This window comes from Hippoglossus stenolepis, chromosome 15 (genome assembly GCF_022539355.2).
Source record: "Hippoglossus stenolepis isolate QCI-W04-F060 chromosome 15, HSTE1.2, whole genome shotgun sequence".
In the NCBI taxonomy this organism is placed as follows: Eukaryota; Metazoa; Chordata; class Actinopteri; order Pleuronectiformes; family Pleuronectidae; genus Hippoglossus; species Hippoglossus stenolepis.
The window spans coordinates 15,391,029-15,529,988 of record NC_061497.1 but is presented as its reverse complement, the minus strand read 5'-3'; the positions used below and the strand labels follow the sequence as shown (position 1 = coordinate 15,529,988).

Sequence of the window (138,960 nt, the reverse complement as noted above, 5' to 3'; positions counted from 1 at the left end):
ATGGCTGCTATATGAGTCAACGTAAAGGTGCATTGTGACAAATATGTATCATGCACCTTAGTATTGTGCTAATGGCTACTGTTGAAATGAAGGTGACTGGGGGAGAGAGTGTTCTTCAGAGCGACAGAGTCTGGAAGTCAGTGTATTGTGATTGTACAGACAGCTGTTGGAGTTAGAAGTCAATTTGTGCTGAAATACATTGTTTCTGCAGGTGAATATTAAGCCTCCCAGCCATTATAGCTGGGGACAAGGTGAAAGCCACACTGCTTGAAATCAGTGCGCTTTCCCTCTCAGGTCGATCAGTTGGTGTAGCGGGAGAAGTGCGAGATGAAGTTTAAAACTCGCCCTCGTGGTTAAAACCCCCTCGAGCTATAAGATCTGTGCAAACAAACTTGTGAGAAACTACAGTGTGGGCAGTTTTTGGAAGAGAGGAGAGAGAGATGCCTGGAAAATGTGTCAAGCAGGTGATGAAAGAGTGATGCTTGGTGATCTGCTCAGTGTCGTCCAGGCCTTGGTACCTTCATGTTTTGTACATATAGACATCTTGACTATAGACATTTCATCTCGCATCTAAGAGGCTTGAGGTAGTCACTTGTCCAAAGTCATAATAAGAACACAGTAATATTTGTGCCACTGTGCTCCAAGGGTGCACAGATTTGGATTTTGCAGTGTATTCCAACAAATATGTGCTGCAACTCTAAGTTGAGGATGGTACAGTGGTACAGTGCTGAGTTTGCATGTTTCTTCCTGTGTCTGAGTGGGTTTTCTCCGGGTTGTCCGGCCTCCCTCCACAGTCCAAAGACATGCGGGTTATCTCGACTGAAGACTCTGCATTGTCCGTAGATATTTGTTTGTCGCTGTTTATAAGCCCTGTGATGGAATGGAAGTGGACCCTGCCTCTTTCCCAATGTCTCGTGGAGTATAGGAGCCCCTCCGCAACTTAAAGGATAAACAGAATAAATATTGGAATTGATCTCTAGCACGGCCAGAAACTTAGGTGCTGCAATAATAAATAAAAACAGAGCTACAAACACACATTTTGAATAATTCACTCATTGACTGACACTGACGAAGTAATGTCAGCTTTGTGTTCACTGAGGAAGAAGAGTAGATTCTGTGGTACAAGCAAGCAAACACGAGGCAGGACAGTTGGTAATGAAGAGAGTCACAGAAGAGCTGAGTCAGTTAGTGGGGGGGCGACTGCCTGACCTGCTCAAGTGCTGCAGAGACCCAAACACTTCCCAGATTGACACAGAGAGATGCTGATGCTATGTTGAGCTTTGCTAGACACCACGACTAACAGTCAGTCAGCTGTCGACATCACATCCGACGGACTCCTCTTATTTCCTCACTCTCTTCACTTAGAGTACAGAGATGTGTTGGGGGATGGATCCACAATGTAAGGTTGACTTCATTAATGCCATTTTACATGTATATATATATATGAATTGTGCAAGCGTTAGCAAAGCCCCGAAATAAGTAGAATCACACATTTAGTCATCAAAATGTTTGACTGGAGCTTACTGATTTTTTTTATTTGGACATGTATATATCAGTATGATAAAATAAGTATAAATAAAACATTTGTGTAGTTTAAGCTTTTAGCTTTTTGTCCGGTGTCCCATCTTTTACCATGGAGGTTGCAGGGTTTACGACCTGTACTCCAGCCGGCCACCAGGGGGTGATGAAGATATGTTGGCTTCACTTTGGTGCTCTCATGTCGTCCATCTTTATATACAGTCTGCATTTGTTTTGGTCTGAGATGCTGGTGCAAGTGCGACATCTAGTGGCTATGAATGCCATTCATTCAATCTTAACCGAACTCAAGAAGCAGTTCATAAAAATGTTCTAGTACATGTCTGTAAAAACATGTCTAGAGGGGAGCTTTAAATACTACTCCTCCTCTGCTCCTTTGTCTTTACAGCTTCTAATAATATTACAACATCACACTTTCCATTTCAGACCTCATTTCCAGGCAACCTGCATTTGGTCTTGGTGCTCCACCCCAGCAGCTTGTTAGGCTCTGCCCCCAGTCCGTCCTCAAGCACTGACCTGGGCTTTCGCTTCAGCCAGGATGACTTCCTGTTAAAGATGCCGGTAAGACTTCTCTTCTCTTCTCTTCTCTTCTCTTCTCTTCTCTTCTCTTCTCTTCTCTTCTCTTCTCTTCTCTTTATTCTGTGTGTGTGTTTTTTTATTACTGTATTCTATTCTACTATATATTTTCCTGTAGTGTAATCTTGAACCAAGCTGGCACAAGACTGTCCTTCAGGATTAATAAAGTCTTATCTGATCTTGTCTTATCTTATCAAACCCAGCTATAAGTCTGACGTCTCATTTTATCGATTTACATGTAACAAAATATACAAGAAAAACGACATCCCTACAAAAATTACAAATTTTTGCAAGAAATAATTACTCACCATATTACTACAGTTCAAGAATGTAACATTTAAAAAAAATATATTTATACACACGAGTGCAACAAATAAATGCAAGCAATAAAACTATGATACAGTTTATTTACATATATCATTTTATTGCATGTCTTTTTTCTATAATTTTGTATTGGAAGTCCATTTTAATTAATTTGTTTTAAACTAAGTACTTTTCTTTGATCGCAACAGGCATGAATGACAGACACAACCTTTAGATCAACACTTCTCTCTACATCACATAGAAATATAGTTATGTTAGTAATGTGTGAAGAGGCCAACTACAGAGGTTATAATGTCGAACACATTACCGTATGTTTGGCTGCGTGATGCCTTGTTTCTCTCTGTCTCCAGGTGGTGATGCTGCGTTCAGTTGGCGAACTTCTGCGCTACATCGATGAAAACCACCTGACCTCAGACTTTACTGCAAAAGTGGAATATTGCCAAAGTGACTGGATCGTCCTTCGCACGGTACAAACTTCTAATGCTGCTCTATACTGTAGGTTAAAGCTGTGTTAGCACGAGGTGCCCACTCTGGACTAAAGAGGTGAAATGCAAGAAATCAAACAAACAACTTAACGAGAGTCCGTGCTTCTGAATTACTAGATTCATCGAACTACTGTGGAAGCACAACATCTTCTAAAGAACTGTGATCAATGTTATGTCAGTGAGAGAATTCCGTCTTGATGTAAAGGGAGAGGATGTCTTCATGTATGTTGTGTGTGTGTGTGTGTGTGTGTGTGTGTGTGTGTGTGTGTGTGTGTGTGTGTGTGTGTGTGTGTGTGTGTGTGTGTGTGTGTGTGTGTGTGTGTGTGTGTGTGTGTGTGTGTGTGTGTGTGTGTGTGTGTGTGTGTGTGTGCGCGCAGTCCATTGAGACCTTTGCGGTGACAGTGAAGGAGATTGCTCAGCTGCTGCAGGGCTTTGGATCGGAGCTGTCTGAGACCGAACTTCCGGATGAAGCGAACACCATCGAGTTCCTGCTGCACTCACACACACACCGATACCGACAGATGAAGGTTACTCTCTCTCTCTCTCTCTTTACCTCTCTCTACCTCTCTCTCTCTCTCTCTACCTCTGGCAATTTTTCAGTTTTCTGCATTTGCTCTGGCTTTGTGCGGCGGCCTGTTTTGATTTTCCGTCTGTCGTTGATTCAGGATGATATCCGCAATGTGCTGAAAGAAGGACGCCTGCTGCTGTCCAACCTGGAAACTCTCAAGGCCTCCAACAGAGACGCAGAGGAGGAGAGGGAAATACAGGGAGATATGAAGACTGTTCAGAGGTACAGTGGATTAACGTGAACACTGCACAACATCACAACATCACAACAAGAGCTCAGGTCATTGTTAAATATATTTTCAGTGTCAGTGAATACACGTGGTATTGAAAGAAAGGTATATACAGTAGATGAGAGCATGTAGACAGCTTGCTCGTCACTTTGTGTGTGTTTGTTTTAGGCTCCTGGCTCAGCTCAGCGACATGGAGGAGGCGTTTGATGGCTTCTTTGAGAAACATCACCTGAAGCTGCAGCAGTACCTCCAGCTGCTGCAATATGAAATCAGTTTCCAGCAGGTACGATGACTGGGGCCTGTCTCCGTCTTTGATGAATCACGTCGGCGTTTTCTCAGTGTTACGCTGCTGTGATGATAAACTGTGTGTCTGTGTGTGTGTGTGTGTCTGTGTGTCTGTGTGTCTGTGTGCGTAGATGGAGGATGTGCTAGAGCGACTCTCTGCCCAGGAGAAGGAGATCTCCTCTGTGGCAACCACGTTGGTTCAAACAGAACAACTACTGAAAGACCTGGAGACGCTGGACAAGCACGCTCAGGCAGGTCTCACACACACACACACACACACACACACACACACACACACACACACACACACACACACACACACACACACACACACACACACACACACACACACAAAGTGGCCAAAATGGGTTTGGTGCACTATTTTTATTGCTTGGAAATCTACCTTTTGTTTTAATAAGAGAAAAAAATGTTTTTATAGATTTAAAAGTTGCAAAATTTCACTTAATCATTCAAAAATGTTTAGTTTAGTGGATTTTTAGTTGATTTTGAAACGGAAACCTTGATGTTTGTGTGTCTGTGTGTGTTTGTGTGTGTGTGTGTGTTATCAGGAGGAGATGGCTCGTGCCCACGTGGTGATCCTGCACGGTCACCAGTTGGCTGCCAGTCACCACTACGCCCTGGCGCTCATCGTCCAGCACTGCAACGAGCTGCGACATCACTGTGATATCATCACCACCGCCATGCGCACCAAGCGGGCCTCGCTCACCCGAGCGAGAGACCTGCTGCACCGGCTTGAGGACGTGAGAAATGCTCTGTGACGCACTTGCTCACTGATTTACATGTGAAATAAAAATCAAAGCATCATGAATTGTTTTGCAATCCCGTTTTCACTGGTGTTTTCTTCTGTGCGTCGTTGTTAATGCAGGTTCAGCATGAACCACAGGTACTGTAAGCTGTATGTTAGTATCAAAATGTTAGAGACAAAGTCAAAGTTTCACAAATGCAAAAGGCCACTACACTCTGTTCTGCATCTTGGATTTGTGCTCCTTAAAGAAAACTACCGATCCAAAACCTTCCAAAGACAATTTGCAAAGTTCATCCGGTGAATCTTTTCTTTTTTCTTTGTTTTGATTCCTTTAAAAAACATCTCAGCGATTCCTTCACGTGTCTTTTCTAGTGTTGTGTTGTTTGTTTCTGTGCAGGCGCTGCGTTGGTGTGATGAGGGAGCCTATCTGCTGGCGAGTCAGATGGTGGACAAGTTCCAAACTAAAGAGGGAGCCCAGGACGCGCTGCAGTACCTGAGCTTTCACCAGGAGAGGGCGCCGTCCGTTCTGACTAACAGCCAGGACACCCTGAGCCTGGAGTTTGAAGCCATACTGACTCCACAGCTGCAGGTGAACCACAGCTACTGACACCAACACACAGAAGAGCCACAATCTCACCTCGACTTACACTTCTTACACCTCTCTAGTCCCAGATATCCATGGTAACGGAGAAGCTGACCTCGGTGCAGTCCATGATCAGAAACAGAGAGCAGTGTCTGAGGAGGCTGGCGGAAGTGCAGGTCAGACCCATCCAGCTGGTGGCCCCGAGGCCCGAACCTGACCAGACCTCACAACGCTGCAAGTCCCCGCTCTTCTCCCCGAAACATGGTACAAGCCTCTTTTCCTCTTGAGTTCGCTCATGAAAATAAGTCAGGAACAAGTTTCAGTCCCGTTTTGCTTGTTTTCAGAATCTTTCAACTGGTTACTGACCTTTTTTTGTTGAAAACTTGCAAAACTGTCTCATCCCATTTCCCCCATCAGCTGGAGTGTAAGTCATACAAATTAGATGTGATCACATGGGATTTAACCCATGAGCCATTTTTTTTCTGCTTTTTCTCTTTGCTCCGTCAAACTCTCTGCAGGTGTCGACTTAAACGTCCTGAACTCCAAGTTTTCCTTTGACCTTCTTCCTGGAAAGAGAGCTGCGAGGAGGAACAACAGCCAGCGCAAGGTGCGTGTGGGATTTCTATTCATGAGGGGAGGACATTTTTATTTATTGTGTTGCTTTTAAAGTACTAAAATGTAAAAAAGTGCTATAAATACTGTAGCTGTTCTGCCAACCCGTCGGCCAAATGTCAGTAGGATTCATCGTCTGGGGCACACGAGTGTTAACTTTTATCACAATCAGGATATTTCAGATATTTTTAGAATTGCCATCCCTAGAATCATGCCAGCTAGAGAATGTAAATTGTTTTAAAATATCTACAGTGTAATGTGATGGGCTTTTGAAATGTGCCAGAAAGCGACTTTTAAACACGTCCATGCTGAGAGGGTTGTGTGTGTCTTTTGTGTTTTGTCAGATCGAGGTGATGCACGATTACCAAGGCAACCGGAGCTGTTTGTATGGCTCGAATCCCGAGACGGATTCCGAGGTGGAGGACAATCCAGAGCAGTTGACACGGTACGTCTCACCTGACTGTTAACGTGCAGCTGTATGTGTATGTGTGTCATGCCACAGTGCACGTCGTGGCTTTTTTTAAAGCTTTGAATTGAATTCTTCTATCATTCTCATGGTTTGTAGCCACGTTATGAAGGAACTGATCGCTACAGAGAGGATCTATGTGGACGAGCTGCTCTCTGTACTTCTGGTGAGTGTGTTTTCGATTGTGTTACTATTGGTTTTGTAAGTTTGCAGTGCAGAGCATCAGAGTTTGTTGGGAAAAAGTCACCCTGCTGGTGAGTTTGTAGTAGTTCTATCCAGTTCTCAGTTTTCATGACCTCTCCTCTCCTCTCCTCTCCTCTCCTCTCCTCTCCTCTAATCAGGGCTACAGGGCAGAGATGGAGGACCCGTCTGTGTCTTATCTTCTTCCCTTTGCTCTGTGCAGCCAGAAGGACGTTCTGTTTGGCAACATGCCAGAGATTTACCAGTTCCACAGCAGGCGAGCCACACTGCTCACAAACACACACACACACACACACACACACACACACACACACACACACACACACACACACACACACACACACACACACACACACACACACACACACACACACACACACACAGCTCACAAGGTGTGGCAGAGTTGTCCTTTTCTCCCTCTTTTTTCACAACAATCCCATTTCCTTTCACTTCCCTCTTCTTCAGGATTTTCCTTCAAGATCTTCAGTGTTGCCTGGAGACACCGGAGCGAGTGGGGGCTTGCTTCCTGCAGCGGGTGAGGAAATATGACAGGAAACATTAGGACTTAATGGGAAGTGATATGACACACAACACATTTAAGTACATATTGTGTGTGTGTGTGTGTGTTTTGTGTTTGTGAGCAGAAAGAGAAGTTCCAGGTGTATGAGCGTTACTGCCAAAACAAGTCTCGCTCTGAGTCGCTATGGAGACAGTGCTCCGATTCCCCCTTTTTTCAGGTGGTTATATTTCATATCATCTACAAATGGTTTCCTCAGATTTTACAATGAAGCCCTTTGCGTTTCTAGGCAGCAAATATCATTCAATAATGAATCTCTCTGGCTCTCTCTGGCTCTCGCTGTCTCTTGGCAGGAGTGCCAGAAGAAGCTGGACCACAAGCTGGGTTTGGACTCTTATCTCCTGAAACCAGTCCAGCGTCTCACCAAGTACCAGCTGCTCCTCAAGGTTTTGTACATCTGAGCCAGTCGGTGATGCAGGGTCCCACAGAAATACATCTCACTCAATGACGTGAATGTTCTGAAGTGTTTTGAGTTCACACGTCCATCATTTCAGAAAATATTGACACATTTTTCACCATCAACACCGGGAGGAAAACATTAAAAATCCAGGAAGTAAGGAACAATTTAAAGGTTTTGGTGGAAAAGGCAATTTGTCTATAACTTTCTCACATTTGTTGAACTTCTCTTGATCGTACAAATTGAGGGATAAAATAAGTTTGATCGAAGAAAATGTTTGCGAGTAGAGACCAAAAAGTGACTTGAATTTTTTACTTAAGATGCAAGGGGGAATAATCATGAAGCTGCCTGCATTTCTTGGTCTGGCCTCTGTCAGTGCTGTGATGATTAGTTTAACACAGCTTTGAAAGCAAAAGAAGCCATAAGGTCAGTGAGTCTGTTCAGAAATTGGTTTTCTTTAAAAAAAGAAATACAGAGACAATTGACATGGAGCCAAACAGCAACAACGAGGACAAGAGGCACTGAGACACAGAAAAATAAGCCCCCGTATGAGGAGTAGATGTTTTAAACAGCAACAAACACAAATCGACGCCATCTTCTTAGACAAAACTGATTTGTTGAGGTGTAGACAGGAAGACAATAAATAAAACTTATGTGTGGACGTTCATGCAGGAAGACATGAAGACAGACGACAGTAGATTAGATCAGATCGGACCTGTCAACCTGTGTCTCTGTCGTCGTTCAGGAGCTGCTGAAGCACTGTACGGAGGAGAGATACCGCTGTGAGCTGCAGGAGGCCCTGGACTCCATGCTGGAGCTGCTCAAGTCTGTCAACGACTCCATGCATCAGATCGCCATCACTGGATATCAGGTGACAGCTGCTCCAATCGATATACATGATGGATGCCACGTCTTTATGCCATTATGCTTTCATTAAAAATGGTCCGATCGAAGCTCTCGTCACTTTGCTCTGAGAACAACGTAGCGACTGCCGTGTAATAAATGCAGCGTGGAAGTCAGGATTTGATTTTCTCATGTAATCTGCAATATTATATTTCCTATTTACTTTTGTTGTCTGTTACCCCAGGCAGATTTTGACAAGTAATAAAATGAACCTCTACATTTAGTTAAACAATTCGTTTTTGGTTTTGTCTATTCTGAAATTGTCACAAAATATTTACCATCAGAGAATGTTTAAATATTACTATTTCCAATTAGGAGATTGTTACAAAATTATTCTCTCTTTAAATTGGATTAGATTTGACATTTCGCAAAGTGAAAGAACTGAGACATGAAACAATGAATTACAATTTATCATCGAACCTGAAGCAACAAATAGAGCAAAAAAGTGCAGTTATAGTTTTTTAACAGTGGGTTTGTTAGCACGAACTACAATGCAATTTAAAAATAGATTTCAGATTTGAATTGAGTCACAAATAAAAAATATCTCTGTGTATCAGTTCCCATTTTTTGCATAAACACATTATAATTCACAAACCACATCATGACATTTAAATAAAAGCTTCTCGAGCTGCTAATAACCACAACCTGGTGTGATTCCTCATAGACTGAGCTGCAGTCTTGAATCACATTGTTACATTTCATTGGAAATCAATACTGTTGCGTTTTGAATCACAAATAGCTTCCCACTCATGTTGTTGGTTGAAGTGTCGTCTATATGTCACTGTCTTCTCTGCCTCTCCCAGGGTGACCTCAGCCAGCTGGGCCGGGTGGTGATGCAGGGAGGCTTTAGCGTGTGGATCAGCCATAAGAGGGCAGCAGTGAGGATGAAGGAGCTGGCCCGGTTCAAACCCATGCAGCGACACCTCTTCCTCTACGACCACGCCCTGCTCTTCTGCAAGCGCAGAGACGAGGACAACCACGACCGGACGCCCTTCTACAGCTTCAAATCCTGCCTCAGAGTAACAAATACATAATACACCCACGTTATTAGGAGCTACACCCAGTGCAACTCAACACAACAGCCCTACAATAAACGCTCCCTTTGTGATGCTTTTCACAGACTTGAAGGTTCAGTGTGTAAGATTTAGGTGAAAGGGCCTAACCCTTTAAATATAAAATAATCCTAGTGATGTTTTCACTAGTGTGTTTCATCTAAAATATATGAATTGTTGTTTTATTTACCGTAGAATGAGCCCTTTATATTTAAGTACTTTATATTTACATCAGGAGCAGGTCCTCTCTACGGAGGCCGCCATTTGTTTTTTTTAAAGTAAACCAGGCTGGACAAACTAAACCACTTTTGAGTTTTTATGACAACTGAAGGCTACCACAGGTTCTCTTTCATGTTTGGAAGGGGAGGGTGGGGTGAGGGGTACTCAGCTGCAACATACAACTTCACCACTAAATTCTACACACTGAACCTTTAAGTGGTCATTTTGGAGGCTTGGATGCAGCTTCTAATTAAAATAACGGTGTAGAATCAGTCAATATTTCAGGTTATGGTGAAATTAATGAATTTGTACCTCTCTCTGTAGATGAGTGCTGTGGGAATCACAGAAAATGTGAAAGGAGATGTGAAGAAATTTGAGATCTGGTACAGTGGAAGAGAAGTAGTTTATATCGTTCAGGTATTTGATCTTCAGATTTTCTCTTCTTTCTGTTCCGTCCAGTTTTTTATTGTATGTGGGTGAAAACTTCAGTCTTGAGCTGTCTCTCTCTCTCTCTGTGTGTGTGTGTGTGTGTGTGTGTGTGTGTGTGTGTGTGTGTGTGTGTGTGTGTGTGTGTGTGTGTGTGTGTGTGTGTGTGTGTGTGTGTGTGTGTGTGTGTGTGTGTGTGTGTCTAGGCTCCCACAGTGGAGGTCAAAGTTGCCTGGCTGACAGAGATTCGAAAGATTCTCACCAACCAGCTGAGACTGTGTCAAGGTTTCTATTGCTGTTATGAACCGTTTGCTCTCTCTATGTTTCCGTCTTTCTTTAAATTACCTGATTTCATTTTGCCTCCGTGCCGGTGACACCCAGTGGCCGGAGGTATTACATTTTCAGCTTGTCCGTCCCTCAGTCCCATTCTGTTAAACATATCTCAAGAACGCCCTGAGGGAATTTCTTCAAATTTGTTACAAACGTTCAGTTGGACTTAAAGATGAACTGATTCGATTTTGGTGGCCGATCGTCAAAGTCACGGTGACCTCATAAATAATCCCTTTTTTGTCTCCTGAACGTATTATCTTAAAAACAGCCATGAGGGAATCTTCTCAAATATGATTTTGGTGGCCAAAGGTCAAAGTTCAAGGTCACGATGGGCTCATAAAACACGTTTTTGGCCCCTGGAACATAATATCTCAAGTCTGCCTTTAGAGAATTTCCCTTAATTTTGAAAAGTCACTTGAAGATGAACTGATTTGATTTCAGTGGTCAAAGGTCATGGGGACCTCATTTGAGTCTAGAAAGAATAACATGTAGACTGAAACTGTATTGGTCGGCAGAGGTATACAACGGCAGTGGGTTAATTCTAGTTTTCTTTAAACTTGGGTTCAGCTCCCATGTGAAGAGGAAATACAGAACTGTAGAAACTTTCCTTGTGAGCTTATCTTCTTTACTGTTGATGCTCTCCAGCAGAGAAGCCTTTTTTATTTTGGAAACAGCACATGGGTTTGAATAAACATTTTTTTTTATGTCTTTAATTTAAATCTGCCTCTGCGTCATCTGTCCCTTCTGTTTTCCTCAGATGAGCCTCGTTCTCTACCACTTTCAGGCAACACAGTTTCTGACAGGTGACTCTCTCTGCATGATCTCCTCTTTCTATCCTGGCGTGTGATGGTGACAATGGGCAGACTCACTTATAATCCAGTCTCAATACAAAAATGTATGTAAGTTAGATGAATGAAGGGGAAAGGTTCCTCTAAGCTATGATGTTCATGATCCAAATTTCTATTTCTGAAATGATTTAATGATCCAATAACTCCTCAATCTCACCCACATGCCACCCTGTCTTATTATTGTTATGACGAAGCATCATGATTATCTGTGCACAGGATGTAAAAGCTATTAATTGAATTTCTATGAGTGCAGCTTGTGTGTGTGGCCATGTGTTATCTTTTATCTTTGTCATTACCCTTGAGAACTGGAATTCATGACGACGTTGTGTCGTGCAGATGGTTTTAACACTGTTCATGCTGAATTTCAGCACCATGGAGAGTGACTCACACTGAAGCTACTGCAAAAGCCTTTTGCACTTGTTCTCAGTTATTATGACGACTGCTGCTTTTTAATTCAACTCGCTGTCGTCTACATCCCCCTGGTTTCCACCCCTGTTTAATAATCTGTGATTAGATGTTTTAAAGAGCTGTTGACCATTGAGAGCCACTGCATTGACGTATCAAGCTGCTTTAACAGTTCTTAAGTGTGTCAGCAGTAATGTTATTGATCCTTGTGTTAAAGATTCAGTATGTAAGATTCAGCTGAAAGGGATCTATTGGTGGACTTTGACTGAAGGTTTACACAAGTTCTCTTTCATGTTCCAAAGGGGAGGATGAGGTGAGGTGTATTCAACAGCAACATGCAACTTCACCACTAGATGTCACTAAATTCTAGACACTGAACCTTGAAGCAATTTTCTTAACATTATTCTCAGTTAAAACAGTTGAAACCGCGGACTGTAAATAAAGTTGGATGACGTGTTCTCACTTTTTCAGTTTTACAAAAATGAAGCTAAAATATCTCAGATACAGGTGCCGCCATGTTGCCCTTTCTGCGTCATTTGGAATCTACACATGCTCGACCAATCACATGTCAGTCAATCATGATGTCACACCTTGGTTCAATAGCATCAAGTAACTAATCAAAATCGAACTTATCTTAAGATTTAACACTTGAACAAACAGCAGTGTGATAAGAACTTCATAAAATGACAGAGATCAAAAGTTGAATTGACGTGTACTTTTTAGTTTGGTCTGTGTCCCATCCACTAACATGGAGGAGGCAGGGTTTATGACCTATATTGCAGCCAGCCACCAGGGGGCGATCGAGTCGGTTTGGCTCAACATCCTTCAGTTGTTGCTCAGATGTTTGTCAGTCATTGGAAGTGCTGGTTCTCAGGGATAGTGACTACAATGGAAAATTAATTTGTGTTTGGTCTGTGTAGTTTTGGTGGTCATACAGCATTTATAATTAATGAAAGAGTTTCTACTTTATTTAGCAGATGGGTACAAGCTTTAATGTATTCAAATTGACTCTCATATCAATTCTCTGTCTGCATCTTGACTAAAGTCGAACCCATCTGCTACTTAAAGCAGGTTAAACTAAACTGTATGAATTGCTAATGCTCTTTATATAAACCCTGGTATGTGTGAAAATTACTCTAACCTCAAAGTAACATTTCCATATATTGCAGTGATCTGATAAAACTGATATTTGTGTTTTAAATTCAAACATCCTTTGAAATCAGACGCTGAAATATATGTGACTGTGTATTCAATGGAACGTCGTATCAACCGACAGAATGTGGATGAGCTCGTTTGTGACACCGTGGATGTTGTTGTTGTCGTTCGTTTTGTTCGTTGTGGTCATTGTGATGCTGTTTAGTGCATCAGAGATGTGTGTGTCGTGGGGCGGAGCGACGGTGGGAGGCTGCTCAGCGTGTCTCCCTGTTCCTCACAGCTCCTCGGCAACAAGCCACTCCTACAGGCCCCAGGGGGAGGAGTCAGTACACAGTAGTCCTGCCCACTCAGAACCTGTGGTTAACTCGCCCCGACGCAGTGAGTCATCGAGACTTCGTGGAAAATACACACATTTAGCTTTCGCATTACTTTTGTCTTTGCGTCATTTGCTACGTTCTTTGTAAGAATAAGGGATTGGAGGGTATGATAAAGGTATGATAGCGACATCTTAGGAATCATTGACAATTGTTTTAGCATACAGACATATTTGTATAGGGAATTTTTTACTCAGAAATATTAGTATTCTCTTCAGCTCCCAAATATCCATATCCGTCAGGCTCTTGTCTGTAGTTTTCAGTTGTCTCAGTTGTCTGTCACCTACAGGTTGGCCTGTTCCGGCCCACTCTGTGGCGATCTGCGAAGGCCTGGAGGACTGGGGCGCCACTGACCTCTCCAACCTCTCAGACTCAGACTCAGAGGATCAGCCTTCTCCGCTGGTGAGATGGTTTTACTGTCAGTTAGTTCCAGGTATTGCTGGAGAACAGATCTGTTGTTCTGTTGAGGCAAATTCCTGAAGTGTTGCCATGATACCAGCTTCTACAAACCTTACACATACTTGATGCTCTCGACATCTGAAGGTCACCAGCACTATGACGGCACGGGGAGTAAAACAGAAACTAAACAAAAGTACTCCAGGGATGAGGGCTATTAGTCGATGTCGACCTTTTCAACAAAGGATTTTCACAATATCCTCCTCCAGCTTTCTTCCATTTTGTGATTCCTTCCTCCTCTCTCTTGCCCTCCTCCCTTAGTGGGCTCATATTAAACTATGGCACTTAGATCACATACCCCCGCCCAAGGCCTAATACTCCCCCTTAAACTCAATCAAGCTGCACCAAATTACACACACTCATAGATATCTGTCCCCTTATTATGCCTGATTTTTTCCATAAGTGATAAAAAATCCTGGATCCGGCCCCTGATAGGGATTCACACCTAAATGTAATGTCTTGTTCCCTGACTCATACCACATCCTTTAACCAAGTTTTGTGGTAATCCAATCAGTAGTTTAAAACAAACAAACAGGGGTAAAATCATAACGTAATGACACCTGCCTGATATTAGATTTAGAGGAAAATAAACTTACTTTGCTTGGGTTCCGACTTTCATCTCAAGGGGCTGGTACTCCATATAAATCTATTTAAAGATATGCATTGTTGTGCATGTAGAAAACTGAAAGGACAAGTGTCCATGTTCTCTTGTGTTTCAGGTGGCGGGCAGGTACAGGGTCATGGTGGAGAGCAGCATGGCCAGCACTGATGACATCATCTTTAACTGCGGTGACGTCATCCAGCTGCTCCGTGAGGACTCGTCAGGAATGTGGTAATGTGTCCGAAATTATGATTACAGCCACTTTAAAAACAATTTGCAAATAATCACAGGGATGAAGAAATGAAGAGAATGAAGAGATATGTTGAAACGGTGACGTTTTTTGAGACTGTGGTTTGTTGTGTTGATGACAGGATGGTGAGGAATATAAGTCGTTGTGAGGAGGGCCGTGTTCTCCCTGAAGACCTGCACAGGATTCTGGGAGAGACCTGCTGAGAGCCAATCAGAACAGAGGATAGATGACGCCTGTGTCCATTCTCCTTCCAATTTTGTCACTTATTTGGCTCCCTCTCTCCTCAAAGCACAACATCAGCCATAAACTTTACACTTCAAACTACTGTGATAGTCAGAAGGATGTAAATGACAGAAATGGCCTCGTAAGACTGTATCACAACAAACAACATAAATGGGACCTCACACTATTTTCCAGCATTAACGCAGAAGATGATCTGGGCTGAAGATGCTAAACAGGGAGCTTTTATTCATACATACTGAGTGGACTTTTATTTATCGATTTATCATTTCTATTTTCTTATGAAATATCAGAAACCATGCATATGCCTAACGACATATCATTACTGATCATGTGCCAAACAGCTCAGCTGATCATTGTGGCTTAATTTTGTACAAAGCAACAATCTCCTTTGTGGAAAATAGCTTTAACTCGTGATATCACTGTTTTGAATGAATTTATTTTTGCGTATCTGTTCTACAACAGCTGGCTACATCACTGGAGTGAGGTATTATGGTTTCGGATTGTCCATCCATTTGGCACAAACATTCAGTTGGACTCGAGGACGACCTGATTCGAATTTGGAGGTCAAAAGTAACAGTGATCCCACCAAACCTATTTATTGCCTCCTGAAGGCGTTATCTTAAGAACGCCTCGATAGAAACTTTTTAAAATAAATGTTCACTTGGACCCACGGATTAACTGATTAGACTTAGGTGGGCAAAGGTCAAGGTCATGCTGGCATCACAAAACAAGTTTTTGACCTCATGAACTTAAAATCCCAAATCAACCTCTGGGGAATTTCTCAATAATAAGTTGTCACTTGGATTCAAAGATGAACTGATTACATTTAAGTGGTCAAAGGTCACTGCGGTAGGTGTTTTTAGCTGCACAAATAAAACAGAGATGCACTGTGCTGTAGTAGATCTTTGAGCTATCAGGGTCTCAAAGAAAAGAAATGGAGACATCTACAGTGACTGCCATCACAGCTGCCTGGTGATGTTCAGTAGTTAATGAACTTTGCAGGAATTTTAAAGATTCATTTGCCATGTTTCTCTTTACTTTTGCTGCTGTTGATGAAGTATTATTTGCAGAATTTTGATTTGTGCCTAAATCTGGTCCTCCTCTGCTGCAGTTGTAGTTTCCACTGTCGCCATGAGATGAGGCCAGCTCTTTGTTTGCTGCTCTGCACGTACAAATCACTGCTAATGCCCACTGCTATTTATACTGCTGTTTAACACCAACAGGGAATCTGGACTCAGTGTTTGGGTAGTTACTGTAACTATAGTGTAGAATTGTAAATGCCCACTGAACTATTATCCTTACATTGTGGATTATAGTGTAGTTACTTACGTTACTGACAGCTTGTGACTGCAATTACAAAGAAAGCAAAATTTTAGACACTTTGTTCATTACTCGTCTTGTTTGGACGGACAGATGATTTCTGCAGAATTTGCTGCATCTCTGCACAATTTAAATCTAATCCTCCTGGAGTAACATACATTAATCCTAACACTGATTCATTTCCACAGTTGGAGAATTAAAGTAACGCCACACATAATGCCACACTATCTAAATAAGGTGTGCTAAAGGATACTGAGTAATTAGTAACACTCCTTCATGTAAAACGTTGAAATCCACCAAACACACCTTACACTGTAACATCATGTTATTGGGTTTGATCAGTCAGACTGTAAAATGTCCACAGTACCTGAAACTGGCGTTGGCTGCTTCTGCTCATTTTGCACTTTTTTGATATTTTGAATCATTGTGAAAGCCTGTATGATAATGCACAATGTATATGATTATTTTCCAAAATTAAAGCACAGGATTATTGGATTTGAATCAACCTGACTGATGTGATTAATTCTCGGAGACGGAGAGCAGGAGGACCCAAGTGCAGGAGCCACAGATTCAGGTGAAAAAACTAACAAGTCCTTTATTGTAAAACAGTGTTCCAAAAAAACAAAGATCAAAACTCAACATACAAGGAAACACTAGGGAAACAGGACAAAGCAGCAAAGCACAACGCATACGAGCAAGATGACAAGCGAAAGAGGACGGACTGACAAAGAGAAGCACAGTGACTTATATACACAAGGGAGGCCGGGTTGATTGAACACAGGTGAAACACATGAGGAACATGTGCAGACGATCACAAGGGCAGGAAACAGGACAAAGGCAGGAAACAAAGCTACAGACACACAAGGAACATCATTTAAAAACAAAACAGGAAGCAGAGAACTCAGGGGAAAACAACTGACCACAAACCTAAACAAGGAAACCCAGGTAACAGTCAATGAACCAAAGAGTCCATAAAACAGAACCAAAGTAGTCTTTTAGTCTCCGTGGGGTCAGGGCAGAATCAGGACAATAATAGTTTGGTCACTCACTCCTAAAATCCTTTAACGGGAGCTTGCAGGTCTGCAGATTTTCCCCTTTTTGATTCTTTTGTTATTCAGAATCAAACAAACAAACTAACTTTACCTCTGTCCTCAGGGAGTTTGGGTTAAAACTTTGCTCGGGAGGGTCAGAACAAGTGGGAAGTACGCGGAGGGGTGTGTGGTTTGTCCAGTTAACTGATTATATTTGTGTGAACTGTTTATTATGGATGTGTTTAGAGTGTGTATATATTTTTATTTACATGTGAGGTGTTGGTTACTGGTTTATGTAAACATTTTATCGTGTTTGTCAATATAAATCTCAATTTTAAATGGAGCGACGCCTGCGAGCTAGTTCAGGCTGGCAACTCGAGCTGCGCTGCTCCAATCATGTGACATACATCACATGACAGACCTCACTCTCCACGATCATCTATAATACACACCCACCTTGTAAGGCGGTCTATTTAAGCAGAGAACATTTCCCATCACTCCCTTTGCTTGCCCCGCTGCTGCATCAGTATTGCTGCCAGTTGCTTCAGCCCCTCCACCGACCCAGCATCCACCTGTAGGCTCCAACGGGGGTTACAAGTATTTGCTGATCACTCCCATCGTATCTATGTAATCATATCGGGGGGAGTGACTTGATAAGAGCATAGACGCCAAACACTAACCTGTTCTACTGTTGCAATAAATATTGGAATGTGAGTTGTCAGAATAATATGTTGTAAATGGAATGTGCCAGCTCATGGTTGTGCAGATGCCTGAGTATATAAGTGAGTCAGCTGGTGTCAGTGCCGAATGTTTGATGGATGGATCGTTGGTTTAAATTGCGACAAAGAACAAAGGACGCACAACAAGAGTTATTCCTTCTTTCCTGAAAGGAAAGCAAGGTCACAGTGTGTAACTGTTTGCCTCGCTAATGTTGATTTGACCTCACTGGAGTTTTCTAACATCATGGAAGTGTCGCCACAGCTCTGCCCAGCTTGAACCGGACAAGATCAAACAAAGTATGACAAGCTTCAAGGTTTCTATTATTATATTTATATAATATATAAACATGAAAAATACTCAGATCTTCTAATTGAATTTTATTGAAAAGTAAAAATTTACATTATTACTTGACAGAGTAGAAAACAACTATAGGTATATAGTTAGCTTTCTTGACTGGCAGCATGTTTCTATTCCTCAGTTGGTAGTTCGAATCCCTGTTGTCTGACTGATCCAGCCATAGTACCGTGACACTCGGGTGTAGATGCCGTACTTCCCGGACTTGGCGCACTCCTCCCCCCAGCTGACTATGCCTGTCAGGAACCAGGTGCCGTTGTAATTGGTGGTATGCGGGCCCCCGCTGTCCCCCTGGCACGAATCCATATTCTCATCTTTGTAGCCAGCACAGAACATAAAGCGTGTGATTTGGAACCGGCTGCTCAGTTTACACTCAGTGCGTTCCACGTAGGGGACCTCCAGCCTCTGGAGCTTACGCGCCAAAACACCATTGAACGCCTTCTTCCCCCAGCCGCTCACCATGGAGCTGGGGGAGTCCCTCAACAAGCCCTCTGTAAAGTCTTTGGGGCCCAGGCAGATGGGACGTCGCTGGTTGGACAGTTCCACTGGAGTGGCGAGCTTCAGCAGCGCAATGTCATGGTTATATGGCGACTTCTCAAGGTTGTAATTAGGCTGGATGTGCTTCTCTGCCACCTTGTGGTCTCGCTCCGGACCCTCATTAATATCCACATCATGTTCACCTAGAAGAACACATTCATTTATATACAATAACACAATCATGTAATGTTGTAATGTAATGTGTGTGATTGGTCTAACAGCCTCTGAAGTAACAAGCAAAATAACATTGAGAAAGAAACAGATACAACAAAGCCATTTTATTAGCTATGACGCTGTAAATAGGGAAAATATGCTTCGATAATCTCACTAACAATTTGCCAAAAAAAATATCTGTAGTACCTGTTGGATAAATGAAATCAATCAACATCCAGTGAACCTTTTTGTTTATGTGATATTACTTTGCATTATTGCATCTGTTTCTCGAATTCTCTAAAGCTGCTTTCAGACATGCACTAAACTCGGGACATTTTACTCAGATTTTCCGGAGAGGCTGAATGTGAGAACGCAAATGTCTGAGTCAGTTGCTCTTGGCATTTTCTGGAACTTCTCCTGTCAGCCCCTATACGTGAAATGTCTGGAAAATGTCTGAGTGAGCCCATGTTAGAATTCAGCGGGAAAATGTCTGGAAAATCTGCAATGACTACAAATACCTCAGGATGAAAAAGAGGCGCCATACACAGACGATGCTGAGGAAGCACAACAAGATTCGAGAGCTTTTGGTGCTGATGCTTGGGTGGATGTGCCGCAAACAAAAACATGGGATTTCTGCAGCAGAATTTATACGTCATGTCTCCTGCGTGCTCTATTCAGGCGCCACCCCTCACCTGTATGTTCACTTTCCTGTTGTGAACATGTCTGACATGAACAATACCCTGCTGCATTCTCAGCTAATTTTATTTCAATTTCCCGCAGGTTTATTTATCAGTTGTCGTCTGCTGTTACTGATGAATGTAATGACTTTAGGATTACGACCCTCTGTGTCAGAACTCCCCACTATGCTCCAACAAAAAGGCGGTTTACAAACAGCCCCTGCTGGCACCTGCATTACAACAGGAAGATAAAAAGCTTTGATAACCGCAGAGTAAATGTTCAGTGTTGGATTACCTATCTCAACACATGAACTATAAGTAATGACCTCACATCCCAGTATTTGTAGTTACTGGGACAAAACATGCAAATAACTGACAGGGTCCTTTCAGATTATGGTTTAGTGTTTTCCAGAGATACAAATCCTGGGTGTGTGCAGATATCATTTAGTTTTTCCTACCCACTCTGATGAAGAAACCTTTTTTAGGGATATCATTCAGCACCAGACAGTGGGCGGCAGTGATCACCCATGATTCACTGAGCAGAGATCCTCCACAGAAGGGCATCACTTTCCCTGAGGCATCTGGGTTAGTCATCAGGGTCACCTGCAGAGACACAAATGCTTCGGTGTTTAGTTATTACACGTGCTGCCTCATTCTTCCCAATTCTGAACTTGAATGGGATTTCCCTCTTTTCTGACCTTTTCTATCCCTCTGTCCTCTCTCATTACTACAGCAGTCAATCTTTCCATCTTTTTATTGGCCCCCTAAGGGTAAGTTCAATGAAAAAACTAAATTCACTCAGTATCTACTCACCAATATACCGATGGAGAGGTGGGTGAAGTGTTTCAGTTCACCAAAACGTGAAGTGTTTCAGTTCACCAAAAACCTTTGTTGCAGCAGACTCCAATACAACTAAAGTCAATGGTGAGTCCTTCTTCAGATGTAATAAAACAACAGAAAAAACATAAAATGCCTCCATACTGCTTGTTTGGTGTCATCCAAGTGTCCGCAAGCCCCGACATTCATATACGTCTCGAAACGAGATCATTTACACCATGTTTTTAGCCTAAAATTCACTGGAAGTGGCTCAGTTGATTTATGACGTCTGAAAAGGAACTCACTATTGACTTCAGCTGTATTCTGCTTCAACGAAGTTTACCCGTGAAAACTCCAGAAGGGTTTTGTGGACTCAAACACTTCACCCACCCCTCCATCAGCATAGTGGTGAGTAGATAAAAAGTGCAAGTTTATTTTTCAGTGAACTATCCCTTTAAGGTAAAATCCTTAAATTTTCTTATTTAAATTCCATGAATCTGTTGCAGATATTAAATAAATAAAGGTTTCGCATTCGAAGCTACCTGCCATGGTATCTCTCCAGGTTTGGCCTCTTCACCTCCCACAATCCTCTGGTCAGTGTTCTCTTTCGCTGTGATGGTGGGGAGTGTGGGAAGGCCCCAGGACAGCCCCAGGGCCCCAGTGACATTTGGTACACCGGAGTCAGGGTCAGGGATGGAGATGGACCTCGCCGAACGCACGTGCACTAATGAGGCCACGGGAATGTCTGATGGCTCAGACTCGTCCACAGGGAGCTCGTCGCTCTCGTACAACTCCGTCATGTTTCCGTCATTGTAGTCGTCGTCCTGCAGCAGGTCACTGATATTAAAGCTTCGTTCAGTGGATATTGTACCATTTGATGACCGTGGGTTCACATAGGACCTGGGGTTTGGTTTGGGGGACAAGTTCACTTGACCACAGCTGAAGGGTCCTGTGCAGAAAATGACAAAAGAAAGGATTAGTCGTCATGTTTTTGTCTCATGCTGAATGACTAGTTTTACACTAAATGCAGATTTACCCACACTTGAATCCTGTAGTTCTAGTGTTTTTCGCACAAATGAAAGGATTTTTTGATATCAGATGGGTAAAAGACCCCCTGACTTAGATATTCAGAGGATGGGTAGGTTTTACCGTGATGTATTTTGTCAGTATTTGAGCTGTGCATGTGAAGTGCAGGTAGATATGTATTAACTGCAATCAGCAGTAGGTTACCACTGTTTTGAGTCAAGCTTCCGCTCAACTATCTCTTGAGTTATCTGCTGGTTTTCTGTGTGGCTCTCGATAAGTGTTCTAGCTGTCAGCAATAACCGTAAATTTCTATACTTTATGTGACAGCTGTAAACAGCAGCACAATGTTTATGGTTCGGCCTTAATGGCCAACCAGAGGGATGAAAGATGATTCCAGCTTTCTGTCTTATTGCTGTGTTGTGTATCACTATTGAGGTCTGGTTCACGGTGGGTGAGGAAGTTTATGTCACCAGAGTTTTCCTTTACGGTCAAACCCACGTGGGAATGCAGTGGATGAAGCACGTGTAAATATGTAGTTACAGTTTGTTCAATCGTCTGGGATTGGTTTCATTTGTGCAAATGTGCTATAGGGGCGGCACAGTGGTGCAGTGTGGAGTTTGTCTGTTTGTCTGTAATGTCTGTGTCAGGCTCCGTCCCACAGTCCAGAGACATGTAGCTTCAGTTAATTGAGACAAAATTGCCCGAAGGTGTAAATGTAAAATATGAATGGTTGTATCGTTTTATATATCAGCTCTGCGATGGACTGGTGACCCCCTGCCGAGTGGTGTAGATGATGGATGGACAGATGTGCTACATATGTGTTTTTTTTGTTTAGTCACTGCGCTACATAAAATAAGTGAAGTGTGCAATATATGTTATAGATATCATGTTATACCTTTTAAATATACAGTATCACCTGTACCAGTACTGTGCTGTGTGTGTGTGTGTGTGTGTGTGTGTGTGTGTGTGTGTGTGTGTGTGTGTGTGTGTGTGTGTGTGTGTGTGTGTGTGTGTGTGTGTGTGTGTGTGTGTGTGTTTTATCATGTTAATTTTACCGGTTGGTCTACAGGTCCTCCTGTCTGGACCAAGGCCGTAACCAGCTGTACACCGACACACAGGTATCTCCCCCTGCATCCCACAGAAATGGGAGCATCCACCATTGTTGACCGAACACTGCTTGGTCAACTCTGGAAACAGGCAGAAAAATAGAATGAATCTCCTTTTTGAGGTTGTTTTTAAAAAAAAAATTTTGAATAAAAGTTTACATTGCAGGTATAAGAATACGGTTAAGAAGCGTGTTTGAGTATTTCCCACTCACCAATCTCACAGTTCTTGCCACCGAAGGTTGATTGGCACCAGCAGACATAAGAACCGATTCCATCTTGACACGTGGCTTCATTATGGCAGGGATTTGGATTACACTGGTCACCATCTGCACACAAATATGAAACACACACACACACAGACACAGATGTTTAGAGTTAATTGTACGCTCTGAATTCTGCGTAACAATGAGAAACTTGTCTTTCTCTTGACGTACCAATGTATACGGCCCAGAATTCATCCTGAAAGAGAAACACAAACATCAGAGTTTATTATAGTATTAGAATAGATTATGTGTGTATGTGTGTGTGTGTGTGTGTGTGTGTGTGTGTGCGCGTGCGTGCAACCTACAGTTTTCTCATTGTTCTCAAACACCTCCCTTGCCTCCTCATATGAGCAGGTCTCCTCCTTACACTCCCGCTCCAGATTGGCTTGCTTTACTTCTTCAAAAAGGCCGCTGTTGTACCTGCGCTGACGATGCAGCACCGCGTGTGCCGCCTGCTGAGACACGAAAACAGCTTCTACAAACATAAAAGAGGACCAAAAGAAAAGTTATTTGAACAACTTTGTAAACAGCAAAGACAAATCTGTGTAGGCTAGATAATTGTTTACGGTTTTTAGTGGCGTATTACGTTAAGTCTTTGGGTCAGAGTGCAGGCCTGATGAAAACTGCCTAAACACCCACTTCTTCCAATATGTTTTTGCGCCTCTGACCTTTGCCTGCCGCCCACCCCCTTCATCCATACAGCAGTTTACCTGTGTTCTCCTCCGTGATTTCAGCTGCCAGTCCCTCCAGCAATAAAGCAGCGGTAAGGGCCAGTAAAAAAAAACTAGCCATCTCGTTGCCGTCACTTATCCGTCTGCGTTCGACAGAAGCGCCAAAGCCTGAACTCGGCGATGGAACCAAAGTACAACTCACTGTTTACCCACCGGAGAGGCCACAGAGTGTGTGCGTTTGTATGTGTCGGTGTGTGTTCACATCTGTATGTGTGTGCATTCGTGAGAGAGAGAGAGAGAAGGAGAGAGAGAGAGAGAGACAGAGAAAGAATAAGGACAGGGAAAAAGTGTGTGACAGATACTGAGTGTGTGAATACAGAAAAGACGGAGAGAGCTTTAGTTTGAAAGCAGATGATTTTATTCAGTCCTGTTCGATGGAAATTGAGCAACTGCAAATATTGTCTGTTGACGTGTGAGAGGAGCAGTTCTGGTAAGTGTGTGTGTGTGTGCGTGTGTGTGTGTGTGTGTTGGTGTGTGTGTGTGTGTGTTGGTGTGTGTGTGTTGACATTACCAGCTGTTAATCATGTTGTTTACCATGATGAGTCTTGTCTGATAAGCAGCTTTTTTCAGCATGGCTTACGTGACAGTTTCAAATGGGGTGAACTTGCACGCACGCACACACCCACGTTTGTACTTCTATATTTGTGAGGACCCTCCTTCACGTCATACATGATAAATGGCAAACTTATTCATGTAGCGCTCTTCCAATCTTATCGACCACTCTAAGCACTTTACAGGACAAGTTGGATTTTCCCATTCACACGCCAATCATGACCCCCACCATTCATACACTGTCAGGGGCTAATTTGGAGATTCTGGATAGTAAGACATAAGTCTTAAACCTAATCCTAACCGTCACAACTGGCCAAAAATGGACCCTTCTTAAGCTTCACCTCAATCAAACTCTGATCTGAGTGTCAGAGAATCGATAGATGAATATTCTTCATCATACAAACATAAATGTATCTATAAGATACTTTAATTCTTCAGTCAATGCACGCAGTATTTTGGGTCTGATATAATCATAAATGCTACCTCATTTTAGCAAACTTTACACAGATATTGCTGAGTTGGTTTGCTGACTTTCTGACTGTTTTATTTATTTGTACAACAGTTATGATTTAGAATTTCCCATCATGCCATAATATCACTTATGGGAACATTGGCTGCTTGTCAGCACAATTTATAATGGAAGGATTTAGTCCTTAGATCAATTCAGACAAATATGTCAAGATTTTAAACTCTATTATCGTTTCAAAGGAGAAATATTATTTAATATAATCTTAGAATTTTACATAATCAGCCTCAAGCCACTTAGATACAGCAGAGGAGAATCAAACATAACGACAATATAATCAAGACCTGTCATTGGTCCTGCAAGTTAAAGATCAGCCAAACTCTGAGCTGGATCCTGAGTATTGAAGGCTGCGTGATTAGAGTGTGAGTTACACAGGGAGTGGCTGTGGACAAATCTCTGTGATTGACAGCCGAGTCAGCTGGCCTTGAGTCTTGGCAACCACAGCCCTGTGGAGACTTATTGGCGAGGATGATTTAAAACGGGTGAGGGAAGGTTGCATTTCTCTTTTTAGTGCAAATTATGCAAGCCATTAAGCTCATCCCACCTCGAAAACTATAGATTCTCCAGCAGGAAAAAAAATAACCAGGGAAGGTAACAATTAAGATGTTCTCTGCCGCTGTTATGATTAAATCACTTTCTGCTGATTAGTGTTCTGGGACCACATCTCTCTCAGCCCTGTGAACTATGGCTCAGCGGTAGAGGAGGGGGGGCACTGACGTCACATGAGTAGAGGCAGCAGGTTAAAGCATGTAGGTGAGAAAACTGTCCTGACTGCACTGTCATGCGACTGGTTATTAAATTAAAGCATCTTGTGTATTTTTGCCTTCAAATTGATTATCAGAGCATTTGTATAATTGACTGATCCAAAATAATTGATGAAGACTCTGGTTGCAGCCCTGAGATCAATTCGATAACCTAGTTTTTCACGTCACCTTCTCATCAATCAGTACACAAATGTCCTTCCTTCACAGTATAATCACACAGATGTTTTGCCAACAGTGAGTGACTCATGAGGTCAATGTCTCTGCTGTTAATGTTCCCTCAACAACGCTGAGAACCACAGCTGACCTCAGACCAGCGCACAGTGCAGAGGAATTATTATTATCGTCAGGTTTTTCTAAATTAGTTCCAGTTACAATGTCTCCAATAATGTTTGGTTACAATCGTGGCTTATATGAAAATGTAATAAAAGATGATGGCATTTTCCAGGGGGCAGTTTAGTTAAACCCCTACATGCTTGACACCGTATCTGTTCAGTCATTATCTGACTCTCGTGCAGCACTCGTTGTCAACATGAATGTTTGGAATGGGCTGTTTTCTTTGGCCCGTGGTGATGCTGGTTTGAATCCTTCTTTCTGAAGCTGTAAAAGCGACCTGCAGTATTTGATCACTGGCAGTGGAACCCTGAATCTGAGCCAGCGCTGCCACACAAAGAGCTGTTCACCTGTTTATTCAAAGTTCACTGAAGCTTGACTCAGAACCCCGAACTGGAGAATCACCCTCAGTAGAGCGCATACCTCCAAAAGTATACAAAATCCTTGATGCCTCCCTTAATCTACATCTGCAATAACATTTTTGGATCCTTCCTATAAGCCAAAGCCCCATCTCTCCATGGCTGCAATTTGGTTTAGTAGTTTTTTGCGTAATCATGCAAACAAACACAAATTGACAACAATTTGACAACATAATCTCCTTGGCGGAGGTAAATATATAATATGCTACTGTGTACCTTTTACAGTGGAGTTGCCAGTGCGGGCCGTATCTGTTTGCATTAATCCTGCACTTCTGTAAGCTTTTCCTCAGAGCTGGTTCTGTGGCTGGGAACAGGAGCAGTTAAGTTCCATGTGGCACTTTTTGTTCTAAGAGAGCAGCTGGTCCCAGATCAGTAATCCTCCAGAGGAGAGGATGGCTGAAGGCCAGTGTTTAGCTCATTTAGCTGGAGTCAAAAAGCCTCTTCGACTTGACGTCACAAACCTGTTACACAACAAACTCAATCATATGAGGCAACATAAAAGATGCTGAGAGTGGGATTTACAAACAGCATGAATATGTATGCCACACTGACTAAGCATCACTTAGGACAAATTAATCTTCAACAGAATGCAGTCACAAATGTTAGCGTTAGAGAAGAGAATCTGTGGGAAAACTCTATCTTCTGACCTTTTACTTGAAGAAATAACACAGTGATTTACAGTAAATATCTTGAACCTCCATTGCTGCTTTAAAAAGTCAGTTAAAAGTAGGTCTCCTGAAAGGAATTACTGAAAGTCTGAGACAGAAATAAACAAAATCAGAACTACTTCCAGATGGCCGGCCAATGTAGGTTAACAGACGAAGCTAAATTTATCTCTGACACAAGCACTGACAAACCGAAGCCTTTAGGGATGGTGTGGTCAATCTGATGAGAGGAGAGGAGAGGAGAGGCACCACTGTCCAAATTATATGTTAAATGAACTGATGATTGAGCCTTTAAAGAAAGAGAAGTGTAATAGAGAGTCCGTCTTTTTGAAAGATGCAAGATCCCAACCAGAAAAACAACAAGCATTATGTTATCTCATCTAAAAGTTGAAAAGGACGTCAGATAATCTGAACCGACACACACGAGGGAAGCAACACAGTAAAGCCGAGACCGTCAGAGGACACAGTGTGAGTGTATCCTACTTCTGCCTCGGCGGAAAAGCCGTTTTACAGCACAAATTGATTGAAGGATCAATCAAGTGACTCATTTGCATATTGTTAAACCGCTGAGTTTGCAAGTGCATCTGCATTTATTGAGCAGAAGACTACCTTGTGAATATAGTGACCTTCTTAAAGTCTAAAATGTGATCATCTCCATTTATAAAAGCTGTGATAGTGGCTTTACTAATGGTTGATTTAATGATGCTGTATAAATCTGTGATAGAGGTTAATAATATAAACTTTTCTGTTGCTTTAGGTTGAGGAAAATTCTTTTAATTCACATGTCTTTCTTTAGGCTCTTAAAGAAGGCGTGGCATCTGCAATATGAGCCGGTTACTAACAACTTCTTAATATTTACAACTATTAATTAACAGTTGTAATTGCATATGATTGTATTAATTAAAACATGCAGTAACAAATCAGAGCTATTTCTCTTTATTAATGACCTATAGCATTTATGTCTTAACTGCAAACATGGAGGTCAAATTTGTTATCACTTTCTACTGTTTATTTTCTGATAATCCATCATGTTTTAGTTTGCCATTGATAAAAACGGGCAAGTCAATGCTCACTCACTCTCCAATAGGCCATTAAATGTGAACGTGTTACCGTAAAGGCTTATATCAAAGGCATTTCGTTTCTTAATAAATTAGTTAAGCAATTTAATTTCATTCAAAAGTTGCTCAATGGCTCATAAGTAATAAATCAACCATCTGTATATTATTTATTTACCATAAATTGCTTGTGAAGCTTCATGAGGGATCCCTCTTCATGGTTTGCTTGTTACCTAACCGTGCAGAGTAAAAGAGGGTTATTGCTTAGTTTGCACATTTTTTATGATGGGTTCATCTTTCTTTGTGTCTCAATTTGCAGTATTTCCTTTTTTTTTTTTTGCTCGTGCACGCTCAGGAGCGCTCGTGCATGTCGCCTTCGTGGTGACATGTAACAACGGGCTCTCAGATAGAGAGAGGCAGAGAGACCCAGAGAGAGAGAGAGAGAGAGAGAGGAAGGAGGGCTGCACAGAGTTGGACTGTTTCTACTATACTACCGAGTGTGTGCGTGTGTGTGTGAGTGCGTGTGGAGACTGGAGAGAAGGAAACACACCCGAGGAGGATGAAAAAGTGAAAAATAACCTGAAGCAGCATCTTTGAGCTGAACTTTGATTCCAACCAGCAGCAGCAGAGTCGTCGGGGCTCCATGAGCGGAAAAACGAAGAGCAAAGAGGATAAAGACCATGGCGCCAAAGGTGAGTGATGAGAACAGAGTGTGAGAGGATGGAAGGTGCCATCCCATATGTTGTTTTTATTATCACAAGCAAAGAGGTGAGAATATCTGCTGAAGCTTATTGCGCTGCTGACGTCAGCATGAACACTTACTCCCATTGGCATGCTGGTTCAGAATATGGCACAGAAACCTTATTTTAGCCTACTATATATATTTCATTTTCTAAATTCATTTGTCTAAACACATGCGATAAAGACTCCATACACGAGATTGCATTTATAGATAGCATGTTTCTGTGAGGTCTTGAAGCTTCAATACAAATGTTGGAGATCCACAAACCCTGCAGGCTGTTCAAAAGGAAACACCCGATATGTGTAAAACCATTTAAAGATGTTATTATTACTATTACTATTACTATTACTATTATTATTATTATTATTATTATTATTATGAACACAGGAAGGGGTTTCCGGTTCCCTGATCTAATTTCAGCTGCACACACGCACATATTTATTGTGTCCCCCCTGGACAGCATTAAAATCGACGCGCGGCACCGTATAATGAAACTGAAACTAGCATTGCCATGGAGACCAAAACAAAAAGGGTGTTGCCCGCGAGCTGAGCGCGATCACGCATAAATAGTGTGTGTGTGTGTAGCCTGCACGAGGCCATGTGTTCATTCACAAAAAAAGCAGTGGATTTGTGTGTAATTGCATTGAGATGAAGCCGCACAGTGGATTATAACAAAAGCATATGATGATAAGCTTTTGTTTAAGGTTAAAGCCACTGAATGAAAAATCATCAAGATCTATTCTATAGAATGAAGTGTGATCCATAAAAGACAAATGATCTGCTCCTCTACATAATCAACACTGATTTCCCACCTAAAATAAAGATAAATATATATAATAGTCTTCTGTCTTTCTTCTTTGGCAGTTCACTTATAATGAGGCCAAGTGGAGGTTTCAGATTATTCAGTCAATCTTTTTTTTATTGTAGACAATAGTGCTGAAGTTCATCCGTCCCACAAACAGTCTTTCAATAAAGTTTAGTTTGGGTTTTAAACTTTGCTCTGGAAAAAAATGATGATTCCATCAAAATGAATTGGACAAAAGCAACGTTATTGTATAAAAAATGAATGTCTGATGCCGGGAAAAACCAGTATCACCAGTGTTGAGTTCAGCTACTTCCTATTGTGGCCTAACTTAATGTAGTTTAGTGTAGTTATGTTCATATTGGAAGTAGCCCAGCCTAACTGAGAGAATGAATCTGGTCTACAACAGTAAACGTAATAGTAGTGAATTATTCATAACTGCAGTCAAAATGCTGTGTTAGCAAGACACTAACCTCTGAATGCTGAGCCAGTAAAATGGGAGTTTAGCAGTATAGCCCCAGGGCCCCAATGTTTCCTCCCTCCATATTCACTAACAGCCCCTTTTCTCTTATGTCACGCTCAGGGTGGGAGGCTAACGATAACTAACGATATAACGTTAGCTGTTCTCTAGCCTATAATGAGATATCCCTCCAGATTTGAACTATTCATGGATTTTTTCAGTGGCTGAGCAGCTGTTAGAGTGAAAATATAAAAATACGACATCAGATTCCTTGTTTTTATGATTTGCGATGCATATCACAGCAGTACGATGTTCTGTAGGTGACAAAATTTGAGCTTTGCACCCTGAGCATGACGTCAGAGGAATACGGCTGCTTTGTGAATTTGGTAAATGAGACCAATTCTTGAAAAGAAGATATCGATACATGATTTAGCTTTTTCGGAAGTGCTTTCCAACAGCATTTTCCAGTTTTATAAGATTTGGATTCGGAGAAATAGCACCTCCAGCTATTTATCTTGTTCAACCACCTCCGATTCATTTTGCACTCCTTGTCAGATATTATCCCTCACGGCTTGGTTAACAAAGCTGTGCCAGTAGTGGTGCAACGGAGAGCAAAATGCTGATATAGCAGAACAGTCAGAAACCTTATTTATGGGAGCCTTTACTCATAGAACTCCCTTAAAGGATACAAAGCAAACACATCAATAAACAGTAAAAGCAATAAAACCGGGCCAATAAACGAGAGGGGGTGATTTATGGGAGGATAAATCCACAGAGAGACCACAACAATATTAACCCCTGTACAGTGTAATGGAGTCCAGTACCGCTTCCCTGTAATAAACACAAACGTAGAATTTGTTACTGAGGCTAAAACTGTGGCACGGGTGTTGATTGGACAATATTTCTGAGGAGATAGTTCGTGGTGTCCACAGTATCCACCACTGAAATGAGGTTAACCATATATTAGAACCATAGGCAAATACAGCCCAGCACAACCTCACCACATAGAGCCGCTCCAAACACGTCTCAATAAAACTAAACACTTAGAATAAGGTAGTATTCACTGTAGGACTGGTTTGCATTTCTTTGTAATATAATAATAAGTGTTAATATGTAGGGACATTACTCCCAAAAGGCCGGACTAGAATATAACTCTGAATTTAGATTCTAAGGATGAAAGTAACAGCAAACCACAGGTCAGCACTTTCCAAAATAAAGATACTTAAAGGAAATAAAACCTGTTATTGAGCAATTACTGAGGCCTCATCCATCAACTGAATTGACTGAGCGAGTCATTAACTTGTTTATTGACACACAAAGAAGTAACACAACCCCATTCGGCCTCAGCTATTTTTTCTCGTGTTCTCTTGGACTAAAATATCTTTAGCAATGAGTCTCTCTCTCTCTCTCTCTCTCTCTCTCTCTCTCTCTCTCTCTCTCTCTCAGGTGGACGGATCAGCAGGGTTATATATCATCATCATCTTGTTCTGTCCCATTTAACACAATAATGGTTGTAAGGATTAAGTTTGACGAGAACAAGAACTCATTAACATCTTGTTCTTATAGAGGTGAGGCTTATGAATGCGGATTATGAGAAGTGTTAATTCCTGTGTGTGTGTGTGTGTGTGTGTGTGTGTACGTGCACACTCATAATAAGTAGCAGGAGACGAGCAGAGAGACTATTGCTAATTAACCCTGATTATGTCACAGCAGAGTTCCGCGCTGCACAGAAATTAAAGCCCGTTCCATCTGAACCACATCTGATGTAATGTTGTTAAAGCTACGACGCACAACAAACATGATACTTACAGATCTGATTAGTTTTACATTTATTCAATACCTATAAAGTATATGAAAGCCTACTTCTTACACTTAGTTTCTATGTTAGTAGCATGTTTAGCGTTATAGCTATTCATAGAGGGTTTTTTTATGATTTATTTTTAGATCCTAAAAAGGCAAGATGATGTTTTTCAAGACAGCATAACTTTCCAGAATATTGGCACCAACATATTTGTTGTATTTTTGTTTCCACTGGAAATTTATACCATTACATTCGAAGCAGTTTCACTTGTCAGCTGGTCCTTGTTAATGGAAACAAAATCACAAAATGTTTTTTTGAGGTCAAGTTTTATATAGTTTTTATGTTTTATTTTAATTTTTAGTTACTTGTAATAAAGCTTATGCTAAACTGTAAAGTGACAGAATGAAAAAGAGCTGTAAGCAGTGATAGGGCTCTTTAATGAGATGGTACTATGTACTGTATGTATGTTGATAAATAAAGACTGCAGGGTTAATGGTGAATGTGAGAGACATATAAACGTTTTGCATCCTTCTTTTTCATTTCGGGGGAGTCTGAAGAAACCGGTTACAAGACTAAAAGTGAATAGGCTGAAGGTGTGAGTCTGTGAGGTGATTGGTTTGCAAGGCAGATGCATTACGTGTTTGGATATTGTTGTCAGTGATGTGAAAGGTGTCAGGCTGAAAAACTGGTGATTTCAAGAGAGAGGAAACTTTCATCTCACAGATACAGGGGCAGATTTTATTTTGGGGAGTTTGAGTTACCCATCAATTATACACGCACACACACTGACAGGTTTGCACAGCTATCATTCTAATGACTTTGCATTGACTTCCATTATTTTAGACACCATCACTTAACTTTAATTATGACCATTTAATGCCTAACATTAACTTTAACTTAACTATACTCACATAACCCTAACCAGGACCTCAGAAATAAGGTTTTGCCTCTTTAGGACCGGACAGGAAAAGGTCCTATAAAGATAAAAGAAACGACAACACGCACACCCAAACACCACCACCTCCCCTCTTCTACACTATGCTATCTGATAGTATGACGCCATCTAGTGGCTGATTATTCGAATCACAGCTATTGAATGAGAGCTCATGCTCTCTAAAACCTGAAGGGGAAACGGCTTCAGATGTTTTTTCTGTAAGGATTGGACCCTGGCGACCTGCCCAGGCTGCTGTCCTGGGACCCTCTGCCAGAACGTACCTGCCGCCTGCTTTCTGGTTTGCTATTTCAAGCCAAGGATACAAAAGTATTTTGGTAGATGTACAAGGTGTTTGTTCAAAGCTAAAATTGTGCTTCAGATCCGTTGAGACAAATGGAGGGAGGGAGGGATGGAGGAAGGAAGGAAGGAAGGTCTGAAGAAGGGAAAGAAGGAAAGAAGAAGGAAAGGAAGAAGACACAGTGACCACTCCATCAGCTTGATCTAATAGAGTTGTTTCCCGATCCTAGGAAGCCGCAACACAATAATACAATTAGGTGCATGAGTAACAACAACAATGACATTGTCTCTCAGAAATCTGGGAAATGAGAAGGTGAAGCCGATTCATATAAAAGAATCCTTTCTCCGCTAACTTTGCCATTTGTTCCTTTATTAACTTTACATTCAAGTTGCTGAGTGTGTACACTCGCAAGCTACATCCTTCCTCTGCTTTTATAGGCTCCTCTGCTGCATTTGTACTTGTGATTTAACGGGCTGCTTCACAGGAAGTAGGCAATAATGGGCTGATAATATAAGGTTAATTGTGTCTGTGCAGAGTCTTGTGTTGGGTCGAGGACAAGCAGCATTGCCCTGAGTCAGACCAACTGAGAGAAAAAAGCCATCTGATATGTATATTTTTTTGTTTGTCTCTAAAGATATTTTGCATCAAGGACATTTGGTTTTAACGTTTTCCAATGTGTGATTCTTGTTTCTTGTCTTGCTTCTCGACCACTTGATACTTGTTTTTCAGAGTTTTGTGGGGTTGAACAGTGCTTGGCTGCACAGAATGAATTTTATAATGAATGTTTAATTAGAACAGTGGGACAAGGAAACAGCAAATGAGGATTTTTCCCAAAACTTTTGGGGGGTTTGTGATGACCTTGTAAATTTGGATAAACATTAAAATAGCTTATTCTTGAGGTTGTTTTATAACCTGATCTCTGTCAGTCATTGTTTCTGGGGACTTACATGAGCTTCATATTTATATATATTTCCTGTGTTTCTTGTATTTTTTCTGTTTCTGTGCCTGAGGCAGTGAGTGCAGTGAATCACAATCACAAAATGCAGCTTTACATAAGAAGGTCACATTAAGTTAGTTTATGTTTGTATTTTTTTGTGTGTAGAATTGAAGTTGGCTGAAGTAAAGGTTTTTTCAGGTGCCTGAAAACATGTAATTTAATAACATCTTGGACGTTAGTAGATTGAGATCCTTTTTTCACTATTTCGGTTTATCTGATAATGAAGAAGAATCGTTGTTACATAGTTTTCTAGACAACATCAGTCAAAAGATCATAAAGATATAGTTACAAAGGTGATTATTAATATAAATTCTGGCAAGCGGAAATATATGTCTGTAATGTCTAGGTTTTTGGATAAAATGAATGGCTCCAGTCAGGGGTTGCTGAGGAGAGGAGATAGCTCATATAAGTATAGATTTGAATAGAGTGAGTGTGTGTTCCTGTAGTATCATAATTACAGATCTGTTTCACTCTAAACTCTCTCTTACACACACACACAGACACAAACACACTCTACTTCCTCCACATATCCCTGGATTTGGGAACGGCCTGCTGGCTCCCTCTTGCTCTTATTGTGCCAGATCAGCGGGGCCTCGAGATGAATCATTAATGACCGGTTCCAACGGCTTAATGGCCTCTAATGTTCTGTAATGATCTCCCGTCAACGCCATGTGCGCGCGGCCCTAATGGATCCAATGCCGTGGAGAATTGGCTGGTTTGAACTTCGGTAATTCCTCCTCTTTTCGTCGGGGCAGCACGCAACGAGGAAGTGGGTAAGAGCCATGAGCACACGGCTCCGGAGCTCCACGGGCGCAGGATGAGTTTCCCTCTCCGCCGATGCACCTCAGGTAGGGGCCCGAGGAAACGAGATGTGACTGGGCCTGTGTGGTAATGCTGTTATCATTCTTTTTAAAGAGGCAATGCGTATATACGTATAGACATCAGCACAACTCTGCACTGTGTGTGCAAGGTGCTTCATGGAAACAGATAGTTTAGTTAGAGGGAATCAGGGATAAACATATAGTGAAGTTACCCTGAGGTCAACCGACAATCTTTACGGTCTCTAAAGGGACTTGTTGTTCTTTTATTTAATGGATAAGTTAGTTTTCGACATTATCGTCAGAAATATTGAATCTCCTTATTTTGTAAAGACGTCTTTTAAATAACAGATTTTTATTTGTTAGAATTTGAGTAAAACGCGTTTTATCGCATTTCAAACTTGAAGCGCTGTCCGTGGTGCTGAAAACATCACGCGATGGCTGAGCTGATGGGCCCAAACCAAACACAGCTTTATCTGATTATTTCCAAAAGTTTAACAATTCACCTTCAATAACAGGTGATTTTCAACTAATGTCCGTGTGATTCAGACTTCAGGAGCCACTTAATCCTGATCCTGAGCTGTACATGCATTCCTCCACATCCTCAGGGCACAGCACCGATGGACACAGGCCTAATTTTTTAAAAGTCAAATGCCTTTAACAGAGAAAAACACACCAGCGTCATTTTGAAAGCAAAAATAACACGTTTGATTAATTACATTAACACAAAGAACCCCAAAGGCTTTGAATCAAAGCCTCAGCACTTTGCAACAATATGTTTAATGTTAAATTCCATGATTTCTTACTATATTAACTTTTCAAAATAAGATGAGCCAATGTTACTTTTTTACTCAAATGTTATTTGGGAAAAACTTGTGAATTTCAGAATTTTTTCTCATTGTTCACTGTTGCTTTCCTGGCCTCACTGCTTTGTTGCAAAAACTCCATTATGAACTCTGCTGGGTTTCTATTGTGCGAGGCGGGTTATACTCTTAACTGGCATTCCTGGTCAGACTGAGAATCACACACACACACACACACACACACATAAATCTCTCTCTGGGTATTTGCTGTTAATATAGTGTAGTTATCTCTGTCCATATTTACTCCCTCTTCTCCAACATCTGTTGTCAGATTACCATGTGCCTGTAGGGGGCGCCACACAACTCATAAGCAAATCTTATTTTAAACACAGTATGCTCAGATTTCTTTTTAAATAATTTATTTTGATTTGTTTCTGAAGACAGACCAGACTAATTATTACTGCTTTGTAATTTTAGAGTTTAATCTTTGTTTATTGAGGATGCATTTTTTAAATCTAGGACACAACCCCCTTCTTTGCTGTATTGTTAAACTACTTATTTGTTCAACAGTCTTCCTGTGGATGTAACTCATTGATTTATTCCTCTTCCTCTAACGTTGCCATTGGTTATCATGGCGATTTATTACTGAAGGTGAAAACTGTGGCGGCATGTATGTTTGTCACGGTTTGTTTACCCTGCAGCTTGCCTTGTTATACGTTATATATTTGTCAGCTCTTGTTTGTGTGGTTTTTGATTTTATGGGACCTGTGGTGTGTGGGTTTGAAAGCGGGGATCTCATGAATAAAAGATGAAGGACAAGACCAAACTTCCAGCCTTTTCATCACGTTGGTTACATGTGTGCTGCTTTCATATTGAGATGTTCTGAAGGACATCCCTGATTGGTTATGAAAGCTTCTTTTATGTGCGGTCTTTCTCAGGGAATGTGTGGCATGTGGGTTGAGCCGTGCCGATGCAACTAAACTATATTTATCTGTACATTCACAAGGCTCTTACCTAACCAGAAGGCCATAGGTGTAACTTCAACTCCTGCAGCCAAGGACGAGGCTAAAGGCTCCACTTCAGTGACCAGGTCCTGACCTCGGTTTGTGTCCACAGTCCATCACTTTCTCCTCCACCCACTGGCTTATTCTTACAGTGGGCTACAGCTTACTGACTTTGCCTCCTCTTCTGTCATGTGCTCTAATTTACTGCTCACCACATCCTCTTGCTCTCCAGCTATCGATTCTCCTTATACCTTTTCCACTGGCAAACAGCATGCACTGCCTCTGCCTGCTGCTCGGCGCCAGGTGCCACAGGTCGACCTCAGCTGTGAGACAGTCGGCTGTTTGTCCACCCACCTCGTCCTCCGCGCCGGTCGGAAGTTGCAGTTGCCATGCGCCATTGCAGCTGCATTTGACAGCTGTGCATCTGTTTCCCTGTTGGGGCTGCCTGTGGCCAGACAGCATGCATTGGTTGGCTGATTGCCTCTGTGTGTGTGTGTGTGTGTGTGTGTGTGTGTCTCTGTAATGCAAAGGGGAACATCTAGAAAACGACGCAGCTCATCCTGACTGAAGTGGTGTCTCCGTTATTCACCTCCTCCTCTGCACGCTGCAGCCTTTCAGCTGTGGTGAACCTCTGCACCAAAAGAAGATGAGAGCCCCTCCTTCCTCCCTCCCTTTCGTTCTCGACTCACACACACACACACACACACACACACACACACACACACACACACACACACACACACACACGCTCACCAGGTCTCTCTCTCTTTTCCAATATTCATTATATTATATTCTTATTTCACCCATCTTTTTTCTCTCATCCCTCCTCATATATTAAATATTTCTTATCGCCTTTCTGTTTGTATTCATCTTCCTCTGCAGTCCTCGCTCTTTCTCTCATTTCAGACCTTTTTCTCATTCTTTCAGTTCATTTTTTCCTCCTTTCTTTCATTCCGTCAATCATCACTCATTTGTTGATTGTCTTTCTCTCTCTCTGTCTCTCTCTCTCTCTCTCACTCACACACACAGACACACACAAACTAGTACTTCTATCTCTAGGACTAGTTAATCAATGTCCTCATCCCATACTTAAATTAGTCCTCACGAATGTGTGCAGCTCTCTCTCTCTCTCTCTCTCTCTCTCTCTCTCTCTCTCTCTCACACACACCCACACACACTCTCGCCCTCTCCCTATCTCATTTTCTGCCCTGCACCCCTCCAACCCCCTTTTCCCATTATCCCTCCTCTCATTCATTCAGCTGTCTGTCTCTTCTCTTGTTCTCAGTTTATTTTCATCACTCCTCTGCTTTATTACCCTCCGCCCTACCTTCACTTTCTCCCTCTCCTCCCCCCACTGTCACTCTCCCCTCCTATCCCACAGCAGTGTTTAGTGGAACATGTACATATCATGCCACGTGGGGGTTCAGGGCTACAGGTGACCGACAAAGATCCCCCCTTTCTTCATCATCACCCTCACCCCACTCCATCCTCCTCACACACACGCACACACACACACACACACACACACACACACACACACACACACACACACAACCTCAACCCCACCACCCCTCCTTCGTCTTCCTCGGGGCGGGCAGGGCTGCAGCAGTTTTATGAACGGCACGGCTGCATCATGATCCCTTCTCCACTGGAGCAGCTCCGAGCAGTTTCATTGACAAACATCCCGGCTGCTGCATTTCTGTCACGGACGTTGTCGAGGAGCGGAGCATCGCCGGGGGGAGCGGTGCAGAGCAGCAGCAGCAGCAGCAGCAGCAGCAAGGAGGAAGAAGCAGCTGCAGTCTTCATCAACAACAACCGCCGGTGTGAGTCGCACCAGCTCATACACACTAAGCTGTTGATTCGCCACTTTGGACCCGGACTGGACCCTCACGCACGCCCTCCTCCTCCTCCTCCTCTTCCTCCTCCTCTTCCTCCAGGCACCCTCTCGGGCACAGTCAGAAGAAGAAGCACCTGAGCTGGGATCCACAGCCTCAGTCCCTCGGAGCCCTCGGGGGGTGTGAGGCGGCGTCGTTAACGCGCACTCACTGGATCATCACTGGATTTGTTTCAACCACTTCCATGACGCGCCAGGACGCACCGATGGAGGATTCTGGACGGTTTTTGAAACCACGGACATCTGCGGGACTGCAGCGGCCGGTGTGTGATGCGAACTGAGCCGTGGGTGGTGTAGACCCCCTCCCAGCACCACACACACCCCCACCGCCTTATCAGCGAACTCTTCCTGCGAGCGGGACGCACAGCCTGGTTTCACTCCACCGGGGGAACATGTCCCGGGCAGCGGCTATCGCCAGCTCCCTGATCCGCCAGAAGCGGCAGGCGAGGGAGCGGGAGAAGGCGAACGCATGTCGCGGCAGCAGCAGCCCGAGCAACAGCAAGGGCGCAAATGAGAAACCGAGCAAGCTGAACGTGTTCTCGCGTGTCAAACTGTTTGGATCGAGGAAGAAACGGAAGCGAAGGCGACCACCAGGTCTGTGGGTTGGGGCGAGGGGAAGTGTGAGAGCCACCACCTCAACCATCTTCACCGTCGTCATCACCTCCACCACCTAACACCATCATTTTCTCTGCTCCCTCATCACTTCATCAGTCATCACCCTCCGGACAGGCTCAGTGGCTCGGGGATAAATCCTGTTGCATGACACCACAAAGGTGCATGTGAATAACTTTGTGTTGTCCCGCAGCAAAGTGCTGTCACAGCGTGTATGTGTGGGGCCTGATGCAGATCTCCACAAAAAAAAAAGATTTGAAATTGAGCTGCTCCAACCATCTGTCAATAGTTGTATTGATTTTGACGTGTTCCACCGTGTACAGGGGTCAGGGATCGATAATGGGCCCTGGAGGCTTCTCCTCCTCTGACACTTCCGGCTTCCTGCAGACAACTGGATTTGAAACATGTGATCACAAATATGGAACGAGTGCAGTTAATGTGACGCCTCTCCTCCTCTCCTCCTTTCAGAGCCCCAGTTAAAGGGCATTGTGACCAGGCTTTCCAGTAGCCAGGGCTTCCAGCTGCAGATGCAGCCCGATGGCACCATTGATGGAACCAAGGATGAGGACAGCACATATGGTAAGACCTCTGTTTGGACCTTTACAGAAAAGACTACAGGTCATTCATCGATTCCATTGTCTTCATTTAGCATCTTTCAAAAGTCAACATGGGCTGAATAGTCATTCACTGATTATTCTGGCGTTTCTTTTCTTCATTAATTGTTTTTACTAGAAAATCTATTAAAATTGTGGGAAAATGCTGTAGAGGTCAAATCTTTAAATGTATTTACTAGTCGACCAAAACCCAAAGATATTCAGTCAACGGTTACATATCACGAAGAAAACCATAAAATGATTGTATTTGAGTAAATAGGACTGTTTGGTATTTTTGTTTGGAAAAATGACTGAAACAATCACAGTACCTTTTAAGTCCATTAACCTGAACAAACATTGAATCACTTCAACTCTAAAGCTTCAAAGATCTTAACAATCCCCTAACAATCACAGATACAGCTTTAAAATGCAATTTACCTGAGATGTTCTGTTTGTAAACAACAGCGTGAATCGAGTGTTTCTTGTAAAGGAAGCTGAAGCCTGTGTGTGTAGCAGCATTTCAACATGTTGAATTATTTAAAAAATCTCAGTTAAGGTACGAAGGCAACTAAAATCTTGAAGATAAACATTTATAACGCGAGACTGAAACCTGCTTTCTGTTGATTTTCATATTACTTTTGAAGTTGTAATACAATGTATAAGTATAAAAGCATTGTATTATTGTACCAAACATTGAAGGTTCAATATCAATATTTAGTTTAAAGTTAATCCCCTTATACCAAATTTTGGATTGATCCACAACCAGTTAAATCCAATATATTGATAAGCTTCACCCCGTGGGAATCTGGACCTAATGTGGGACACTAACCTCCCCCCACACCAACACGTGAAGTGTTAATTTCATTAGTAAAATGGTGCATGTTTCCCCCCCCCAGCTGCCTTTCTCCATCTAATCTTTCCTCAATAAAAAAATCAATTAAACATCCACAGGATGTTCAGTGCAATGTTCAAATCACCGAAATAGGCTGCTTCGCACCAGTGAACAGATTCTCTATTGCCCGCTCCATCTCGCTCTCTGTCTCACACACACCCGCAGACACACAAACACACACGGGCCTCGATGTGTGATTGATGCGGCTAATTCAATCCTGTTGTTGTGGCTCAGATGGCAATCACTCTCTTTCTGGTGCACGGTCCGTGTTGTCAGCATCACACGTTTATTTCTGCTACTTTTCAGGCACACTGTTGTGCACAGAGGGAAAGACGTGGGCACAAAGGGAAGCGTGCTCTTTTATTAGACAATTGCATGATGTGTACATCATGTAAACGCCTACCCACATGAATAACCAAATGAAGACTGGGTTTGAATGGTTAATCCACGTCTCCATATAACTAGAGTATTATATAGAACATGGACGGCTGAATGAGTATAATTCTCTCCCTGTTATAATGACTACTGATAAACCCTATTACAGAGCTTTTACTGTAAAAACATAAACATTAGCTTGTGCCTGCTGAATGCAAACCACCAGGGATAAACAACAATCTTTGTTTATGTGAACAACAATTCTCTGCACCATATGGTTTTGCAGCCATGGATCTGCAAATCCATCAGGCCTGGAAAAATTCCTTGAATTAAATCTGAAAGACTCGCTGGAATCAAACATGTGCACTATTTCCACTGGGGGATCATTTATTCTAAGCATTTTTTCATTCAAAATGTGCATTAAGTGAGCATCAAATATTATTTATTAGACAAGACAATAAAAGACTATAACGTGTTCATCTGTCACTTAAGATTTTCAGTAAAGCTAGTTTATTGATAAATGCTTTTTTTAGGAATTTGTGCCACCATCTACTTCTAGAGACTGATAAGATGTCGTTATCAGAAACAAATGTAATTGTGGCTTGGTATTTTACAGTTTAACCATAAATTATAAATAACCAGGAATAAAAAGAAAAACACAAATGTAACAAAATGTATAGAACTTAGGAGAAAATATGTTTCAAGTAAAATGCAAATATAAATGCACTGTTTATCCTGTAAAATAAAAGTTTTCATATCGGCAACCGGTCAGTATGACCATCGATAAATATTGAAGAACAAAGACCATTGAACGCTACAGGAATGTCCTCTATACTGTACACGTTCAAAAGTAAGATTTACTGCTAAGATGTGAAGCCAGTTCATCAGTTTGTTTGTAATTTGACTGACAGGAAATGAATCAAGAACCATTTTGATCATGGTCATCGTCATTTACCAAGCAACATGTGGTCATATCACTGTAAACCACATTTCGTTGGGTTTTCAAACAAAGACATTGTTCGAGACTTTCTAGACTAAATAATTCATCTGTTGATTGAAAGAAAAGGTTGATAAATTTGTTGATAATGGTTGTAACTCTAAGTTTTAGCCTGAGTAGTAGTAGTGGTGGTCTTTTCTGTTCAAACTTTAAATATTTACCGAACCTTGCATTGCTGCGTGCCCTCTGATAACTCTCCACCTTCTCATCCCATGATCACTGGACTGTACTGCACTGAATCATTAGTCTGAACCAGTCGCCTCAGCGCCACACTGACCTTGTGAAATAGCTTTGCTGTAGCAAAAAGGAGATGTCATCATGTGAGACACAACATTGATATTGATGAGGATTTTTCTCTGTGTTCACTGTGTGAATGCTTGTTTGTTTGCTGGATGTGTTTGTGTGTTTATTGTGTGTGTGTGTGTGTGTGTGTGTGTGTGTGTGTGTGTGTGTGTGTGTGTTGTGTGTGTGTGTGTGTGTGGTGTGTGTGTGTGTGTGTGTGTGTGGGTGTGTGTGCGCACGTAGCTGTGTTCAACCTGATTCCAGTGGGGCTTCGTGTGGTGGCAATCCAGGGCGTCCAGACCAAACTCTACTTGGCAATGAACAACGAAGGCTTTCTCTACACCTCTGTAGGTCACCACACACACACACAAACACACACACACACACACACACACACACACACACACACACACACACACACACACACACACACACACACACACACACACACACACACACACACACACACACACACATGCACCATCATCATAATTATAGAACATTAGAGACCAAACTTTCTTCTTTTGCCTTTTGGAATCGGTTTCTTTTAAGGTGAGTAATGAAACAGCAGTTTTCAGTGTGGCTGCTCTCATTATCATCCTATCATTACATCAGTACTTTAACCACAGTGGTGCCTTGTGAGTCACTTATCATTAGGTGTTATACTCCGGTGTGCCTCTCTTATCTGTCTCCTGATATTGTGGCTCCTCAGGATTGATTTCAGATCATCCTCTGCCCTCCTTTTGTTTATTTCCCCTCAGACATTACTTTGTGTCCATTTAAGCAAAGCTCCTGAAATTTGTTTCACAACTCGGTATACACATTCGTCCCTGAGCATAGATTTCCTCACACAGGTCAGAAGGCAGCGTTGGCTGCAGTGCAGCGCGTTTAGTGGCTCACGTAAGCTCTTGAGCCGCGATTTGTGGGTGGTCGAGATGCAATAACAAAAAAGAATCAACAAAAATAACACTCACCTCCATGTACACAAAGGCTGCGGGAGAAGATGAAACAGACAAAGAGTGAATAGAAAATGGACACAGCCATGTTGTTCGGCCTGTGAAGGCACGTACACGCAGCCACAGTATCTGGCCAATCATTGCTCAGTCCTGCTTCAGGCTTCAGTCATAGCGCTGATATCAACTGTTTCATCTTTTCACTAGATATTAAACACAGAGAGAAACACACACATTATTTATAGATTTATACACACACACACCACATGTGCTTCTTTGCTCTCCCCGAAGCTAATAAAAATCATACATAAAACCATTCACGCTAAATCCAATCACAACTCGCACAAGATTAATGGATGACAAAGAGAGAAAAAAATCGCTCTTTCTGTATCTCTCCGTTTCCCCCGGCAACCTGGGCATCATCTTTCTCTCAGTGGGCTGGTTGGTATTCAAGGGAGTAGCTGGTTGCCATGGAGATGCAGGAATAAGGAAATGCAAATGTCAGCTGTCCTAAGTTGGTGCAGTTTGTTCTTGGAGACCACAGCCCGGCCGAGATAATGATTCAAAGAGCCGAACCGGCTGATGGATGAAAACACTGAGGGCGATATTAAGAAATGATTGAAGACTTTTTAATGGAGTCGCCTTTACAGACTCATACCGTCTGAGACTCTGCTCCGTCTCTGCAGCTAACACCCACCCACACACACACAAACACACACACACACACACACACACACACACACACACACACACACACACACACACACACACACACACACACACACACACACACTTACGTCGCCCCGCTCCATGTCTACTTAATCACCTTCTTGTCTTCTTTCTTCTATGATTAGTTCTAATATCCTTCACATTTTCTGCGCAGGAACATTTTACCCCGGAGTGTAAGTTCAAGGAGTCCGTGTTCGAGAACTACTACGTCACCTACTCCTCCATGCTGTACCGGCAGCAGGCCTCGGGCCGGGCCTGGTACCTGGGACTCAACAAGGAGGGAGGAATCATGAAGGGGAACCACGTGAAGAAGAACAAGGCCGCCGCACACTTCATACCGAAACCGCTCAAAGGTAGGAGTGCGGCAGATGAAGGAAGCACACTTCACCGCTTGGTATTAAAACATTATGCGAGGATCAGCAGGTTAAAGTTCAAATCCACTTTTTTTTCTGACAAAGTTCACACATTCCAAAAATTTACCAACTTGAATAATTTCTCTGTAATGTTAATGGCAAATTTTCATATTCATCCTAAGAAAAGAGAAAGTTGCTTTGTCCTCACTTTAAATCTCAGTTCGTATAGTGTATGATTACGAGCAGGATTTTGTGACATCATAGCTACTTTGCAGCCAATCATTGTCCAGTCTGCAACTTACAGGTGTCTGTGTGGAAACCTGAAACTTTCAGGACAGAAATACAGAGAAGGAACTTTCAGTTTGCATCAAACATCCAACTTGTAAAATATTTTTTGCATATTCATTGATTCTGGACTTTTCCGTGAGAGGGAGGAGAGATAGATGTATTTATAAAAGAATCAAGAAGTAGGTTATTGACTTTTTTCTATTGAAAATCAGACAAACATATTTCTCAATTCTTATGTCGTCATCCCAAGATTTATTTTATCTGAGTCAGAGGTTTTCATTGTCTTCAAATATGTGTGTAGGGGATCTTTAAATATTCATGACTAACAATCAAAGTCAACTGCAGGAAAAACATTGATTATTAATGACCTAATCAGAAATACATAGGTGCTTCATCCTGGCAACAAGTAAATCCCTGATATCTGATTGGTGGAAGGCAATAAATACAGATATCTCCGATTTGATGAAGTGTAAATAGAGTAACTTCTTCCCTATTCAGTGTGAACCAGGGTCATTCAGTCGCTCACAGTGATTAATCCTTTCAGCTTATTGCTTTGGTTTTATGACCCTGAAACTTGACTGGATCTTAATTTATTCTCACCACTTCCAACTGTTTTCCATGAAAAAGCTCTATAAAACCACAGTTTCCAGTGAACTGGTGAACTTAGTGAAGCTTTCAGCAGCTTAAGAGCTGAATATCTCCTCAGGAATTAGTGGAGAGAAAAACAAAGCTAAAAGGGAGATTGGATATTGGACTTACATTCATCAATTGCACACAACTCCAAATGAATGCTAATGCTGTAACTGCAGCTGTGCGTCAATGGGAAACTCCTCATATGTCCGTGTTTTGTGACATCTCATTTCCGCTGCCTCCAAGTAGCCATTAAAAAGAAAGAAGGAACCAATTGATACTTTGCCTAGAAAGGCACCAAGGCCCGACAAGCCCCTTAAATTCAAACCAAATTGCACACACTCATGTCAGTCGCCTGAAAATGCCTATTTTTTCATTAAGATCCATGAATTGAAATCGTGTTGATGTGTTCAGCTACATGCAATATCTATGTGGCTGTCTCTGAGGTTCGATGTTTTATTTCCCCTGTTAATGGTGATTTTTTGGTAGTTTTTCATTACTCTTGTTGAGGGTTAGGGACAGAAGATGTCGCACCCTGTTAAGCCTATGAGACAAATTGTGATTCGAGAATATGGGCTATCAAATTAAATCTGATTGATTGATTGAATTATTTGTCACAATTGTAGAGAGCAGCTGGACCCAAATGCAGGAGTTAGGCAGGAGGCAGGTCCAATAAAAGAACAACTGAATTAGTTGAAAACACAAAATAAGGAGAAGGCCCGACAGGAAACAAACAAGCAAACTGAAACTGTCCAGGAAAACCAAGGCAGGATAAGGAACTTGTGATGACCGAGACTAAACAGAACTGAGGACTTAAATACAAACTGAACTGATGACAAACTAGAGTCAGGTGGCTCGGGACAAACAGGTGAAACAAATCCAGGCAACGGTCAATACTGGAGGGAAACACACAGAGACAGGAAGTAAACAGAACAGAAGCACATGAGGGAGATCACAATAGTAATAAATAAACAGGAAGCGGAGAACTCGGGGGGAACTGAACACAAACCTAAACACAAGGAAACACAGGTAAAAGTCAATAGACCAAAAGAGTACATGATCAAAAGTGTCCAACAAAAATCCAAGAACTCTTAAGCTCAGAGCCACGACATCATTCCCTTGTAAATCATTAAAAATGTAAAAAAAAAAGGCAACATTAAAGAAAGTGATAAAATATTCAACTCTGTGCCATAAGTTAATGGATTCTTCCTTTGGCCCGTACCACACACTGCCACCAAGTTTTTAAAAAATCAGTTCCGTAGTTCTTGTGTAATCCTCCTGAAGGTCAGACAAAAACAGACGGACAATCACAAATGGTGATGAAAACATAAACTCCTCGGCGGAGGTAAAAAAAAAAACATGATTTGTTTATCGTTATTCATTAAAATATCATCTTTCAATATTTTATGGAGCATTATGGTAAAACTGCAAACTCCTGTCTGATGGTAAAATCAGGACTTGAAACCAGAATTAATTAAACTGTTGACATGAAGCAAAAAAACAACCAGTTATCTGCATGCAGGAGAACAAAATGTACCGAGCTTAAAGAGCAAGACTGTGCATACCAAACCAGACTGATACCATTAGATGAATTAATGAATCTTGTCTTCGTGTCTGTGTGTGTGTGTGTGTGTGTGTTTTTGCAGTGGCCATGTACAGGGAGCCCTCCCTCCATGACCTGACAGAACTCTCTCGGTCCGGCAGTGGCACGCCGACCAAGAGTCGAAGCGCTTCGGCCCTACTTAACGGCGGAGGGAAATCACCGAGCAACAATGACTTATCCTAGCCCCACACCCCTCACACACACACACACACATTAATGCACACAGACACATGCGCACACACAAATCTCAGGCGGAGGGAAGACGCCCAGCAACAATACCTTATTCTAGCCCCCTTATACCCCACACAGACACACACATACACATGAATACACATCCAAGCACACACACACACACACGTGCAGTCACACACAGATCTCAGGCCGATATGCCCACACATCAGGCTGGTGAGGGTCAGGAGACGAGGAAAATGGAGGAGGACAGGAAGGTGTTCTTCCACTTTCACGGAGCCCACTGTGACTGACTGTGATGTAAATAAATCAAGGACAATCAAGCCGTCTGACTCTGCTGCTCTGGTCTGCAGACGGACAGGACCTGTGAATCTGTTCCCTTGACGACTCCTCCCGCCGGTGTGCGGCACCCAGACAGAACGAGGGAGGGAGAGGAGGAGGGATGGAGAGACTCAGTCAGTCAGTCACACAGTCCTATAAACAGACTGTTACAGAGAACCAAAGAGTCCAAGTATTAGCTAACAAAGTTATCGCTACAAAAATAAGGCAAGTGACAAGAAAGAGCCACAAAGGGGAGGAGGAAGGTCTTTATCTACTCTACCGTACGCTATGTTTACACAGAGTTCATGGGGTTAAGTCATATTTTTAAAAATGGCAATCGTATTCCTCGTACACTTACAAGGACTGATCATTTGTTTGCATGCAGGTGCGCCTGTGTGTGCGTGTGTGTGTGTGTGTGTGTGTGAGTGGTCAGGGTTAGCGTGCCATGCTCTGCTCTTGCAGTGGGTGTGCGTTTGTGTGTGTGTGTGTGGGCAATTGAGAGTGTGTGTGTGTGTGCACGCATGTGTCTGGGGGGGTGGGATTTTACCTTTTTAAGATCTGTTGTATATCAGACAAAACTCCTGAGGGCTTTAGCAGGTTAAAATAAGGTTTTACTGTATATGCTTCCATGCTTACTTCTTACAAGCAATGCTGTTGTTTATCTTTCCGTTCGTTGTCGTTGTCCCTTGCTGTTTGTTTGTTTGTTTGTTTGTTGTTGCATGGAAGCTTGTTGACCTCTGCTCAGTAGCAGCATGCTGAAGGTCCTTTTTTTTCTGGTCTTACGTGTTCCTGACCAAGAGAGAACACTAGTGAGCCAATAGTGTCATACCACAACACTAGTGAACCAATGTGAGGGTGTTAGAACACTACTGGACCAATAGTATTGCACCAGAACATGATTGGACAAATGGTGTTGGAACAGAACTTTGGTGAACCAATAGGAGCACAGACTTACGTAATATTTTGGTTCCTGCTTCGGACAAACTAGAAATGCACTAAATAAACTATTTCTAAAGAAGTGAAGCCACTGTCTCTTCTTATTCTGTTTATGTTTTTATCTCTTTTTATTCACAGGTTATCTTTTCCTGATTCCTAGTTTGTATTCACAATATCTCAAGAACGCCTCGGGGGGGATTTTTTCAAATTTGGGGCAAACATTCAGTTTGATTCAGAAATGAACTGATCAGATTTTGGTTGTAGAAGGTCAAAGAGACAGTGACACCATGTTCTTGGGAATGTTATATATCAAGAACACCCATAGGAAATTTGATTTCTTGGAGCACAAGCATTCGTTTGGACTCAACTGAATCTGAGGGTCAAAGGTCACGGCGACCTCACAAAGCTTATATTTGGCCTCTTGAACTTGATTTCTCAAATCTGCCTTACGTCAAATTCTGACCAGCTGTCACTTGGACTCAAAGATGAACTGATTAGATTTCATTGGTCAAAGGTCATGGTGACCTCATATGAGTCTGGGGAGCAAATGTATGTAGCCTGAAGGTTGGTGCAGCATTTAACTAGTTTAATCTTGTTATGTTGGTGTCTATAAAAGTATTATAAAGAGGGTTACATCATCCAAATGACAAGAAACACAAGTTAATACTCATCGTATGCAGGGACCATTGTTTCAAGAACAGGTGGATTGGAAATTGAGTCCCATTGAAAATGCGTTTACTCCTGTGTTTTATCTCTTTGCCAATGTATCATTATGCATATGTGAAATCTATAGTATTTATCTCCTTTTTTACATTATTATTTATAATCCAACGAAGTATGAGAATGTATTTACACTATACAAAGCCAGTGTGCAATGCATGATTTGAAAAAATAAATAATTCCCTGTTAAAACTACTTTCTTAGGCATTTTGTTTCAACTGTACCAAGTGCTAGAATTAATTTCGCCACTAGAGGGGGACAAAGGTTCAGAATTGTAACCAGAAGGTCAGGGGTTCGATCTCCGGCTTCTCCTGTCTGTATGTTGTGTGCATGATACTGAACTGCGTGATAGGAAAAACACAGCATATAGAAGCACTGGATGATTTTGTGTGTGCGACTGGGTGAAAGTAGCATGTACTGCTCGACGAACAAACACAAACAGACCATTTACCAATCAAACAGCACAGTAGACGAAGTTGTTTGATAAAGTTACCATTTACTCCAACATGTGTGTTTGTTCATATCTCTGTGACGAGCAGGGAAAGCAGACACTTGGTCACGATTCTGCTGAGATGAAAACGGAGGCAGATTTCCAAAACATTTGTGTTAACACAGAATACAACAAGATAAAGTGCAAAAGGCAAATATGAAAAATATACACATATTGGTTAAAAAACCCAATAGTTTCACATTGTAATAATTAACATTTACTCACTGGTTTCAGGAACAGTGTCATACTCAATATAACTTCACAACATGTGAGACACTTCTCTCACTAATGATAATTTAAGGTAATTAAAGAATTTCTTTACTTTAGTTGTTCATTTTCCATGACACACATCATGTAAAAAGGAATAAAATCAGTGGATGTTTACAGGAAGTCTTGTCCGTGACTCTGAACCTCACAGCGTTGATGAACCACACTCTCCCTCTGCTGTTACGTCTATGAAACAATCACATCGTCACTCTCTGTGCAAATGTGTACACACATGCAAACTCACACAAACATAAACACTTCACGTTCTTTGTGATCCACACTAATACTGAACTGGTGCATCCGTCGAGTCACTCGTATTTACAGTGGTTGAGACGGCACCGCGCTGCCTGTACTTGCAAAGATTCCTGCACGTTTTTAGATAAGAGAAGGGAAGAATGTGTCAGTCTGTCCTCCCCTCGTTCTCTTCTTCCTCTTCCTCTCCAATGCCACTTGTTCTTCTCCTTCATCTGCTCTTTCCTTCCTTTACACATCCTCACGTTACGGCTCAGTTCTTTTTTCCCCCCTGTCGATCCATTCATGTTCAGTCTAGGTCGTCTTCTTTGACTCCCACTCCTGGAAAACCACGACACAGCAAAAATTGAGGAACATGTTTCTCCATGTGCTCGTCACACACACATGCACACACACACACACACACACACACATTTTACCTTCTTCCTCTGCATGACATTCCCCTTGGAGGAGGCGTAAAGAGATGGAGGCCTTTTACGAAGCTCAGATGCTGAGTTCACTGGGACAGTCTCATTGTAAACCTTTTCAACTTTACTGCCCTGTGCCTGTACACACAAACACATACCCACGTAGAAACACACACACAAACACATACACACGTGGCAACACACACACAAACACATACACACGTAGCAACACACACACACACACACACAAACACAAAAGGTTTCATTAAGGTAAAGCAATTACAGCTGAAACTAAAATGGCACTCAGTAGAGCTCATACATCCGCTAAGGCCCAACCACATTAAAATTCACGAGATCCAGATATCTATTTGGATCTGCACCAAGTTGCACACAATTAGGAATATCAGTTCCCTAAACATGTCTTTTTTTCATTAAGATCCATGAAATAGTCTGAGAAATCAATGAAAATGTTGAAAAACTCTCCTGGATTAGCTCCATGTTTCAGATCTGCACCAAAAATTATTGGGTTTTTCCCCGACTCATACTTCATCCTCCCGCCAAGTTTATTCATTCAAACAAACAACAAACACACGGACAGGGGTGAAATCATAACCTCCTTGGCGGAGGTAATGATGTGGAAATGAAATCCTGTGATCTCTCTGACACATTTCTGCCATGTAATTCATAAACTCCTCCAGATGTACGAATTGTGTGAGAATTTCAGTCTGTGCTTCAGTTTCCTACCTTCACACTGAACTTGGTGTCAGTGGGCGGACCCAGTGCTCCTCTAGCCAATGATTTCTTCAGGTTTTCTTTGACTTCTGTCAGACGGAGCTCCAGCTCCACCCGCTCCTCCTCTTTCTGTTTACACAGCGTCTCCAGCACGGCTAACCGCTGCTCCAGAGCTTGACCTGCACATACACAAACACACTGATAGTTAGTACTGCTGTGAAGCTGAAGGCTTAACAGTACTTCTGTGTGTGTGTGTGTGTGTGTGAGATTTGTGTCTGACCTGTGCCACGCTTCATCTCCTCCTTCAACTCCTTCTTCTCCCTGCGGAGGGAAATCAGTGCATTTCTCAGCTCCTCTTTTTGCTTCTCCAGCTCCTCTTTCTGCGTCAGGTACCGCCTGGCGTCCTCCTCTGCTCGCGTCTTTCCATAGCGTCCATACTGATTTACATCTATCAGAAAACACACACAGAGTTTATATATATATATATATATATATATATGTAGAGAGAGAGAGCCAGATAGACGATGATGAATGTAACTTCATTTAACCATTCTAATAAATTGGGACATGACACCTACTGGAGACGTGTCTCTTGATGGCGGCCTGCTGTTCAGTCTTTTCAGAGTCTCTGCTGGAGAAGGAGGCGTGGCGTCTCACCTGGCCAGCCCTGCTGCTCTCAACATCTCTGTCCTACAGGATATGGACAATTCAATTACATATTTATTATTTACAAATTATACATTTATTATTTTTTTCAACACAACCGGCACAGCAAGTTCATTTTATAAAAAATTGTTATTCCAGGGATTTAATTGTTTTGTTTCCTCCAATATCTGATGAAGCTCAACAAAGCATGCAACTAAATAGTTGAGTTGTTAAATATTTAGACTATAAATCCTGCACTGTGGTTGTGTGCCTCTGCTAACCAATGCAGTTTCAGTCTACATACAGTTTTCTCCAGACTCATATGATGTCACTGTGACCTTTGACAACTGAAATGTAATCAATTAATTTGTGAATTTAAGTGAATGTTTGCACCAAATTTAAAAGGATTCTCTTGAGGCGTTCTTAAAATGTGCTCACAAGGCAAAAGAGCTCTGTGTGGTAACAATGAACTTGATCTTTCACCTCCAAACTCTAATCCAAGGTCCAAGTGAATGTTTGTGCCAGATGTAATGAAATTCTCTATGGACATAGAAAAGAGAGGAAGAAGAAAGAATAGAGAGGCCCTATGAAACCTAAACCATCCCCGTGTTTGGAAGTCGTGAGTTTCACATGATGTTTCCTCACCTCAACACTTTCATAGACCTCATCATAAGTTCTGGAGTCTGTCGAGGTGCTGCTGGAGGAAGTAGCAGTGGTAGTGGCCCACCTGACAGGAGGAACAGGCAGATGTAGTTCAGGATAAAATAACAAGAGACAGAAGACTACAAGCAGAAACACACACACTCGAGGAGGTGACTCACATGAAGGAGTTTCTGGCAGCGTGCCGTATGTCGGTGAGCGTGTCCACGTCGATGTAGTCGTAGTGCAGCTCTTCAGGGAGAGTGGAGCTGCCGGTCTCTGCAAACAACACACCGAGCCAGCGGCCAAGGTCCTCTGAGCAGCTGGCCTGACGGACACACACATAAACCTCTGACAGTTCAGCTACATGGTTTCCAGAAAATAAGGGGGTGTTAACTTTATCTTGCCTTCATTAAATTCTCTCTAGCAGTTTAAACTGTTGGAGATCTTTATTGTTACGGCAACACTTTACCTCTAGAACTGCCAGTTCATTGCTTCCCTGCAGGATGCGGAATGAGAAGGGGTGTTTGGGGCCGGGGCCGCCTGGCACCACCTCTGCCCCTTTGAGCGGCACCACGGTGACCGGGGGCCGCTGCTCCCCAGGTTCCTTCTGCAGGTACAGGCTTCCTTCTCGCACCACACACCAGCGCTCCTTCCATGAGCCACTAAGAGACACACTCAGGTAACCTGACGAGAGAGAGGAGGAATATAAAAGTGATGAAAAGAGAAAAAGTTGGTTGTCAAAAAGAACATTTGGAAATTTTATTCACAATATCTTCTAAGGTATGAAAACAGCTTAACTGTGTAACATGTATTATTTATGATGAATCTATCATTGTTCCAGTGTTGTGTAATTTTATATACTAACCATGACACAAGGATTCATTTCACAGCATGATATACATCCGTTATATGGTAATAAGTTTGTGTCTTTACGGATTTCCTCAACATTTAGAAATGTAGATCAGACTTGTTTCAACCCAAAACTCCCTCACTTCTTAACATTAACGTAAAACTTCTAATAATCAACTCCTTGATGTGTTCTCACCACAGCGCGGGTTGTCATGGTGACCAGCAGAGGAGGCGACCTCTCCCGGTAGAGGAGGTTTCCGTTTGGAGAAAGTGATGATGCGATTGATTTTCTTCCCTGCTGCTCGGCTCATCGACCCCGTCAGCTCAGAGAAGGCTCCGCGCTTCCCTCGGTCTGAAATCAAACGCACCTCGGTCAGATTTCTGCCATAGCTGACATAGAGCAGAGGAGCGCTTCATATACATCAGCTGTGAGGAGAGGCTTACTGTACATGGTGTGCAACCAATAAAGAGTGATAATGCTGGGTCATCACTGAAGTGTATAATAATAATAATAATAATTTCAACATTTTCTGATTTTAAAAACACAATAAAAATATAATGAAAACTGGAGGAAAATAAGAGGTTATCACAGAGGAACATTCTTGTCAAAATAAAGCTGACTCTTTACTTTTGGGATTCAAAAATAATATATTATATTTTATTTCATAGATATCTTTTATTTATTTAGCCAAACCCTAAAGTGTGCTTGCGTGCTCGTGCTGAATGCACCAGGTGCTGCGGCGCTCGGCCCGGCGTACTTCCTATGATGTCAGAGGGGGACAATCGCAGGAAGAGGATGGGAAGGATGTCATATCTGCTCTGAGCCTCATTTCCTGTCTCTCCCTCTCTCTCATGTCTCTTTAGGTTCAGAGCCCCTCGGTCTGTAAACAGTTTGTATCGTGACTGAAACAATACGAGTGTGTGTGTGTGAGCCGAACTCTGACCCAGCAACATGGATCCACTGCTTTATCCTTCCTGATTTTGTGGCCAGATAAACAAAAATAGTGTTTGATCGCACTCTTGAAAGGGCACGTGTGTGTGTGTTTGTATATATACATGTCTTTCTATGTTTGTGTTGACTAATTTTAGTTCAAAAGCAAAGAAGTGAGGACACTTCTGCTTTTTGAGGAAATTTCTAGCATCAGTGACGGTCAAATCTTTAATGGTTAAATATATATATTCTATGTTTTAATGTAACAAATGATATATTCATGTGTTCAAGACAGGAAAATGAAATTGATAATCTGTTTCAATTGTTACATGCTAAAATGTGTCAAAAAGAAATAATGAAAATTACAGTTTTATGTTAATATCCCTGTATTTTATGTTTGTATAAAAAGTACAAAACATATTTTACTATCTTTTTATATATTTATTATTTTTAATGACTGATCTTAAACTTGGGGGGCAGGCTGTATCAATGCACAATTGTTTTATTGTTTAATTTAATATGAGTTTTATTATTGGCTTTATATGATGAGCAAAGAAAATAATTAAGACCCAATCCATCACTGGTTATTGATTGAAGTTAAACCTACTTAGTGAGTCGGTTGTGTCCCGTCCTGGCACATGTGCAATGGACTGAGTGTCCACTGTTGGTCCGCTGTCTGAGTCTGATGCTGGCCGATCGGACTGCAGCACCTGGAGAAGGAAAAGAAAACAGCGTCTTTACTACTGACCAGTTATAATTATATATAACTATTCTCCCAACATGGGGCTGTAACGGCCGTGTCACAGTGCACCCAGCTGGTTGGCTCGGCAGCTGCCAGCAAAGCAACCACAATAATGTCACCACATTCACTGCTCGTAAACTAGAAGCCAACGGAACAGTTTTGTCATGCGTGGGATGAAAAAAAAATGATGTCAGCAGTGTCTAAATTTACATGGATTTGGAAATACACTTTGAGAAATGAAGACTTAGACATTAAAGTAAACTAAAGGTGACAGATTGTTTAAGGGTCAAATCCTATGACATACACGGGTAAAGACAGTAGTGTAGACTAACACTCACACACCTTGTCAAGCTCCAGCTTCCTCTGTATAATGGGAGAAGTGGAAACATCTGGTCCTTCGGTGTTGCTACATTGGCTGCCAACTTCTTGCACCACCTGGACACAGAAAAGGAAAACCTTCACTTCCATACACAATCCTGCGTTCTCCTCTCAGCCACAATCCCCCTCAGGTACAGTGAACACAGGTACCTTGAGCCACCGCTGGGCCTGCTCCTTACTCTGCACAGCCAGGACCAGAGCCTCGCCTCCAGGCAACGAGAAGCGCAGCTCGTGTCTCTTTTTCTTGCCCTCCTTCGGGACGTAGATGACGTTGCACAGATTCAGCGGGAGCTCTGTGTGGGGAGTGCTCTCTTTGATGCTCTTATAACACTGTGAACGAGAGAAGGTGATACTGAGGTATAGAAAGACAAAGAGCAATTTCTATATAAAGTATGTAGGGGTACTAGTGAGCAATATTGTTTTGAGGTTGCAAACCTATCTGAGACATCTGTTTACCTGAAACTAAATGAAAGGTGCGCCATGATAACCTCGATGGAGCATTTCTAATAATTGCACTTAATGTAAAAGCAGATATCCAACAGTACAGACTCTAACAATAGCTTTCATTATGTTTGAAAACTAAATCAACTAAAATCAAAAAACGAATCTATTTACCTGTAGTTTATTGTCTCGCACGACGACAAGCTGTTTAGTCCATTGGCCGAAGCGCTTCTTCCGTAGCAGGAAGGCGCAGATGCGGCAGTCTCTAATTGGTCCGTCTGGGCTCTCCTCGGCCGTCCATCTCTGAGGCCGGTCCCGCCCCTTTGCCTCCTCGTCCTCTTCCTCGTAAGACTCATAGGAACTGCTCAGAGCGTCTGAGTCATTGTCTGAACAACAAAATTAACATGCGTGATACATTCACAAAACATCCACAGACAGTTTTGTGTATTCCACGTGTGCTTCACCATCAGGGTGGACTCACAGGAGTTTTTGGGAGGACCGTTGATCAAGGTGATGGGGTAGTTATCATCCGCATCTTCATAATAAGCATCCTCCACTGAGTCCCTGGAAGCTGCAGGAGAAAAGAGTAAGATTTGAGAAAGAGAAACTTCTAATAATTCAATTGTGTTTTTTTTTGAGTATGTGCATGCGAGTGTGTGCGCACAGCACTGACGGTTCATATTGGTGGTGAAGTACTGAGGGGTGGATCCAGGATCCAGGGGAACAGCTTCCTCATAGTAGTCATCAGGAAGTGGGGTGGTGGGCACAGGAGGGGGCGTGTCGGTGGGTGTCTGAGGAACCTAGGAATGAAGGTTAAACCATCATTTTTAGTGAGGAGGTAAATGAAGGCAGGTGGACAGTCAGGTAGATGCTGTCAGTGACTCACAGATTTATTGGGATCAGTCTTCTCCACTTCCTCTTTCTGCTCCACTGGAGACACACTGAGCATGTGCAAATCACAGTCTGGTGGAACGACAAAGGATTCGTGTTATCAGACGTGTAAATATAATAAAAATTGTATTTTTCTTTCAGGCAGGAATTATTATTGTTCATTATTATAAAAAATAGGTCCTGTATGGGTTTTTTGTTTTTCTTGATTTTCTTTTTGGTTTACCATGAGTAGCTTTGACACATTTCAGGATTCACATCTAAAAACAAAAACTGAATTATCGAACAAATTGTACAACCGAAGTAGCGTAAATGTGGTTGAAAATGAAGCTGATAGAAGTTTCCTAGGCTTGACAGAATGAGCAGGTCCCTTTTGCAGTTTGATGCTTCCCACCTACAAAAATATGTATTGTACCTTAATGTAGAGCTTTTTATTCCACCATAGGCCTCATTCTTTCACAATGTCAGTGGAGATAAGTGCACATCACAGAAAATATTTAATTTCTATTCCATCTTAATCTCCTGACAGATTAAAAATGGACAGATTAAATACTAGACTGGATTGTGCCGACATAACCTAGAGCCACGCCTATAGCATGGTTATCAGTGAAACATATCTTATATATCCATCTCATAACAGATGTTTATTGTGTCAATATCTAGATCTTGGTTATGATGATTGTAAATACTGTACACTAATAAACATCATCTCCACATAACACGACACTGAACTGGCTTGCGAGCACTTTGGGGGTCGACTCACCAAAATCCTCAAACAGAGACTCCACAAAGCTTGTGCCGTTGCCATAGAGACAGCTGTTCATGTAGACATCTGATCCATTGACTGTGGAAGGGATAAATTAAAGGTTAGTTATAGATAGGATTACCAAACAGGAAGAAAGTGACTGCTCATTAATTGTCAGTACTGATGTATCTGCATTTTTAAGCCAACAGATTGTAAGGAAACCAACACCAGACAATAAGGGAGTGCAGATTGTAAATCTGTGCACCAGATGAAACACGACAAAGGAAGTCGTAACGTACGTTTGAATGTTTTCCAAAACTCCCAGACTTTCTGGAAGTGTTGAGAGAAATCAGTCGCTGAGGTTTTTATCTGTATTAACGTGGATTATACTATTGCATTGTGTAAAATGGGCTGAGCAGCCTGAAGTCCATTTCGACATTTGCTGTGAGCCATCAGGATGTTTTGCTTTTCTCCTTTCTTTGACCTCCTCTCATTATCCTCTTAAAACTTTACATTTCATTATCCTCTTACATAAATCCCTTTATCCTCTGTGACATCCTGTGTTCTCTCGGATAAACCAGGACCTACTGTAAAGACCTCAGGAAGATTTGATGTCATGGAGACTGCATGTACTTTTGTTGCATGTCCCTAACTATAATTACTGTGTGGTGTGTGATGCAGTGTTGTGCAGCAGCCGTCTGGTCAGCTAAGTACAGGAAGGTTGCTCCACTGCAAAAAGACATGAACCAAGTAAAAAAAAGGAAATAATCAGTATTTTAGTGACTCAAGTGTAAATAGCTTTAACGGAACTGCTGCACGAGTCAAACTGAATAGATGTGAAGCGGGATGCAGTTGAAAAACTGTAAAGATGCTCAGTTAAATTCCCCCAGATGAATGAAAGTCCGTTAGTATTTTGTATTTCCCAGTATTGATAAGATGAGTTATTCTTATTTATGTTAAATTATGTTAAATACTGATGTTAGGAGATACAAAGTCAGAGTCAGGTGAATAAAAATAAAATGCTATATGTCTTCCCCGATCTCTCAATACTGTCCTATCAATTAAAGTGAATGTCCAAAAAACGACTGTAAAAAAGTCAGTTTGAATAAAGTAATTTAATGTTTTGGGTCTGATGAAATTACATTAAAGGAGGTTATGTTGTTCTCTGCATTTGTTTGTTTGTTTTCAGGATTGCACAAAAACTACTGGACGGATTCCCACAAAACTTGTTGGAAGGATGCGGTTTGGAATAATTCATGGATCTTGATGAAAAAAAACTCAGGCATGTTTGGGAGACTGATATTTATGAGATTGTGTATTTTGGTGTGGTTTCATGAGGAGGCTGTTGAGAATTAACGGAGGCTACAACAACTGTAGAAACACAAATTCAAAATAAAGTAACAATATGAATCCTAACACTGTGGTACCAGAAAGCTGCAGCGAGTCCAGGGTGTTGCGTATGGAGGCCATCTTGTCAGCAGTGGCAGGACTGACCGTCTCGTGGTCCAACATCTTCAGCAGAGAACCCAGCTCATTCACGAGTCGCTCCACCACCACTGGGTAAAAAAATAAGACAAATAGATAATTTACCATTTGTTCCCGCAGAACGACAATGAAACACCCGGTCATCATAGGAACGTGCACAGTGAAGACTCGTAAACATGCTTAAAATGCCTATGCTATTACACAGACTGCATACAAAACGGCATCAATTGAACACGTGCATGTGAGACCAAAACTGGCAGCTTGAGTCAGTTTGGGCGTCCGGCTGTCGCAACAGCTGAGAGGAAAGAGATGTTCAACATGTTAACATATCGGTCTACTCAACGTGTCCGCCTCAGAGTCAGCCTTTTAGTGGATCGTATTTTCTGTCCTTTGGTTCCTGCATCACCGCAAATCAAATCCTACCCTCACTTTGGACATTTCAAGATTTCTTTGAGAAATAATGGTTTCCATGTCCGACGCTGACATCCTGTGAGTCTGCGTGTGTCAAAGTGTGTGTGTTTTGTTGACCTTGACATTGTTCCAAATGCCCTGACACACTCTTCTCGCACATCCTGCCTGCTCAGAGATGACAAAGTCAGGACGGGGGGAAGCAGAGAAAAGAGAGAAAAGAGGGTGAGGAGGTGGAGGAGGAGGAGGAGAGGGGAGCACGCTTCCTTCTCTAAAGGAAGTGGAGCCAAAGTAAAGAAGGAAATCTTCTAGTAGAGATATAAGGATATGGTAACAAAACTGCCTATAGCACAGGGTGGGTTCATTCTATTGTTCAGCTCATTCATAAGAGAAGTTTGAGAGACATTAGAGTCTTCACAGACAAGTAGTTATAAACAAGCTTTTCTCTAATAATTACCTTAAATACTGAATATAGGCCATCACCATCTGTAAAGTGCAGTTTTATTGAGGCCATTGAAAATATTCAATGACCCTAAAATGATTTCATTTCAGTTTGAGTTCAATTTAGTTTCGGTGGAAAATTCTATCATCCCATGATGCCTTACAAAGCCTCTTTGAGTGGCTGTTTCCACTCAAAGAGGCTTTGTGCTCATCATTTCAGGCATTAAAATTCAAAAGACAAAAAAACTGAAGTTGATTGGAAGTTCAAGGACACGGCAGGAACCTACAAATCATCACAAAGTTGAGCTTTTCCAATGAGTAATGCATTTCCCTTCTTTAATAATCCTGAATAAATTAAAAAAGCTTTTCATCTCACACATTAGTTTGGGTCCTGGTAACTTTATTTGTAGGTAGATTTGGTTTTCAGTCAAAGAAAGACAGACGTCTTAAAGACAGGACAGGATGAAATGTAATAATACATGACAATAAAACATTATAAATACTGCAATACAATAAGAGTGAAATAAAAAAAAAAGTGCTCCAGACTCCACTAAAAAAACCACTGGACCTGACACCAACACTAGATTAACAAAAAACATACTTGTTGATCTGTGTGAATAACAACTAACATGGCACAGCTGCGGTAGACGCATTGTCTTTAATTTTAATTTTTGTTGTATACTGATAAAAAAAACGTACCATACCTAGTTAGATTTTGATACAATACAAAAGGTTTATAATAACAACGTTGCAAGAATATGACTGAATGAATACATTATAATTGAATATATTATAATATATTACAATTTCTGACAAAGAACTGGTTACAAGGGCTAAGTTCAAAAACTAAAAAGCACCAAACACAGTCTCGCTTTCTTTCACACAGAAAGAAGCCCTCACTCTAAGCGTCTTCCGCCACCCTGCCTGCCCGACAATACTTCATTGTCTCGACCGAGGCCAAAATTAGACGACCACAATGGTCCTGCAAGACCAGAGCAAACAACACAATGTCAGAGACTCCAACAGAAAAACAAAACAGGAACCAACACACGTACGGCCTGCGAGGGGCGTGGTGCAACACAGCTGCAACGTCTCCATCCGTGGGTATTCAGGGTTAAAGGATATCTCCAGCAGCTGTGTGATGATGTGTGTGTGTGTCACTGTGATTCTGTGTGTGTGTGTGTGTTTGATAGCACACCACTTCTCGGCCAGCAGCAGCTGTGGTTTCCTGTCCTAGCTGTCGACAGAAGCTTCTCTCCACATCGTCCCGATCATAACTCTCTCCCACATCCACCTCTGCTTTCCCTCTTCCTCCGTCTTTGACCTCTCTCGTTTTCCACCTTTCACCATCCTGCTGTTTCTCCCTTTGTCCCAACATCCTCTGTCATCTTATAAACCCCCCCCGCACTATATCCTCAGTTTATTCACAATCTCTTAAAAAGGCTCAAATCACAAGATCTGTTGTACTTCACTTCTCATTTCCCACAATGGAAACCAACAACAAAGACTCAGTTCTGTCAATCAGTGTAAACAAGGCCAGTAATGAGACGGTAGAGCTGGGCCTTTGGTCTATTTTCTGTTTCTTGAGGTTTAACTTTACACAGTCAAGGCCATCAACGTATTTGCCGTCTCTCTCTCTCCCTCTTTCATTCTCACTCTCTCTCATTCTCTCGGGGGACCATGAGGGTTCGGAGGCTGAGAATCAGCTGTTCTGGAGGCTTGTGGTCGGTCTCACCCACAGAGGGATCTTTGTAACCCCCATTCCACACAAACACACACACACACACACGCACAAACACATGCACAAACACACACACACACAGGGCACAAATTTTCTCTTTGAATGCTTTTTTTCCCCCAATGATGGACACAGACATTCCTTCACACACAGAAACTATGACTTTATGCTCACTTTTCCAACACTGCAGATGTACGTTCACAAGACTACTTCGGAAAGTGTGTGTGTGTGTGTGTGTGCGTGTGTGTTTGTGCTGTTACATACATTTGTGTGTGTTTTTGCCGGCAGACTTCCAGGAGAAGGTCAGTCATGAGACCTGAGCCATGCGACTCTCATTTGTACTGATTTATCGTGTTTGGTTGCAGCAAAACAACTGCTGCTCACTGCTGCCACCGCCGCTGTTTATCTCAACACATGCTTATGGGCAGCTCAGGGTGACACCGAAAAAGACAGTCAACTCTTGCTCATCTGAGGCTGTCACTCCCACCCATTATATATCTCACCCATAACTCACAAACATCCAAGGGTAACCTCCTCCTTGACTTGCCTCACCCATCCAGAAGAACCCTCCCAGTAATGGTCTTTCCCAGGACTGTGTGACTGCATTGAAGTCATATACTTGTTGTTTCCATGAATTCTGTTCATCCATCAGAGGAACATACAAGATTCCCTTTCACACAAAAACGAGCTTTTCATGCCTTTTTTTCAAATTGAGATGATTCCAAGATCTCCAAAGTGTTTAAACTAGTATTTTGCACTCCAGCAGGCATCGTCTTCCTGCCTCCCCCACACTCCCAGAGGCTGACGTCCCTCCAGATCCCACATTCTCCCCTCCACTCCTCTCGCTCTCTCCCGCCCTCGTTCTCCCTGTCTGATCTTTTCCTTTTAACTCCTTTTCCCCTAGTCTGCTTCTCTCCATCCCCTCTCCAGACACCCATTCTCTTCAGACAGAAGGTCAGAGGTCAAGTCTTGGCGGCCCCAGCAGCTCCCTCTAAGACAAAAGCCTGCTTCAAGAGATGCACCATACCCTGATTCATATTTTTCGTGACAACAGTAGATGGTGTCAGTGGTCGCCATCAGTCAGACAATTTAAAAAGTCCCTTCCATGCCAAGCAGGCTGGCAAGGGCTTTAAAAAGAAACAGCTGAGGGGAAAAAGTTCTCTTCTTCACATTCTTTCTATATCTTCTCACTTTCCTCCGATAGTAAATAGTGAAGAGACAGAGGAAACAGAAGCCTCCATTAAACGAGAGACACTGTCATATTTCTGTTAAGAAATCCCCTCATTATGCTGCCTCGACTTGTTTTACACTGAACCAAAAAAAAGCCTGTGTGTGATTTTAGGTAGCACGCCACCATTCAGGAATCAGAGGTAGACATCACGTCTACACTTTCTCCCACTATCCAGAAATGAAGCCAAAATATCCTGCATACCAACGGCGCCATCTTGCACTGATTATGGCATTTGGAGCCTGAGTAGCGATCAGGGGATGTTATGGGACAATACACCTGCTCTCAGCTGCTCTTCATGATGTTTCCTATGGGTGTTTTTTCCTGTCTTTCAATTTGAGAGCAGGACCTATTGATTTCACATTCAGATTTTGTAATGCTTTCAATCTAAACCATGCACTCACAATCAAACAGCCCCTGCTTGCGCTTTGATTTGCTCTGCTGGTGCTCAAACTGTTGCTTGCACTCAGATATTTTGTTGCTAAGACAGATTTACTGCGCTCCAGCTTCAGTTCTTCTCCTTGCGCTCGCGCTGCTCAGATTTCTCCTGTGCTCTCAGATTTTTTCACCTGCACTTCGATTCTTTTGTCCCCGACCAATAAAATTTCAGGTGCGTTGTTGACAGATGAATTTGTCCCGTTGCCCAGTTGGAGAACCACAGACACAGCGCCTCTGTCACTGACACATGCCCTGCACAAAAACATAATTATTCTATTCCAGAGTGATATAGTTGGGACGATGATAATAAAACCTTATGGACAAAACACCAGGCACTGCTTTTTCCTGTTTTGTACAAAACTGTTATCACCACATCAGCTTTGTTTCCACATATGGCAGAGCCACAGGCGTGGCATGCACAGACCTGCTGCTTCGGATATTTCTGCACCAGAAAGTTTCACTGCAGAACAACTCAATCTGACTTCTAGGAAACGATTATATGTGTAAAATGGGCCTATTACTTAAAATCAAATAAAAAAACGTGATAATAAATAAACTTTGTGACTGACAGAGAAAGGAAAAAGGGGGGAGTCACTGGTAGAGGAGAAGGAAAAGGGAAGAGGAAATGTGAGGGAACCATGATCGAGGTCAAAGCTTGTCCCAGTTGTCAAACACAGAGGACTTATGTGTCTGTGTGCAGACGTATGAATTCACTTAATTAAATCACCCAACAGTAGAATTATCAATTGTATGAACTGCATGCAGCTATAGTATAAGGAATTAAAATTTCACTGAAGACTGAATGAAAACTGTGTTTTCTCACAGAAGTCCATTATCAGTTACTCCTTTTCTTCTACACAACACAGCTGCACAGTGTCTGACCATAAAACACTTGAGTTAAACTCTAGGAGCTCCTTGTGTTTCCTTTTGTCAATGCATCCTGGGACACTTGAATAAAACAGCCCTTGTTAATGGTATTACTAACATCTGTGATTTTGTGATGATTTGGCAGTCGACCCACTGTGCAGTCGCTTAGTAGTAAGCACTTAAAATACTACAAGTATTATTATTTTCAACATCATGACATTATGATCATCATCACATAGCTGCCCTCTGAGTGGAGTTATACTCAGGATTTGATAAGACATTGATTTTAAGTGAACTTTGTTACTTCAGCCAAGGAGAAAATGTTTTTACCCCCCTGTCCTTTTGTTGGTTTGTTTGTCTGCAGGATCACACACGTTTTGAGTTCCCAGGAAATCTAGTGGAGGGATGGGACAAATTTCTGGGCGGATCCAGATATGGAGTAATCCAGGAATATATATATAGATAGATATATCTATCTATCTATATATATATGCAATGTAATGCAATTTGATTGAATTTAAGAAAACTGCTGGGCCTTGGACTCTACTAACCTCAGTTTTCTTCTGTAATTGTTTGTTTGTTAAGGTAGCACAATTACGCAGAAACGACTCAACCGATTACCATGATATTTTGTGGAGGGTGCGGCATTACCCCAGGGAGAAGACATTAAATTCTGGTACGGATCCAGATCAGGGGGTGGATCCAGTATTTATTTTTTTCAACTTTCTTTAACATTGCATTTTTCAACACTGAAAAATCTGAGTAATTCATGGATCTCGATGGGGAAAAAAACTGTCATGTTTAAGGGACTAATGTTTATGAGTGTGTGCATCCAAATACAACCATGTGGTTTCATAAGGGGACAATAGGACCTTTTAGGCAGCTGCTATTCTAGATTCTGATATTTCTTAGCACAAATACCTGCGGGCAAAGTGATGTCCTGCTGTAACCTCCTGCCATTGTTTACCTCAACATGATCCCTTGTGATGCACAGTGGCAGTTTTAAGCCTCTGCTTGGTGTCACCTGGTGTCACATAACACAGCTTCCTGTTCACAGTGAGTGGCCCGAGGGCGACGGATGAAACAGAGCGTCCATTCACCAGCTGCTGCTGCTCCAGCTTTCTCTCCTCCTGCAGCAGCAGCTTCTCCTCCTCCTCCTGCAGCTTCTCCTCCTCCTGCACCTCCACTTCCAACACACCACTTTCCCTTGGTTGGCATCCGGTTGCATCACCACCTGAACGAGGACACCTCCCCCTCGCAGCCAATCACAGCGCACCGTCCCGTGTAGTAGGTGCGTGACGTCACCGCGCCCGTTACCTCCAAACAAACCTGACTTGTTCCAAAAACGTTGAGTCGCATAAACCCGGTGATGACGCTTTAAGTTGACTGAGAATTCAAATAAAACACACTTACTTCTGTGTCTGTTTGGTTTTTTAACCGTCACACGCTCTCGTTTCTCACTGAGTTTCAGGTGTGAAGTGTATTAACGGACGTATTGTTGTGTTTCTCCTGTTTATTCGAGAAGCGGAAGTGCTGCTTCTCCTCAAACTTATTCCACAGACGAACGTATATGATGAGACGCAGCGGCTGCTACTCACCGCTCTGGGGTTTGGGCTCCATGTCCGACGCTCGACCGCGGCTCCACCAGCGAGTTTCCACTAACGCTCCTTCGGTGGTTTCATTTAAAAAAGTTGTGAACGTGTGAGGAGGAACCACCACGGACGCAGCGGGGCTCCGTCAGACTCTCTGCGGGGAAACGAGTCCGAGTGGCCGCTTCAGTTTAGGAGTTGGACTCGGCTACCGCCCGGTTCTTCGTCCAGGGGAGGAGCCGCTGGGTCCTAGTGCTCGTCCAGGTTTCATCCGAGCATACCAGTCCATCTGAGGAGCGATGATCTAACGTGTTTATTTGTGTTGTTGTATTTACACACAGTTAATATAATGATATATTATAGACTGAAAAAAGAAAATGGTTAGACCAACTCTAAAAAACAACTTGGTAACACACACAAGTGTATATATACAAAATAAACTTGAATTGGTTGGGAATATTTCCATTTCATGTTACTTTGTTTCCTGTCCACTACAAACACACATATTATATGTTTTATTCCACTAAACTTATTTGACATTGATGAATAATAATATTAATACAAACTCTATTTATCTATTACAAATTAAGATTCTTGGATGGATGAATGGATTCCATTATTCTACCCTGAATACTTGTGTCTTAAAGTACCTTTGCTGATGTTGTGTGGGAAATGTACTTCTAATAGAGGTGTTTTTTTTATAACAATGTGGTACATTTACTTGAGTAAAACATAGAATACTTATACCAACAATAAGAACAATTTAAAAAGTGGATATATGGGATATAGGTATACAGTCAGATATACAGTGGATGTGGATCCTAACGTAGAGGTCAGGATCCTAATAAGGTCGCATGAGATAATCAACAGGAATGGAAAAAAAACTGTGGGATAGAAGAGATGCCTGTTCACCATCACAACCACCATCACGCACCTTAATAACAAGCACAATGAATAATGCAATAGTGATGTTTGAATAATTTATTCAGAAGTTTTAGTGACAGACACAATGTTGTAAATTATTCTTGCTAGTCCAATAATTTTAGACTTGAGAATTAAAGTTCCTTGGTACATGGGTAGTGTCAGACATGTTAAACACACACAAACGCTCTTTTTTGTTACCCCTCTTGTCTCTCCTTGTCACCATCCTTCCTTTCTACATTCTCCTTTTCCTATTTCCTTCCGACTCTTGACAATTGATTTTTTTCTCTTTATTAAGGGGGTTTCTCACTATCCATAGAAGTCCTCTATACAAACACACACACACAAACACACACTCACACACACAACCCTGCACCTTACCCTAACCTTAAAACATGGCCTAATGACTCCTTAGGAAGACAAATTCCCATTTTGTGATTGTGTCAACAGATTTAACCCCCAAAACATGAAAACTAACTTGACCCCCACTCCCACCCCCCAACACAGGATTTAATCGTAACCCAGCAGAAAGAATTCTGACCTGTTCCATGAGTCCAGCTGCAAGTATGAACTGGCAAACATTTATTTCTTTAAATCAAACTAAAGGCAAATATCTTATTTTAAAGTGTGTATTGTACTAAAACCTGATTTGGGAACTTAAATAACATCTCTGAGCTCATGGCATTGACATAGTTCAGCTTATTCTCATTGAACTTTACAATCACATCATGTCTGAAAACACAATTCAGTGTCCTGTACAGTCCGCTCATGTTATTGGAATTAACTCTAAACACTGATATGGCTTCAAATATTAAAATCAAACACATGCCAGTAATAAAAAAAAAGAAAACCTTTGGTTTTCAGTATTAGCAGATTATAAAAACACCACGTATACATCAGGCTCAGTAACCTTCACACTGGGCTCATTTACCTGCCGTGTCAGTTTATGAACCACAGTGGACAGTGTTTGTGTTTGTGGCTTAAACTGAATCTTTTAAACAATATGCCTGTCTGTCTTCATGGCGGCCGATTCCCTAAATCGCCTCCTTCTTGTTGGGCAGTTTGGCTCAGTGAGGCTGAACCTGAGTCTACAGTTAACATGGTGATATCAGATGCCTCCCTGTAGATCATGTTAACCCACTGACATCTGCTGGTAGAACAAGGAAAAGCAGCCAATTCCTCCTTCTCATCATAGTCCCGTTGTGGTTTCTCTGGTGTCTCTGGACGTCTTTGTTCTCTCCTCACACTTCTTCATCTAATTTTGCCGCTTGGCTGACTTCATACTTCTGCTCCAAGTTCTGCTCTGGCCACTTTAAGGAAAGTGAAACCCTTTCTTTTCAGCCTGTTCCACTGAGACCCACAGTCAGTGCAGTAAACCTGCACTCAGTCAGACAGTCCCCAATGACTTCATTTTCTCAAAAGAGTCTGACCTGTTTCTTAAGTTCTTTCTTTTTCCACTGAGCGAGGCGGTCAAAGGCCGACATGGACATGCCAAAGACTCTGTGGAACTCCTCTGGTGAGAGGTGACGCTGTGAGGACAGAGGAGACAGAGACGCAGAGAGTCAGAAAGTCAGGAAATATTGATTTGTTGTATTCATACATCTTATCAGCTACTGGAGATAATATTGACTGTGAATATTCTTTTGCTCAGTATGATTCCTACATGTTTTGGTTCAATTTCTTCACCTGTTTAAGCTCCAGTACTGGTGAGGCTCTCTGAATGTTCACGGTGTCTCATACTTTAACACTGTGGACTGACTGCACTGAATGTTGCTTTTATTCTTGCTGTTTCTATCTGTGTTTTCATTATATTCCAGGGTCTTGATATGTTCAGGTCGAGCAGTGAGTGAAGCAGATTTTACAACAGTTGTGTTGTGCAGTAGTTCACCTCCAGTCTGGCTCGGTCGACGTCACTGGGGAGACGCTGCTGCCCTCTGACTGACACCACTAGGGCTTCATAGGGGTAGATCTAACAAAGGGAGAAACAGTTTAACTGAGACATTGAATCAAATTTAAAGGCAATAATTTTTTTCCTGAGGAAGTGTTGCTTCATGTTGTAACATGATTCAAACTGCATCATTAAAAAATCTCTAAATATCAATTTGGGCTCAACTATTTTTGCAACATTATGATAGACAGAAGTTGTTTGTCACCCTCTAGTGGCAAAACGCTTTTATTACAACAGCAGAGAAACCTAAAACAGATGAGTCTCTCTTTCATTGTTAATACAAATACAAATAATATTCCACTAAAAAAAAAAACAGTTTTCTTATTATTTCTTAGTAAAGACTTTGATCTTCTACGACTACATATAAAGAGTCGGCTTGAAAATTGTTTCCAAAACTTTCCAAACAATTCAAATAAGAAAAACTACAAATACTGTCCTGCGGTTTTATACCTCCACCAACCGGTGCAATTTCAATCAAAAACATTTGTTTCCCAGACTCATTAGAGGTCACCCTGACCTTTGACTTTCGACCACTGTAATCTAATCAATTTCTCTTTGAGACCAAATGATGACTGCTCAAAATTCCAGAAGACTTGAGATACCATGTTTTGGCCACTGTGACCTTTGACCTTTACCACCAAACTCTAATCAGTTAATCGAACCAAACGGATGCACAGAATCTGAAAAGATTCCCTGTAGGTGTTTCTGAGATATTGCGTTCATAAGGCAAAAAATTATCTTTGACCACCAAAAGCTTATCAGTTCAGAACTAACTCTCTCAAGGCATTTTTGAAATATTGTGTGAAAGAGAATGAATGGGACGGACGGACGGACAGCCCCAAAACATAAAGCCTCCAACCATTGGCTATCGCTGGTGTGGAGGCATAAAAATGCTCCTAATAAAGTTGGATTTAAAAAAGCATATTATTCTTATGATCATTATTCCTGAATGAGCACAGTTATACAGTAGATTTTGAAACTGGAGATATTGAAGTTTCCCTGAAAAGAATAACACACATAAGACTTTCTATTGTCATAACGGTGAAAGGATATTGAATATCCCTGACCCATCACACAAACCCTGTGTGTACAATTACCCTTTGTCTTGTTCTTTTCTTGTGTCAATAAAATGAGTCAATTTCCCTGAGCCAAGTGGGCGCGACTGAGTTGGATGGATACACATCTCAGTATGAACTTTAAATGGGAAACACATCATCCTTATCTTTTATACACACATCCAGACCATTCATCCCTGGCTGAGTAACAGTTCACCAGCTTTGCCAAGAAGAGCATCTTACCTTGTATTCTGAAAGAAAAGAGAAGACAGACACAGTGATGAGTCAACTGCTACATTCACCAGCGTTGATTCCATCACCGTACACAGTCTATGGCTGAATAGCATCATGAGGGGAAGTAATCAACTGGGGATAAGCACATTTCAGCTGAACAATAGACTTACCTCTGATCTGCCAATTAACTGCATTACCGCTGTCATACTGGTAATAATCTGCACCGGCACTCCCAGGCTGCTGGAACACAACGCGGCCAGTTTAGCAAACGTGGGACAGGAAGATGCATTTGATCATTATGATGGAGGGAAAGTATCCCGTGAAAAAGACAGAAATCTAATAATCTTATATGTATCTATTAAATGTTGCGTCTCACTGTCAATCACACTGGGAAATGTAATACTGAAATCTTTCCAGTTGTCAGTTAGAGTCTCAGTTGACCTCAGGAGCTAAACTGATAAAAATGAGTTTCGAAGGTTCAGTAGGAAATGAAGGACATTGCTGTGGCTTATTATAATGTAGTGAATGGCCCTGCCTCCCTCTCTCACACTCACACTCACACAGACACACAGACACACAGACACACAGACACACAGACACACAGACACACAGAGACAGACACACACACTCTTTCACAACAGAAATCAGGATTGCTCACCCTGTTCAGTGCGTTCTTGCCATACCCTGGCAACGAGGCAGATTTGGCAACAAATGAATCTGCAGGGACAAATATGAACACATTTACATGAACAAACAGAAGTTGTGCAAACTGATACAAACACACACACAGTCTGTAAGTAGGAGGATCCAGTTTAGATTTTTGAAGGGATTTTGCATTTGACGATCTTACACCATCAAAATCTAATCAGTCCATCTGTGAGTCTAAGTGAACATAACTGCAAATATTAGAAGCATTTCCTGAAGGTGTTCATGAGGTATTGAGTTCATAAGGGCAAAAAGAAAATCTCTTCGTGAGGTCACAGTGACCTTAACCTTTGACAACCAAAATCTAATCAGTTCATCGTTGAGTCCAACTGAATGTTTGAACCAAATTTGAAGAAAATCCCTCAAGGCGTTCAGACGTACAGACGGATGGACGACCCAAAAAACATCCTGGCTGTTGCGGAGAAATAAAAACTTGGTCGCAAAAATAAACAAATAAAATGTGAAAAAACGGTTTCATATGTATTCTGTGACTGAACACACTGTTAAGCAGATCTGGAATATTCTTAGTGCCACCATTTTGTTTTGACTGCTCGACTCCTTCCTACTGACAGTTAGTGAATTTTTGAGGGTTTTCAAATTCTATGTTAATACTTTGTCATCCAGTCTCTGAGAATATTGCCCTGGGGGGAATTGTACAAAAAGAATACACAGCAACAGCTCTCCTTCCAAGTACTGTACCTCCTTTTTAAACCTAGAGAATATCACTGCTTACCAAACACGCTCCTCAGGCAGAGATGTGGCTCTGAGGACGCTGCGATATCAAAACATTTAGGATCATAGAATCGCTGTCTCCACAAAACACCACACTTCAACTTTTAACCTGAAGTTATATCAACCTCAATCTGACAGATTTCACTCTGATCAAACACAAACTCCAGCACATGTACCCACAGAAACATACTACATTCAACTGATGTTATCACTCTGCATGTTTGCATCTCTCTTGTAACCATTGGCAACCAGCAGCATCTTTATCTGTGGTGTGCACTGCTGCAAGTGAAGCAGCAGAGGGCAGTGGAGTCACACCAACTCCCTCCCGTCATTCAACTGTCCCTCCTGTCTTCCTCTCTTCTACTTTAACTTGCCTCCTCTTCATTATCTGTTTCTTGCTTCTCATTCCTTCGCTTCATCAATCACTCTGCACCTCCCTCTCCTTTTTTTTCCACCTCCTCTCCCTTTCTTCTGCCTTCTCGCTCCGTCTATCTTCTCATTCAGTCTCTCTCTTGTTCACTGTGGTGTTAAAAGGATTTAAATAACACAGTCAAACAGCATAATGCAGCAGAATATTGGCCGGTGTGAGCTATGGCACACGGTTTGTAATCTGCTGAACAATAATGAGTTTGTCATCTTGCAGTGCTTTGTCTTCCAACAAGAAATGAGATACAGGCCCCGTAGATTAGGAATGCGTGTGTTAGAAACACAGCAATGTACGGAGCTCCCAAGGTGACACGGGCAAAATAAACGTTTTTGTTTCACGTGAAAGTTTCTGCATGGACACGTGACATCTGTCAGACCACAGGGCATTTCGACTTGTTATGTGTCTGTGTGGAAATGACAGCAAAGGAGGTAGTTGACTGTGGAAGAGTTGGAAAGATATTCACAGATTTTGACTTTACGGATCAATAACTAATAAACACCATGTCCTCAAAACACAAGCGAAGCCTCCTTCCAATCACAGTAATATACACAACCAACTACGGCTTTATTTCATCAAAAAATAGCAGACACCCAACCAGATTTCCATTCAATTTTGATGGAGGGTGGTACATGACGTAAGGATGAACCCAGAGGAAGCGGATCAGGGGGCCGATCCAACATTTATTTTTCTATTTCTTCAACATTGTGAGAGAGGGAGTTTTTTGACGTTTTCACCAATTTCCCAGGGATAATTCTTGGATCTGGATGAAAAAAAATCCGGTGCATTTCAGGGACTCATATTTTTAAGTGAGTGAAATTTAGTGCAGCTTGTTTGAATCTCAGGGGACTATTCGGCCTGAGTGCTATTCTAGATATTAATCGGTTTTATTTTATTTGCACAAGAACGTAATTTCAGGACATTCAAAATACATTTGGAAGCTAAGTTGGGAGGCCATTGGGCTGAAATACTCTCAAGATCAATAAAGAGATCATGGTGCTTGAACTTGTAAGCCACAAGGATTTTAAGGCCAAGTGTGGATAATGTCACTGCATAAAATTGATCTATTTTTACAATCTAAAAAGTGTTACTGTGGGTTGTGGAACAGATGGCGGAGGGGTTCAGGTCGGTGATCCTGGATCTGTGCTGCTGCTAAAACTAAAGCTGATAAACACAGACCTGGGGCCTGGATGAAACTCCAGTGCTATTCATCTTCCCACAAGTAACCCAAAAAGAAAGATGTGTGTGTAGGTGTGTGTGTGTGCGCACGTCTGTGTGTGTATGAGCTGATAACAATCTCCCGTTTCAAATCTCTGCCTCCGTCACAGCAGAACCTGCAGAGTGAGGAGGATCAGAGTGAAGGCGGCGGCTCGCTGTGTCGAGGTGACCTCACAGATCAAAACACACTGATGAACCACTCACCGCTGTCAGCGCTGCAGACAGACCTGGGAGCTGAGGAGAGACAGACAGACAGAGAGGGGTGAGACAGAAATAAGACAGACAGGACAATATATCATTATGTCTCAAGAGCAAAAACTCTGTAATGAATGAAATGAGCCCCAATCGCCTTTAAATTTGAAAAAGAAAATTATGTGTGGAAAAACATCAAGGGGAACAGCTGTCTGTAAATAAGCATCCATCTGATTTACTGGAAAACATGAGAAGAAAACCAAAAAAGTCTTAAAAATGTAACCGAATACGTCAAGTGAATACAAATTTAAGATTAAGTATTTTGACGCTGAAATGTTGTTCACAAGGGCCAATTTAAATTGCACATTTTACATTTAACCTAATCAGACTCTACATCCTGAGCAAACTAAAAGACATTAATCATTGGATAATATTCATAAATAATAGGAGTTACTGACTTAAAAAAATATTAGGTCATCCAACTTCTTAAAAAGTCACTTATCATTAGCAGATATGAACCTTTCTTGAATATTGTTTTAAAGATGGAAGGTCTACAACAACTGATCATTTCTTCTGGCCACTTGGGGGCAGCAGAAACAAGATCCACATTACGATTAAATTGATATATGAAAGACCTGATAACAAACAGTTGCTTATTTTTAATACATATTCTGCATTTGCGGAGCAACATAATCATTGTCAACATTTCACTCTTTTAGCTTTTAGCTCTATTTTTGGTCTCTACCAGTTCCTGAGGGAAACATCTGGCTCTCAGCTGCTAAATGTTCAACAAAGTTCACCAGTCAGTCTTTCACTGTCTCAGTCTGCTGTTCGCTGCTGAAAACAGCAGCAGTCACAAACAATGCTTTCGATTAGAACCCAACCAATATGGATTTTGGGGGCCGATGCTGATATTAGGGAGAAATTTCCTATACAATATATCAGCCTATATGTACATTACAAAATATAATAATTTGGCAATGATTCCTAATATGCCGTTATCAAACTGTTATGACAGTTTAATCATAAACTTAATTGTAGATAACTAAATGAAAAGAAAACACAAATACTTAATCTTTTGTCTGCGAAAGGCTCATATTTGCAAATTTCTTCTGGCCAAACAATAAATCAGTCAGGCTCTATATGAAGCAGTGAAGATGAACCAGAGCAGCGTTCGGCTGGACATCTACTCACTGAGTTACAACTGGCTATAAAACTCTGTGATGGAGCTGCAGAGTCAGGGGATAATTCTCTATAGGTTCATTATTACCAGAAACCCTTTCAAACATTTTTCCTCAGATACATAATCCACTTTAAATCTCCTGGATTCTTGATCCCCTTATTTGTGAGTACAAATTGATACACGCAGGTTAATGTCTGTTTTCGTTGTGCAAACATGAACAATAAGCAAAACTGTGTTAAGTAGAGTCCATAAACCTGCCATATGGTAAAAGTAAGAGAACAAACAGTAAACTGAAATGACAGGAGAGAGTCGGTTTTCATTGGAAGGGAAATAAAGGAAGCCTGCTGTTGTGGGACATCTATAAAACATCAGCTGTGTGGGGGTGTGCCCCTAACAGCATCAATATGCAAACATAATCACTATCAAGACTTACACATCGTATAAAATATGAAGCAGCACGGGTACAGCCACACAGCATCAGGGTTTATACTTGGGCCATCCATGTTAAAAATGTATATGTTTATGGCACTTTATGGCAATGTGTAATTTTAATGGACTGTGCTGCATCTTGAAATTCCCTTGGTTATTCTTTCTTGGCAAAATAATATGATGAAACATAATCACACACTTAGTCGGTGCTAAAATCCAGCACAGAAGATAAGGATATAAACATTACATTTTATATGTATCATTATATTGTCTTCATAGATGAAGAACAACAAGAATACAAATCTACAGCGATGCTAGCAACACTGTGAGGCTGCAGCCGACTGAATTAAAATTCTAACATCAGCAACGTAACTTGTTCGTGTTGAGCAGGTTGACTGTTTACTGTGTTCACCAGAGACCGTTTGTAAAAATGGATGACACATCTCCGCTTCCTCCCACTGTGTGTCCCACACGTGTTTATCACGTTAAATAACTAAAACAAAAAATTCTGGGAAAATGCACTCTTGAACATTAGCATGATAAGGGTTAGGGTTCTAAATTGACAGCAACTATCTTGGAAAAACTTTGACATATAGGTTTTTTTTTTTTTAACTTTTTAGTTTGGCCCATGTCCCATCTGCCAACATGGTGGAGGCAGGGTTTATCACCTATCCTGCAGCCAGCCTCCAGGGGGCGATACAGATAGCTGGCTTCACTTTTGGGAGCTGTATGGTCGTCCATTTTTATATACAGCCTATGGTGTTCTACATCTTACTTTAGAAATTAGTTTAGCGTTTAACATTTGCTTATTTACAGTCAACACAATGTCTAACAAACCACAATTTTGGTCTGATAGCGGCGTCACGTGACAAGTCAGAGGGTTGATCCTGTGTCAGGATTGATTGATTTATTCACACTGACTCAACACAATAGAAAATACTTTGATAAATGTGACCCTTTACATTGAACTTATGTAATAAAGTTACTTTAATATGTAATTAAAAATACATATAGTCAGTTTTTTTTGTGTGTGTTGAGGACATTCCATTTTGAAATGAGCCTCTCAGGACAGGAACCGATACAGACACACCACTCAGGACTTTTCTAATCAGTATAATAACAGCAGACACTATAAACCCACAGTGATTACGCAGCACTGAATTCCCACATCATACACACACTGTGTGTGTGTGAGCTCCCTGTTCACACAGCTCATCTCCCACTCTCTCCTCCGCTCTCTGACCCTGATTTACCTCTCGGCTTCGTGTCATACATCTTCTCTGAGCGGCTGCAAATTGCTTTAGCTTCTTACTCCCTCTCTCTCTTTTATTTTCAATTCACTTTTTATCTCGGCCTCTCTCGTTCTCTGTTTGAACACCCTCCCGCTTGACCTCCACCTAAACACACTCTCTCTCTTTCTCTATCTCCGAGTCTCTCCATCTTTGTCTCGCCCCTTACCCGTGCTGAATGCAATGAGGACTGGGATCAATGGAAGAGTTAATATAGAAGTGGCAAACTCTCACGCTTAGGCTTGGTCAGCATCGCAACTAGACACACACCACACACACACACACACACACACACACACACACACACACACACACACACACACACACACACACACACACACACACACACACACACACACACACACACAACCCTCTTCCCATAAAGGTGACTATATTAATCTCCTGACCTCTAACCTCCGCCACCACAGACCACTCATCACCACGACCCAAAATGAAATCTAATCCCTTTTCAGCCTTGGATCTAAAGTACAAATCACAAACGGAACACAACCAGGACTGTGTTAGTGTTTATAAATCATGAACTTGACATTACTACAACTCATTTCAAAGGTGAATTAACTGTAGTTCTGTGAACAAATTCTAACTTTCCAAGAACATTGATTTAAGTTCACTTCCGTAAAGTTTGAAAACTAGTTCTCAGAGATCAGCCACAGACTATTTTTATTGTCTGCACCATTGACTGCACTCCAAAAGTGAAGCCAAAGTGTCTTGATTGCCCCCTGGTGGCAGGCTGCAGTATAGGTCATAAAAGCCCACCTCCTCCATGTTAGAGAATGCAACACAGATTCAGCAAAAAAGTCAAAGTACACGTCAAATACATTTTCCTCAAAGATGATTTTCTCAAATGTCATTTTAGATAGCTGGTTCTTATCACACTGTTTGTTCAAGTGTTCACACACACACACACACACACACACACACACACACACACACACACACACACACACACACACACACACACACACACACACACACACACACACACACACACACACACACACACACACACTTACAGCCATTGAGGGAGCCATATCCCAGATTGTTCAGTGCCTCCTTGCTGCTGCAACGGGAACTGCGTCTGCTCCCCCACTGGTCATTGTCGTGACAACCTGACCGCGCCTTCATCTCCTCCTTCAGGATCATCCTGCCAATGCTCTGCAGAGAGGAAGAGAGGAAGGGAGGAAGGGAAGAGGAGAGGAAAGAGAAGCAGAGGGGAAGAAAACAAGGATGGTTTAAAGTATCAATGTACGGATAGATGTAGAAGTGGCGTGGATGCATAGGTGAATATATGGTGATGGTGAAGAGATATGAAAACTTTGTCATGGTTGTTGTTTGACCAGAAATAGAGGGATGTATATGTAGAGAACAAAGGAGGAGAGAGGAGCATAGCAGCATCCTTTGTCCAGTGTGCAAGATCGTTAAACAACATGTTTAATTAAGTGGCACATTAAATATTAACGAATGCACAAAATGTAAACGTGGGAAGCAGGGGGACTTCGTCTTTCTTACCCTGTTGATATTGTGATTCCAGCCGTCTTCCTCCCCTCCGGACGAAAACCTCCTCACTCTGGAGACTAGAGGAAGAGATGAATAAAAACATTTGATTTGGAGCAACAAAAAAACAATATAGGAAAACTGAAAAAAGGTAAAGGTACATAATAAGCGAGTGAGTGAGTAAACTATGCATCCCATAAACCATTGCAAATTATCCCTGAGCAATGACTTCCAGCACCTCTTCTTGAATTTAACCTGTAGGGATTTTCACCTTTGCTCTGTTGTGAACGCAACGCTGAACCATCCTAGCGTAGCCGACATAATTTAGCAGTTAAGGAAAACAATTCCATGGTAACAGTGAGATCCGCCAATCAGAGGCATTACGATCACACCTGACGATTGTGGGTAGTGTACTTCTCGTTGACATGAGAATATAACAGGTTTTTCCTAATTTCCTAGTTGATTTAATTCTGACTTGTAGCTTCTATAGGAGCACATCGCATCATTTCACATAACTGTAGTTTGCGGCAAGTACTTCTGGACACTGTTAAGCTCTGTTGGTGTGAGCGCAGGTTTCTAAGCATCGTGTGTGTTCGAGAAAGAGAGGGAGTGGTACCTTTAGGAGAGCCAGTGTATGGGTAGTAGTTGGAGCCTGGGTGATACATGCTGTTACAGTTGGAGGAAGAAAGGCAACTGGAATTGTTGAGATTCTCATTGGTTTTGCTCTTACTGGCTGTCGGAGAGGCAGAGGCGTCTGACGGAAAGACAATCAGAGACAGAGAAATATAATGCATTTTATTCAACACACATTTGAACAGTTGATTAATGAAAACAAAAGCCTATCCAATGTCTTTTCGGCTGGTTTTCATGCTTGGAGAAGGGGAACGTCCACAAAGGGGGAGGGTAATAAAAACTATAATATTTCATGGTACAACCAACATCACAGTGTGAGGTTTTGTGTGTTTTTTGTGGACAAAGAAATGCGTTTACTTACAGAGAGGGTAGGACACAGCAGGGGTGAGGATGGGAGGAGAGGAGATGCATCAAACACAGGGAAACAAAGAGGAGAAAGGAGGTCAGAGGAAATATGATGGGATATGATACACAGCTTCTATAAAGGGATGAGGTTATCAAGGGTGGACCGCAATAAAACTAGGAAGATAGTGGTGTGAAATATGTAAAAGTAAAGAAATATATATCTTCAAGATGCCAGGTAGCATATATCCTCTCTCTGTGATTTATTTGAGGGGATATAATACAAAGCTGCATATTTATTGAACAGGGAGAAAACGCATTTATCATCTTTGCGTCACGTGCGACACGATAAGATAAGACACAATGCATAAATGTTTCCCGCCAGGACAACGTTATACACATAATGAAGAAATGCAACGAAGGAGAAACACAAAACACATACTTCAGTCCAGCATCAGATAATCATACAAGAGGGGCTGTTAAAATACAGCAGGGACCATTCATTTCAAATCATTTGTAAATTGTTTCTGTTTCTTATTAACTTCTTCTGGCAGCTTCAGTAAGAATCTGTTGTTTTTTAGGTGCAGCCATGTTTGACTATGATATACATTATGGCAATAAATAGACAATATAAATACGCCTTAATATGGTACTTTGCTTTAAAATGAAAACTGCTCTGAAAGTGATTTACCGCTGTGAATTTGAATCCGTCCAGATCATAGATTGCCTCCTCACGCTGACAAAGAGAGGTTTGTCAGCACTTTGCAGCCCGGGCTAAATCATCCAGAGGTGTTTCTGAGGAACTGTAACTCTGTCGGACCTGCCGTCTGAGCGCTGATGGATTGCCTACACATTCACAGTATTTGGCCCCGCTGCTCTCAGTTTTACTTCGCCTCTTGAATCACCAAACTGTCTGTAATCTCACCTCTGATGTGGCCCTAACCATCAAGCGGCTCATCCGTACCTCTGTAGTTTAGTTTCAGCCCAGTCAGCTGACAGTAACTTGATTCTTCACACGTTTGAAACCCATCATGAGGAATGTGGTGCCTGGTGAATGTCATAATCTTAATTGGGGACACGAGGGTCTACTTTTTTTCTCCCCTGTGTGATTCAATGACTTGTTTTACCAAATTTTAAATATCTCCATGTGGAAAAGTGAGTAGGTGGCCCACAGTGACTGAATGAACAGAACTGATTCAGGTGCACAAACACTTTATTATGACACTGACAAAGAAACTGTATTAATGTGGATTCATCAGGTTATGGCCGCTACCTGACGCATTGATTAAGACGATCCAGATATAATAGTTTTAAAGGGAGAAGTCGATTGTTAAAATTTAGGGATAAAAGTGATGTACAGTAACTAGCTCCGAAAAGGAGGTCATGTTTTCATTGCTGTTTGTTTGTGTTACTTTGCAGTATTGCACAAAAATGACACTGTGGATTACCATGACAGCGAAAGGATGTAGTGGGAGGAACCCATAAAATATTGGTACGGACATCCAGGATTTTTTTTTTTACATTTTGAGATACAGCGTTTTTTGACATTTTCATAGATTTCTAGGAAAATAATTGCTGGATATCGATGAAAAAAAAAATCTGTGAGTGTGTGATATCTATGAGTGTGTCCAATTTGGTGCAGCTTCATTGAATTCAAGGGGACTGGCGGAGGTAAGCGCCCTTCTAGTTTACGTAATTAGTTAATCTGTGGCCCTCCTTAAACTCTGCAACAGAACCTGTAATCAAACCTCTGCAGGTTTATAGAGAAAAATTGCTTCCGATTCTCGGACTGCTTAGAAGGTGGAGAGGAATGAATGTCGTCAGAAACGCTGGATGTTGGACAGAAAGAATTTATTCAGCTTCAACTCAGATCTTTCTGTAACGGATCGGTTCAGTCAAACAAGCAGAAGAATGTTTCATACTAATGATGCATTGACGGTGTACACAGCACGCCCGTCAACAGCTGTACGTGCCGAATGGACTAACCTAGTCTCTTATAGTTGGGGGGTTTCCTGTAGATGTTGGATTCTTCAGAAGCTGAAAACAGAAACACAGAGCATTAGTGGCATCAAGATAAAAGAAATGGGGAACGAGAGGAGAGGAGAGGAGAGGAGAGGAGAGGAGAGGAGAGGAGGGGAGGGGAGATGAGAGGAGAGGAGAGGTAAATTGGATTTCCTTATTCATCCCGTCCCAACAAATTAGTTGCATACATTTATAGTCTTCTTGACCATAAAGCTGACAGCACAGGTAATAAACTGTTGTAGCAGAGGCGGTGCCGTGCATCCAGAGAACCTGATCGACGTGCAGAGCGGATGATTAATACTCATTCACTGGCTTATTGCTGGAAGGAGCAGCAGATGGCTCAGGAACAAAGCAGAGGAAGGAGAGGAGTTAAAGGGTTGAGAGAGGACTGGATGGAGAGGCAGAGGAAAAGATAAAGGGACGGGAAAGAAAAAAAAACAGAAACGACAGGAGCATGTGGCGCCTTGCAGCTCTCGTTTGGAAGAATATTCTATATAATCATTCAGCTTTGGGTGTCAGAACACCACATTACGTGAAATAACATTTAAAAAAAGTTACAACCCCTAATAAAACAGCAACAACATGAAGCCAAAGACATTGAAATACTTCCAAACACAGCAGAGCATGCCACCAATCCTCCCAGCGTTGGAGGTTTGACTCCCAGCGGGCCGACCACGCTAAATTTGAACACACTCATGATACCGTGAGGCACTCTGGATAAAAGCCTCCACCAAATACATTCTGTTCCTCGTTGTAAAAACGTTAGGGGAGTGCTGTCGCAGGGCTGGCAAGGATTAACAGCCTTGGAAAGAAAAAAAAACAGTCAGGAGGAAGAAGGGAACATGCAGTGAGAAATGGAGCGAGGGCCGGAGGAAGGAATGATGAGGAGGGAAAGCAAACGTAAAGCGAAGGCAACAGAGACAGAGCGAAACGTTCAGGGAGCGGAGGAGCGTCGACCTGATGAGGTGGAAGGTTGTTGGGACGTTAACACGAAACAGAATTAGATATTAGATTAAAGCTCATATGTTACAAAAGCTCCAGGAAGAGACTCAGGAAGAGAGGATAACTACTTTATAGATGTTCAGACCTCATTAAAATAAGTCAAAAACCTTAGATCTATCACAATCAGGCTGATATGAATCTCACAGGTAACATACCACATATATATTCAGTTTAAAAAGTAAAAGATATTCAAATTGTAATGATATAATACGAGGAGAAGCAGAAAACCGTCATATTTAATAACCTGGAACCAACAACAAATTTTTAAATACGAAAAATGACGATGAACTTATTAGTCGGTTATTTTTCTTGCAATTAATGACAAACAGGTCAGGTTCTCTGTGGTTATTTGGTTTGAGAAGCAAGTGTGGATCTGGGATCAGCTCTTGGTTAGGCAGGAAGTCAAATTATAGCAATACAAAGGATTTGGATGATATAAGTATATATAAGTATTCGGAGGGTGGGTTTCGTTTCGCTGTTAAATGGGGAAACTCAGGTTAGTACCAGCGTGACGGATGACGGCCTACCTGGCACATGGAAATGCTTGGGGGCTTGGAGGGTGGTGGTGGTGGGGGTGGCACACCTGGGCTCTGGCTGAGAGTAATATGGTGAACTCCTGCCACTCTCACTGCCTGCCGTCATCGCAGCCAATCACAGTGAGAGAAACCAAAGCATGAGGCACAGAATGGCCCACGTCCCCCAAACAGAAACGACAGACAGACCGACTCGTAAGCTGGTGAAATACGTACATATATATACGTGAGCATGCATGTTTGAGTGTTCTGGGACTCCAAACATGGACATAACTCCCTGCTGAGCCTTGTAGAGCGAGTGCTTCTTGCCAGGCCTCATATTTTCTATTCATGTACGTGTAAGTGTGCATCTTCGGTTGAGTGGGCGCATTACCGGGGAGATAATAATGCAGAGGGGACCCTCCTTGGCGACTGTGTGCAGGAGAGTCAGTGAAGGCAGAGCTAGAGGAACGCCTCGTTCTCAAGTCCACGCCGTCCAAAACATCCTGGAGAGAGAGGGAGAGAGCGACGCCATCTCAGGGTATTTCCATTTACTCAATGGAGTTAATTAAACTACACAAAGCTCCATTAAAAACACAACTGTAATCTCTTTGAGAGCAGCATTATGCAGTATAGTTTTTGATAACGAAAAAACGTGATGAAGAATTTTTATTTCCCTAACTGCGACCAGACCGCACAGATGTCATTAAACACTTAAATTACACAGATGTCATCTCAACATGCAATACTGATTAAGAACAAAGTCGAAACTATATTTAAAAAAAGTTAAACTTTATATTTTTGTAATGACATTGACAAAGAAAGTCAATTCACACAATTCCTTCTAAATGTATAGGCTAATAAAATTGTCCGACATGAGTATTTCACAGAAATATTCATCTTATTTTCTTCAGTTCTATACATTTGGTTATATAAATGTCTCTGTTTGTAAATGAAGAGAACTGTAAAATCAATCAAACAATTAAATAATCGATTCACTGTAGAATTTCATGTTACATTACTGATCTGGAAGTCCCACGTTCCCAGGATACACCAACACCCTTACCTGCTCTTTGTGTGACATGTGACATGTCCCATGTTTTCCATGCAGCTACATTTACCTTCTGCTCTAATTCATGTAAAATATACCTGAGTCATTAGTCAAAGCAGTAAAACTACTGGGAGGAATACTTACATGAGAGTATGGTGACAAGGAGCCCAATGACTGGATCAGAGGGAGAATAAAAGAGTAGGTGAGAGTTATGCTCAACTTCAGTATTGATTGTGAGGTTATGTGTGTGTGTGTGTGTGTGTGTGTGTGTGTGTGTGTGTGTGTGTGTGTGTGTGTGTGTGTGTGTGTGTGTGTGTGTGTCTGTGTGTGTGTGTGTGTGTGTCCACAGCTATATCGCTCCAGAGTGTCGTCAGAGAGGTGTGTCTGGTCGGACTGATAAGGGATGATGTCAGGCCGCTGGATGTCATACATGGCTTTGACCCTGGGCAGAGCCGCCAGCTGCTTATAGTCCACAACATCACTGTCAGCTTTTGACTGTGTGTGTGTGTGTGTGTGTGTGTGTGTGTGTGTGTGTGTGTGTGTGTGTGTGTGTGTGTGTGTGTGTGTGTGTGTGTGTGTGTGAGTGAGAGAGAGAGAGAGAGAGAGAGAGAGAGAGAGAGAGAGAGAGAGAGAGAGAGAGAGAGGCAGTAAATGGAAACTGAGTCATAAATAGTAAAGTGGACATAAATAGCAATTCAGAAAGAACAATAAAAGAATGAAGAATCACACAGAGGCAGGCGTACAGATGTATAGAATTAGAAAATACAATTCAAGACCAATCTACTTTAAGTCGTACACAATGAAAAAACATTTCATCGGCTTTAAAGTGCAGTAAACACCTCAGTGTGAAGTGACAGACAATCAAGAAAGTCTATTCAGAGACAGATGGAACTTCCAGGGACTCCGAGCGTCTGTCTCCGTCGGTCATATGTGACTGACGGCCCTGACAGTGACAGCGGAGGGCATCACTTGTTTTTGAAAAAGTGCTGTATAAATAAATTTGTATTATTTATTTTTTTTATCACCACAGCTGCAGTTACTCACGCAGATAAGGCGGTGAGGAGATCCGAGCAGAGGGGAGGAGGCCGTAGGAGAAATGGAGGCCGTCTCAGACGTGCGTCTCAGCTACCGGAGCAAAAACAAGAGTCAAAACGAGCCTGAGGTCGAAGTAAAGTTAGATTAGACACAACAGGTAAATTTACAACATGTAATTAAAAGGTACAGAAATGATAATGGTAATAATATCATTATCCACAATGTTACACATATCTATACATATTACACTGTATTAATTAAATAAAATTACATGTGATTGAGGCCTGAAAACTAATACAATTTAGTTTTTGTTCATTAAAAAGTCAGAAAGTTCTGTTGACTTGTGAATTTATGGTGTTAAACCACTTCTACTAGTATGCGTGTGTTAAATAAAAATAAAAGACTAACACAACTTGCTTTAATTATAATTATGACTTATACATGCTTCTCCAGGTATTTCGATAACTCAAACTGGCTTCAGATAAGGTTTTGCATTAGTTGAGGTGAACACTTTTGATAATGAAAGCAAAGAGCGTACATTTTTTTAACCCACATGCATTTTAATGTCAGGGAATCAAATAAAATCCTTTTTTGATAGAAATTGAAAGGTTTTGTTAAACTCGAAAGCACTTCATAGAAAACACATTTTTTAAAACATTACTACATTTATTGGGAATTAGTTTCTTATAAAGAACAATGTGGTGTAGGTTGTAAAACGAGGATGATAAATATGAGGCAGAGAGAGAGAAGAGGAGAATCACACAGGAAGGAAACAGAGAGAGGGAGCAGGAGGCTGCAGGTATTTTGAGTATCGCTCACCCTCAGTTTTCTCTCCAGCCGAGCTGCTTCTTTACACATGGGGTGCCAAACCTCTGAACCTGCACACACACACACACACACACACACACACACAAATACACAAGTTTAGCTCAGTTAAATTTGTTTTGTGTATGTGGGCTGCAGCCATACAGTTTCATGTGATCCTAGGAGAGTAAAATGGCCTTTCTCCAGTGCATCATCATCAATCAACACCACTCACACACACAAACACACACACACAGCTGAAGCTCTGTGGAGGAGGTTTGTCTGGTCTGAGAACAGAGGAACAAAGTCTCCTGGTCTCCCCACACATAAACAAAAAAGGAGGAATATTTAGCTGCAGCGTGGCTCTGCTTAGGTTAATATCGGTGAGTCCAGCATTAAAGTCGACACTGAAATGTCTCCAGCAACTATTGGATACATTGCCATGACATTTTGTTCAGACACTCACGGTCACTGAAGAATAAATCCAACTGACTTTTATGATCCCCAAACTTTTCATCCAGTGCCAAGAGAACTAATGACTTCTTCCTCTTTTTATGCCAAATGATAATAATAATGACTCAAATGAAAAATCTGCTCCAGATCATGGGTCATCATGACTTAGAGAGACAAAGAGACAGGGAGGACAAAAAGGTATGAGAATAAAGGTACAGAATAAACAATGCAGAAAAGATGTGCATTCGTGTACAATTTTCTGAGAAAATATCAATATTCTTAATTAAAATCAATCCATTAAATTCAAGGAAATTGTATTTTCACAGATGTCAGCGTCATATGAAATATTCATTTATACGAAAACTTTTATTCTGCTGTAAAATAATGCAGAAAATATGTACATTTATATTTATGTTTCAAAAATTATGTTTGTTATATTATGTTATGTTTGTATCATTATATTGGGTTTATTAGTTTTTTGTTGTTATTGATAGCTATTTGTCATAAAGTTTATGATCCATATTGGTCGGGCTCTAAAGTACAATCTTACAGATCTATTTTGCACATCTTTACCACAGTCTGTGCACAAACATCTGAAAAACCGAACCAATGCTTTAGCAACAATGCACTTTAACAGTGACCGCAGAAAAGGATTTCTGAATTTCACTGACTTGAAGTGAACTGAATGAGAACAAGAGCAAGAGACCAAAAGATAAATGAAGGAGAAGTCGTCCTGAGAGGAGAGAAAGACGAGGAGGAACAGAGAAAAAGAACAAAGCAAAGGAAATGAAAGAAGGATGGAAGGAGCTAAGTACTCGATAAAGCAGAAGAGGAGAGGGGATGAATGACGGTTATTACAGTAGATCATATTCATGACAATAAAGCACTAATGTCAGGATGTTTGTTGTGGATGTGATAGTGATAATGACAGCAACACTCACACACACACACACACACACACACACACACACACACACACACACACACACACACACACACACACACACACACACACACACACACACACACACACACACACACACACGCTGACTCTGTATCATTTTCTCCGGCCTCAGGGCACTGCTGGACTCAGTTAGCTGATCACAACTCTAATATACAACCACTATCAACATCATATATCTGACCTGCACAAAAACAAACAAACACACACACCCACACGCACGCACACGCACAAACTACATAAGCAAACGAGCACAGAGGCAAAAGGAAGCAGGACACGCACCACCCAACAACCACACTCTCTCTCTCACACACTCCCACACACAAAATCGATACTGTGGACAGAAACCATGCGTGGTGATTCAGTGCACCCCCGTCCCACCCACGCTGCTGCACTCCGCTGCTGAACAGATGTACGGCCTTGGACTTGGGATCCGGTATCTCCTGGCTGAGGAGAATCTAAATTGTGCAGCAACCAAGGATTCAGTTGGAAAACACAGAGCTGTGATTAGTTGTGATAAAACTTAAATCTCACTTAAGTCGCACATGCAGAGGAACAACAGTTTGTTTGTGGAGAGAAGCCTGAGCAGACTTTCATTTTTTCTCCTTGTCTTCACTTTGTGCAAACTGGGGTTAATGGATTGCTCAAACCGGACGCCTTATCTTGACCATCGATATTCAAAAGAGGGGATGAAGGCCGCCAGTGTAAATCTACACGAAGCAATTTTTGAAATTAGTGCTCGTGCTATTTGAAATTCTAATGTTATAAAGAGGCAGATATTTAAATGGCCTCAGGCGTCTTTGCAGAATTATGCTGCCAAGTGAAACACCAGAAATGTCAATTTAATTCTTACATTTCAGATATAGTGAGTCTGTTGATTTTTAAATTCAGTATTGGGTGTAAGAGCCGAGGTCAAGTTGAGTGAGTCATTGAAGAATGTATAAATGCAGTGCAATGCTGCTTCTACTTGGAGATTTGATTCAAACCAAAACAAAAACCCTATTTGGCAATTAGACAGAAATGCAACCTGACAGAGAGTTTTTCAGCCCAGTAAATTAAACAAAAATTAAAATTAAGTGCCAAATAAAAGCTCTTCTGAATAATGAAACAGACATTTTGTAAATCTGAAAATGCCTGAAATCAGCAGTTAATTAAACTATTAGTCAATCTAAAAAAACATTACATAAACACAAGAGTGAATAGACTTAACGAGCCTCATGAATTATGTCTTAAGAAAAATAAATATTTGCTTATTTGCTAGACTCATTTCTTTTAATGATTTTCAGTTTGGGCTCTGGTAACTTGTACTGGGCAAAAAAGAGATACAGGAGATTAATACAAAAAAAAGCATACAATCTAAGTTGCAGTCCTGACATAGGACTCATGTACGCATGTGACAGCAGAGGCACCAGCCAATCAAATGGTGTTTAAACAAACACTCAAGCCAATCAAATTACGTTAATGCAAAGGAGGAGGCAGTGGTGAACCTGGTGTGTGTTCATCTGGTTGTGGATTCTATTTCCTGTATTGATATCTAGCATGGCACATTAGCACGAAAGCCAGTTATATATTGAGTGGAGAGGGCCCCCGAGAGCGGCTGATTACCTTAGCCCACAGAAATGACAGATTTGAAATGAGTGATCTGGAGATGAACTACCTCCACACTGAAGTTATCAGACTTTCCAGACATACGTTTTCATTGATCTGCTCATCTTAAGAACAGATATTGAGATGAAGCGTCCATGAACGGTTCATAAAACAGTTTCCCGCTCACGTCACCGACACATGCACACACATGCACGCCACTTCGTATTCCAGACATGCATCATGAGATTGATTGCAAGAGTGTGTGTGCGTGCGTCGTTTGTGTACATGTGTGTATGTGTGTGCGTGTGAGCCGTAATTGAGTGTGTCTCACGAGGGTGATTGCTTAGCCCTCCTACATGTCTGAAGTCATCAAAAGGAGGGAATGTAACCTTGGGGCAACTCACTGGAGCTCAGCACACACACACACACACACACACACACACACCTTCATTCATAAGCAGACACACAAATGCGAAAACATGCATCCCAGCAAATACACAGACAATGACGCTTGCATGTATTTACAGGCGTAGATTAGAAACGCATACACAAGCGTGTACACATACAAAGACCTTCAAGTACAATATGCAAATGTGGTGGCCGTGAGCACAGCAGCAGAATGTCAATGAAGTGAATCAGGAGGTGTCGACCTGTGTGGTGACTGTGGGAGGATGTGTGTGTCAATTACACACAACGGTACAGTAGCTCCACATTGAACCTGAATTCAGCTCAGTCAGGACAAGTTATCTGTGTTAAACAAAATGCATTTTTACACCTAAAGTTTCTGGTACTGTCAATTCTTTAGTGGTAAATTTATGGATTTCTTCTTCAGTTTTACCTTTGTTTTAAAGGAATATACAGCTTATACTTTCAGTTGAGGTCTATCTACACTACCATATCTCCTAAGGTATGATCTTGTGTTTCATATGTTCTAATTTGCATTCAAAGTATTCCGTTGAGGAAGTAATGCCGGATACCAACGCTGCCATCTTGCACCTTTGGAGCAAGAGTAGCAATGGGGATGAAGGGTTGAAGGTAGCGAGGTCCTGCCGATACACACAGTCAACCAATCATAAGTCAGTCCCAGCTGTCAATCATGATGTAACATCCTGTTTTCATATCATCAAATAACCAATTAAAACCAAACTTTGAAGGAATTTTGTCATTTTTAGTTTGGGCCATGTCCCATCTGCTAACACGGAGGAGGCAGGATTTATGACCCTATTGTAGCCAGCCACCAGGGGGCAATTAAATCTCTTTGGCCTCACTTTTGGGGAGCTGTCACGCTGTCCAACTTTATATACAGTTTATGGGTTCTACCGAAAATATACATTTAAATGTAAAGTTAAGATGATGGGTAAATAATATAAATTCAGTGCTTAACTTTGGTATGAGACAGGATGTAATAATAGGAGTTTCATGTCTGTGCACCATCCATCCGCCCAATCTTACTACCCATCACATTACGTTATTGGATTCAGTAATACCATTTAATCATAGTACATTTCCTCCGAAACCAAATTCCTCTCACAAAATGAAGGTGGCCCTGAAATGCAAATAAAAATATTAAATCACAAAACGCAATGGAAAGTAGGAAAACACAACGGCATCAACTTGTAACAGAAAAGTAGGGGCCTGCTATTGATTGTTGTTGTTGTGTTTTGCACTTGAGGGCCACCATACAGAGTCGATAACGATGAACATGATGATCACTTGCTTGGGTGATTCAAAATCAAAATCTATAAGAACGCAAGTTTGTCCTGCAGCTTCAGCAGTGTCCTCACATCGGCCGGCGTTTGAATCCATGAGTGAGCTTATTAACTTTAATTACTTGAATCTAATTTGTAAAAGAGAAAACAATTTAAACCTCTGGCAGTCGGCCATTCGTTCAGATTAATTCTGTCAGCGGCGGCGCAAAAATAATGGACACAGCAGCCGAGGCCAAGCTCGAGAGGTAATTGACTTCAACCTTTGTGTGTCTCAAGAAAACATCGGCTGGGGGAAGGTGTGTGTGTGTGTGTGTGTGTGTGTGTGTGTCTGTGGTGTGTTACGTGTGTCTTTGTCGCTAAATGTAGTAACGAGTGTTATATGTGCGATCAATAACCTACATAATGGTACTTTGTTAAAAGCAGCCATTTATCAGGTGGCTGTATCCTACTTCTGTCTGACTTGCCTTTTCTTTGGGTCCCACACACACACACACACACACACACACACACACACACACACACACACACACACACACACACACACACACACACACACACACACACACACACACACACACACACACTCAGGCCATCTGGGTACTTGCAGGGAACAGCTAATTCAATAGATGCTACAATTCTATTTTTATGCCCGTTGGCTGTAGAGATGCAGAAGCACTTTTGTATGGGCACAGATATTTATTCAGAAAAACTAATAACACATCCTATCACTTTTACACATAGTGTTTCATTTCACCTGTGAGGTACATTTCCTCTCCTTCCAAGAACATCATGTGACAGCGCGCACACCTGGCACAGCTGGGGTGGTAGTGCTTCCCTCCAGCCTGGAGGAGAGAGAGGGGGAGGAAAGAAGAAATAAATAAGCCAGAGAGAAGCAAAAGCAGGTGACACAAATGAGGGAGTGGGAACCGAGTGGCGATAAGACATGGAGGAAAACAATGAGGAGTGAAGAATGTGGGGAGAGGCGATAAGGAATGGAAAATGATGGAATGAATAGACGAGGGGAGATGGAAGTGTTGCCATGCTGGTTTTCCAAAGCTGCCTCGTCACCAGTCAACACTTGAGTCATTTGAAGAGGGGCAGCTGTGTTTTCTGTAGCTTTTTATGGACACACACACACACACACACACACACACACACACACACACACACACACACACACACACACACACACACACACAATCTTTCACACAAATATAAAAAGTCAGTCATTCTTCCTCATGCTCCCATCTGTCACACACACACTTGTACATAAAGTGTATGCACAAACACACTCACCTCCAGCACTCTGCCGCTGATGTACCTGTTACAGCCCTCGCACCTGATCCCAAACTGTGAGTGGTAATCAGCCTCGCAGTAAGGAATCCCATCCCTACACGGAGAAAACAGTTCTCAGGTTAAATGTTCCCCCCTGACTTCCTGCCTTTGTTCCACTTTTGTTTGTTTTGGGATGCAAACAGAGGACGTGGACATGTGGAAACACCTGTACACAGACTGTACAGATGGGGGATCAAGCCACCTACTTGCTGATGTACTCTCCAGTGAGCGCACAGCCACATGTCCGGCATTTAAAGCAACTGACGTGCCACTGTCTCTCCAGAGCCAGCAGAGACTGACCCTGTCTGATCTCCTCGCCACAGCCGGCGCAGTCTGGACGAAAGGGAGAGGTTAGGTGTGGAGAGGAGAGGAGAAACAGAAATGCAGCTATGAGAAAACAAACAAGAGAGAGAGGAGCAGCTTCCACAAATGTTCATTCATCGTCCTTCCTGTGTGTTTTCCTCTCATCAATTCTCCTTTTCCTCTCTTCCTAATCCCTCTCTCCTGACATTATGGTCACACTGTCTTCACCAGATGGAGCTAACAGAACCAGGCCACACAAATACCTGGAGCAGGAGGCCACCTCCTGGGTGTGTGTGTATACGTGTGTGTTTGTGTGGGTGTGTTTTTGCAAAGTTCAGCAGGTGGATGGCACAAGTCTTTTGTTGTGTTTCGCCCGTGGGGGAACAGCACAGATCAATATGTGCCAGATGAATCAAAAAGAAGTGAGTCATTTCAATATCTGCATCGGTTATTAATTATTGGGTAAGTCAGATGAAGAAGAATCAAGGAATATTTTTTTTGTTTCATCTTAGCCTAAATGTATAAAAAGGAGGATATCAGAGGACATTTAGGCTAAAAACATGGTGTAAATGATGCTGTTTCGAGTTGAATTCGAATGTCGGAGCTTGTGGACACTTGGATGACATCACAGGAGCAGTTTGGAGGCATTTTATGTTTTTTTCCATTGTTTTTTTTCCCGTTTGAAGAATCGATCACCATTTACTTCAATTGTATTGGATTTGGCTGCAACACTGTTTACCCCTGAAACTCCAGAAGTGTTTTGTGGACTCAAACACTTCACCCCCCCCCCTCCATCGGCACAGTGGTGAGGAGTGAATATTCATTTCTGGGTGGGCTGTCCCTTTAAGTATATTCATTTATAATCCATTTTTGCATATGTTTGTGAGGCATGCAGTGATGGGGTGTTTGTTTTCTTACAGCTGGGCCCGTGGACCTTGACGGGCTTGTCGCTGCTCAGAGAGTGCGAGCACTGCTGACACACACACTTCTTCCCGCAGAAGGTCACCCTGTCGCCAATTGGGAACGGGCTCCTGAGAACAAAGAGCACATTTCAGCGTGGTCATGCAGATACGGCCGTGCAGAAATTCAAGTTAAAAGGGTCAGTTGACCAAAATCTCTATCATGCAGCCAATAAGTCATTTGTGGGACACATTTTTATTGCACCGTGCTGACTCCGCCATTTTTTCGAGATGCATGAGCCTAATTTGCAATCTCAGTGGAGTGTGTTGATATCATAGGAGTGGGCACACACAGGGGATCTCTGTCCAAAAACTCAGCAAATGAAAACCTAATGATCTTTACATCTAAAACACGGAGCGATCGTTAGCCGTTTACAGATTGACTTCACAGACTTATACAAATCACGTTTATCAAGTCAGCTGCAGTCAACTGAACTGAAGCCAATATAGATTTATGTGATATATGATGATTAAAGAGGGAGCTGCCAACAGTAGAGAAGTATATCTTCCATATTAAGTGTGTCAATAAAAAATATTGTTAAATCTCTTCTTCCTGGTCCAGAGACATTTACCAGTATGAGTAACTAAATGGGCAACGACTACTTTATTTTAATTAGTGTGAATACAGACACAGCAGTTACAGTTTCTTTATTATCTTTCTTCTTCCGTATGTTTTTCGGTATCAATTTTGGGGTTTCGGTCCCTCGTTCAGCACATGTCTGCAATCACTAATGTTTTCCAACCGTCAATATTCAGCTTTTTCTGTAATTCCTGGATTTTATAACGGGTGCTTCGAGAGTAGGACCTGGTGACATCATCACATGCATTTGAGCTTGATTCAGGAAAGCATTTCAGCAGCTCTACATTAACACTGCATTTTCAGCAGGAAATGCTTCATGTAGTTAACACTGGTGGTCTGAGGATGTGGAGTTTGAAAGAGGCAAGTTGAATTATGGGTAGAATCCAGGGCAACAAGACTGAGGAAGGCTGCTTCATTTTTGATTACTCCTCTTTTTTAATCTGTCTCCTACCAGCCCCCGAGATGTTTAAGTGGTATATTGATTAAGTTAAGACTGAATTAAGTTTCCAATATAAAGCACTGTATTTTCCTGTGTAATTAAAGTAGGTGTCTGGGCCTGAACAAATGACTTGACTTGCTGCCTGTTTCTCCCCATCCTTCAGTTTTTAATATCAGTAAAACACTGTGATAAACCCGCTAAAAGCATAGATTCAATAAACTTCCATTGACTGACAGAGGGATTTTGTGGCCGACAGCACTCGTGCATCATTTAGTTTCAATTGTAAAGAGCCACCTGTGCTGTGTGTGAACAGACTTTCAAAGTCTGTAATCCACAATATGTGTTATTCTACAAGAATCTCAAATGCTGCTGTTGTTTTTATGGTCACAAGTTAGAGATGGAAAACTGTTTGGATCCCTGCAGACATTTCATTGACCTAAATGGTGGTAAAATGTTATCTGTGTGGTGAAAGAAATATCATAATTGCCCTCACCAATTTATCTTTAAAATTTAAATTTACAAGATGACATTATGGGTTCGGTTGGACACTTATGTAAGTTTGTGATGAACTGCCAAATTGACTTGTCCACCCTTTTATTTCATGACTTTTTAAGTCTGAAATTGTTGCAGCTACACACTCAGACACTTATCCCTCACCTGCAGACGCTGCAGACGAAGCAGTGTGGGTGGTACGTCCTCCCCAGAGCAGACACCACCTCTCCAGTGATGTACTGGTCACAGCTGTCACACTGGGTCCCGTAGAGCCGCTGGTAGTCCTCGGTGCAGATGTACTCTCCGGAGTGGTGGAAGAAACCTGAGTGCACCAAGTCACAGCTGCACACTGGAGGGAAGGAGAGAAAGACATATGAGTTGGTTCATGTCATTGTTTAGAACTAGGAAGATTAAATGATGAGAGTTAAAAGAATATAGTCACTGTGTGGCAAGCACAAAATAGAGACATATGATTACCACAAACCTTGACAGTCTGTGGCAAAGGGGTAGTCAAGAAAGGAAGAAATTGACTGGGGCCCCAGCTGATCCAGAGCCCCAACAGTTCCGTGAGAATTCCCTTTAAATTCTATGATCGACTACTTGGGACAACCATGGTCAGAAACCCCCTTTCCAGACCTTGTGCAAATATATCTTTCTGCAAAAAAGCTTTGTAATTTTAGAGGTTTGGTTGAAGACTATCATGTATCAGGTGTTTCTTGGGTGGGCCGGTAAACTTGAGGGGCCCTTTTGTCTGGGGCCCCCAAAGTCCTCTGAAACACTCCTGACTAATATATATGATTACAACTCAAGTCTCTGCTATATATTGCGAAACTTGAGTTGTCAGTCTGCTGTCCTCTCACAAGCACCAGTATTAATCCACTTAACATGAGGTTTCACCTTCTGGATTGAGGATAGGTAGAAAACATGGTTAGTGTGTGTGTGCGTGCGTGCATGTGTGTGCGTGTGTGTGCGTGTGTGTGTGTGTGTGTGTGTGGAAGGGGTGGGGTTGTGGGGTTGTGGAGAGCGCAATCTGTTGTCCCGTCTGACCTCGAAAGGGTTAATACTATAATCTGATTTTGGGGATTAGACCAGTAACCATCTAATCTGTTAATTTATACATTATGTTATGGTTCCCATGCATACAAATATATATACATATACAGTATTATATGGATTATAGATTACAGCTGTTTTTTCTGAGCATGTTTACACACACTATGCAATTTAATGTGTGTCTATGGAGGCTGTTGTTTGATACATGTCCAGGTGAAGAGACTCCTGAGTCCTGAGTGCACACGGATGCATACACTGTGTTAACTACACTGTATATACTGAGCGCATGATGGATGGCTTTTATTTTGCAGATTCAAAGTCTCTCAGGCAAATGATTGCTTCTGCCCCAGCTGAGCTGAGGGTGAGGGGGCCTCTGCTGAGCTGGGTGGTTATAGGCACTTTAAAAGGAGATGAGCGATGATTTGCTTCAGCTGTCAGGGTGGCAGGAGCTTCCTCTTACCTCCCATCAGTCGCGTTTTCCAAAATGTGCCACAGCGTGCGACATGTGGTGAACACAACTAAGGGGAAATCCTCTTATGATGCCACCACTGCAACGATTTCTATCACGTTAAGTCCCAGAAATTAATTGAATCACTGACGCTGTCGGTGCCATGTTTTACCCACTCAGCTCCACACCAGTCAAAACATAACTGGCACTGGGATGTGATCTGCGGTGCACAGGCCCAGTCAGTGCAGGTATAAACTGCAGAGTGGTACCATGATACAACCTATGTGTGTGTGTGTGTGTGTGTGTGTGTGCTGTGGGTTAGACGTCTGAAAGGCAGCCAACGGATCAAGATATCTGACAATGAACCGAATGTCTGGCCCCTAATTAAGCTAATGGCTCTAAACCCAGTGGAGTGAATGGATCTGATCCGAGTGTGTGTGTTAAGTGTCTCAGACACACACACACACACACACAAAGAGAGCGTGAGATACTGTAGAAGAAGACAAGCAGTGGAAATGCCTAATTTATTTATCTATAGGAGCCATAATTTCTATTCAAAGCTCCTGTGGTATAGGCAAGGATGCAAACATGAATAATCTGAACCATGGAATCTTCTTGTAATTTTACGTGGATATTAGAAAGCCTGCTCCTGATGGTGCATTTGGAAGTAAAAAATAGACAAACACACACACAGGTCCTATACGACAACTGAACAAAAACACAGGTGCTATCTAGCAATAGAAAATACAATAAATAATGTAAAATATATATATAACACTAAGATATATGCTAGAGTGCAAAGGTGTTGATGTCACTTCACCAGAGTGAACACGGTTATTGCACTTAGACTGGAATATTGTGCAAAGCTAAAACAGCAGCACAGATAAATGTAGTTTCATAGCATAGATATTGTAGGAAACACAACAATAAGGCACCACACTGGAGAGCTACAGTAAGAGCTGCTGTACCCATGCACGCCGACATCCCATATTAACATGATGCCTCTGCTCACTGCACATTTTATCATTGTAATGATGAATGATAAATATACAAATGCCCCCATTGCCAAAAGCCCCATGATAAACAGTACGTGATTAACAGTACAGGCAGAGAACCAAGGCCAGGTGACTTAATTTGTACAGCACCTTTCAACAGAGTGGCAAATCAAAATGCTTTACATGAGGCATAAAAGGCAAAGACCAAATAAAAAGACTCATAAATATGATTTGAAAGAATAAATTAGCCAAAATTAGTTTTTAAAGAAGTTTTAAAAAGTACAGAACAGCTACAGTGATGTGCAATATATGAATAAACAGGCCTACATTTACATAAATACAAGGTAGCGACAAACTGAAAGGTTTTAGTTTAGCTGGAGAACATCTCTGCCCAGGGAGCTGGTGTAAAGGTCGGAGAACTGGTGTGATTGGATCACATCCTCGGCCTTTGTGAGGACTCTGGCAGCTGCTCTGAATCAGCAGTAACTGTCTGATTGACTCTTGGAGAGACCTGTGAAGGCAGCGCTGCAGCTGTCGAGCCTACTTCAGATGAATCCACGAGAAAGGTTTCCTGTATCATGCTTAGACGTAAGCCTGAGTGGCGGTCTGGTTTTCTCTTAACCATCATTTTACTCTGTTTTCAACCCAGAAAACTACACAAACAGGACGATTTAATTGAACTGGTAGTTTTTCACGTATGACACAGATCAGACGTTGTTTTGATGTGATTTTCCAGCACAGACATAATGCTTATGTCCATCCTTATATTTTATAGTTGAATGATCTTCTCAGAATTTAGTTGGTTTTAAGAAGATTAATCGTAGTTCATACGACAAAATCTGAAACATGAGAAATACCGACAGTATTTTAGTTTTTTGTCTCCTGGCTCTGATCTTCAAAGTGCATCTTTGAATCATTGTCAGTGTGTCTGAGACTAAAGCTGTCCACAGAGGGGGTATAATAAATATTTGACATGTATCATATGTTCTTTTGGGTATAAAAAAATCCAACAAATCAACTATTCATTTCCTCCACAAAGGAGGTAACGTTTTCACGCCTGAGCTGTTTGTCAGCAGGATTACACAAAATCTACAGAACAGATTTCCACAAAACCTGGTCAAGGAACATTTTTCATCAATTTCTTTAACATTGCCAAAAAAATATATATTTTTGACATTATAACTTATTTCCTATGGAGTAATTCCTGGATCTTGGTGGAAAAAACTGGCATATTTAGGGGACTGAAATCTGTAATTGTGTGGAGTTTGATCCGAATAGAAATCTGGGTTTAGTGGATCTGAATGTAGTTTGATAGGGGCCTTAACGGAGGTATACGCTCTACTGAGTACAGTGTGATTCAAATAACAGTGTCTGAGTTGTGAGTCTTTCAACCAGCTATGACGACATCATCTATGCAAACCCATAAACAGTTGACCAACTCCTTTTAAGTGGCTCTGTCTCAAACTAACACGCTCACACTAACACGTTCACACCCTGCTGATAGCGTTCACACGTTCATCTCTGAGTGGGAAACTATTAAGATGTGGAGGAGAACAGGAAAGAGAGGGAGCCTCTCTAGAGGGACCTCTGGGATATGTGGACTTAAATTCACAGGCCAAATTTAAAATAACTGTCCCTTAGAGACCTTACGATCCTTGTATGGGTATTTACATGCTTTAATTTTCGTCTGAGTCATTTTCAATGTTTGGATTTTAATAATACAGACCATAAAGTCGGCTAATCTTTAATATAGTTTTGCTATACTTTGCTTCTCCCTGGTGAGCTTCTGTACTTAAAACTGGTGTTTTTTTGTTGGTCTAGTCTTATTAGCCATGATGGCTGCTTGGCTCTAGGGATGTCAATGTCAGCTGTTCTTTTGATCCATCACTTTCATCCAGATTAAAATATCTCAGTTTGATTGCCATGAAATTCATGGTCCACAGAGGATGAAGCTTTAATTTTTGGGCGCCACCATGAAGTTCACATTTGTGGTTTGAAGTGAAATGTCTCAACTGACGAATGGACGGCTATTACATTTGATAGAGACAATCAGGATCCTCAGGATAAATGGGTGATCATTGATGGAAGGATGGAAGGATGGGTGGATGGATGGTATGATGGATGTAAGGACATCAACAGTCCAAAGCTTTGGGTTAAACATCTGCACAAGTAAGGACGTTCTAATTATCTAATTTAGCATGTAAGCATTCTCACAATCTAAATAAATTAGACAGCATACTAACATGCTGGAGTGCAGCTTCAAACAGCATGGTTTTAGAGTCTGATGAGGGGGCGACTGTGGCTCAGGGGGTACAGCAGGTCATCCACCAACCAGATGGTCGGTGGTACGATTCCCAGTTAGCATGTCGAAGTGTCCTTGAGCAAGACACTGAGCCCCGAAATTGCCCGTGACCACTGTGCCGGCAATGTGTGAATAAAAAAACACTTTAATTGCGTTGTGTGAGCGGGTGAATGTGACTTGTACTGTAAAGCATTTTGAGTGGACTAGTAAAGCTCTAGATAAATGTAGTCCATTAACAAGTGCATTTATATGACATTGATAATAACTTAAAACTTATAAAGTTCTCATCAAGAACTGTACAGAGGCTTTTTCTTTAGGACAAGAAGTAAATGGAGTGTGATTTATCCCAAAATGTCGGGGGTTATTCCCACATCCACTTCCACAAATGATAGACCTGCCCGTAATATATGTAAGAACATGAAGTCATACGATCCGATCAAAACTGCTCTTAAAACCATTTGACCTGTCAAGAACTTCACTAAATGCAAAGTCAACAAGATTTGTCTCCAACCCTAAATTAATTTCATTAAACTGAAGATTTCATGTCACGGATTTACAATGTAATTACAATAGAAGGAGCAGAAAATGTCAGCGCAGAGAATCTCAGAATATAAATGAGGAGTTGCCCTCCTGCCAACATCCATTACTCCTCCCTGTCCCATGACAGCTCGGTCCCTCTTGGGACAAATCTTCCCGCAGCCACTTGAACTCACCGTCTTAAGCTTAATGTTAAAATAGGAAAGAATTGTCACTTTCTGTGACCTCAAGCGTGACCTTCTCACCCTCACGTGACCTCCCCCTGACCTTCCCTGGCCCCATCTGTTGTCCCAAACTCGGAGGAATTTCTACATTTGGTCTCTGCTCTGTCTGCTGATACGGCAGAAACCCAGACGGCTCCTGTGCAGACACAGCAGATACAGTCTAACCAGTCACAACAAGATCAACAGTGATTACCGATTATCAAGATGTGTTTAATGTTCTTGTATTAAAGTGAATTCAGCCTCCTGTATGTAAATCACAGGTGATTTCCTCTTGTCGACAGTAGATCCGGTGGTGGACATTGTTTTTATGACCATGTGCGACCTTTCAGAGAGTCAGGCTCCACGCTGTCTTTCTGTGCAGTTCAGCCAGACATCAGCGAGACGGCTGCAGTGACCACACAGGGATCCTCAGGGCAACTGAAGGGGACCTCCGACTTCTACGACTTATTATTCTCACCAGACAGAATAAGAAACCTCAAAGAAAATTTCCCGGGAATTAGTTCAAGCCACTTCACATTCACATATGAAGTTTAAGGACGGAGAAACTGCTCAGTCGGAAACTGGAGTCTACAGAAGCCACTGATAATGTTATTAGTCCCATCTGTGCTGCTCCTGCCCTCAAAATGTCTGTAATAAAGTCTATAAATCTGATAAACGATAACAAATCAGAGAGCTGTGGTGCTTTTACAGAGAAGAAAAGAAAGACACATCAGGAAAATCCAAGATAAGACGGAGCTTTTCTTGTTCTTTATATTTAAGGCCTTCGCACATTAGACATGGATTTTTTAGTAGGATAATTTAAACGCCATTCATATTTTTCTAACCTTTTTCCAGTCAATGCAAGCTTTCACATCATCGATGGAATTTCCCAGAGCGATATTTTGTATTTTTTCAGCCCAAGCTCGATGTACAAATCTAACCCCTTCCTTCCAGTCTTTTCTCTCTTCTTGACTTTTTGCTCCACCAGTTTAATGCTCCACCAGACTCTCTACTTGTCCCTTCCTGCTGCACGTCAGGGTGCAGGTTCAGCCGCGGTTCACCGGAGGAAGTGAAGTATTTAAATACTTTTCAACTGTTAAGATTGATTTGTAGCCTATTTGATGGAAGTGCTTGATGCCTGGGCACAAAGGCGTAAACACACACACAGTTGGCAGAAAGACAGCAGTTAATGATTCTTTTGTTCACTGCCAGCGGCTGAAGCAAAGGGTCAGGGGGGGTGAAGAAAGACATAAGCGAAGGAAAAACAGATTTAAGAAAGAGTGATATAAATGAAGATAGATGGTTGAAACAAGAACTCCTGGAGGCCTGACACACACACACACACACACACACACACACACACACACACACACACACACACACACACACACACACACACACACACACACGGTGGCTGTCTCCGTCTCATCCTCCTGATTTAGCTTCCAGAGACACAGAAAAACAAACATGCACATAGAAGAACACCAGCTCACTGATGCAAATGCTCATGAAAAGACGCACACAAAAGGAAAGTGCTCCACAGCCGAGCTGATGCAGAAGCTGCTGCTGCACAGTTTGTCCTTGAAGTCTCTTCAGAAGAAAATGCCAGTTCATCCGTGACTGCCTGTATGGCTAATGCTGATAAAACACACACACACACACACACACACACACACACACACACACACACACACACACACTGCTCAACCGATTTCCATGAAGGTTTGTGGAGGGGTGGAGCAAGGTCCAGGGAAGAACCCATTCAATTTTGGTGCGGATCTGGATCTGACATGTTTAGGAAGCTGATAGTTATGAGTGTGTGCAAATTTGGTGCATATCCAAATAAATATCGGGATCTAGTGAATTTAAATGTGGTTCCATAAGGGGACTGTTGGGCTTTGGTGGAGGTATGTTCCTCGATTAAGGCCCTAATGGGTCAGGCCTCGAAGTCATCTTATCTTAGGTGAAGGTGAAGCATCAGTTGTACAATACATCCAAATTTATTAGTGTGCACTTAACTTTAAGAGAGAAAATGATCCCAAAACAGTCTTAAAAATTAGGTTTTGAATAAAACAATAGACTCACAGCACTTTATTGCAAGATGGCTCGTGAAATGTTTTGATGCACGGTGCGAATCAGACGTTTTGAAGCGTTTGTCCTATTTTTCCAGGCGTGACTGAAGTGGTTCTTTTGCAGAAGAGACACTGTAAGGTCATAGATGATGTACATGGCTCAATTTCCGAGTGAAAAAAAAAAAAGGGGAGAGGAGAGAAGAGGGGAAGGATTATGTTAGACACGAGGCTGAGTGGAGACAGGGAGAAAAGAGAAGAAAAGCAAGATGGGAGTCAGGGGACAGATTAGAGGAAGCTGAATAGAGAGAAAGCATCATGTGTGAGGAGAAAGGGAAGCAGACAGCAAAGTGAGGGGATGAGGATGTGGAGGAAGAGAAGGAGAGACAGGGGGACCCGGGGGAGGTATCAATGAGGCTATCGATCTGTCCGTCCAGCACACGTCTGCCGTCCTGTCACTGTCTTCCCTCATCTATTTGCATCATCAACATGGGATGGATTTCCGCGCTGTAGCTTCTCGGCATTTGCATGAGTGTGAACAGGATGGACGCAGGCATCAAGGGCGGAGGAGGGGGGGATAGAATGGAAGTGTAACCAGCCAATATTCTAACTGAGGGATTACACTGGTACAATTCTGTGACACGTTATGGATTTTTGGCTACAATGTTAACACGGATAGAAAATTGGGTTTTTAATTGTGAGGCATTAGTGTTTGTCCATCAAACTGATGAGAAACGACTACGTACGAGCAGATACATGAAGATAATAATAATCCAAAAACTGGCATTATTCACTTTGGAATGAGGTCGAATTTATAAAGATCCTCCATATTTTATATATAGATTTTTATGAGAGCAGAAAGATATTATTTACAGAGCTGCTTTTTTCTTTGTCTTCTGAGTGATCAGCCTTGTTGAAAATTTAATTGCCACGCTTTTCTGCATTTTATTCTTATTGCTCTGTCAAGAAACAAAGTTGTTGAGACGTTCCATGAAAAACCACAACAGTCAAACTTATGGTGACGCTATAGTTTGAAAAGTCAGTGTGGTTCATTCTCTGGGGACTGAATCTTTGGATCAAAATTCGTTAAAATCCTCAAAGTTCATGTATCAAACATGAACTTAAATCATAAATTAAATCATAATATGTTTTAAGCCCATGTAAATCTTAATATTCTGTCCAGTACGTTTCAAGCTGCAGTTTTCTGTTTGAAGCTTCGGCCCACGAGAGAAAATTAACCAAGGCTCACCTGAAACTGACAGGCATTTTTTTGCAAACCCCATGTTTTTCCCAATTACAGTCATGTGAAGTTTAAAAGTAGACAGCCAAGCCAACGTGCTCAAGCCCGATCCAAACCCAACCTGATGCCATCTTATCTTTCGACCTCACAGACTGGACATAAAGATGGACGACCTGACAGTCACACAAAAGTGAAGCCAAATGATCTACATCGCCCCCTGTTGGCTGGCTGCAGTGTAGGTCCCAAACCATGCCTCCTCCATGTTAGTTGATGTGACATTGTCCGAACTAAAAAGTCAAAGTAAACATCAAAGATGGTTTCTGTCATTTCAGGTCGTTTATATAGCACTAATTCATGTTGAAGTGTTAATTTTTCCAGTAAATTTAGTTTTAATTAGATATTTCACACCAACAACAGGGTGTAACATCATTATTGACTGATGAGAGTGACTAATTGGCTTGTATCGGTGGGACCTTGACTCCACACCATCATTTATCACAAATCTTCCCTCTTCTACTCTTTCTCCCTTCTCTCTTCTCTCCTTATCCCCCCAAAAAATGTTTACTTCCAAATGGCCACATTTTCGCAGGAGATTACACTGTTTACCAAACAACGATGCACTGTAACTCTCTGACATTCGCAGCCACAAACAAAGTAGAAAAATGCGAGAGAAGGAAACGACAAAGAGGGAGAGGAACGGGAGAGGAAAAGATAATGATAATGAGCAGATGAGAAAACACACACACACACACACACACACACACACACACACACACACACACACACACACACACACACACACACACACACACACACACACACACAGATGCCTGTGTACTAAAAGCTGACGATTTGATTCTTGTCCACTTCATCAGCTGACGTCTACTCAGCCCTGCAGTCCATTAGCTAAAAGTCATTAAGCTTACTCTGCAAGATCAATTGTCCATAATAATAAATACTTTAATATCAAAGAGAGAACGCTTCCGTCAATAAATCTGGCTCGTGTCCCGTCTGAGGGAAGGAGGGACTCCATTCAGCCAACGGTTAAAGTCACTCATTCAGCGGTAAGAGCATCAGTTGTAGGATGCAGTCATTTCAGCTCAGGTTATGTTTGAGTTCTGCAGAGAGAAAAAAGATAAAAACAGATCCCCCTCCTCTCTCTGTGGCTATGTGGCTGAGTGCATTCAGGCGTGGTTACCTGCAGATCAAACTGTGTTGTCCTGCAGCGCTTTGGGACTGTGGGGGTCTCGGCCTGTGAAAGGAGGTTCGCTGGTTGGAGTCTGACTACGAGCTGAGAAAAAACCTGCTGACTGCACTGCTACGCTAGCTGCTGACTCCAGACCTCGACTGGTGCGTTCTGTCCCACCTGCTCACTGGTGGACACAAATACTCACTGTGTGTGTGTGTGTGTGTGTGTTTGTGTTTGCACATGCAACCAGATGGACATGCATGAAAATAAAAGATCTTCAAATTCCATGTTTTAGCTGTTGTTTTATTTCTGTGTTACTGTGGCGCTCACTTCTCTCTGAATATCATCACCACATGTATCAGTTAAATGTAATCAGATCAATAATGCTAAGGTTCCATTCGGCTGCTTTACTTTAAGCAGTGGTGGAAAGTACTCAAGTACTATACTTAGGTACAATTTGGACATACTTGTGCTTAACTTAAATTTTTCCATATTATGCCACATTATACATCCACTGGGTTTATGTTTGCCAATATGAAAACTTTGATTCTGTTTACTTATTTCAAGTTGTATATATTTGGTTGTGTTTTCCTTTTATTTAGAATTATTTAGAATAAAGATTATGGTAACACTGTAAAATATGTTTTCTTTGTCATAAGGGCTTTTTAAATTATATGTTTATATGAGCTTTTTACAGCCTAACATCAGTAATTGCATCTTACTCCAAAAAAACATCTCAGTTGGGCTCTACTTTCTACTCCGACACATTGGACAACAACAGTGTAGTTACTTTTACGACGTAGATTTTACACAATGGATGATGTGATTGGCTTTTAAAACACAAAACATTGTTAAATGTCAAACTAGTGGTTTCCGATCTTGAAGGCTTATGACATCTTACAAAAAGCAGTGAGTAGTTGAGGCCACATTTCAGACGTCAGAGAATCAAAGATTAGAGAAAAAGTCCAGAAACTGAAAACTGATTTGTGTATCACAACTTCCTAAATCTTTCCTCTAATCACCTCACGACCCTTCAGATATATCTTGTGTCCCTGGATATTAAACTGTTCATCAAACTAGCTTCACCTCCGACAGCTTGGACGCTGAAGACCTTTCTAAACATGTGACTTTACCCAAACAAGATGATAGATGATAGCTGCAATAAGCCTGGCCTGTCGATCAGATGCCACCAAAATCACTTCACCACAGCAGCAGACACTTGACGAGTATCAATGGTACAAGGTCCAAATCCAGTTGCCAGTGAATACATGCTGCTTATGCTGGAATATTTAAACAAAACTATAATTCCTCTAATGTTTGAAGGATCAAAGATCTTCCCAGCTTCTCTTCACTGTGGAGATTTCACGTCACCTCGTGCTTCTGGTGACAGCAATTACTGATACTTCTGTGCCACTGAAAGTCTTTTCTTCTTGTACTTTGTGCTTGGCTTTGAACCTGGTAAAGTCATCACTCAGTTTCTATTTCAGCGAACACAGAAATCGTCACTGATCCCGTTGTGCTGGCTCTTTCTTGTTTGACTACTGATTATTATTTAATAGTCAATCATGTACAATTGAGTGGGTGGAATCCACACATGAAAACCTGCGTATTAGACCAAGACTGACGTTGTGTGTGAGGATGGAACTATGTGTGAATAAGGAAGCGTATTTTTGTGTGTAGGTGTGTGGAGAGTTTTTCTTTTTACCTTGGCACGTGAAGCACTGAACATGGAAGTGTGTGTTCTTGACGCGCACGACCTCCCCGCGACACACCTCCCTGCAGCGCTCACAGACAATGGGCGAATTTCCACGACTGGAGAGCGGAGAGCTGCTGTTGTTGTTTCCTCCATAAAGACCAGACTGGTACTGAACTGTTGGGAGCGGAGGATGAAAAACATGTCAGGTGCTGTCTTTTTCAGGCCTTTCCCCTAACAACTGATCAAAGCCTGATGAAAAGGAAAACATGGAACGACTGCTTCAGAAAGAGAAAGAGATCAGACGCATCTTTTCCCTCATGTGCTACATAAATGTGACAGCCACGCACACGCTTTAATGTATAATGAATGTGGAAAAGAAGCTGCTTGTTTGTCTTAGATATTAAGTAGAAACGAATCACATCCACAAGTTAACTAAATATTATTTTACTTGAATGAGTTTTCCTAATCCTCAAGAAACAACTGAAAAGAAATACAAAGTAACATGAAGGTGAAGACACACAAACACAATAATCACATTCGCTGTCTGCTGAAGGTTTAGAGGAGATGAAGACGGCTCAGTAATTGACTTTGTGAATAGTAGAGGCTCGTGGACAGTCTGTCACTGTGCCAGCGAGGAGAGAGCAGGTCTTACAGCAAAGTGTTTCCAGAGCGACGGATTGAAACACAAAGACAAACAAGTAACAGATCAAACTGCTCACGGCCGTCAGTGTAGGAAATACAGGCCTGTACTTTATTACACATCTAAATGTATTCAATGAATCATTGTAACACAGTTCTTCTGTTATAACTACTACACTTTACATATTCATACACACCAACGCGGTAGCGTACTTCCGGGGATTGCAGTTTGACCAACAGTTTGTTGAGGTCATCCAGCACTTGGCTAAGCAGGAGTTCACAGTCTCGAAGTTGGTGACCGCGGGCCCTCTCCTTGCCCAACAAATGTTCAAGATAATTGACATCTCGTTGAAGTGCCCGGCAACCCCTGCAGTTGTCCTGAGCTTTGACATGTCTAGTGGTTCTTCTGTTGTAGGCCATGGTGATCAGGTTGAATCAGGAGCAATGTTATTGTTCAGCTGTTTGTTGCTGGTTGAAGTCTTCTCCTCCTCACAATGGTAAGCCACAAGATGATCAGTAGGAAATGATGTGAGTAAGAAACTGCAGTCATATATATATATATATATATGTGTAAAATGTTCAATATCAAAGCCATTTCATTAAAGCCATTTCATTAAAGCCATTTCATTAAAGCCATTTCATTAAAGCCATTTCATTAAAGCCATTTCATTAAAGCCATTTCATGTCATTACTGATAAAAGACATGAAATACTGGATACTGTACATGTTTCCAGTTTGTTAGTTTGTTTGTTTGTTTGATACGTGTGTGTGTGTGTGTGTGTGTGTGTGTGTGTGTGTGTGTGTGTGTGTGTGTGTGTGTGTGTGTGTGTGTGGTTATGTGTATTGGTTTTTGATATTGTTGTGTTTCATCATTGTGGTGGATGGTGCTCTATTATTAAGTTTGCTTATTTTATGCTGCAACATCTGTTTTTTACTGTGTATATGTCAATAAAGCTTTGCATCCTGAAACCCGACTCATACATGACAGACAGAGTCACACTAACGGGGCAGAGAAGGGCACAGCGAGGCCGTTCAGGGATTATACCTCTTCCATCCTCACTTGTGAAACTGGTCAAATCCCTCTTAGTGAAACAAGTACTTCTTTACGCTGTCTGTCTGACTGATGGATTTGATTTACTGCAACAGTTGGCTGTACCCTACACGCACAGAAATCTGAGCAATGATTCTGCCGCATTCTGCTCAGTTCAAAGACATTTACACTTAATGCTGCAGCTTCCCAGAGTATTATTCAATCATATAGCAAACTTAACATGTCAGGAGGTTAAGCTGCGGGAGAGCAGCAGGAGAGACACAGAGAGTTGTGGATCTATAAATGTCAGGAGAAAAAAAAAGGTAAAACTAGGACTTAGATGTTTCCTAACAGATCGTATCATCTGTGTGTGTGTGTGTGTGTGTGTGTGTGTGTGTGTGTGTGTGTGTGTGTGTGTGTGTGTGTGTGTGTGTGTGTGTGTGTGTGTGTGTGTGTGTGTGTGTGTGTCTAGGTCTAAGCACACACGTGCCACAGAAGCTGGCATTGGTCCTGTAGCCAGATGGCTGCACAAAGACTGGAACCACAGACAGAGAAAAATCTGAGCCACCTGTGTGTGTGTGTGTGTGTGTGTGTGTGTGTGGCTGCTCGCATGTGAGTGGGTGTTATTAATAGTCATCTTAAATGTTTTATGTTGGTGTTCATGGAATTGATGAAAAACATGCAGCATTAGCATGAAGTGTGTGTCTTGTCCTTTTTTCACATATTTGTATTACTTTTCTTCCGAGATTGTTTCTTTCTCTGCTGCTTTCTTCCGACTTTTGAAATGTACCTTTCATCATCATCATCATCATCATCATCATCATCATCATCATCATCATCATCTGTGTTGTCGAGTGCAGAAGAGCACGTCGCAGACCCAACTAATTTGATTTTCACAGAAACATTTTTTTTAATTAAATCTCGCCTCTTGTCTCTCAAACAGCCTCAAAGTCAAATGAGCCATTTATTCTGCAGCGTTTGACAGCAACGCATATTCATTCTGACCTTTGACCTCGTGGATAAACAGCCTGGATAAAAACCAATAAGCTCTGTCCCCTGGTGTCACCCAAGCCAGTCGGCCGAACGATAATCCCCTTCTTTTCTCTGGCAGATTCTCGGGGTTACAGTGGCTCAGCGGGGGCCCCTCTGCTGCGCTTTACATGTTTGGGATTGAACAGCGACACTGACACATGAATATTAATGTCCTACATATCTTGCTTTGTTGGGATGTATGAAACTAAACGGCTGCTTGGATGAGAAGCTTGATCGAAGCATGGTCTGCTCAGCCACTTGGTTTCTGATTTGGGGAAATACATTTTGGGATTTAGTGGTTTCACATCAATAAAAACCTTCTCTGATTGGATGTTGGAGTATTTTAAAATCTCCCCTGCACAGCGTCAAACCAAAGGATGTGCTCCTTTGTCGTCCGGCTATCAAAGAGCAGCAGGCTTCTTCCCTTTCATCCAACATATCTGAGCAGCTCTCTCACTTTTCTGACTTTTATTGATCACAATAACTGATTTATCTGAATGTTGCATATTTGGTTACTTTAACAGAATGAGATTGACCAGTTTGTGTAAGGGGGGGGATTTCCTCAGAGGAGGAATCCCTCGTTAAAGAAATCTTTATCGATCAATGCTTAGTTACACACATCAGATCCTGCACGACAAAACTGACAGACGTTGACATCGAGCAATACACAAAACCGACCTGTGTCTCTAACCTTCATTGACAGGGAGCTCGCTAATGACATGATGAAATACAGTGTCAATAAGTGAGCCAGTGATCAATAACCTCAGTGAAGGGCTGTTTATGTCTACTTCAGTTTAAACCCTCCCAGGACACTGTGGTATTGATTAGGCAGAAGTACACACACACACACATATGAAACACTCACACATTCCCCACCATCATCTACACACACACACACACATACTACACATGTATAGACACAGACACACACATGCACACACACCCATTTCTTACCATTAGTCGGTCCACTCATGGTGGGAAGTGGAGCAGCAGTCACCGAGTCCTCCAGTCAACTCCCTCCACTTTAACTCTCCCTCTCTCTCTCCCTCTCTCCCTCTCTCTCTCTCTCCCCGTGTCTGGGCAGGGCTTTCCCTGCTCCTCCCGACAAGCGGATTAAATGCTGCTGCCAGGCGGTGGACCACCTCTCCACCCTGCGTAAAGGCAGGAATCAAACCGCCACCTTCAGCATCCTCCTCTTCACCACCAAGCCCTCAGCTCCTGCTTCTGTCATCCCATCAAACCCCCAGCGGTGCGGTCCTCTGATCCGGGTGCAGAGGAGTCCATCCCCCCCCCTCCCCCCCGCTGTTCTCTGGCTGTGCGCTCCGGTGGATCCGTGCGTGCCAGTGCGCGCCGGTGAGGAGACTGAGCCGCTGGATGGAGAGTTTCAGAGTCAAAGCTGCCCGAGCGTCTCTCACCGGCCAGGGCGGAAGTTTGTCAAGGTGCGAGAGCGCCGACTAGCGACTGAACTCTGAAGTGTCCAATTATAAAAAAAAAAAAACACTGTCCAAGCCTCTGTCTATGGAAGCCGATTAGCGCCACTTTGTTTAATCCTGTCAGTCATTGTAACTTTCTCAAAATAATGACTCAAAATGTAAAAACAACGATTTATAATCTCGAAATAATTCCTTAAAATCTTACAATGACGACCTACTAACTTACAATAATGGAATTAAAATCTAAACATAATTACTAAAAATCTAAAAATAATGACTTTAAATCAAAAAAATATGCACTTACTAACAAAATGAATGACTTAGAATCATAAAATACTTATGTATTAACTCAAAATAATGATATGATGATAATAATGTAAAGATAATGATTTACAATCTTAAAACAATGACTGACAATCTCGTAAATAATACCTTAAAATCAAAAAATGACTTACAATCTGAAAATAATGAGTGAGTTTATCAAAGTAACGACCTACTAACTCAAATTAATGACTTACCATCATAATTTCAATTCATTATCTTATATTTCGATATACTATCCCATAATGTCAAGTTACTACATGACTAACTCATATAATCTCATAATTTCGATAACTTTGACTGTTGGCGGAATGAGCCTCCATAAACCTTGATGTAAAGCTGGATTGTTAATTGCTGTGGTTCTTCAGGGGCCTTTTTCACAGCAGACATGTTGAAATGTTTCAGTGGGAAAAGCACAAACCTGATCAAATGAATAATAGCTGAATTCCATTTAGCTGCTTCAGCTGCAGGGTCTTGATATAGCTGGTTCACTATCATACGGCCATGTGTACGGCTCATTGTGATTTTGGCTGTTTGTGATTTGTGATTTTTTTCAGTCTTTTGTGGTTTGATTAAAATAAAAGTCTGTCAATTGCTCTCGATAGACACTTTAATCCTATCTTTTTTTTTTATCTCACAGCATTTCAATTTAATAATCGTATTATAATCCCACAGAGAGGTTAACAGAGGCAAGGTCTGTCCTAACAACTATATTTGTACTGTGCTATTTCCATTGTTTGGGTTGTTTCAAATAAAACACAAACACCAGTCGTCTCTAATATTAAAGTGTCATTTATCAGTTCTTTCATTACTCAAATTCCATTCCAGATTTAAACTGTTGAGGGGTCAAATATTTTCCTGGCCCCTGTTGACCTGCCTCCCACTCTCTGTGCTTTGTGTATGTAACTTGTTGCTTCATGGGTCACATCAACCAGTAAAAACCAAACAGTGGTTTTGTGTTAGACCTGGCACCATGTTTCCTTTGCCTTTATTGTGAGGTGCGTAGGTAAAATAATTCTCATAACTTGGCTCTTTCACGGCATTTTTCACGATTTTGACATTTTGGAAAAAAAGCGATTAACAGATTCTAACTGTCTTTTCTAACTGTGGCATTTCAAAATATCCAATGAGAAAAAAGCCTGTTATCAAGAGTCAAAGCAGAGATTAACTCATTGTTAACTCATCACTGATTTCAAAACTTTTTACTTTGCAACCAAACTGGAGTAAGGACTGTATTTATATAGTTTATAGAATTTATATACTCAAAGCAATTTGCACTAAGAGTCACATACATATTCAAACAGCACTTCATTGACAGATTTTTTTTACTTTTTAGATGGTCTACTTTTAGGGTTCAGTATCTTGCCCAAGGGCACTTGGACCTGCGGACTGGAAGAGCTGGAGATCGAACCCTAACCTTCTGATTAGTGCACAACTCGCTTCACCCCCTGATCCACAGCCACCCTTGCAATGTATTTATTTGAATAGACACAATGCTCTTTTAAACGTTGTCCATTTTAATCTGTTTTGCTTCATTATCACACATTATTATGATGACATTGACACACATTCTAAGAAAAACACATGTTAATAGATATTTTCATCTAATTGATCCTGGAGTTGTAGATGTGATGGATAAATAGATGTAAATGATTGAATAGATGAAAACAGCCACAATGGCTACTTCAGCTGTGGTTACGAATGAACAGCAATAGGTGGCAGTGTATGTTCAGAATATTCCTGGAAGCAGTGTATAGTTGTGCCGGCTGTGAAAGTTTTATACTGTGTCCCTTAAATTAAACGTCAAAATGGTAACTAGATAAGAAAAGTCAGAATGTTATAAATTAGGGCGTTAGATGCACCACCACTATAATAAAATATCCATATTTAATATGAGGTTGTTACAATACATTTGAAAAATTACACACATTTTAGTCACAATACATTTTAGATAATCAAAAATATGATGCATGAGGTTTTTGTTCTAGCTTTCACATCATTTTCACTGTTAAGATGTTGAGCAGTTTTAGATGGGACACATTCCTTCCAGCCGTACATATGTTTATACAGTTAGCATTCGGTCTGTCCTGTCTCACTTCCCTGTGATTTAAAAAACAATGTGCAGGATACTTCTTGGAATTGGCAGCACACCAACGGCTAACACTTCCTGCAGCCTCCTGCTGATGTTTCTGCACAAGAAAGGAAACGTTTAATGAAAAACACTTCATATTTTCTTCCACTCAGATGCTCTATTTTTAATGCCCATACTTTTTTGCTGCCTTTCTGTCTATGTTGAATTACACCATCGAAGCTGTGAGTCTTGGCTGTTGCCTTCGATCAGAAGTCGATGGGTCAGAAAAACAAAACGTCACCTGGTACCTGCAGTAACAAATCCACTTTGTGTGTCTGTGGGGACATCAGGTGTGATTAATGACCCATTGTCAAGTCAGACTCTATTTAAAAGTCTGGCAACTGCACTGTTGTTTTAACTGTATTGTGACCGTTGCATTTCTATGAACATTTAGAGCACTATTTTATTATGAAGGGAGGTTTTAAATTAGGATTTGAAGTTTGCAGAGCAGAGGACAGGAACGAGTCTTTGTGTTTAAGTATCGTAGTCGTATTCTAAAAGAGGAAGAGGATGTTGTTCGTCTGTGAAAGATGAAGTGATATCGGTGCTGGTCAGACCAGATATACACTTAATGGGGAAGTTTACATAGATATTACTAAAGATAGTATGAACCTAAAATACCTCCTGAACACAAAGGGTTTCTGTGCAGAGGTTGGTGTTTCAGGAATGAGGAAAATAAGATGCCGAAAAAGACGATCCGCAGACATCGATCATGTGGGCACGATTACACAATTACAGACCTGCAATTCTGACCTAGATTGTTTGTAAGTCTCTATAAACAGTCACTCTGTGGAGACCCTCCTCCCATCGGAAGACAAAGACTCAGTCCAAGTGTCAAAGATCCTGGTGCAAGTTGCATGTCAGGAAATGAGAAAGGTGAAGGTAAGGTCACCTGTGTGTGTGCGTGTGTGTGTGTGTGTGTGTGTGTGTGTGTGTGTGTGTGTGTGTGTGTGTGTGTGTGTGTGTGTGTGTGTGTGTGTATGTGTGTGTAGTCCATGTATTGCTGCTTTTGTGAGGACCTAGATCTGTTTATACAGCAGCATTATGGGGAGAAGAGCAAATCCCTATATAACATGAGTCATTATATTTGAATGTGAAGATGTGTTTTAAGGTTGGGCGTTAGCTTAAGGCTAAGGGTTATATAAGGTTAAGTTAAAGGTTAGCATTGAGCAAGTAGTAGTAGTTAGTAGTTAGGGTTATATTTAGCTTTAGGTTTAGGTATGTAATAGCTGAGGTTGGGTTGAGGTTCAGGTTTATGTTAAGGTAAGGTTAGGTTAAACTTTACTGAAATCTAATGAACTATTACTAAATAAAGCAATTTATGCATGAGATAATTGTCATTTTTAATATAGGTTTACACATATAAACATTATATAACAATTCAAATTGCTCCTCTGAGACATAGTTTCATGCAGGAGGAGCACAGGTGAACAACTTTAAGGTGTGAATCAGTTGTTAGGTGCAGCGTCCTTTTGCTTGTTCCTCCTCCTCAGTCCCAGACACTGTCAGATTTTTTTTTTCAGATTGAAAATGTCTTCTTATTTTTGGGCGTCTCCCCAGACGCCTCAGTTTCCACAGATTCTGAAGCAGGGAGAGCATCAGAGAGGGAGTCCTGCTGGTTGTTTAGTACAGTATTATCTGCAGGTTTGTCCAGAGGCTTCTCCTCCTCACAATCCTCAGGCTGCTGGGTTTCTTCATTCCAGTCACCCTTCTTCTCCCAGTTCTTAGGCTGCCATGTCTTTTTTGCCCCAACGCAGTAGCGTACTTCCGGGGATTGCAGTTCGACCAACAGTTTGTTGAGGTCATCCAGCACTTGGCTAAGCAGGTGTTCACAGTCTCGAAGTTGGTGACCACGGGCCCTCTCCTTGCCCAACAAATGTTCAAGATAATTGACATCTCGTTGAAGTGCCCGGCAACCCCTGCAGTTGTCCTGAGCTTTGACATGTCTAGTGGTTCTTCTGTTGTAGGCCATGGTGATCAGGTTGAATCAGGAGCAATGTTATTGTTCAGCTGTTTGTTGCTGGTTGAAGTCTTCTCCTCCTCACAATGGTAAGCCACAAGATGATCAGTAGGAAATTATGTGAGTAAGAAACTGCAGTCATATATACACTACCATTCAAAAGTTTGGGGTCACTTAGAAATGTCCTTATTTTTCAAAGAAAAGCACTGTTTTTTTCAATGAAGATAACATTAAATTAATCAGAAATACACTCTATACATTGTTAATGTGGTAAATGACTATTCTAGGTGGAAACGTCTGGTTTTTAATGAAATATCTACATAGGTGTATTGAGGCCCATTTCCAGCAACTATCACTCCAGTGTTCTAATGGTACATTGTGTTTGCTAATCGCCTTAGAAGACTAATGGATGATTAGAAAACCCTTGAAAACCCTTGTGCAATTATGTTAGCACAGCTGAAAACTGTTTTGCTGGTGAGAGAAGCTATAAAACTGGCCTTCCTTTGAGCTAGTTGAGTATCTGGAGCATCACATTTGTGGGTTCGATTATACTCTCAAAATAGCCAGAAAAAGAGAACTTTCATGTGAAACTCGCCAGTCTATTCTTGTTCTTAGAAATGAAGGCTATTCCATGCGAGAAATTGCGAAGAAACTGAAAATTTCCTACAACGGTGTGTACTACTCCCTTCAGAGAACAGCACAAACTGTGTAAAATGCGTGTGTGTGTGTATTTGTATGGGTGTGTGTGTGTGTGTATGTGTGTGTGTGTGTGTGTGTGTGTGTGTGTGTGTGTGTGTGCGTGTGTGTGTGTGTGCATGCGTGTGTCTGTGTGTAAAATTACTGACCCACTCCCCCTGTGATAAAAAGGTCAGGGTCCTGTTCTTGACAGTCCCTGGATAATTCAGAATTTAGAGTTCAAAGGTCACACTACACACCCTAAACCTTCAGATTTATATGGGCAGGAGACGACAGCACGACAGATAAATCAAAACACATTCTTACCCTTTCTTGAAGTAAAAATAAACCACACATCACGTCTACAGATTTTCAAATAGACAATGACAAGACGTGTCTACAGTATAGATTTGTAGTTCCGTCTCACCCACAATGCATCATAGCAAAATCTCCTCACAACCTTTCTCTCAGCCACATGATTTGGTCATTTTTCACATGGAAGATACCAGAGATAACCTCAAACAGCTTTTATTAACTGTGATAACATTGTGAAGAGGATTGAAGGCACCGTAGACACATTGTTCAATGTACAATATCTGAGAGCCACATTTCTTACAACTTAAAATCCCCCTTTTGGAGCATATCGGCTCCGTGGCATTGAAGTTCACTGTTGCGGTAGATTAGACAGAAAAAATCCTCAACATCTCTTTTGGATATGTGTCACTTCCCGCTCTGTGGAGGCAGCTTTTCTCAGCTTTGGTGCTTATCCAATGTGTCTGGAGCAGCTGTGTTTGGACAAGGAATTCTCTGGCTGCAGTGAACAGCAGAACAGTTCTGAAAATGACGTCTCTCTTATTCCCCCCGAGAGAGAGAAACACACCTCTCTCTCGCCACCACAGGAGAGACAAACCCTGTAACTGAGTTGGGTAAAGTCAAATCAAATAATGTCTGACCCTTGACTATACACCTTAAAACAATTAATGTAAATCTTAAATGCGTTTTTCATCCTACACTTGATTTAGTAATTGATAAATTGTGGTAATTAAGTCATTTAAAAAGCAAATCTCCGGGTTCCACCTTCTCCATTGTCGTTTCAAAGGGTGATCGAGCCTTAGCTAACAGAGCGACTACATTATGGAATTCCCTTTGCGATGAACTCAGACTGACTCCCGGGGCAAGTGTCCTTGTATCCGAAGTAGTTAACTCATAGAACTGCTTCAGCGTTTACTTTCCGCTGGTGTCACAATAAATGTCACTTCATTTCTTTATAAGTCTCTCTTGATTGAACTGTAATTCTCTTAACTGTATGGTAAGATGTGTCTTCTCAGTCAAAGGGCCACTAAGAAAAACAGCAACATCAGTCATTTGAAAAAATGTATGTCAGGACAAAGCTGTTAAAAGCTGATGGTCAATATTTTTTACACATAATCAAACTCATTTGAAACTTCAACCACGCTGTCATCAGGTGTCATCTTCAGAATCGGGATAAAATAACTACTTCCAAAGCTGAATGGTGTAATTTAAGAAAACCTAATGCATTTCTTTAGAAGATTGTTTGTAAGTGGTGCTTAAAAGTGGGTGACAAATGAGACAAGTGGGGTAAAATGGCAGGGTTAAAGGTGCAGAGAGAGAGAGAGAGGAAAATGAGTATAGATGAAAGATGAGTGCACGGGTACAAGAGTCACGTAAGGGGTGAAAGAAAGGAAAAAGAGAAAGTGATGAAGGAGGAGGCAGTAATGAGAAGGGAGAGGAGAGAGTGATGAGGGAAAGAAGACAGAGTGTCCGAAAAAACGAGAGGGAGTGAGTGATGGAAAGAGAGGAAGACTGACAGCAACGATGATGAGAGAGATCAAAACGGAGAAGGACAGAGAAAGAGCTGACTGACTGACTGTTCATCTTTCCGCTCCTGTACCTCAATCCTGATCTGTAAGAAGTAGAGTACACACACACAGGCAGATATAACGGTGCATGTGTACTTGCATTAAAGCTGAAAAGGGTTAATTTTCTCTAAAAAAACATAAACTAATCTGTGTCCATGACCCTGAACATTTCTCGCCTCTTCGTTTGACCCCTCATCACATCTGTCAAAACAGCTGTCTCAGCCACACAGAGGTGACGCTGTGGCTGGAAAGCAAATAAACATGGTACAGGAGGAGAGAGGTGTATGAAAAGAGAGGGAGGAAAACCGTATTCAGGATTGTAAAAAAAATCATTACTTTTAAAACTGTTGCACCTAAGTTCGTCTTTATGTATGACAAAGCTTAGCTTGATTACTACTACTACTACTATTACTACTACTACTACTACTACTACTACTAATAATAATACTAATAATAATAATAATAATAATAATAATAATAATAAATAAGAGTTACAAATAATATTTTTTACTACTTTAATACAAATAAAAGAATAGGAACATGAAAAATAAGAAGACAACATTACATAAAAGTAAATAAATTGAAAGAATATAAGCAATAAAAGATAAAAAGATAAAAATACAATATTGAATACAGTAAAGGAAAGTCTGTAAAATGAGTTTGAAGAAGTGATTTAGAGAAGTCACTCAATCTACAAGCCTCAATGGCAAGACCACTCCCAAAGTATTCAGATCCATTTTACTTCAGTAAAAGTACTAAAAGAACTCTGTAATAATACTCCATTACAAGTAAAAGACCTGCTCTGGAAATGTTACTAACATATGTATACAAACAAGAAAATGTATACACAGTATTAAAACAACATGAGTACTATATTATATAATTAGATTATTATTACTTGAAAAACTTAAATGTTTTTGTGTGAGGTCCATAGCCACCGTCCCTTCTTGGCACAGGAAGGATGAGGTGTTAAAAGCCGGACGAGCAGCAGGAAGCAGTACAGTGTCTCAGTGGTCCACATGCACATTAAAGTACAGGATATACTGAACAAATATGCTCCAACAAAAAACCCAGCTGAGGACGGGAATGTGTTTTCTTTTTTTCCCGTGAGGATACTCGTCCTCTGCAAGAGGGATTGATTACTGCTCTACAGATGCATGCACTGTCTGTGTGAGATGTTTTCGACTGAGGTGGTGTCAGACGCATTCAAACACACACAGACGTGGCTTCGCAGACAGTTTATCCTGCTCACTGTAACGTGTGGTGATAGAAACATTTCAACTGTGAATCAGAGATGTTAAAATATGTCTTTATTGGTGAAACTCTCAACACAGTCTACAGCAACACAAACGCACAATAGATTGGAACCTCCACTCAATGCAGAGACGGCCATTATGTTGTTTCTGAGAACAAAGCTTTTCAGTTTTCCTGTGTATTATTGGACTCGGTGTAAAGTAACACAGAAGATTAGAGGAGAAAATCTACCAAAAAAGGCCTTAAGAATAACAAAAACAGGCAAGTTGAGAGTATGATACAAGTCACTCACACCACTCAAACATTCTCTCTTTTTCTTCACAGTCAATTTGGAGTAATTATACCTGACTGGAAATCAAACACATTGCTTGGAAACATATTGTAGCTTGGGTTGCGTCATATGACCCCTTCACAAGGTCGTATTTTAAGTGGTTGAAGTCATTGTGTTTAGGTCCAAGGTAGAAACGCTGTTGCCATAGATGACTGACAACAAAAGACAACATGGACTTGACTTGAGCAAAAGAGAAAAGAAAAGAAAACAGTTTTGTTAATCTCCATGGCCCCCTGACACATAAACAACTCTGTCCTCATGTATTTGGATTTACTCTTAATTAGTTTTTCCAGTCATGTTTTGACAAACACATATTTGCTGTATAAATAATGTTTAGTGGAATTTAACGGAAATGTTTGATCAAACCTACAATCCTCCTCTAACCTTAACCTTTGCTGAAATAAAACTATTATCTACCATGATCATGTTGTGCACAACCATAAGTGATATTATACAAACAAACAATTAAGGACATCATTTGATTTTGCAAATGCATTTAATCATTTTACAATTGGCATTTTTGTACTTAGTGCATATTAGTACTATATAAATATCTGCAGTCACAGGAGACAAAATGTGTTTATTAGAATCAATCCAAATCACAATGAACTCTGATGAACTCTGATCTCTGGAGGCTAAGTCCAGCACTTTTATTACACACCCAACATCCTCTTCGACCACGCCTCTGCTGCTCTGGTGAAGAGCACAAAAACTGAGCTTCATTCATTAAAAAAAAAGTGTGAACATAATCAGGCTGCATTGGGATTTCTGTAGGTGTTCGTCATCAGGCTGGCAGAGCAAACGTAATTTCTAGGGGCCCTTTAAATCAACTCTTGAGGGAACTGTTACCTATTTAAGAATGGCTCTCAGTGGAGGGCGTACCTCTGCCAAGGCCTAAAAGTCCTGTTAAATTCAATCAAGTCACACTAAGCTTCACAAACTCAGTCAACTAAATAGGCCTGATATCTTTTTATTAGGCTCCATCCCATTCTGGGAAATCGCTGAAGATAAGGTAAGTGATTAAGAGAAACTCCTGTAACTGCCCTTAGATTAAAAAAGTTATATTTTAGCCCACGTGTCATCCCTCCACCAGGTTTCGTGGAAATCTGTTGAGTAGTTTCCGCGTAATCCTGCTGGCAAACCAACAAACAAAGAAACAGACCGGGGTGAACACATAACCTCCTTGGCCGAAGTAAAAAGCACCTAGAAGGAATGACTTGGAAGGAAATGATTATGTACTCAGGCGCAGATTATAGAACCATGAGAGGAGCTGTGGTATCAAGGGATGGATACTTTAACAGTTAGAACATAGGTCTGGAGCGGAGAATGTGGAGCGAGGGAGGGAGAGAGGAAGGGATGGGACATGGAGAGGAAGAGGTGTGGAATGTGTTGGGGCTGACAGGACGATACGGCCACGCAGCCTTTCCCCAAAGAAAAACATATAAAAGTGTAAATGAGACAAACATCGTCTGAGAGTATATAAGGTAAAGAGATGCATGGGATTTTTTGCTTGTATTATGTCACGAGTTACTCCACCACTTGGTTTTTGCTCTTCGTGGTATCTGCAGTGGTTTTACTCTGCAGGCGTGTGAGACCCTTCAAGTAAATGCCGGAAGTTGCAACTTTAACGCCCCCTCAGTCGGAATTTCGAGCCGGAAGATCGGAGGAACCTCACCACACCAGACTTCGAAAACCAAAATGGCCTCTCCGTATATCAACAGTCGTGAACGCTGAAGGTTTTACTGTTTATTAGCACTTCTGTCATTAAATTTGTCGCACACATAGTACTGTCCAATGACGCGTAATGCATTATTATGAACTGTTTTTGCTAACAATGGCTTGCTGGCTAATGTAAGCATTATTCCTGTGCAACTGGAACGCTATCAACCCGGGATATTGGGGTGTGACATCAGTCCGAGGGCCGAGCTCAGAGCTCCGAGTTATAACAGAACAGCAGGTTCCACTGATGACGGCAGGTTGCATCTGCGCATCTGTGATGCTTCCTGGCCAGAATAATGATGCTCAGAGGCTCTCAAGATGGATCACAGTGTTTTAATGATCACACTCACATCATCACTAATAAGTCCTTTTGGCCAAATGGATGTTGCTCTGGGCTCTGAGAGAGGACATGAAAAGAGGAGGGCATTGATTAAAGGAGGAGGAAATGTGAAGAATGAAATCTTCTGTGTGTGTGGGAGGCTTTTGTTGTGTGCATTCAGGTTGTCAGCTGCAGAGGCAGTACAATAAAATGTGCAGGCCAGAGTTTATCGTATACTGATGACTTTGTGCTCGGAAGATTAAGGTTTAAGAATAACAGGGTTGTCAGCAGGAGGCCAAGAATTAATCCCTGTGGGACTCCCCCAGTCTGTGATTCAACATGTTGAATGCAGCAGACAGGCCCAGGAGTAAAGGTCAGAAGAAAGAGTTCATTCTAGCACTTGTTCTGTTTTAGAATATCTTATAAATCATTCTAATGGCCACATTCTGTCATTAGAAGTTAGAAAAGCTGTCTGTGTGTTTCTTCAACCCCCTTCAACTCTCTCCAAGCAGTAGTCTAAGGCAGTGATGTTTTAATTACCAACAAGACCACAGGGGAAATTGGCAATTTTGAAAATGTAATCAAATTAAAACCCAGCTTCTCTCCACTTCACCTTCTGACAAATGGGAAACCAACAGTGAAGAGGTGGAAAAGTTTAACTGGTTAAAGGTAATTGAATTAAAACAACATTAATGGGTAAGTTTCTGTTTAGCGGTTTCTTCTTGACTGAAGCTAGTATGGTATTAAGTGCAAATTAATGAATGTAATTACACAACAACTCATCTAACTCCTCTGAGCTGAATGCAAAATGCAGCTACCCAGCAAAAAGAAGAGGCTGTGGTTTTTCTTTGGCAGCTCAGAAGTGTGAATTTGAAGTAGTGTGGTGCTAAGAAAGAGCTGTTCAGCTGCAACTACACTGCAGACATGCGATATACACTAAAGCCAGTCCTTGTCCTCTGATAGGCTGCTGCCCTGCTGTGATGTCATCGGGGGTTTGCTTATATATAGGGTGACAGGCTCAGCTGCTTCCAAAGGGCAAGTGTGGTCTAGAGCTGAGGAGCGTGTCGATACATGAGAGTGTACAGGAGAGAGAAAGCGACGCAGAGTGTGTGTGTGGGTGTGGGTGTGAGTGTCACACACAAAACCAGACATTCATAACACAGCAAAACAGGAAGGAGACTAAAAGCTGCCAACAGTCACATTATGATGATACTTTGTGTGGATTTAAAGGCCTCAGGATTAAAAAATCACCGGACTGTGAAGAAGAGGACGGAGCCTGGAGGTAGGAAAAGTGACTGGATTGACATATGCTGCATGTATACAATATATATATAAATATTTAATATTATACCTTTTGTACACAGTAAGGAAAGTGAGTAAAAATGATTTCATTCATTTAATCAGTTTATTACAGTTATTTAAATATTTTGATATGATATACATAATGATAAAGTTAAAGCTTTTAAAAACACATTCACTGCACATGTTAAAACTAATCTAAATATTTAGAAATTATTAATTTGATTCTCTTTTACTTATTGTGATGGCAGGAGCAACTTTTCACTCTACACTAACGTTTTTATTTAACATACAATACATGGTTTATCTTTAGCCTGGAATCACCACACCAATTTGCATTTGCAAAAATGTCTAATGTCAAGCAGCTGGTTAGTCAATCAAAGTATTTATGGTGGATAATAATTAAGATTTCATGCATGTGACTTGTTAATGTGAAATTTGTGACATGAAATTTGAATGTATGTGTTGCACCTTATACAGATTGTTATGAGGGAAATTGTTTTTTGTGGATCTGGGCTACAGATATGAAATTTGATTGATGTCCTACTCATAATCACGGCAAAAATAAAATGTGTGAATTTTGATAGTTTGGCTCTGACTTTGGGTTCAGAGCCAAACTATATGATGATGTTGCGTTATGCTAATATTGTCAATAAAGGCAGTGGCATCACATTTGCATATGCATTGGCAGGAAGTGACAGTTTGGCAGTGACCAACAACTTTAAAGAGGCTCCTTCCCTCAGTATGTGGAACTTGTGCAGCACACAACACACTGCAGAGCTGCAATAGCACTTGGGACATAACATCAGCTACTTCTTCTTTTACAGCCAACGTAGATGTGACATAGTGCAGAATTTAGAGAAGATTTTCAACAGACCTCAAGGTGCAGCAGTTGTTTGGTATTTCTTTCTGGAATATATACCATCCTGCTTGGGTAATATCAAATTAGATGGTTGTGACCAGTTTCAGGACAAATGGAAATCAATATGGATCGGGGGTGGGGTGGGGGGTGTAATACCATCTGCGAGCGTCAATAAACAAGATGTTCACTGATTGCTCTGTTTTCCAGGATCATTTGTTTTATCAGGACGATGTAACCAGAACATTTGTGTTTTTCTCAAAGACGTCTCTCCTCCCTCACAGTTTTGTCTACTGTCGTCAGTTTATTTTACTAATCACTACAAAAGCTGCTCTGCATGCATGTGTAATCATTGTGTTTGTGCATTCACTTTTGCCTGTGCATTTGTGTTTGTGCAGGTACTATTGTGGGCATTTTGTGTGTGTTAAAGTGCTCAGTGTAGCTGCCACCACCCAGCTTCCCCTGCTTAAAGATCATGGTATTTATGTCTCAGTGAACCGTTTGTGTTTACGTCTTGGCTTTAGAGAAATGGCCAAGTTTTATGTGTGTGCGTGTGTGTGTTTGTGTGTGTAGCTGTTTAAACAGACAGGGAGTAGAGCAGAACCTCATTTGCAAGCAGGACTATTTGTCATGGTGCAGGTAGACGCCCAGATTATTGATCTGATCACTCGGGTCAGTGAATGGACATAAGGCACCACAAAAGGTCTGTCACAGTAGAGGGTGGTTCATCTTTGGGATGCACGATTGAAAGCAACAGGTTCACTGACCTTTTCAAAAATACAATAAAGTAATTATTGCCTGGTATCATTATGTTTGAGGAGTAGCATGTGCTGGGCCTCGTCCATTCAAATTGAAACAGATGATTAAAAGCAGTAATGAAAAATTGATTTAAATTTTTCAGCAGGTCCATCATTTGCTCCGCACGCTGGCTCGTCCACGTTCTCTCTAGACGCAAATGTTCCAGACACTTAATGATGACACATTTTAACACAAACGCGCTGTTGTTGTGACTGTAGAAAAAATGACTGACAACATACTAATATTAATATATGTTGGCTTGGAAAGGCTCTGTTATGACACTGTACTGCTCCGCTTGTGAGATGATTTTTCATAGAAAAATAATCCCATCATGTTCCACCCTGGTGTTTTGAAATGCATCCCAAAATTCAACACTCTGCTCATTTACCACAGGAGAACTGGGTAAACATGGGTGAATCAATGGGTCTATTTACAACTGGCATTAATGTGTTGTGAGGGCTGGGATTGCGTAAAGTCTGGATACATATAAAGCCAAGTGTGCGTGTACACAGAAGAGCCAATTAACCAAACAACCTCTGGAGGTGCATTAAAAAAACAAACTGTAACACTCTGTTCACCTCTAACTACGTGTACAAGAAGAACACAAAAATGAATGAACCGGTGAGACGCAGCTCAAACAGTAACATTGTAAGACCATTACTCACCGAACATTACCATCCCCCGACCGCACAAGACAAGACAATCAGAAAGAACAGTGAACAGTGAACAGGGATCATCAGGTGTCAAAGCCTTTTATGCTCAACCAACACACCCTGTTTAAATAAAAGCAAATGGCTTTCAACTTACTTTTCTTCTGCACACTGTAAAAAAGCATGATTATGAAAATAATTTAAAGTAATAAAAATGTCATGTGTCAACATTTCTATTTCATGCATTGATTTGTGTGATCCAGTCCAGACAGGTCACAAAGTTTATTTCAGCTGCTGGGTTACAACTACCTTTACAGCTGGCATACAAACATTACTTGTCCAACCCTTACTGCTGTCGTCTAGCAACAGAGATGCAGTTGGACACGATGAGAAACCTTAAAAGACCCTTGGTTTTTTAACATGGGTAGAATTAGCTGTTTAAAGCGTGATATTCAAGAATCGGAAGTCTTGTCACTTGCTAGCAGTATAACTTCTTAATCACTGAAGCGCAATAAATCCTGGTATAGATTGGCCCGAGAAGGATCCACCCATTGGCGGCTTAATTTCTCAGGGAGAAATATATATAGATGTATTTCCAGGTCAAAGAAAACATGAAAATATATGTTTTAGATTGCAGGTAAATGCAGCCGATTTTAGTTTGTGAGACTACATAGGAAACATGCAGAACAGATCCAAGGCTGACTTCTAATTTCATTCAACAGGACAGCAGAACAACTTTAAACTTTAAGTGCAAAAGGTGCAAAGTAGGTAAGTGTAAGGACTAATTAAAAATCTACCTGTCAGACACCTTCCACAGAGAATGTTGTCCCGTCTGATCACACTTGAATGATCAACACTGAGGGAGGAAGGTAAGACTCAAAGTCTCTTCTGGACCATAAAACAACACAACAACAACAGTAAACATGGAGGAGATTCAGATTGTGCTACGTATGTGTATAAATGTGTATAAACGCTCTTCAGCACAGTCGATACTGAGCACTGCAAATCCCACAAACAGTGCAAAGTACTAAATGCACTACAGCCTAAACATATTTACAAACACAAGCCACCCATCTCAAAGGTGCTCCTCCAATATTCCTTATAAAGGTATAAGTCCAATTCAATAGTGCAAACACTTCTAACACAAGACATAGTGTGTCTTCCATCTTTGTCACGGCCCAAGTACGAGGCTGTGACAGTACTTTTTCTTTGTTTTAAGCAGAATGCATGAAGCTATGTTGTTCTCTGTGTTGTGAACGTAGATCATGGAGTCTGTGAGCACTATGTCAGCACCAGCCAACCAATCACAGTCCAACAACTCTTCACTGGCCTCGGATCCAGAGCTCGTGCTGCTCGGTGTTGCAATGGCCATTCTGGTTCTGGCCATAGTTTTTGGTAAGTCGCAAAACCTTTCATCATTTCAGTTAGTTAACAAATGTTATTATTGCAACTGATTTAGACAATATTCAAATTTTTCTTTTACTAACATTTCTCTTAATGTTTGTTTTCTTCTCTTAAGGTAACGTCCTGGTGATTACGGCCATCCTGCGGTTCCAGCGGCTTCAGACTGTCACCAACCTCTTCATTGCCTCTCTGGCTGTCGCTGACCTCATCATGGGCTTGGTTGTGGTGCCCTTTGGTTCCAGTTACATCCTGCTGGAGCGCTGGCACTTTGGAAACTTCATGTGTGAGTTTTGGACAGCGACGGACGTGCTGTGCGTGACAGCCAGTATCGAAACACTGTGTGTGATCGCTCTGGACCGCTACCTCGCCATCACCTTGCCACTACGTTACCCAATGCTGCTCACCAGGTATGACCAAGAAGTTGACATATTTTTGTGGTTGTGTTGCAGAGTCAATATGCTTCTTACTAAATGTGTAATATTGGACTTCCTTGTCTCCTTCTGACAGGGGTCGGGCCTTGGCGGCGATCTTCGGGGTGTGGGTAGTGGCCTCCCTCATCTCCTTCCTGCCCATCCATCTGGAGTTGTGGGTGTCAGAGAAGACGGAAGCTTGGAAGTGCTTAGCCGACATGTACTGCTGCGACTTCAACACCAATGCGGCGTATGCTGTGTCTTCCTCAATTGTGTCATTCTACCTGCCACTGGTTGTGATGATTTTCTTGTACGCCCGGGTGTTCCAGGAGGCCCAGAAACAGCTGGAGAAGATCAGGGGGAGGGAAAGGCACTTCTACAACTTGCATTACACCGCACATCTGGCTGATCCCGACGACAGTCCCGCAATGAATAAACTCAGGGTGGGAACTGAGGTGGTGGAACAAGCAGGAGAGGACAGCCTAAACATGCAGAAACCAGGAGGTGTGGACACTGGGAAAGAAGAAAAGGGAGGAAAGAATAGAGCACGGACAGAAAAAATGGAAACAAAGCACTCTGCCACAAAGCGTCTAAAGTTCTGTCTTAAGGAGCACAAAGCCGTAAAAACTCTTGGGATTATCATGGGAACATTCACTCTGTGTTGGCTACCCTTCTTCATCCTCAACATCCTCATGACCTTCCTCAACTTGGGCGACATTAAGCTGCTCTTCAGACTCCTCAACTGGCTTGGATACTCCAACTCAGCCTTCAACCCGCTCATCTACTGCCGAAGCCCGGACTTCCGATACGCCTTTCAGGAAATACTCTGTTTAAGGGGCAAGTGGGGAGGCAGGGGAGGGAGGAGGGGATGGGGATGGGGATGGAGCAGAGACAGAGATTGCTTCTCGAAGGCCCCGGATAGGAGGAATGGGGATTCAGACCTGAATGGTGCTGGAGGGCTGGACGTTCACCAGAGGTCAGGATGGGAGGGCAGTCTGGAGAGCTCTGTCAGAGACAGCCCGCTCACTCTGCCTCCTCTGACGTCTTCCTGCGAGCAGGTTTTAGAAGTCGCTCCAGGTTCTCTGACTAACCAACAGGCTAACGGCTCTGCTAACGGGAGCTGTAAGGAAAGCCTGGCTTCTATTGCTTGACCAAATAGCATTTTAGAATTCACATTGAGCACTAAACACCAAGTCAATGAAGCTGTGTTCGGAAATACCCTGTTGAGTTTGTTTGTGTCAATGTTACTGGGTTTTACTTGTGTTCACTGTTCATCTTTGCTGCTTCACTTTTCCTAATTATATTGTAGATCACAACTACAGAGGCAATCATTTCTATAAGGAGATTCTGCATATTCACATGCAGAGGGACAAGATTTGGAGGCAGGAAGCCTTCTGGTTTCTGTTTCTAGTTTGACCAATTACGTTTGAGTCGGCTTTGGTTGCCTGCAGGTAAACAGTCGGTGTGAAGAGCAACTAACAGAAACACTTCCGCTGTCACTTTTTTAATTTATCTGAATTCATATGCCGATATCTAATAGAGATTAGGCAAAATGTCCGAAAATACCTACAAAAGCTATCGCAGTTAGTGTTTTCTGTGGAGAAACATTTGATGAAAGAAACTAGTTGGACTGTTATCAGTGTACAATGAACGGAGGATGGACTCTTGGCCTGGATATCAGCTGTCTACACTGGCAGCCCAAAAATATTATGATGGGCTCTGAGATGGCAAAGGCAACTACTCAGGTAAACAACGCAGAAAAATGCTCAGACTTAAACTTTTAAGGCATCTTACATAAAGAAAGTGCATGTGAAACCAAACAATAGGAGCTTCACCAAACAGGTTTATCATTGGAAGATGTTTCTGTTGTTTTGTTCAAAGTTCAGAGTATCTTTATTGTCCCATTCAGGGAAATTGATTTGCAGCCAGGATCGTACAAACTGTAAAAACACAGACACACACACACACACACACACACACACACACACACACACACACACACACACACACACACACACACACACAAGACACAAAACACCTACATACTGGTGGACAACAGACAGAAAGATCAGGACATGTAGTTTACTGAGTGGTTCAGAGTCAAAGCACCAATAAATGGTTCATCCCGTCTTTATAGGAAATGGAGAACAGAAAGTCAGTGTTATAATGGACTTCATATGAAATGCTCCTGAAATACAGGACACATAAGTTGTTGCATGTATGATGGTAAATAAATAGAAAGCCTTTAATAACTGCTGCATAATAAAATAACAAAAATATCAAGAATGAAAATACATTTTATGCTCTTGCATTCCACAATGTTCATTTATTGAAAACAGTCTTTGTCAGTTTGGATAACTGAGATTCATATGAAAACATGTTTATTCTGCACTTTCTTAAAGCCCCTGACAACCTGTCTTCAAAGTTTAATATAGACTAAAAAGGCAACAATCCTAATGAAACCATATATTGTTTACGACAGAGAGTCTCAATTTGTTCAGCCAAGGAAGGCCTACAAAAAAAAACATATTCTGGGGTTCCCCTTGGAATAATTTGACATATTTATATGAAAGAAAAACACAAGAGAAATTTCCTGGAAAAGTACTAGACATGTATTAAAAATAGTTTCACCATGTCAACACAGAAATCATGGTAATTTTTAGGAATCTGGAAACTTATTCCCCCTGGCAGTGTGGCACAGACTTTTTTTAAACTACTGATTTACTATGAGATAGAAACTCAGCTGATCTGTGTCGATCGATTGATCCGATTAAACACACACGCACACAGAGTACTAGTATAGCACATAAAATGGAGTTTTCTTAGGATCACATCATTCACAGTAAGAACCTGATGGAGAAAAAAGGTTTCAGGGCCTTTAAGTTGAGTAAATATACATGTTCATGAAAAAAAAAATCTATATAAATGTATAATGGCTCATACATATACTACCTGCGGCCAAGCTGCCACCTCACTGAAGTCCAAACACACTGTTGCCATATCAGGCCAAATTCACAAAATTATTATTTTCCTCATAAAAGGCAGGAAGCTTAAATTCAGCCCAACATTTACAATGCTAATAACTTTCTCGGCCAACAACTGAAGTGCAAGCTGATCATCCAAACAGAACCTCCACAGAGCGGAGAAAAACTACTACATTGTGTTTGCCCTGTGGCTAAAAGTCTTATTTGAAAGAGAGGGTCACGTTCAATCTCACTTACAACTGTACAATAACCAACCTCTGACTATCAAAAAACGGTCCGCCTGTTTTTCATTCCTTCCTGATAAACCTCATGGCTGCACGGTCCAAAATCATTTACTGGTGTGTATCTATGTGTCAGATAAACATCTGAGAGCCAAACCTGTCTCTATCATAACTGTTCTTTCTCTCCCTGTATTCTGTGTATCTGTTGGGTCTATTTGTCTCTCTCTCTGTCTCCAAACCTCATCGTTATCTTTCGACTCGTTAATCCTATCTGCTGTAGCTCTTTTCTAGTAACAACTTTATTATCTGTCAGACAGTGCTCCGGAGATAATTTGTTTGTAGTGGTATCTGTTTCCATAACATCATCAGATACACTCTCTGTAAAGACATAATAATCAGATGACACATACTTTTGGTTTACTTTTACATTTGGAACTGGAACTTGGTTGAAGGCTGAGGTATTTGGACATTTGGTATTAAATATTTGGTAATGAGAAGAACATCATACCCCAAAGACATTATAGCCCAAGACCAAACACATTTTGGAAACTAAGGGCTAACTCAATAGAGAGGACACCTCCACCAAGGCCTGACAGATGCCATAGATTCAATTAAGCTGCATTCAATTGCACCTACTCATACTTATCAGTCCCCTAAATATGTCTGATTCTTTTCTTCACGATCCATAAATTATTTTTGGTATAGGAAATTGGTGAACCCGTCAAAAAAAAATGTCGGCCTATGTCCCATCCTACCACCAAGTTTCGTAGGAATCCGTTCCGACGTTTTTACGTGATCTTGCTTAAAAACAAACAAACAAACAAACAGGGATGAAAATGTGTCCTTTCCAGCTCTGCCTCTACATGTACAGATAATTATTAAATCTGTGTAAAAAAAGGGGATGAGGATCAATTATTGCTGATTGTGTGCTGTAAATAAGATTTGCATGTGTCTGTCTGTGTGTTTTGTGCACAAAAACAAGTGATTTGTGTGATTGTTGACTGTACCTTTTAAAACTTGAAAACATGCCATTGGATATTTGTAGTTTACTGTAACGTAAAAGATATTAGAATCATCAAATAACCAGAAAAATTTAATTCGATTTTGGATTGTAGAATAGCAGAATATGTGAGTTTTAAATGCTTTCCGACGATTGTCTGAATTTACAGGCACTGTCCTGTGTAAAAAACCTAACATACCTGGTTCCACAGGAAGAACAAGGGTTGAACTAAGAGTTGTTTTACTTTGCTCTTTGTATTATGTCTGTTAATATATGTCACATCAGATTTTAAGCAGCACTGAAACACGTACAATTTGTCATTGTTTATTTGACAGGGATTTGTGGGTCTATCTCGGGACATTTAGACAGATCTTAAACAAGCTTTGTTGAGACTGAACGTTTCGGAAGCAAAGGAAAGGATTCCAGTTTCTACCTCCAACAGAGTCACATGAATGTCATCTCACCTTTGTACATATTTATTCATAAGCTGTTGAACATGTTTTAAATAAAAGGATAAAAGTTGGCAAATCTATTGTGTTGCTTTGTGTGTGCGTGCGTTTTACTCATCTTGTGGGGACCTTAACAAAAAGCAAGTTCCCATAATGTAGATCATAATGTATCATGTGATCACACGAGATGAGAAAAGAAGAATGTTTTCATAACAAATTAGCCTCCTATCTTAGAAAACGATTCATAGCTGACTTTCTATAACAAATGATTCAAGGAACTGTGGAGTTATTTGGCCAAACAAACATGCTCATTGTCTAGACATCATTGATGTGTAATAAGCCACATACTTTGAGACTTGTTACATATTAACATTATACAATTACTTTGGTTAGAAATTACCAGTAGATCCAATTATTAACCAACCTGGCTTGAATTAGAACATTCTAAATATTAAGTGTGTAAGATTGAGTGGCATCTAGCAGTGAAGTTGCATAACTGAACATAACTCTGAGCTAAATAACCCTTCCACGTGTGTACGAGATGCTACGGTGGTCGCCAAGTAACGTAATAGTACAGAAGGCTTTCTCTAGAGCCAATCTTTGGTTTGTTCTGGGTTACAGTAGAAACATGGTAGGGTAACATGGTGGACTCCTTGGAAGAGGACCTGCTCCCACTGTGGATACGAAGAGGTCATTTTAAGACAACTAAATAACAATTGTTTAATGAGAACTTAATATAATATGTTTCATTGCTGATGGATTCCCATACATCCTGCACACTGGAGATTTAAATTGAGTAGAGGCTGTAAGGTTAGGTAAAGGTGAGACTAAAGGTTAGACAAGTAGCATATGGTAATGGTTAAAATTAAGTCTCTAGGAAATGAATGTAAGTCTGTCTAATGTCCTCTGAAGTGGGGGAGATACCCCCGTGTATGTGTATGTGTATGTGTATGTGTGTGTGTGTGTGTGTGTGTGTGTGTGTGTTCCTGTACTTATATCTTTGTGAGGTCCAGCATAAACCCTACAGAGTGAGGACATTTTTGGAAAGTGAGGACATTTTGCCCAGTCCTCACTTTTTCATTGGGCTGTTTGAGGGTTAAGACTTGGTTTTAGGGTTAGGGTTAGAATTAGGTTTAGTTTGGGTTAGTGTTAGGCATTTTGTTGGATAAGGGGCTAGGGAATGTATTATGTCAATGATTCTATGAAATAGAAGTTCAAACGTGTGTGTGTGTGTGTGAGAGAGAGAGAGAGAGAGAGAGAGAGAGAGAGAGAGAGAAAGAGGCATGACATACAGCGACAGGTGCAGGCAGTCACAGGAGCTACAATATCAGCTGTTGCAGAGGAAATACAATCAGTTGTACATACTGCCTAATACACACACACAGCATCACATGAAAACACATTGTGTGCATGTGTGTGTGTGTGTGTGTGTGTGTGTGTGTGAGTGTATGTCTGTGAAGTGTGACCTGTTTCCATGGAACAACTTGCCAGTGTTTAAATTAACATACATGCCCTCATGGTATGTGTCCTGTATATTGTAGTGTAATTTTGGTGTCCGTAGTATATTGTTCATATTGTTGTTCATATCATTTTGTTAAATGTGTGTTTTCTTTAAAGGTTTGTCTCTGTTTTACTGACCTCTGTTGGTTGAGCGTTTTTTATTCTGTTTTGTAGTCTTGTTAAATTGAATTTCTGCAGAAAATTACGCATCGCATTAGTTCATGCAGGACACGGAGTCATGTGCTCAACTATCATAAAACAAATACGTTTTCTGCGAAATAATGAAGCAACTGTGCTTTTATTGTTCTTCGTCCTAAATCTCAAAACCATCTCGAAACGATGGAAATTCACTACCAGTTCTGACTCTTCTATAACCCGACATCTCCAATGGATTCCTCGAGCGAAGCCAGATTTGTTCCCGACTGACAAAGGAAAGTGCCATGTCAGGATCTTGGTTTATGTCTCGCCTCCACCTACTCTGCAAATGATGCAGACTTACGTCCCAGTGGTACACCTCGCATTCCCTTCTCAATGCTGCCGCCCTGGTCTATGAATCCCCCGTGAAAGCCATGGGTCGTTGGTCTTCAGCAGCCTTTAAGCATTGAGTTCGCCCAGGCTTAGACGACATCATCTCAGCGCAAAAGACCTTGAGTGCTAATGCCCTAACAGCAAATCTTTCAGTCATATTAATGCTGCATTTGGATGGCTGGGTGCGTTGATCTGCTTAGTAAATAACTTGAGGTCTGCCACACACAGCAGTATGCTTGCTGCTACACCAAGATATTTCACATAACAGTAGTATGTCCTCTCGCAGGATGCGTACCTACATTCTTTAGTCTTTGGTCTGTAGCATGCTTGCTGCTAAGCATAAATATTTTACATAACAGTAGTATGTCATATCACAGAATGCATGCCCACATCCCTTAGTCAATCATTTTAGAGGTCTGCAGCCTGCTTGTTGCTAATCACTGATCCCTGCTTAGCTTCACTCCCACTCACGCCCTGGTGCCGGCAACTTGCCTCCACCACCCCAGCCTCCACCTTTTAGCACTGAGTCCAAATATGTTGTCTTCAGTGGTATTCATCTTGAACTAATTTATCTTGCCAGTTACGCCCACTGGGGGTTTTTGCATTTGGTCCCTGTTTTACGTTAGCAAGCTGCTTGGCTAATACAGAGAACATCTAAAGAGTGGAGCCATCTGTGCCAGGCATAACTGTATTCCCATTTGTGCAATAAATGGTTAAATCACGACAAGTTGTTCATGACAAACGCAAAACAACTCAAATGTCTTGACCTTGATGAGGATCATGTGAAAATATTTCCCCTGAGTCGCCTGATTAAATAAAATAGTATGTTATTAATACTGAGCATTTAATTCAAGGGATCATTTCCTCTGAATTAGATTCAAATGATAATGAAGCATTTAATTAAATGTCAGTAGAAATGTTTCTTTTTGTGGTTTTAGATTTATACGGCAGATTTAAGCAAATGGATATGAAGCAGATATTATCATTCCCTCCCATTAGTCTATTTAAGGTCAAGATGTTTTTGCATTGTGATACCAATTTAAAAAAGACAGATTGAACTGGGTATGTTTGAAATGTTTCCTGTCACCTTCCTTTTCCACATGTGAGTATCTGCTCTCACGTCCCTGTGACGTGTCTGTGCTTTATCTTGTTATGAGGTGTTAACTGTCATTATATAGCCAAAAACAGGCAGGCACATGTATCCTGTGTGATCAAGCACTCACATACACACAATGTACACGCACACGCACACACATTGTGTGAAAAGGAAAGGCCATGTCATGATCTTGGTTTATGTCTCGCCTTCGCCTACTCTGCAAGTGATGCAGACTTCCGTCCCAGCGGTACACCTCGCACTCCGTTCACATCGGTGCTGCTACCACCGCTGCCGCCCTGCTCTGTGAATCCACCGTGAAAGCCATGGGTCGTTGGTCTTCAGCAGCCTTCAAGCATTGAGTTCACCCAGGCTTAGACGACATCATCTCAGCTTAAAAGACCTTGAGTGCCAATGCCCTAACAGCAAATCTTTCAGTCATATAAATGCATTTGGATGGCTGGGTGCATTGATCTGCTGAGTAAATAACTTGAGGTCTGCAGCATGCTTGCTGCCACACACGGATATTTCACATAACTGTAGTACAACCTCTCACCTTTAGTAATAATTTTAGATGTCTGCAGCATGCTTGCTGCTATAAATACTTCACATAACGGTAGCATGACCTCTCGCAAAATGCATGCCTGCATTCTTTAGTCAATCATTTTAGAGGTCTGCAACATGCTTGCTGCTACACATAAATATTTCACATAACAGTAGTATGTCCTCTCACAGAATGCATGGCCACATTCTTTAGTCTCTACCTTTAGAGGTCTGCAGCCTGCTTGCTGCTACTCACTTATCCCTGCTTAGCTTCACTCCCACTCATGCCCTGGTGCCGGCAACTTGCCTCCACCACCCCAGCCTCCACCTTTTAGCACTGAGTCCAAATATGGTTGTAGTAAATAGTATTCATCTTGAACAAATTTATCTTGCCAGCTACGCCCACCAGGGTTTTTTGCATCTGTTCCCTGTTTTATCTTAGCGTGCTGCTTGGTTAATTCAGAGAACATCTAAAGAGTGGAGCCATTCTCCCCAAGCACAACTGTATTCCCATTTGTGCAATAAATGGTTAAATCAAGACTGAAATATTAACAAAAAGCTAAATAATTCACATGGCTGGACCCTGATGATGATCATGTGAAAATATTTATTTTTATATTTATTTAATATATATCATTTGTGATCAACCACTCACAAACACACAATGTACACACACCCACACACACATGTTTACAGGCATTTTAGTTTAATCCCTGTAGATCAAAACAGAGACCCTCTGGGTTGGGCCTAAGGCTTTTGTACACATGGCTATGCCCTCTAGATAAACACACAGACACACACACACACACAAACACATATACACACACACTATATCTGTTTCTTACTCATCTGCATATATACCTGTAAAATTCAGACACACTCTTATAGTCACAAAGTGTGTGCACATGCACTCAGATGCTACCTCATGCATTTTAGCATTAATACACACTCCAGACAATATACGTATGTACATGCACGAATAAACAATGTGAATCTGAATGTGTGCGTGTGCATGTGTGTTGCAGAGAGAGATTTGCCAAGTGTATCTTATGATCACAGAGAGTTTATAGATGGAGCTTGTGTTGCTGCCTGAACTGAAGCTGACCCAATACCTCCAGCCAAAAATCAAGAACGACGGTGAGTACAGACAGATCTTCTGTCTTTCTCGCTCTGGGTGTGTGTTTGTGTGTGTGTGTGTGTGTGTGTGTGTGTGTGTGTGTGTGTGTGTGTGTGTGTGTGTGTGTGTGTGTGTGTGTGTGTGTGTGTGTGTGTCTATTGCTCTCACACATGTAAAAAACATCAGATTTCTCTGAAAGTGTTGTGGGGTTTTACGACACTAAAACCCAGCGACCCTTCTACTTGAATGTAAACAACTCACAGCAAATGTCTAAATACAGTATTAATTTTCCTTCAATGGAATGATCGGCTTTGTTCTCTTCAGTCACAAAGATGAGTTGTAAATAGACGGTAACAGACACGTCAAACAGAACTTTAAGCTTATGAGACAATTAAACACACTTTCATAGACACTATAAGTATTAAGGCATGAACATTTTTAAGGTCACTTTCCTTCCGTGTTCGCCTTCTTTAAGAATGTATGCATGGTTTGGGTGGACGCATGCATCTGTTGCATGAGTGCATAAACTGGGGTGGTGAAAAAAGAGATACACAAATAGGAAGAAACACACACACGCACATGCACACACATGGCACGCACAAAGTACCTTACGGATGCAAGCAAGTACATGTTGCCCATGCAACAGATGAGTTTTATATATTACATTGTAAGAGTATAAACACAATAATCACTGCCACTAGATGTCACATTTGAGCACAAACTTGACTCCCCAATCCATTCGTATTCTAAAAGCAGTCCCCAATCATAAAAAGGAAATTTGTCTGAAGTTACGCTGTGTACACCAGAAACAAATCAATAATATATAATCCAACAATTGACCCATGTTAGCATAGCCATGAGAAGCTCCACTTCAATGCTGGCAGCCAACTAGCGAAGGCAACATTTGCCAAATAAACTCATAATATTGGTAACAGCCAGTTAACTGCCCTCATCTTGCCAGCTCTAGTCACTAAAGACAACAGACATGTAACATTGAAGTTACTTCTGCATGTGATTGAAGTTACTTCTGAGTTCAAGTGTCAAGTTGTTCTTGAGTATTGAAGCTAAATGGGTTTAGCCTGCAAAATTCTTGGTCTGATGGTTTGTGTGAACAGGATGACCTGGGACAGATTCAAAATCCTCACGTGATTGTTGTTTCCGCCCGCTCCTGCCACCACTTGTGAAATCAGGTCTATTAAAAAGCTTCTGTGAGAGACCTGTGACTCTGAGATTGAAGGACACATTGGTTCAATGACATGAAGCAGCCCACACGTGACAATCTGTCCCTTGTTATAGCTGCTGCAGTCAGTCCTGACCGAAACTGCAAGTGGTGTCCTGGGAAAAACAATACTGGCAGCTATTCAAACCGTGCTGAAAGGGGAAAAACAACTTTCACAAACTGAAAGTGATCACCAGGTTTTTACATCCATCAACAGTCTTAGGTTATAATTTGCCCTTTTCTACTTTAAACTACTCTTTAGTCCATGAGAACTTGAGGTTGCACCTAAATGACCACACACACACACACATTTGTTATGGGAACGAGCACAACACCGTCCAGCCACAACATGACTCAACTTTAGCTTTGGTCTATAAATAAGGCATCGCTATCTCGCTCACACGTCATTCTGTGTTCACACACACTGAGCCAGCGAGAAAAGGCAAGTGAGACTGTTGGTCCGAGATCACGGCCCTGATCACTTCTGCTGCGGTATTTGTTGAAATGAAAGCACATCATTTCTTTATTTGTGTTATTTTGTAGTTTTCAAGGTTCACCACACATAGATGAGTTGTGACAAGAAAGCTATAGTCAAAGAGTTTTACACAAACGAGATCTAAACTGTAATTTCATCAGATTTGACTTGCCCGTGGAGCCAGGCTGTTTCTCCCTGCTTGCTGTCTTTATGTTAAGCTAAGCTAGCTGTTTTCCTGGCTGTAGCTGCAAGCAATCCTGTGAGCCTGGGCCACTCTGGAGAGACTAGTGTAACTTCAGCTTCTTTTTCTTCATCTTTCGTTTGATGCTGTCTCAACTTTCTGCAACTGCCAACTATCCAAAAAGTGTTTTCATACCGTTAACGAACTGAGGCATGGTTAGTTGGATCCAGATTTTGGTCTCGACTGTGGTCTGAGGCACTTTTCACACTTGTTAATTTGGTTTGAACTCAACCGAAAACCAAACAAGGCAGCGTCTTAACAACAAAAAGGTGATGCCAATTTCCCAAATTGTCTTCAAATCCCTCAAGAATGCAGAGAAACCAACATGCATAACCGTTCAAGATGGAGAGGGGAAGACGCTAAACATGGATGACAGTTAAGGTGAGGCATGTCAAGTGATACCTTTGCTGAGCTGCACCATATTCTCCACAGTAAACAGTATAGCGGTGCTTCTTTAGGCGGTGCGAGGCATGTTTAATACAGCAGCTGTCATACAAACACAGACTGAACCTTTACAGATGATCACGGCCGAAGACGAGATGTAATGCTAACAAGTCTTGGTGCGACACAAATCCTAACATGTTGGGGGGTGTTGGGGGCCTTGGTCGGAGCTATAATTTAAACAGTCCTCAGCTCAGGGTCATTTACTGTCTGTATAGATTTACATGACAGATCCATATGGTACTGAGGAGAGCAGGTGATCCCATCCAGCTTTTCCAGCTCAGAGAAGAATTTAAACAAAACCATTTGATTTATATTTTATTTCATAAATCATATTTCTTGCATATTATGTTCAGTTTACAGGTCACACATACACATCTTTTTTCTTTCGTGGAAAAGTTTAAGATATTAACTTGTGCACTTGTCTGCTGAAGTTATTACAAGTTTAAAAAAGGGTTGGAGCCATTTGCATTTTCACAATGTCAATGTTGGGACCATCCCACGGTGAATCATTTTACAAACAGAATGTGTTTTAAGATGCTAATGTACTAATTAAATTGTGTTTTACAGCAGTCACCTCTGGACCTTCAGGAAAAGATTCCTAGCATCAGAATAAAGAGCAGAAGGTAAGAATATTTAGTTGTTTAATAGATATCGTGAGTGTTTAGACATTGTAAATGTTTATGCCATGATTATTGTGCAAACGCTCATAATATACATATTTGAAACGCAGCCGAAACGCAGTTTAAGAAGCATGTGTGTGTGTGTTTGTGTGTGTGTTTAATCATTTGTTGTTAAGGGGAAGTTAGTGTGTCGTAGCTTCTGACATGTTTTTAGCTCACCACTTGTGATGCTGCCAACACTGCAACATATGGTGTCGCACCAGCTGACTGGGCGGCCTTGGCAACAGGTTGAATGTGTGAATGTGTGAGTCCATATATGTTTATCCATGTGCATATGCACATCCGCATGCATGTGAAACCCTTCGTGTAGCCTGTGACAATGAATATGTCTCTGCAACCCATCCTGCCTGTGTATGTATGTGCATTTGTGTCCATGGTACAGTTCCAGGGAAGCACCGGAAGTTAAATAGCCTTGATTGTCCGTCCCGCTGTCTGTCTGTATTCCGTTTGGCGAGCGCTGTTGGCCGTGTGTGTCATCCACCGTCCAACTGAGATCTGACCTGAACCCAACGGTTAACGTCATACAGAGTTTAAATGCAATTTCTGCAAATGTTTAATCATGCTGTGAGTTTGGAGCCATTTTCCTCCACTTATTTTACATTCAATTTTCCCTTCATTTGTCTCAATATGAAGTTAATGATGCAGATGCACCTAATGTACTGTTACCAGTGGTTTACTGACGCCCATAATCACCAAAGGTATAACTCCAATTTTTTTTCCACTGAGGAAATAAAGACAAAATCACTTCATCTGTTGCTTTTGCTAAACAATATGATTTTCTTACCAGACTGGTTTATACATCTCATAAGGGGCTTATCACTCTTAAGAAGCTGCTCTACAATCATTGTGTGTTAACCTCAGATTACATTACATCAAACCCGATTGGGTATAATTATTTTAGGATTAGCTCGTATTTAGACACCTGCAGACTGAGCACCACGGCAACCAGGAGAGTGGAGACTGAGCCACTTGATTTCACGCTGGC

At 41.5% G+C, this 138,960-nt stretch overlaps 6 protein-coding genes across 16 annotated transcripts in view; 3 read left to right on the top strand and 3 right to left on the bottom strand.

The window, feature by feature from the left end:
- LOC118122012 (proto-oncogene DBL) overlaps nucleotides 1–15,710 on the top strand; it is a 16,816-nt gene extending 1,106 nt beyond the window's left edge. The window contains exons 2-26 of one of the 2 annotated variants that reach the window (XM_035178393.2): nucleotides 1,963–2,097; nucleotides 2,787–2,903; nucleotides 3,299–3,448; nucleotides 3,587–3,711; nucleotides 3,887–4,001; nucleotides 4,135–4,254; nucleotides 4,573–4,764; nucleotides 5,167–5,358; nucleotides 5,436–5,616; nucleotides 5,871–5,959; nucleotides 6,309–6,409; nucleotides 6,530–6,596; nucleotides 6,772–6,887; nucleotides 7,097–7,166; nucleotides 7,276–7,368; nucleotides 7,502–7,594; nucleotides 8,351–8,476; nucleotides 9,312–9,527; nucleotides 10,104–10,196; nucleotides 10,412–10,490; nucleotides 11,293–11,338; nucleotides 13,149–13,321; nucleotides 13,607–13,719; nucleotides 14,493–14,605; nucleotides 14,746–15,710. In XM_035178393.2, the coding sequence (XP_035034284.2) occupies nucleotides 1,963–2,097; nucleotides 2,787–2,903; nucleotides 3,299–3,448; nucleotides 3,587–3,711; nucleotides 3,887–4,001; nucleotides 4,135–4,254; nucleotides 4,573–4,764; nucleotides 5,167–5,358; nucleotides 5,436–5,616; nucleotides 5,871–5,959; nucleotides 6,309–6,409; nucleotides 6,530–6,596; nucleotides 6,772–6,887; nucleotides 7,097–7,166; nucleotides 7,276–7,368; nucleotides 7,502–7,594; nucleotides 8,351–8,476; nucleotides 9,312–9,527; nucleotides 10,104–10,196; nucleotides 10,412–10,490; nucleotides 11,293–11,338; nucleotides 13,149–13,321; nucleotides 13,607–13,719; nucleotides 14,493–14,605; nucleotides 14,746–14,827 (2,997 nt within the window). In that variant the 3' untranslated portion in view covers nucleotides 14,828–15,710. The remainder of the gene's footprint in view (nucleotides 1–1,962; nucleotides 2,098–2,786; nucleotides 2,904–3,298; nucleotides 3,449–3,586; nucleotides 3,712–3,886; nucleotides 4,002–4,134; nucleotides 4,255–4,572; nucleotides 4,765–5,166; nucleotides 5,359–5,435; nucleotides 5,617–5,870; nucleotides 5,960–6,308; nucleotides 6,410–6,529; nucleotides 6,597–6,771; nucleotides 6,888–7,096; nucleotides 7,167–7,275; nucleotides 7,369–7,501; nucleotides 7,595–8,350; nucleotides 8,477–9,311; nucleotides 9,528–10,103; nucleotides 10,197–10,411; nucleotides 10,491–11,292; nucleotides 11,339–13,148; nucleotides 13,322–13,606; nucleotides 13,720–14,492; nucleotides 14,606–14,745) is intronic. The other variant, XM_035178395.2, reaches the window with a different exon arrangement.
- A 2,592-nt stretch (nucleotides 15,711–18,302) lies between these two features.
- f9b (coagulation factor IXb) lies at nucleotides 18,303–36,907 on the bottom strand. 2 transcript variants are annotated; one of them, XM_035178398.2, is made up of 8 exons: nucleotides 36,582–36,907; nucleotides 23,176–23,345; nucleotides 23,042–23,066; nucleotides 22,820–22,933; nucleotides 22,557–22,688; nucleotides 21,018–21,424; nucleotides 20,118–20,262; nucleotides 18,303–18,972 (listed from the first exon to the last, which is right to left on the bottom strand). In XM_035178398.2, the coding sequence occupies exons 1-8, from the start codon at nucleotides 36,595–36,597 to the stop codon at nucleotides 18,413–18,415; spliced, it is 1,569 nt and encodes a 522-aa protein (XP_035034289.1). In that variant the 5' UTR covers nucleotides 36,598–36,907; the 3' UTR covers nucleotides 18,303–18,412. The 2 variants fall into 2 exon arrangements, with proteins under 2 accessions (XP_035034289.1, XP_035034288.1); XM_035178397.2 differs by lacking the exon at nucleotides 36,582–36,907 and adding an exon at nucleotides 23,581–23,990.
- Nucleotides 28,324–49,133, top strand: fgf13b (fibroblast growth factor 13b). 2 transcript variants are annotated; one of them, XM_035178400.2, is made up of 5 exons: nucleotides 28,324–28,604; nucleotides 39,546–39,656; nucleotides 42,460–42,563; nucleotides 44,053–44,251; nucleotides 46,816–49,133. In XM_035178400.2, the coding sequence occupies exons 1-5, from the start codon at nucleotides 28,556–28,558 to the stop codon at nucleotides 46,953–46,955; spliced, it is 603 nt and encodes a 200-aa protein (XP_035034291.1). In that variant the 5' UTR covers nucleotides 28,324–28,555; the 3' UTR covers nucleotides 46,956–49,133. The 2 variants fall into 2 exon arrangements, with proteins under 2 accessions (XP_035034291.1, XP_035034290.1); XM_035178399.2 differs by lacking the exon at nucleotides 28,324–28,604 and adding an exon at nucleotides 37,971–39,059.
- A 281-nt stretch (nucleotides 49,134–49,414) lies between these two features.
- Nucleotides 49,415–65,762, bottom strand: afap1l1b (actin filament associated protein 1-like 1b). Its single transcript, XM_035178396.2, has 19 exons — nucleotides 65,551–65,762; nucleotides 58,775–58,903; nucleotides 57,366–57,446; nucleotides 56,601–56,677; nucleotides 56,388–56,514; nucleotides 56,196–56,285; nucleotides 55,889–56,100; nucleotides 55,424–55,603; nucleotides 55,238–55,330; nucleotides 54,761–54,863; nucleotides 53,419–53,574; nucleotides 52,843–53,057; nucleotides 52,553–52,698; nucleotides 52,377–52,458; nucleotides 51,665–51,776; nucleotides 51,367–51,534; nucleotides 51,099–51,265; nucleotides 50,367–50,492; nucleotides 49,415–50,268 (listed from the first exon to the last, which is right to left on the bottom strand). The coding sequence occupies exons 1-19, from the start codon at nucleotides 65,570–65,572 to the stop codon at nucleotides 50,242–50,244; spliced, it is 2,313 nt and encodes a 770-aa protein (XP_035034287.1). The 5' UTR covers nucleotides 65,573–65,762; the 3' UTR covers nucleotides 49,415–50,241.
- A 745-nt stretch (nucleotides 65,763–66,507) lies between these two features.
- On the bottom strand, nucleotides 66,508–109,479 carry LOC118122688 (actin-binding LIM protein 3). Of its 6 annotated transcripts, none has more exons than XM_047343699.1 (23): nucleotides 108,993–109,479; nucleotides 105,347–105,511; nucleotides 93,771–93,954; nucleotides 92,054–92,166; nucleotides 91,039–91,165; nucleotides 90,794–90,887; nucleotides 90,252–90,339; nucleotides 84,803–84,861; nucleotides 83,993–84,073; nucleotides 83,291–83,443; nucleotides 83,093–83,125; nucleotides 82,292–82,403; nucleotides 81,913–82,017; nucleotides 80,348–80,398; nucleotides 78,003–78,119; nucleotides 77,402–77,466; nucleotides 76,906–77,047; nucleotides 72,983–73,012; nucleotides 70,358–70,416; nucleotides 69,870–69,939; nucleotides 69,709–69,716; nucleotides 68,351–68,431; nucleotides 66,508–67,991 (listed from the first exon to the last, which is right to left on the bottom strand). In XM_047343699.1, the coding sequence occupies exons 1-23, from the start codon at nucleotides 109,009–109,011 to the stop codon at nucleotides 67,878–67,880; spliced, it is 2,070 nt and encodes a 689-aa protein (XP_047199655.1). In that variant the 5' UTR covers nucleotides 109,012–109,479; the 3' UTR covers nucleotides 66,508–67,877. The 6 variants fall into 6 exon arrangements, with proteins under 6 accessions (XP_047199655.1, XP_047199658.1, XP_047199653.1 ...); XM_047343702.1 differs by having other exon boundaries at nucleotides 69,870–69,936; nucleotides 108,993–109,476; XM_047343697.1 differs by having other exon boundaries at nucleotides 78,003–78,140; nucleotides 108,993–109,475.
- Nucleotides 109,480–121,106: 11,627 nt separating this feature from the next.
- LOC118122415 (beta-2 adrenergic receptor) lies at nucleotides 121,107–130,208 on the top strand. 3 transcript variants are annotated; one of them, XM_035179127.2, is made up of 5 exons: nucleotides 121,107–121,343; nucleotides 124,390–124,435; nucleotides 124,930–125,062; nucleotides 125,187–125,478; nucleotides 125,579–130,208. In XM_035179127.2, exons 3-5 carry the CDS (start codon nucleotides 124,933–124,935, stop codon nucleotides 126,630–126,632), a joined length of 1,476 nt encoding a protein of 491 aa, XP_035035018.1. In that variant the 5' UTR covers nucleotides 121,107–121,343; nucleotides 124,390–124,435; nucleotides 124,930–124,932; the 3' UTR covers nucleotides 126,633–130,208. The 3 variants fall into 3 exon arrangements, with proteins under 3 accessions (XP_035035018.1, XP_035035016.1, XP_035035015.1); XM_035179125.2 differs by lacking the exon at nucleotides 124,390–124,435; XM_035179124.2 differs by having other exon boundaries at nucleotides 124,390–125,062.
- The last annotated feature ends 8,752 nt before the right edge of the window (nucleotides 130,209–138,960 follow it).

Coding starts and splice junctions, on each gene's coding strand:
- f9b (XM_035178397.2), bottom strand. CDS start 23,662: ATGGCTAGTTTTTTTTTACTGGCCCTTACCGCTGCTTTATTGCTGGAG. Junction 23,346..23,580: donor AATCACGGAGGAGAACACAG/GTAAACTGCTGT, acceptor TTATGTTTGTAG/AAGCTGTTTTCGTGTCTCAG. Junction 22,934..23,041: donor ATTCTGGGCCGTATACATTG/GTACGTCAAGAG, acceptor ATTTGTGTGCAG/ATGGTGACCAGTGTAATCCA.
- fgf13b (XM_035178399.2), top strand. CDS start 38,858: ATGTCCCGGGCAGCGGCTATCGCCAGCTCCCTGATCCGCCAGAAGCGG. Junction 39,657..42,459: donor GGATGAGGACAGCACATATG/GTAAGACCTCTG, acceptor GTGCGCACGTAG/CTGTGTTCAACCTGATTCCA. Junction 42,564..44,052: donor AAGGCTTTCTCTACACCTCT/GTAGGTCACCAC, acceptor TTTTCTGCGCAG/GAACATTTTACCCCGGAGTG.
- afap1l1b (XM_035178396.2), bottom strand. CDS start 65,572: ATGGAGCCCAAACCCCAGAGCG. Junction 56,678..57,365: donor GTCTCTGTTTGAGGATTTTG/GTGAGTCGACCC, acceptor TCGTTCCACCAG/ACTGTGATTTGCACATGCTC. Junction 51,777..52,376: donor AGGTCTATGAAAGTGTTGAG/GTGAGGAAACAT, acceptor CATATCCTGTAG/GACAGAGATGTTGAGAGCAG.
- LOC118122688 (XM_047343697.1), bottom strand. Junction 90,340..90,793: donor TCAGCGGCAGAGTGCTGGAG/GTGAGTGTGTTT, acceptor TCTCTCCTCCAG/GCTGGAGGGAAGCACTACCA. Junction 70,417..72,982: donor TGTCTGCAGCGCTGACAGCG/GTGAGTGGTTCA, acceptor TTGTCCCTGCAG/ATTCATTTGTTGCCAAATCT.
- LOC118122415 (XM_035179125.2), top strand. CDS start 124,933: ATGGAGTCTGTGAGCACTATGTCAGCACCAGCCAACCAATCACAGTCC. Junction 125,063..125,186: donor GGTTCTGGCCATAGTTTTTG/GTAAGTCGCAAA, acceptor TCTTCTCTTAAG/GTAACGTCCTGGTGATTACG. Junction 125,479..125,578: donor TACCCAATGCTGCTCACCAG/GTATGACCAAGA, acceptor TCCTTCTGACAG/GGGTCGGGCCTTGGCGGCGA.